The sequence below is a fragment of the Kogia breviceps genome, chromosome 4 (genome assembly GCF_026419965.1).
Source record: "Kogia breviceps isolate mKogBre1 chromosome 4, mKogBre1 haplotype 1, whole genome shotgun sequence".
NCBI classification, from domain to species: Eukaryota; Metazoa; Chordata; class Mammalia; order Artiodactyla; family Physeteridae; genus Kogia; species Kogia breviceps.
Genome location: NC_081313.1, coordinates 170,672,566 through 170,794,461, shown reverse-complemented (window position 1 = coordinate 170,794,461; position 121,896 = coordinate 170,672,566). Strand labels below are relative to the sequence as shown.

Below are 121,896 nucleotides of genomic sequence, written 5' to 3'. Positions count from 1 at the left end.
AGTGAAGATGACATCGCTTAATGCTTCTTAAATAGCCAGTGCTTGGCTGCTGCTATTTATAATTACTTAAAATGTTTAAAAAATCTGATGGCTTATATAATGTTTCTTTATATTCCTCCACCTATCTTAATTTGGGGCCCCCTGGAAGTAGACCGGAGATCGGAATTCAAGACAGTTAATTATTTGGGAGGAAGCCCTGGTCCTCAAGAAGCCCGCCAAGAGCAATTGCCTCAGAGACATCCTACCCGAGGGAGGAGGGAGGAGGAAGCCGAGGCGTTTCTAATCAACTCTCCTTCCGTCTGTGGTCAGGGCTGATCCCAGGAGAGCCGTGTGGGCCAACAATGTGGCCTCCTGTGACCAGAGCAGCCTCAGCAAAGAAATGCCGGTCTGGCAGGTGGAGGGTGCTTGCTGACTGCAGCTGCCCTGGTGCCACATTTTGTTTGCCCACCCCTCTCCTACGTTCACATCCGTCTCCCAGCCCTTCACAGCCACCTTGCACGGTGGTTTTTACTGTCCTCATTTTACAAAGGAGGAAGCAGAGGGATGTCCCTGGTGGTCCAGTGGTTAAGACTTCGCCTTGGCAATGCAGGGGGTGAGGGTTCGATCCCTGGTGGGAGAGCTAAGATCCCATATGCCTCCCAGCCAAAAAACCGAAACATAAAACAGAAGCAATATTGTAACAAATTCAATAAAGACTTTAAAAATTGTCCACATCAAAAAAAACAAAAAACTTTTAAAAAAATTGGGGCTTCCCTGGTGGCGCAGTGGTTAAGAATCCACCTGCCAATGCAGGGGACACAGGTTTGAGCCCTGGTCAAGGAAGATCCCACATGCCGCAGAGCAACTAAGCCCGTGCGCCACAACTACTGAGCCTGTGCTCTAGAGTCCGCGAGCCACAACTACGGAGCCTGCGGGCCACAATTACTGAAGCCCATGCGCCTAGAGCCCATGCTCGGCAACAAGAGAAGCCACCGCAATGAGAAGCCCGCGCACCGCAAGGAAGAGCAGCCTCCACTCGCCACAACCTTGAGAAAACCCGTGTGCAGCAACGATGACCAATCACAGCCAAAAATAAATACATAAATAACTAAATTTATTTTAAAAATTACAAAGGAAGGAGTGGAGAAACAGAGAGTTTAAAGTACCGGCCCCAGGTCACACAGCAATGAAGTGGCTCACTGCAGTGTTTGCTGAATTAACGCATGGAGGTCTGCAGTTGCTGGAGTCTGCTCACATTCCAGGTGTGCCCTTAAGTTGGCTTGGCCACCTTAGCCCAGCCCTTGGGCATCATGACTGCCTGTGGTCCTGACCAGCCAGCTCCAGAGCTCCTCAGAGGCCTCAAGATCCCCAGGCCCTGTAAAGAGCTTCTACTGTGGCCTGGGCTGCCTAGCAAACTGCCCTCCACCCTCCCTGGGGTGAGACTGGACTCTAAGAGTAGCTAGACCAGGGCCAGGGGATGGGGGTGTCAGTAGTTCAAAGGCTGTCACAGGGAGAATGGAGATGGCAGGAAGGGGCTGAGGCCAGAGATTCAGAGGCCTCGCCCTGGGGAAGCTCGGAGGTGGAGAGGGGTTGATTCCAGATAAGTGTGAGAGCCTCGGGACAGGACTGGAGGTGGATGTGGGGAGGGGAAACCCTTGGCCCCTCTCCAGCTCCCCAGACTAGGGGCTCCTGGGGACACACTGAGGCCTCACCCAGCACAGGGTGTGTACAGGGGATCAGAGGGTGTTGGGCAAATGTGGCAAAATTGTGCGACCACAAGTTGACGGCCCTGAGGCTGGGTTACCCGAGAGTGCTGCCCGCATCTCTGTCTTCGTCTTTGGGATTGGTCTCTGAATTTCTTCTAGGTATCTCTGGGGTCTTGGGGATGTCTGAGTTTTTCTGGGTTTCTCTGGGGTTTCTGAAGGTCTCTAGGTGTCTCTGAGGCTCTGCAGAGGTCTCTGTGCTGACAGGTTGGCCCTGCCTGGGACTCATATGGGCAGGAGGGGGAATATGAAGATGAACTCTCTGGAAGTTTCTGGTTCCTCTCAGCCAGGTTGAGGGCCAGTGTAGCCCCTCTTCCCACAGCCTGGCCATGGCCTGCTGGGGCTGCAGCAGGAAGGCCCAGGCCCCAGGCTCCCCCAGACCCACCTCCAGAACCCACTGCCTCAGGCCCCAAGCCGGCCTGTCCCACACCCAGTTCCTCATTCCCTTCACTTCATTTCCTCATTTCCTCCGATTCTAAGAGGCCTCCGTGTTGGAATCCACCCACACTCAGGCCCGCCAGCTGGCACCCCTCTGTCCCTCTCATCCTAAAAGCCTGAGTTCTTGTGTGTGCTTGTTGGCTGATTTCAATGTTTGGATGGAACGTGTTGACTGTGATTTGTATTCACATGATATGATAGGATTCTAAAGGAAAAAAGATAAAAACATACACGGGGAGCTTCTCCCTCCCATCCATCTGCCACTAAGAGGTAACCCCAGGGTATTTGTTTTTCCTGTTTCATCAAAAGTTTCTATAGGGGGACTTCCCTGGTGGCTCAGTGGTTAAGAATCCACTTGCCAATGCAGGGGACACAGGTTCGAGCCCTGGTCCGGGAAGATCCTACATACCACGGAGCAAGTAAGTCCGTGTGCCACAACTACTGAAGCCCGTGCACCTACAGCCAGTGCTCCGCAACAAGAGAAGTCCGCACACCGCAATGAGAAGTAGCCCCTGCTCACTGCAACTTGAGAAAGCCACTACACGGCAATGACGACCCAATGCAGTCAAAAATAAATAGATTAAAAAAAAAAGTTTCTGTAGGAAGCTGCTTTTTTTTCCTCCCAGCTAACATGTTCATTTGAAGACATCTGCTCTCACCCAGGCCTACTCTCGCCCCAGGGCCTTTACACAGGCTGTTCTACTCCCTGCACGCCCTTCCCCCACCTCCTTACTCAATAAGCCCCCTTATCCTTTGCAATAAACCCTCCCTTGATCATCCCATTAAAAAGTTGCCACCCTCCCTGCTTGCTTCCCAACGTTACTTTCTCTGCTACCTGTTACATATTTTTAAATTAATTTCTGGCTGCGTTGGGTCTTCGTTGCTGCGTGCGGGCTTTCTCTAGTTGTGGCAAGAGGGGGCTACTCTTCATTGTGGTGCACGGGCTTCTCATTGCGGTGGCTTCTCTTGTTGCAGAGCAGGGGCTCTAGGTGCACAGGCTTCACTAGCTGTGGCATGTGGGCTCAGTAGTTGCGGCTCGTGGGCTCTCAAGCACAGGCTTAGTAGTTGTGGCACATGGGCTTAGTTGCTCCGCGGCATGTGGGATCTTCCCGGACCAGGGATCGAACCCGTGTCCCCTACATTAGCAGGAGGGTTCTTAACCACTGCATCACCAGGGAAGTCCCATATTTTCTTGATAGATTCCGCATGTTTCCAGCCTCCCCAACTACTACAAGAACTCCACGGGGATTGGGAGTTTGTCTGTTTTGTTCATGGCTGTATCTGCAGCTCCTAGACCAGTGCCTGGCACACAGTAGGAGCTTAACAATGGCTTGTGGAGGAAATGAATGAGTCTTTCCTTACTGTTCCATAGAGATCTATAATTTCATTTTCATGACTCTGTAGCACCTCCCAGGATAGATGAACTGTTGTTGATCTAACCAATCCCTTAGGTGGTTTCCAATTTTTGTTTTCATAAAACAAACAATGCTGCAATGAACCATCCTGTAGCTCTGTCGTCTTTTTGCCTTAAAAAAAATTTTTTTTAATTGAAGTATAGTTGATTTACAATATCTTGTAAGTTTCAGGTGACTTTTTAAAAAAAATTGTGCAAAGTACACTTAACAAAAAAATTTACCACTTTAGCCACTTTAAAGTGAAGAATTCAGTGATTTTTAGTACATTCACAGTGTGTGCAACCATCATCCCTATCTAGTTCCAGAACATTTTTATTACCCCAAAAGGAAACCCCGTCCCCATTAGCAGTCACTCTCCATATCCCCCTCCCCAGCCCCTGACAATCACTAATCTACTATGTGTCTCTGTGGATTTGCCTGTTCTGGACACTTTATATTAATGAAATCATACACTATGTAGTCTTTTGTGTCTGGTTTTGTTCACTCAGCATAATGGGGCTTGTTTTGTTTTGTTTTTGCGGTACGCGGGCCTCTCACTGCTGTGGCCTCTCCCGTTGCGGAGCACAGGCTCCGGACGCGCAGGCTCAGCGGCCATGGCTCACGGGCCCAGCCGCTCCGCGGCATGTGGGATCTTCCCGGACCAGGGCACGAACCCGCGTGCCCTGCATCGGCAGGCGGACTCTCAACCACTGCGCCACCAGGGAAGCCCCAGCATAATGTTTTTGAGGTTCATACACATGTAGTGTGCATCAGAGCTTCATTCCTTTTTATGGCTAAATAATATTCACTGTATGGATGGACCACATTTAGTTTATCCACTCATCAGTTCCTGCCCCTGTCATTTTGTAAACATGAATATATTCGGGAGTCCCAGGAGTGGGCTGCTGGATCAGTGGGCATTTGCATTCATAATTCCCGTGACAGGATGCCTTACATTGGGCTGCACTACAGATGCTCCCCCAGCAATGTGTGGGGTTGCCTGTTTCACCACAGCCTGGCCAGCACAGGGTGTCATCACACTTTTGAATTTTTGCCCATCTGATAGATGGAATCAAACAGTATCTCCGAGTTGCTGTGATCTGCTCTTTTTTTACTAGGAGTGAGTATCTTTGGGTTGTTGAAGAACAAATTGCAGCCCTTCCCCAAAGTCTCAGTTCAAGACCTTTGACCATTCGTCTGAGTTTGGAGATGGAAAAGGGGCGGAGTCTGAGGAGAGGGGAAAGCGTCGGGGGAGTACACTCCAGCCTCCCAGAGTCCAGGAAAGACTCTTGACGTTTATCCCATTTTACAGATGTGGAAACTGAGGTACAGAACAGTTAAGGTCAATCCGTGAGCCAGGGGCTGGAAGGGATTTGAACCTGGTCTGCCTGAAGCCCAGACCCCAGTGAGGCTGAGACTCTCTGCCAGCCTACCTGTACCCACTCCCTCCTCAATCTCTCTTGTGTCACTATCCCTCAAGTCTGACTCAGCTCCCCTTCGCCCTCTGAGACTCCGGGCTCCTCAAAAGGTTTCCCACCTCCAGACCCCAGACTCACTCCAGAAGAATCTTTTGATGCAGTGCCCCTCCCCTGCTCACACACCTGCTTGACCCTGGGAACAAAGCCCCAGTCCTCTGCCTGGCTTTGGAGGCCTGTGCTGCCTCCCCAACCTGCACATGTTACCAGTTCCTCCATTTAGTCTGTCCCCTCCAGCCACTCCACTCCTAACCACGCTGTCCCAGTCGGCCATGCTTTCTCAAGCCGCAGGACCTTTACTCCTGCGGTGCCTTCTGCAATGCATCCGTTTCTGCCTTCCACTGCAACTCAGCCTCCAAGCCCCAGACTCAACATCCCCTTCCCCAGGGAGCCCTCCTCACATCCCCCATGCAGCATGGAGGCATGATTTGTACGTGAGGAGAGCTCTGAGCTTGTGGGAGAGGCTAGGAGCTTGGGAAGTAAAAGGCCGTTTGCCAAGGAATCCTTGGCAAACTCCTACTCATGTGTTGATACCCCAATTCTAATGTCTCCTCTCCAGGAAAGCTTCCAGTACCCTGTCCCTCACTCTGGCCTTGACCTGACTCCATCAGACTTGGGGTGCCTGTGTCCGGTTCTGTCTTTTTCAGAGACTGGTTGCTCCTGAAGAAACTGGACAGGGCTGAAGTCTCTTGGGGGCTCAGAATGGATGATGTTTGTTGAACGAATAAATGAATGCATGGGTTGGGAGTCAACTGAGCTGAGACCAGGAAGTGAGTTGATGAGGTAGCAGTTAGTTGGGGTGTTATTGGGGGACATGTAGTCATTGGGTTCCAGCAAGAAGGAAGCAGGCTGCCCCTGCCCTTCCCCTAAGAATCCTGGTCCTTGAGGCCTTTCAGCGGGGTGGGCGGGACGGGGGGGCGGGTCTCTGTGTCTTCACTCTTCCCCTCTGCACTTCAGCCGACACCAGTTCCTCTTCCCCTGAGTCGCTGGGTACAAAGCCTGAGAAGCGCCAGGCACCACAGTGGATCCGGATCCGCGGAGGGACAGACCCTGTGACGCCCCGCGTCCAGGTGAGTCACCACGCAGCCCCTCCGCGCCGGAGACTTCTAGCACGATCGAGGCCAAGGCGTGGCCAGGAGGACCAGAAAGGTAGGACAGAGGCACTAGAACTTTGGTCTGTGCAAACCAGAGCTTGTGGGACCCCGTCAGCAGCCCCCGCCAGCCCAAGACTCCCAACAGCCTGCAGTTCGGAAAAGAAAGGCAGAGGGACGGGGTCGTTTCCGGGGCAACGGCTCATTTGCATATATTCCCGACTTGGCCAAAGAGGGCTCCCGAAATGTTGGGGGGGGGGAATAGGGCAACTTAGCCCGAAGGGGCTGATCTGAGAGAAGGGGAAGGGGCTGTCTGGGTCAGGTCTCCTCCTCGCCTTCCAAGCCCCTGAGGCATCCAGGTTAGGTACCCATTCCCCGGAAGGGGAGACTGAGGCAGGGGGCCAGAGTCAATCAAAGAGGAGCCACCAGTGGAAGGGCTAAGTTTTAACACTTCAGAAGTGGCCTGAGCTGCTCTCGGCTATTAAAAAAATATATAACAAACATAGGTGGCGAGGGGGAGGGTGACCCCAGACTGAGGTTGGGGCTTGGACTCTGGTGTCTCCTCCTAGGTTGCTTGCATGGGGGGCGCCCTGGTATGGGTGCTGCTGTTCCCGGTGCTGTTGCTGCTCCATCCAGGCAGCCAGGAATTGTCGTGCCATGTGTCCTCGGGGGACGTGGACTGGACCAGGGAGTTCACGGACACATGCCTGAACTTCAGTGGCCAAAGCCTGAGCCAGCTGCCTCAGAACCAGTCTCTGCAGGCCAGCAGTGTGCTTCTTCTCGACCTGTCTGGGAATGGCCTGCGAGAGCTCCCAGCGCTTTTTTTTGCTCACCTGGTAAAGCTGCAGGTCCTGGATGTGACCAACAATCCCCTGGACCCCGTGGACAGGGCACTGGCTGAACACTGTGACCTTGACCTGAGGGCTGACTGCAGCTGTGTCCTATTACCCTGGCACGAGGTCCGACGGGACAACTGCTCTGGCCCACTGCCTCTGCGGTGCCTGGATGTGTCCACCGGCGCCTGGCACAACGTCTCTGCCTTCTTGGAAGTAAGCTGTGCCCCTCCCCTGACCGTGACAGCCATAGGAGTGCTGGTGGCCAGTGGAAGCCTGCTCCTTGTGCTTGCCATTGCTGGCCCAGTGCTGGCCTGGAGACTCTGTAGACATCGGGTAGGCAGTAGCTGGGGCGTGAGCAAAACATGCGCTGCTCAGAACAGTCCCAGGTCTGGCTTGGGCCAGCAGCCACGGTACTATAGCCGGGGCCTCAGCCCTCAGCTCCCAGCAGCCACCCTGCCCGGATCTTCCACTTCTGACTATGAGAACATGTTTGTGGGCCAACCAGCTGCCAGGCACCAATGGGCTGAACACAGGTGAGTGACCCACACACATCTGCCTGCAAGACTCTGGAGCCAGATGGCCAGGGTTCAATTCCCAGCTCTGCTTCTTACAGGCTGTGTGATTTGGGGCAAGTAGTTTCCACCTCGCTGGGTCACTGTTTCTTCACTGATAAAATGGGGACAATAACAGCCCTCCGCCTCATGGAGTTGGGAGAAGAATTGAGTTCTTGGGTATGAGACAAGCGTCCCTCTCATGACCTGCAAACCCAGCTTCTGGCTGCCAAGGATTGGGAGGGAGGAGGCAGGTGTTCAAGGCAGGGTGGGGGGCTCTGCGGTAGAGGTCAGTGGCCTGGGCTCAGATGTCGTGTGAGCCAGGGCTGTCTCTGAACTTCTGTTTCGGTCTCTGTAAAATGGGACAGCACTTCGGTCTCCTTCTGACACATAGGAGATGCTAAGAAAGCCATCTGTGTCTCTCTCTACCCCACAAAGCCCTGCCTCCAAAGTTGCCTGGGCTTAGATAGATGGGTTCAACTTTTCCAGGTTGGATGAGGGAGTGGAGGGGATTTCAAGGGGGGACAGGCACAAGGAAGGGCAAAAGCCTGGAGGTGGGAGAGAACAGAGAATCTGCTGTGGATGAGTTTTGAGAAGGCAAGACATCAGGGCTGAAGTTGGAGGGGGCTGGGAGGATCCAAGCAGGAAGGGAAGAGGGTCATGGCTGGGTTTTGGGGCAGCAGAATCCAAAAGGTCAGGAGGCCTGTGGGAGGCTGTTGGTGAGAAATAAGATAATATGCAAAGCAGATGCAAATATGGCTCAAAAGCAGAAGTGGGCTGAGGTAAGGAGTTGAAGGCACCATAGGCCCTAAGGCAGCTTTTGTTCTGATGCTTGCCTCTGCCTGGCTGTCACCAAGACCTCAGGACCAGTCTCCTCTAAAAACACTGTTTAGAATTGGATGTGTCAATCCCAGCCTACATTTTACAGTTGCAGAAATGGAGATTCTGGAAATTCTCTGGTGGTCCAGTGGTTAGGATGCTGTACTTTCACTGGTGAGGGTGCGGGTTCAATCCCTGGTCGGGGAACTAAGGTCCCACGAGTTATGCGGTGTGGCTGAAAAAAGAAAAAGAAAGAAAGAAAGAAAGAAAGAAATGGAGGTTCTGGAAGGCAGGGGAATGACATGCCCAAGGTCAGAAGCAGAAGCAAGAAACAAACCCTGACTTCCATCCCCATAGAACCATTTATGTATTTGGAGTAATTTATACTAAAGTACAAATGACTGATAGACACCACTTACCCAAAGTGGGCTTTTTTACAAGAGGGGGGTGGGTGGGGGTGTTAGGATGTTCTGGAGGCAGGAAAGTTCTTCTCTGGGTGTCTTTTTTTTTTTTTTTTTTGCAGTATGTGGGCCTCTCACTGTTGTGGCCTCTCCCGTTGCGGAGCACAGGCTCCGGACGCGCAGGCTCAGCGGCCATGGCTCACGGGCCCAGCCGCTCCGCGGCAAGTGGGATCCTCCCGGACCGGGGCATGAACCCACGTCCCCCTGCATCAGCAGGCGGACTCTCAACCACTGCGCCACCAGGGAAGCCCTTCTCTGGGTGTCTTGCCCACCATAGCAAGACATTCCTAAGAAGCTACCTCCTCCCTGATCCATTTTGTGGATGGGGAAACTGAGGCTCAGAGATTTATTTTTGTATCAAGACCACAAATTCAGTTGCTTCTGGGGAACTGGTGAAAACACTTCCCATCTGAAGGGGCAACTGTTCAGCTCCAGCCACTTGTGTTCATGTGGCTGGTGTGACTAGAGCTTCCAGTTTTTCAATAGGAAAACAAAATCTAGAATTTAATGTAAAAAATGGGCAACCATCTCAACTTTAAGGAAGAAAAAAACCCTACAATGACTCAAGGTCCTTGGACCACAGTGTTACAATGCTGAATCCACAGAATCTTCCCTGAATCACTGCCCCTTACTTGCTTTCCTCACAGAAAGTTGGGCCAGGCTGGGAGAACTCTGCCCCATGACTCACTTTTCTCATATGTAAATATTAGGAGTGGACTCAATTGCCCTGAACTACTTTGCCTCTCAAAGCTGATGTGCCTGCTCCCTGAATCCTACCTGTCCTCTCATCTGTCTGTCCCCACAGGCCTCACCTATCAGAGGACAGCGACTTCTACATGAACTATGAGAGCCTCCACCATGATTCCCAGCCTGTCTACTGCAACTTGCAGTCGCTGGGCCAGGCCCCATTGGATGAAGAGGAGTATGTGATCGCTGGGCGCTGAGGCTTCAACATCTCAAACTCCAGCCTACCCCCTTCCAGGTGACTCAGGGCACCCTGGATCTTCCCTGGCCTCAGTCTTCCCATCTGAGGAATGGGGCCAGGGAAGGATCATCCTTGAGGCCCCAGGGAGGCTCTGCAGCCCCCTCCCTAGACCACTCTGCTCCTCGGGCCACTCAGCTGCTATAAGTGGAGAAGGAGAGACCCCAACACAGGGATGGGAGGGTCAACGTGCGAACTCTGTCATCACCCTCCTGTTGTTGTGCAAGTATTGCCCAATAAATTCTGCAGGACAGATGAGGCTGCTGAGCTCCCAAGACAAGAGCTCTGGGACTCCCAAATTGCTCCCAACCCCCAATCTCTCCCCTCTGTCACTCTCAGGCCCCCTTCTCAGGTGCCTGGTATCCAGACTTGGCCCCCCAGGGCAGCCCACACTAGCCTCAAAGGGATCGTTATAACTCATGAATGGGACTGCGCCCCTCCCCTGCTCACGCACACTCTATGGCTCCCCACTGCCCCCAGATTCTTAGCCTGGTGGTTGAGACCTGCGTGACCCAGCCCTGCCCAACCCACTGCCCTCTTCCATTCCTCTGCCCTTCTGGTCTGGGCCTCCTCCCCATCAAGCTCACCTCCCTCCTGAAGCTTTCATTTTCCCATGCCATTTACCCATGCTTTTCCTTTGCCCAGATTGCCATCCCCTTCCATGTTTTCTCACTCTTAAGCATCTAAATACAGAAGGAGAACTCTGGTCTGGGAATCAGGAGGCATGGGTCCACTTCCTGACTCTGCCATTAACCCTCTGGGCTTCAGTTCCCCCATCTATAAAACAAGGTGATTAAAATTGGCCTCTTGGGGCCTTCCCTGGTGGCGCAGTGGTTGAGAATCCGCCTGCCAATGCAGGGGACAGGGGTTCGTGCCCCGGTCCGGGAGGATCCCACATGCCGCGGAGCGGCTGGGCCCGTGAGCCATGGCCGCTGAGCCTGCGCGTCCGGAGCCTGTGCTCCACAATGGGAGAGGCCACAACAGTGAGAGGCCCGCGTACCACAAAAAAAAAAATAATAAAAAAATAAAATAAAATTGGCCTCTAAGGCTGTTTTAGCTCTAATATGCTGAGATACCTTAACTCATCCTTCAAGGCCCAGGTGCAATGCCAATGCCACTCTGAGAACCCTTCCCTGGTTCCTCCTCAGGCAGAGTTCATCACTTCCAGAGCTCAGCGTATTTCAAGAGTTTGTTCAAGCTCATGCCTCAGCTGGGTTTCCTGTCAGCTGCTCCCAGCCCGACTCCTGCCAAGCCCCCAAACTAGAGGAGACAGAGCAGGACACAGACACCCCCAGTCCTGGGAGGTCAGGCCTGGGCCAGAAGGAGAGATGGAACGACAGTCCCCAGAGGGAGATGAATGAAGGAGTTTTAAAAGGGCTGTATGTAAGAGGGGAATCTGAAGTGGGTTTTGAAGGATGCGTAGGTGTTTGAGAAGTAGAAAGGACAAGGCACAATGGGCAGGGGTCCAGCCTGGAGATGTGAAAAGGCACATGGGCAGCAGTGTCCGGCAAAGCCAACAGTTGATGTTTGGGGGAAGACTCAGTACGGCAGCTGCTACCTTTGGGTGATCCTGACATTTAGTTTAATTTTGAGGCTCACTTGGCTTCCCCAACACCTGGGAGTGACCCAGGGTGGGAGAGGCAACCTATGAGGGTCTTCAGCCTCCTTGCATCCCTGCCCTAGACACTACTCGAGCCCCCATTCCTGCTGCCAAAAATCTATCTTCCTCTGCTCACTAATGCATTGCCTGGGTTGACCTCTTTGCATGATTCTTACTACAATCAGCCACTTATGATTTATCTTATACTAATTTGTCCCTGCACTCAACTGAGCTTGAATGGAGTGGTTTCTGCCTACGCTGTTCCTTCGTGTTCTCAGTGCCCAGCCATGGCCTGGCACAAAGTGGGTACTCACCGAATACATTCAGGGGCACCTGCAGTCATTCAGATCTGCCTCTGGATGGTGGAGTTCACAGGGGGCACATCTCACTCACTGCTGAAGCTGGGTGCTCTGTCCTCCAGACTCCCATGACAGCTGCTTAGAGTGAACAGGCAAGTGGGTGTGGGGAAGGGGCTGGGTTTGGTACATCTCAGCAATTCCAAGATCCTAAGTAGGAAAAGATATAACCTGGGGGATGTGGTGTGCATGAGAATGTTCTTCACAACTTCTCCCTGCTCTTTTTTTAAAAAAAATTAATTAGTTAATTAATTTATTTTTGGCCGTGTTGGGTCTTTGTCGCTGTGCACGGGCTTTTCTCTAGTTGTGGCGCGTGCGGGCGACTCTTCGTCGCGGTGCTCAGGCTTCTCATTGCGGTGGATTCCCTTGTTGCAGAGCATGGGCTCTAGGCATAGTGGGCTTCAGTAGTTGTGGCCCGTGGGCTCAGTAGTTGTGGCGCACAGGCTCAGTTGCTCCATAGCACGTGGGATCTTCCTGGACCAGGGCTCGAACCCATGTCCCCTGCTTTGGCAGCTGGATTCTTAACCACTGTGCCACTAGGTAAGTCCCTCTCCCTGCTCTTTTTATATGAAAGGAGAGAGGCATCATTAACTTGAGGGGAGGTGCCACAAACAGGAGAGGTAATGGGACTCTTCCAGGTCAGGGGCAGATTCACACACAATGCACTTGATTCTGGACTGCCTGTGTTTGGAAAGGTGACCCCCATGGAGGGAGAGAGAGCAGGATGGTGACAGAGACATGGCCAGATAATTACAGAAACAGGAGTACTGAGAGATCAGAAGAGATGGAGGGACACTGAGACCCAAAAGGGTCTCAGAAACAAAAGCAGAGGAATAGTGAGGTAGAGAAGCACAGAAACAGAGAGAGGGATGTCTCCGGCTGCGCTTGAGGACCATTGGCATCATGACCACCGTCCAATTTCTTGGCATCCCCAAGAATGTCCTGCCACCCATTCCCCAGACTGTTCCAATCATCTCATATCAGCTCCCCTGAGGGAACTGAGGCCAGTGGGGGTGGGCTCTTCCCAGGGTCACCAGCTCCGTACTGGACACCACAGGGGTCAGGTCAGACAGCTTCATTTTTATTACCAGAGTTTTCCATAAACGCACACCCTGTCAGACCACCCCTCCCCAGCCCTCCAGTCCCCAGGCAGATCACCCCAATAAATTAATAATAAATACAAACATAAATACATAGGTTTGGGCCAGGAGGGAGCAGACAGCAATGGTTAGGAATCGGGTATTTCACGTTCCACGAGCCCATTAGACAGACAAGGACAACTGAAGTCATTTCCATTGCATTTGTGCCGTGCCATAAGTGAAGGACCAGGGCCGCTCACACGCAGTGGCAGTCCTTGGCCACGAGGTCGTCGAAGGGCGTGAGTGACACGCGGCCGTCGCTGTCTTGGTGCATGAGCACTACCGGATCGTAGCTGGCTGGCACGCAGCACGGGGCAGGCGCAGCATCAGGGTTCAGACCATGCAAGAGCGCTTGCATCTGCGCGTGCGTGTTAGCCGATCGGAAGTGGCTCGGGCACGCGCCGATGCACATGCGCACGTCCAGCTCGCGCGGCGCCAACACCCAGTCAGCCCAGCCCAGGTCCTGGAGCGACGCGCGCAGGCTCTGCAGGCGACAGCAGCGCCCTTCCCCGAGTGGGCAACCGTCCCGAGTGCGAGCATGCGCGTGGCGTCGCCCCCTGGTGGCGCTTGTCCGCCAGTGCAGCTCAAGCTGGGGCTGTGCAGAAGACAACGCCTCCAGCAGCTGGTCTGGTCGCCGCAATGGTCGCAGGCGTATTGCGGGAGCCCGGGAGCTTCCGAGGCTGAGCTGACGCTGTAGTGGCCGCGTCACGTCCCACGAGCTCCGCGCCTTCGGGGACAGCCGGAGAAGGGCCCTATGCAGGCGGGAGGCTGCAGGGAGCCCCTCAGTTAAGTCGACCCGGGGGATGCGCAGGTGCAGGTGGCCGCCTGGTCCACGTCGCACTATGGGAGAGAGGAAAACCAGTCACTCGGGCTTCCCTGGTGGCACAGTGGTTGAGAGTCCGCCTGCCGATGCAGGGGACACGGGTTCGTGCCCCGGTCCGGGAAGATCCCACATGCCGCGGAGCGGCTGGGCCCGTGAGCCATGGCCGCTGAGCCTGCGCGTCCGGAGCCTGTGCTCCGCAACGGGAGAAGCCATAACAGTGAGAGGCCCGCGTACCGCAAAACAAACAAACAAACCAGTTACTCACGGGCCTACTGTGTGCCGGGCGCGGGGTGGTGGTGGTGTGTGTGTGCCCATTTCCTCCAACACCCCAAGCTGGATCCTACCTCAGGGCCTTTGCACAAGCTACTTCTTCTACCGGCCACACTCCTCCCCTGAATCTCAGCATGGCTGGTTACATACCACTCCAGCCTGCCTAAAATTGGCACCCACATATTTTATTTGGTTGTCTATTATTTGCCTGCCCCACCAGAATCTCGGCGGGGATTTCTGTCTCCTTGGTCACCACTGTGCCTGGCACATACTAGGTGCTTAGTTAATACTTGCAGGAATGAATGTATATCTGATCTTTTAGAGAGACAGATTCCAACGCTGGCTCTGCCTCCTTCTGGCTGCCAAAATCATTTTTACTGAAGTTATACTAAGTGCCCGGGGCTGGAGATACAGCAATGAGCTACTGTGTTTTCAACTCTCTGGTCTCTTCCATATCTGAGAAATGAAGGGTATCTGGCTCCCCAGGATTCTCAGACCTCCAGGCTGGTACAGATGTTGGGGATACTGGGGAGACTGAGGTTTGAGGGCTCTCAACCCAGTCGCTAGGCTCAGAGAGAGGGAAGTTTTCCTGGAGTCCCACAGCACAAGTGGGATTAGGGCGGGATAAGAGCTCTCCCTTCTGGTCTGACACCCTTCCCTCAACTCCTCCCAGTTCCTAGCGCAGCCCACATCTCCTTGCACCCGCTCTGTCCGCAGGAGGCTCGGTGGAGGGCGTGAAAATACTCCAGTCCCTCGCTAAGGCACCAGTCACGTGCAACTTCAGCGGTGCCTTGGCGCGCGATTGCATCAGATTCGGAACCAGCCCAAGCAGGTTCTGCGTATCTCTGCGCCCCACTCTGTCCCCTCCCCCGCCCCGCCCTTCCGCCGGACCCCTGGATCCTTCCCACTGGAAATCCCCCTCCAACCCTTTCCTCACATCCAAGGGCAGGGACCACGTCCCCTCGCCCGACCTTGTCTCTGGGTTCTCCGGACTCTTTGAGTCTTCAGTAGAGTCTCTGGATTCTCTGGCCTTAGTTTCCCCATCTGCCATCCGGGGAGGTGTTGTAACGTCTCAGGTTGGCTAAGCCTCGCCTGGTCCTGATGCAAACCCAGCCTTTAGTTCCTCCATCAGCCTCGGGGGGTGACGTTCTTGCCGGGTTCACGGATGGGGAAACTGAGGCTCGGCGGTAGGTCTAGGCCTCTATGTCTAAGAACCACTGATGGGAGCTGCCCAGGGTGGGGTCTCCGAGATTTTACTCACGCTTTGGAGTGATTATCCGGACTTGAGGAAGGGGAATGAGGTCCGGGTTCGAGTCTTCCCGGGTCTGGTTCGCTCGAAGCCGGGTCAGCAAATCTTCGTAGCGTTTCCGCAACTCCCGGAATCTGGAGATATCAGGACTGAAGTGCACGTTTGAGGGTCCCGGGAAAGCGGGGAGGTGCTCCTGGGCCAGAGATAGGGCGCCTCCCGACGGCAGCCAGGAGAACATCAGCAGCATCAGCAGCATCGCAGAGCAGTGTGGTGTTGTCGGTCGCTGCCCTGGCATGGCTGTGTTAGTTAAGCTCTAAGCTGGGACGGACCGGACGCTGCTGGACTAGCCTTTATAGTCCCCGGACTTTGTCCGCCCCCGCCTGCCTGGTCCCGCCCGCCGTGGGTGCAGAGTAAACACTCCAGGGACCACAACTGGGCGGGGTCTTTGGCTGCTTTTCAGGGGGCAGTGCTTTTTGATGGGGGGGGGGCTCCTAGGTATGCTGGGGAAGCCCCCTCAGGAGCTTCTCTGAGCCTCAGTATCCTCTTCTGTGAAAGGGGGACATCATCTCAGCTTGGTGGACTGGAGGGAAGAATAATTTTCTCAAAAAAGATTTATTACTATGTGCTGAAATCCACAGCAGGAGCTCAAGAGGTGAGGTGGCTTTCTTCCCTGATGAGATTCCTGCTCTCCCCTCTTTGCTTAGGGTCAAAGGCTGAAGATAGCGAAAAACAAAGGAAGCAGAGGGGAAAGGGGGCCAGAAAGAGCCAGAAAGTGCAACCTGGGGCAAATCATTCCTCTCCATCACACCTCTATTTCTTCATCTGGAAAATAAGGAAGGATTGAGACTTTCAGTGGAGAGAAGGTCAAATGAGGTGTAAAGGACAGGACCAGGCACACAGCAGGTGCTTGATAAACTGGGTGTTTTTGCAGTTACTCATTTTCAGCTGGGGAACTCCTATCCATTCCTCAAAACCCTACTCAGAAAGTCCCTCCTCCAGGAAGCCTTCTCTGACATTTCCTTTCCAGGCTCATCAGGGTGCTTCCAACCCCATCCCTTCCTCCAGCCCAGCCCTGACCCCACAGCGCTGGGAGTGTGTGTGCTTGGCTCTGTCTGCCCCAGACTGGGGGCTTCTTGAAGGCTTGGGCAGGGATGATGCTACTCTGGGCCCCCATCCTTTGGCTGGGCCTGAAGAAGAGGTGGCAGAGAATTGGGGTGCTGGGGCCTGGGGCAGTGAAGGCTGGTATCAGGTCCAGCCATCAGAGGATAGAGGGGAAGAGGGTGCCCCAGGAACATCCTTTCTCCTGGGGTACCAAGTCCTTGCTCTACTGCTCAGGACTCCTGGCCCCAGGCATCCATCCCTGTGCCTACTCCCAGCTTCCTGGCCTCAGAGAGGATGGGCCGCTGTGCAAAGCAGATCGTGGGGGTGTGTAAAGTGTGACGGGGTGTGTGCAGCAACAGATACAAGGAGGGGTGTCACACAACAAGGCTCCTACTGGACAAATGGAGTCCAGGCCCTCCCCACCTCCAGCTGTGTAGCCCCACCCAAGCCTCTGGCTCCACTGGGTCTCAGCCTCAGCTTCTGTGCAGTGGGATTATCGCCCAGCTATGGGGGTGGAGGGCTGAGGCTCTCAATGTGATGCCCTGGGCATTCAGCAGGTGCTTAGTAGAGACGTCTCTCTGCTCATGTCACCATCATGTCCATCTGACTGCAGCTGGTTGGGAGGCTGGACCAGTCCTCCTCTTTCCGTGGGACTCATTTCCTTTCTAGGGATAAGGAAACCAAGACCTGAGGGGCAAGTAAGGTGGGTAGAGTTGTAGGGAACGATCCCACCATGGGATCCTGCACGTGTCCATACAGGCCACGCAGACCTCATCTGAGTCTTGTCAGAATGCCTGGGTCCCCTGGTAACCCAGAGTTTGGAGGCCTGGGAGGAGTTTCTCGGAAGCCATCACCACTCACCTCCTTACCTCTCTTGGAAAGCTGTCATGGGAGAGCTTCTCATGCCTCCCAGGTATGAGCGTCCCCAGGAAATTAACAGAAAATTCAACTTCTAAAGTGAACAGGACTTCCCTGGTGGTGCAGTGGTTAAGAATCTGCCTGCCAATGCAGGGGCCACGTGTTCGAGCCCTGGTCTGGGAAGATCTCACATGCCGTGGAGCAACTAAGCCCTGAGCCGCAACTACTGAGCCTGCACTCTAGAGCGCGTGAGCTACAACTACTGAGCCCGCGTGCCACAACTACTGAAGCCCACGCGCCTAGAGTCCATGCACTGCAACAAGAGAAGCCACCGCAGTGCAAAGTCCGTGAACCGCAACGAAGAGCAGCCCCCGCTCGCCGCAACTAGAGAAAGCCCGTGTGCAGCAACGAAGACCCAATGCAGCCAAAAATAAATAAATACATTTATATTAAAAAAAAATAAAGGAAACGGATCAACAGGCAGATGGAAGAGATGGATAGGGCAAGGTATGTGAAAAGGGCATGGATTTTCCATGTCCTCTTCCAGCGCACCACCCTCCCAGCACCTCTGCATGTTCATCAACCCAGAAGCTCTCCAGAGCCCATCCTTTGGGGTTTTATGGAAGCTTCCTTACATAGACACAGTTGATTAAGTCATTGGCCATTGGTAATTGAACTCTAGCTCCAACCCCTCTTCCATCCCCGGAATTGGGGGGTATGGGGAGGTTGGGGCTGAATGTTCCAACCCTCTAATTGCCCGGTTTGTGCTCCTAGCAACCAGCCTCTATCCTTGAGTTGTTTTTCAAAAGTCACCTCTATAACATAACGAAAGACACCTTTATCTCTCTCTTCACAGGAAATCCCAAGGGTTTTAGGAGCTCTAGGCCAGAAATGGGGTGAAAGACCAAATGTATATTTCTTATTTTAGGTCACAGTATCACATATATAAAGGGAATCATGTAGCATGTGGCCTTTTGGATCTGGCTTCTTTCACTCAGCATGTTTTCAGTGTTCATCTATGTTGGAGTGTGTATCAGTGCTTTTCTCTTTTTTATGACCGAATAGTATTCCAGCATATGAAGACACCACACTTCATTCATCCATTCATCCATTGATGGTCATTGGGTTGTTTCCACCTTTTGAACTATTGTGAGTAGTGCTTTCTTGAACACATACATGAAGATTTGAGGACCTGTTTTCAATTCTTGTGAGGTTGTACCCAGAAGGGGAATTGCTGGGTCACTCTATGTGTAACTTTTTGAGGCATCACAAAAATGTTTTCTACAGCCTTCTGCCTTTTTATTTTTAAATTTTTATCAAGATATGACTTACAGAAAGCAAAAAGGCCTAATCTTAGGTGTTGAGTTCGATGACATTTCACATAACCACCTCCCGAAATGAGGTTCCAGAACATTCCCGGCTCCATCACTCTCCCTTCCTTCAGATAACAGCTGTGCCCACCTCCGTTGCCATGGATGACTTTGCCTGTTTCCTAACTTGATGTAAACAGAACCAGCCAGTGCATCCTCTTTTCTGTATGGTGACTTTCACTCAACACCATGGCTGTTCTTCACCTATTGTGCGCCTTGTTCTTTTTCTTTGCTGTATAGTATTCCACCATGCATGTCCAGGAGTGGAGCTGCTGACTCATGAGTGGGTGTCTGTCACTTTACGAGCAGGACCAGTAATTAGTTCCCTTGATTCCTGGAACTTCTCAAGGGGACACAGCCCGTGGGTTGTCCCTAGGGACAGGAAAGGGTGACATTAGCTCCATGGTGGTTTCCACTTCACCAAATTCTGGAATGCTGGCAGCCAGGCCGATCTGGCTCCCCTTCACAGCATTGCTAGCCGATGACCTCATGGCCAGTCCCATGGCCAAGCTGGGAGGAACAGTGGGGCAGGCTGCAGGCAGCCAGCCAGCGATGAGCTCAGTCGGCCGGGACCCTGCATTCCTCACTGGCAGCTTCCACGAGTCCCAGAGGCCACGTCACGGCAGAGGTAAACAGAGCACAGAGGCTGGGGGTCAGGCTGTTCCCTCCACTTGGCTTAGCTCCCAACCTCCTAGAATTTCTCCTCACCACCTTCTGTTGGCCGTAGGCACCCTCATCAGACACACACGACACACAAGAAACAACCCAAACCCAGTTGTTGGTTTCTCATTATGTGAGGCAAACACAGTCATGACACGAGATCCAGAAGAGGTGAAAAAGCAGGTTATTTAAAAATCTCTTGAGTTCAACGGACAAGGAGAACTGCTGTCCTGTAGCTGTGAACGTCCCTCCAGGCCAACATGTGCCTGTGTCATCGATGGGGGTCCACAGGCAGCCTGGGTTCAAATCATGGCTTAGCCCTTGAGATGCCAAGCAGATTTGGGAAGCATTACTAATCTCTCCAAACCTCAGTTTCTCAGTGCAGCCTGTTTCTCAGTATTAGCCTCTTATAGGGCAGCACTGAGTAGATGAAGTGTGATTGGAGCTACACTCCCCAAAACTAATAACTATTGGTATTATGGGTAATTGGCCAATAATGTCTCAGCTTCAGCTAGAGTTGAGCTCAGATAGGTCTGGCAAGCTTACTTAGAGAGGATGGCCCTCACTGGCAAACTCCTATTTACCTCTTAAACCCCAGTTTGATGCCCCATCTTCCAATAAGACTTCCTTGTTCTCTGCCCAGGTTCCCTCAGGCTGAGGGGGCCTCCCTCTGGCCTCATCCTGACCACACAAGGCTGGAGGATCTGAGTCTGGCTCTGTGCCCTGCCAGACCAGAGCTTTCTGGGACCAAGTCCCAGTATCACTGTGTTAGTTTCCTGTGGCTGCCGTAATAAATTGCCACAAACTGGGTAGTTTAAAGCAACAGAAATTTATTCTGTCACAGTTCTGGAAGCCAGAACTTTGAAATCATAGGTCGGCAGGGCCGTGCTCCCTGCAAAGGCTCTCGGGGAGGAGGCTTCCTTGTCTCTTCCAGCTTCTGGGGGCCCCAGGTGTTCCTTGGCTTGTGGCTGCATCACTTCAGCCTCTGCCTCTGATTTCCCATGGCCTTCTCCTCTTCTCTGTCTATCCCTCCTCTTCTCTAAGGACACCTGTCAGTATGCAGTAAGTCCCCTACATGCAAACGAGTTCCATTCTGAGAGCGCGTTCATAAGTCCAGTTTGTAAGTCCAACAAAATTAGCCTACGTACCCAACTAACACCATCGGCTATGTAGTACTGTACTGTAATAGGTTTATAACACTTTTCACACAAATAATACATACAAAACAAACAAACATAAAAAATAATGAAAACATTTTAAATCTTACAGTACAGTCCCTTGAAAAGGACAGTAGTACAGCACAACAGCTGGCATCCAGGGCTGGCATTGAGTGAACAGGCAAGAAGGGTGACTGACTGCAGGAGGGAGAGGGGGTGGGAGATGGCAGAGCTGAAGGATCGTCAGCAACAGGAGACGGAGGGCAAGCTGCAATGTCACTCACGCCCCACGTTGATGGAATGTATGTTCGCATCTTTGAAAGTTCGCAACTTGAAGGTTCAGATGTAGAGGACTTACTGTATTTAGGGCCCAGTGTAAATCCAGAACAGTCTCATTTCAAGATCTTTAACTTAATTACTTCTGCAAAGACCCTTTGTCCAAATGAGGTCACGTTCACAGGGACTGAGGGATCCGTATCAGCTCATCAAGGGAGGTGTGGTCCAGAGAAGGGCCATGAAATTCCCTGAGAAACATGACAGCAGTGAATGATGGTGATAGTGTGGAGAGACACCTACATCTGCGGCAAAGTGTGGAGCAAAGAATAAATATCAGGGGAAAAATTTTGAGCACCTACTGTTACCAAACTGAACTCAGGTCAGCTCACCCTACACGCAACAAAGCCAATCTACTGACACCAGGTTGTGTTGAAGGAAAGTACGTTTATTGCAAGGCACCAAGCAAGGGAGTGGGAGACCAGCCTCCAATCCACTCCACCTTGGCCCCTGAGTTAGGGGTTTTTTTTAAAGGGGAAGAACAAAGAGGCTGAAATTAATCATCTTGTGACATTGCTGTGACATTTCTGTTTTTTAAAAATCAGAATTGTACCCATTCTTTTCTTTTTTAAAAATATTTATTTATTTGGTTGCACTGGGTGTTAGTTGCAGTGCTTGGGCTCCTTAGTTGTGGCATGTGAACTCTTAGTTGCAGCATGCATGTGGGATCTAGTTCCCTGACTAGGGATTGAACCCATGTCCCCTGCATTGGCAGGCGGATTCTTAACCACTGCACCACCAGGGAAGTCCTGGAGTACAGAGTCTTAACTACTGTGCCACCAGGGAAGCCCCTGCTGTGACATTTCTTAATCGTAGTTTCAGGCATCAGGTTATGTATGGTTTACGATTCTCTGGCCAGGTGGTCCAGGGCTCTGGGGTCTGTGAGCTCATCTCACCCCGGAGAAACAAGCTGAGTTTGTGTGTTAGCGATGTTATCTACAATATCAATATCAATATCAATAACAATATCAATATCAATCTACAATATCAATATCAATAACAATACAATAGCAATAACAATATCAATGTTGGTAAACATCAGCAATTTTAATCATCTGACTCTGGTTGATTAGTGTTCAGTTAGCACAGGATTGAGGTCAGACGGGACAAGAAAGGGAGCGAAGTTTGAGATAGAGGGATTAATCCTAAACTTGGTAAGGGAACTCGGTTTTAGGGGGGCTCAGTTTCACTACTATGTGTCTGGCACATAAGACATAATCCTTATAAGACCTGATGGGGGCGGATCATGATCTTCACTTCACAGGTGACAACCTGAGGCTGGAGAGGCATTGTACCAAGGCCAGAAACCAGTGAAGCTGGGCTTGAAGCCCAGGCAGCCAGCCCCCTAGCCTGCTTCGTCTCCCCCAGAGCCTCTAAAAAGAAGGGATCTGGCCACTCTCAGGGGCCAGCATGAGATGTGGGGCAGGGAGGAGGAAGACGAATTCTCCCTCTACCCTTCTGAGTTCTTGGCTGAGACCCCCTGGAAAAAAAGACAGACTAGCAAGAGAAAAACACACAGAAGTTTAACATGTATACCTCGTGTATATATGGGAGATACAGAGGGAAACTGAGTAAAACTCCCCGAGAGGGCCCCAGCCACTCCCTTAAATACCATCTTCCGCTAAAGACAAAAGAAAGGTGCTGGGCCTGGGGTGGGTGTAGAGGCGAATTCTGGGAGGTGACCAAGAAAAGCACAGTAAACAAGGGTAAGATTCGTTCTGCAGGTTTTAATTTGTGCTCTCTCCACTGATAAGATTCTCCAGGGATTTAGAGCCATGCTCTCCCTCCTCATACAGAGAGGGAGACACACTTAACAAATGGAGACTGCTTTTATAAATGTAAATGCCCCTTACAAAAGCATAACTTCTACTCTGTTTTCAGAGTTTCTCCTGTACCTGCAGTTTCTCAAAAGAATCTTTATGCCAAAGAGGTAGGCACCTTCTGCTACCCTTCAGGTGGGACTGATAAAATTGCAATGTTGGGCATATGATGGGTTTGCAATACCTGGGCATTGGGGGAAGAACCCTGGCTCAGGGAAGGGAGATCCAGGTTCGAATCCTGATCATGCCAGTTCCTGGCTGTGTGACCTTGGGCAGGTGGCTTGGCCTCTCTGTTCCACTCGTCCTTCAATGTCCTGAGCCCTGGACAGGCCACAGCTGTGAGGATCCACAGGTCTTTCTCCTTGTGCTCACATGAGAGGTGCTTTACACTTGATCTTAGCCAAAAGGCCGAGAAGCGATGAGAGGTGCTTTAAAGGAACTCATTTATCCATTCACTCCTTCATCCATTCGCTCCACAGATATTTCTTTAACATCGATTATGTGCCAGACCTCCTTTCAAGTAGCAAAAGAAAAGTCTCTAGGCATGCGAGGAGTAGAGGAAAGGGTGATTCTGGCAGGGGAACACAGCATGTTCAAAGACCCTGTGGTCAGACAGGCAACTCTAGGCACCAGGCTGGCAAAGGAACTTGAAAGCTGATGCAGGCCCATGAGGCCATTCACAGCAGACAAGCCTGGTTCAAATCCGAGTTTGGCTTCTCCTTGGCTCTGTGACAGGGGCAAGCAAGCACTTCACATCCTAGAATCTTTTCCTGTCAAAAGCAGTTTTCCTCACCTGGAGAGGTTTTTTTTGCAGCTCTTCACAGTCAAGGTAAGTTTAAAAAAAAAATCTGTGAGCATGTGAATGCACCCCCAAAGTTGCCCAATTGATGGCCAGGGTTACTTGAGCAAAGTCACTTTTATTTTATTTTATTTTATTTTATTATTAAAACAATTAAAAAATTATTTTCCATTATGGTTTACTACAGGATACCGAATGTTTTTTTTTTTTTTTTTTTTTTTTTTTTTTTTTTTTTTGGTGGTACGGGGGCCTCTCACTGTTGTGGCGTCTCCCGTTGCGGAGCACAGGCTCCGGACGCGCAGGCTCAGTGGCCATGGCTCACGGGCCCAGCCGCTCCGCGGCACGTGGGATCTTCCCGGACCGGGGCAAGAACCCGCGTCCCCTGCATCAGCAGGCAGACTCTCAACCACTGCGCCACCAGGGAAGCCCCTAGGACCTTGTTTTTAAATAAATTTTTAAATTGTGGTAAAATACATATTACATGAAATGCATCATTTTAACCATTTAAACATGTGCAACTTAGTGGCATTTAGCACATTCTCAGCGTGGTGTAACCATCACCATTATCTATTTCCAGAACTTTCCCATCACCGCAAAAGGAAACCATGTCCCCATCAGCAGTCACTCCCCATGCCCCTCCTCCAGCCCTTGGCAACCACGGAAACTGGCCCCAGGGAGTTAACAGAAGGAGATGACTAACAGGAATTCTTGAGTTTGCCTTACAGAGCAACAGATAGGGGAACAGCTTGTTGAAACCCCTCTGCTTGTAAACTGCCGTCACTGATTAAGCTTGCTTTCGTTATTTTTTCTTTCATTCTTTTCTTCCTCTCTTTAATTGCACACCTTCCCAGAGTCACGTAGCCCAGTTGTTTTACAAGAACTTGGAGTCAGCTCTTATTCAACTAAGGCTGATGGGGACCACTGACCCCAAAATTGGGGCCGTGAAAGCGTTGGATCAATGGCCTTTTGACGTCAGAAAACTCCACCCTCAGATCATGCTAAGTGCCTCCACTTTTGAAGATGCAGAAACATGTAACCCAGATACACCTGTGCAGAACACCGATTACCTCACCTTTTCCCCTACCTCCAATCACCTTTTCCTATGCCCAAGACCACCCTGCTTCTCCCATAAATATCCCAACCCCTTCGCCTTCGGGGAGGCAGATCTGAGACTTGTTCTCCCGCCTCGCTTGGCTGCCTTATGAATAAATTCTTCCTCTGCTGCAAACCTCAGAGTCTCAGTGTTTGGCTTGCTGTGTGTCAGGCAAATGGACCCAGTTCCGTAACACTGGTATCAACATGTGTGTACAAGTTTTTGTTTGAACAGCTGTTTTCAGTTTTCTTGGGTATATATCAAGGAGTGGAATTGCTGGGTCATGTGGTAATTTTATGTTTAACTTGTTGAGAAATCACCAAGCCTTCTCCTGTCAGTTTTATTTTTCATTATGAAATATTCCAGGCATATACACAAAAGTATCAATAATAAAGTAACAAACACCCCAGTACCTAGCACCCTGCTGAAGAAACGTTCCCAAGAGAGCTGAAGCCCGTGTACACCTCCACCACCCACCACTCATCAAGCCTTTGTCTAAAATTGGGATTTGATTTGATCATCCCCATACATGCCATATATATATATATATATATAGTAAGTATGTATATATATATATATATATATATATATATATATATATATAGTAAGTATATTTAAAATTTTATCAACAAAATGGTGCAATATGCAGCTCCAACCTCTCCTTCCCCTACAGGACCATCAAATAAAAACTATCAGAATTGACTTTGTTAGAACTCTGGAAAACAGAAATTTGTAACAACTAAGTGCATGTTGAAGCAAGAAAAGGGCAACTTGAAAATGGTAGGAAAACTTTGTGGCATTTCCACTTGCCTTTGCCCCACCCACTCTGCAGCTCGGCTGTGGTCTTTTTTTTTTAAATTTTGATTTATTTTTTATTTTTGGCTGCGTTGGGTCTTCATTGCTGCACACATACTTTCTCTAGTTGCAGCGAGCGGGGGCTACTCTTCACAATGGTGTGAAGGCTTCTCATTGTGGTGGCTTCTCTTGTGGAGCATGGGCTCTAGGTGCGTGGGCTTCAGTAGTTGTGGCACGCGGTCTCAGTAGCTGTGGCTCACAGGCCCTAGAGCACAGGCTTCAGTAGTTGTGGTGCACAGACTTACTTGCTCCGCGGCATGTGGGATCTTCCCAGACCAGGGCTCGAACACGTGGCCCCTGCATTGGCAGGCAGAATCTTAACCACTGTGCCACTAGGGAAGTCCTGCAGCTGTGGTCTTGTAGCGGAAGTAACCCATGTTTCCAGTGCAGGACCCTGGTCCTTAGATCTGGTGGGAGCAGTGCAGATCTTATTCACAAATTATTGTGTAGGTCTATTATAACCTGTCTGGGGCTTCCTGAAGGACTGACATGTGTGCTGACCTCTGAACTGCCTAACTTGGAGCTTGGGCTGGAAAAGTGGTGGGTGTTGCTCAAAAGCACTGCAAGCTGAACCAAACACATACAGACACTTAGGGGAAAAGGTTATGGTCAAAACATATTATCAACCACTTAAACCCTGAGAGGAAAAGCTGGGGGATATTATTTGGGAAATTAGGACATTCAAAAGCACCTGTGTATATGGAGGGAATTTAGAAATCCATGTACATATCCAGGGGCAAGACTTATGCTCAGAAAAGAACTGAGAAGACTCTGAGCTTCACCTCAGGCTGATCCTTAGTCTCAGTACAAACCTGGCTAAAAGTTAAAGGAGTATTCCAGCACAGAACCCATCTACAAACACTGGGAGATGCAGATTTTGTTTGTTTGTTTGGGTTTTTCATTTTTATCTCCTGGCATTCAAGGAAACCTCTGTCAAGACATTAGCTGAACATGAGCTAAATGCACAGAGAAATCAGTGACCACACATGAAAAGGAATACAGTCTTTGCAAAAATAGTTTGGCAAAGTACCTAAACAAAAGGAATACTATAGCCTTCAACAATTCAAAACAATATCAAAACAGCAAAACCCTCAGGAAGGCGTAGAACCTGATTTCCAGAGTTTGTCACATTATAATATTCAAATGCCTAGTTTTCAACAAAAAAATCACAAGGCATAAAAACATGAAAGTATGGCCCATTCAAAGGAACAAAGTAATTGACAGAAATCATCCCTAAGGAAGCCCAGACATCAGAACTACTAAACAAAAACTTTAAAACAACTATTTTAAACATGCTCAAAAGCTAAAGGAAAAAAGAAAGAAAAAAATGCTAAAGGAAAACATGAAAAAAGAACTAAAGGAAATCAGGAAAATGGTTTATGAACAAAATGAGATTATCAATAAAGAGACACAAATTATAAAAAGAAACCAAACAAATTCTGAATCTGAAAAGTACAATAACTGAAATGAAAAATTCACTAGAGGTGTTCGACAGAAGATATGAGCAGGTAGAAGAAATAATCAGCAAACCTGAAGACAGGACAATTGAAATTATCAAGTCTGAAGAGCAGAAATAAGAATGAAGAAAGTTGAACTGAGTCTAGAGGACCTGTAGGACACCATCAAGAGGACCAACATATATATTATGAGAGTCCCAGAAGGAGGAGAGAGAGAGAGAGGAAAGGCAGAAAGAATATTTGAAGAAATAATGGCCAAAAACTTCCCAAATTTGATGAAAGATACAAATCTACACATCTCACAGGCTCAATGAACTCCAAGTAGAATATACTCAGACCCACACTGAGACACACTGTAATCAAACTGTTGAAAGCCAGAGACGAAAAGCGAATCTTGAAAGTAGCAGGAGAAAGCTACTTATCAAGTACAAGGGATCCTCTATAAGATCAACAACCAGTTTCTCATCAGAAACCCTAGACTCCAGAAAGCAATGAAATGACATATTTAAACTGCTGAAAGAAAAACTGTTGACCAAGAATTCTATATCCAGCAAAACTGTTCTTCAAAAATAAGGGAGAGGGAACTTCCTGGCTGGTGGTCCGGTGGTTAGGACTTGGTGCTTTCACTGCCAGGGCCTGGGTTCAGTTCCTGGCTGGGGAACTGAGATTCCACAAGCCGTGCTGAATGGCCAAAAAAAAAAAAAAGAAAGAAAGAAGGAAAGAAAAAGGGAGAAATCAAGACATTCTTAGCTAAGCAAAAGTTGAGGGAGTTTGTTACCATTATACTTGCCATGCAAGAAATGCTAAAGGGAGTCCTGCCGGTTAAAATGAAAGGACCCTAAACAGTAACTCAAAGCTGTATCTAAGACTTGAAGGGAGAAGTAAATAGTTCTACAATAACAGTTGGAGACTTCAATACCCCACTTTTAATAATGGATAGAACATCTAGACAGAAGATTAAAGATATGGAGGATTGAGCAACTCTCTAAACCAACTAGACCAAACAGACATCTATAGAACACTCCAACAGCACAATACACATCTCTATCAAATGCACATGGAACATGCTCCAGTATAGATCAGCTATTAGGCAAAAAAGCAACTCTCAATACATTTTTTGGCATCATTTATTTTATTTTATATTATTTTATTTTATTTATTTTTTGCAGTACATGGGCCTCTCACTGCTGTGGCCTCTCCCACCATGGAGCACAGGCTCCGGACGTGCAGGCTCAGCGGCCATGGCTCACGGGCCCAGCCGCTCCGCGGCATGCAGGATCCTCCCAGACCGGGGCACGAACCCGCGTCCCCTGCATCGGCAGGCGGACTCTCAACCACTGTGCCATCAGGGAAGCCTAATTTTATTTTTTATTGACGTATAGTTGATGTACAATATTATATAAGTTACAGGTGTACCCTCAATAAATTTTAAAAGGCTGAAATCATCTCCAGCTACAATGGAATAAAGCTAGAAATCAATAACAGAAGGAAAGCTGGAATGTTCACAAATATGTGGATATTAAACAACACACTCTTTTTTTTCCACTGCAGAAAGTTTTATTGTTTCCATTTGGTCCAAGGCTTGGGAGAGGGCCCCAGGGTGGTTAAAAAGCTGCCTCGTGGCTGCAGAGACGGGCTTCAAGCAGAAGCCCTGACACCAGAGGGGCTCCTCAGAGGCTGCTGGGCTCCAGAGGCTCCTAGTCATGCTTGAGGGTATTTCCTAGAGATACTCGCCCAGCCCAGCCTGGGGACCAGCCAGCCTGTGGAGGTTGGTCAGGTGACACCCATCTTCTTGATGAGTTTCACCTCCTCATCTAGGAAGCGGCTCTCCAGGAAGTCACAGAGGTGGGGGTCTGCATGGGCAGAACCCAGGGTGTGCAGATCCAAAAGGGCCTGGTTCAGGTTCTTCTCAATGAGAATGGCGTCTTCCACAGCGTCCTGGGTTTTACCCCGCTCATGTTGAGAAGGCTTCTGCGCATCCTGGAAGAGGGCACGGCCGCCGCGCTGGTTTTGCATTTTCAAGAGACACTCAGCGCCCTCACACTTCTCTTTGGCCAATTCGAGGAAAAAGTGGCCCACACCCTCCAGAGCCACATCATCGGGATCAAACTAGAAGCACAGAGAGAGGTAGGTGTAGGAGACCCACCGATGCATGTTGACCAGGTGGTTGAGGTGGCCTCCACCTCGGTGGAATAATTCTGATGAATCCGGGAGCTCATGGTTGATCGGTGATAAGGAGTTAATCTCGAAAAATGGTGTTGGCTGGTCCCGGTGACCGAGGATAGCTGAGTGGCTGATTCTGAAGGTTGCGACTGGAAAAAATGTTGGAGGGTGGCCAGAGGCTGGAGCAAAGGGTGTCCCTGGGTCTGTTCCATCCAAACACTGTTGAAGCAAGAGACAGATGCACGGGACTGCTGAGCACACTGCTAACACACTTAAAGAAACGATGCATCAAAGAAGGAATCACGAAAGAAATTGGAAAATACCTGGGGATGAATGAAAACAAAAATACAACACATTAACGAACCAAACTTGGGTCCGCTCGCCCATGTGCAGTAAAGCCAATCTATTGACACCAGGTCGTAGTGAAGGAAAGTGCAGCATTTATTGCAGGTACCAAGCAAGGTGTCCAGGTAGCTAGTGTTCAAAACACCCGAACTCCGTGGTGGCTTTCAGGGAAAGGTTTTTAAGGACAAGGTGAGGGAGGGGTGTTGTGGGTGTGTGATCAGCTCATGGACATTCTTCTGATTGGCTGGTGGTGAGGTAATCGGGAGTCAACATCATCAACCTTCTGGTTCCAACTGGCCTGAGGTCTACGTGATTGCGGGCAGCATATGGTTACCCTCTTCCACCTGGTGGAGTTTTCAAGTATCTGAAAAACAGCTCAAAGGATGTGGCTCAGAATATTATCTATAGCCCTTGAGATGGAACTAAAGGTTCTTGACTTTGTTTAATGGCTAAACTAGTATTATTTTGTCTTGCTTGACTGTTTCCCCTCCTTTCTGCATTTTCTCACTTCTCTGATTAAATTTATGCTTTGGAACTTGAGGAAGGCCCAGGAGCCTAATGTTCTTCTAAAGACAAGAGGCAGGCGGAGGACATGGTGGGGTCATGGGAGAGGGTGGTCTGTCCCAGGAAGACCTCATAGGGTCCTGGTCAATTATAAACATACTAAAAGTTATCAAGAACCTAACTTTATACTTTGAGGAAGTAGGAAAAGAGGAGTAAACTAAAATCAAAGGTAGTAGAAGTTAGGAAATCATAAAGATTAGAGCAGACATAAATTAAATAGAGAATAAAGAAATAATAGAGAGACTTCCCTGGTGGCGCAGTGCTTAAGAATCCACCTGCCAATGCAGTGGACACAGGTTTGAGCCCTGGTCCGGGAAGATCCCACAGGCCATGGAGCAACTAAGTTCGTGCGCCACAACTACTGAGCCTGCACTCTAAAGCCCACAAGCCACAACTACTGAGCCTGTGTGCCACAACTACTGAAGCCCATGCGCCTAGAGCCCGTGCTCTGCAGCAAGAGAAGCCACCGCCATGAGAGGCCCACGCGCTGCTGCGAAGAGTAGCCCTCCGGCTCGCCGCAACTAGCGACAAGCCGGCGAGCAGCCATGAAGACCCAACTCAGCCAAAAATAAAAATTAATTAATTAATTTAAAAACAAAAAGAACCAAAAAACTTCGGGATTTCCCTGGTGGTCCAGTGGTTAAGACTCTGCGCTTCCAATGCAGGGGACGCAAGTTTGATCCTTGGTCAGGGAGCTAGGAACCCATATGCCACGCTGTGTGACCAATAATAATAATGATAATAAACCTTCCAACAGAGAAGTCCAAGACCAGATGGCTTCACTGGTGAATTCGGAATCATTTATGGAATAATACCAATTCTTATCTAATTCTTCGAAAAAATAGAAGGGGAAGTGACAGTTCTAACGAGGCCAGAATTACTCTGATAATAATGACAGGTAAACATATTGGAAGAAAAGAAAATTACACACTGTGAGATAATAGGAAAAAAATATATATAGGTCCCTGTCCCCGGTTCCTGGCACAGAGCTCCTGAAAACCTTGTAACTTCCTACGTGATAAGAACGCTAGGAGCATCTTTTGTTCTAATATTTGATCTTTGACCCTAGTTCCTGACACAGAGTTCCTAGATACTCTGGAATTTCCTGGGTGATAGGAGTGTCTTTCGTTGTAATGATGGGACTGGGTGGGCTCGTGGATGGCTCCTGGATGGGGGCTGGTCACCAGAAGGGCCAAGCCATGATTAGGAGTTTGGAATTTTTCAGCCACACTCCCTCTCCCACCATTCTCCAGAGAGGGGGGATGGCCTGAAAATGGAGTTAATGATTGATCATGCCTACGTGATGACGCCTCCATAAAAATCTCAAAAGTACCGGGTTCAGAGAGCTTCCGGGCTGGTGAACACGTGGAGGTGCCGCAAGAGGGCATGGAAGCCTTGCGCCCCTTCCGGATGCCTTGCCTTCCACATATCTGTATCCTTCTCATGTTCTTCTTCTTCTTCTTCTTTGCCGGGGGGGCGGGGGGCGCGCTTAAAACAGTAGCAATTTATTTTCTCATAGTTCTGGAGGATACAAGTCTGAAATCAAGGTATTGATAGGGCCACGCTCTTTCTGAGATCTATAGGGAAGAATCCTTCCTTGCCTCTTCTAACCTCAGGTGTTTGCCAGCAATCCTTGGTGTTCCTCGGCTGGTAGATGCATCACTCCCAATTTATTTTTAAATTAAATTAAATTAAATTAATTTATTTATTTTTGGCTGCGTCGGGTCTTCGTTGCTGCGCGTGGGCTTTCTCTAGTTGCGGTGAGCGGGGGCGACTCTTCGTAGCGGAGCGCAAGCTTCTCATTGCCGTGGTCCTCGTTGCGGAGCACGGGCTCTAGGCGCCCGGGCTTCAGTAGTTGTGGTGCACGTGCTTAGTTGCTCCGCAGCATGTGGGATCTTCCTGGACCAGGGCTCGAACCCCTGTCCCTCCATTGGCAGGGGGATTCTTCACCATTGCGCCATCAGGGAAGTCCCGAGATACCATTTTATACCCATTAGCATGGCTATTAGCAAAATAACAAGTGTTGGTGTGGAGAAATTGGAACCCTCTTGGACCTCCGGGGGAAATGTGAAATGGTGCAGCTGCCGTGGAAAACAGTTTGGCAGTTCCTCAAAAAGCTAAACACAGAATGACCATGTGATCCAGCAATTCCACTTCTGGATATATATTCAAAAGAATTGAAAGCAGGGACTCAAACTGAGCTTGTACACCAATGTACACAGCAGCACTATTCACAATAGCCAAAAGGTGGAAACAATGTAAATGTCCACCAATAACTGAATGGCTAAACAAAATTTGGTATATCCACACAATGGACTATTACTCAGCCATAAAAATAGAATGATGTTCTGATCCATGCTACAACGTGGATGAACCTTGAAACATTATGCTGAGTGAAATAAGCCAGTCACAAAAGGACAAACATTACATTATTCCACTGGTCGGAAATGTCTAGAATATGCAAATTCATAGAAACAGGAAGTCGATTTTAGGTTACCAGGGGCTGGAGGAAGAGGGGGTAGAAATGAGGATTATTGCTTAACAGTTACAGAATTTCCGTTTGGCGGTGATGGAAAAGTTTTTGAAGTAGATAGTGGTGAGGTACTATGTGTATGCTCAACATTTCAGATGTACTTAATGTCACTAACAGTCCACTTAAAAATGGTTAAAATGGCAAATTCTATGTATGTTATATATATTTTACCACAATACAAAAATGCAAATTAAAAAACTTTATAAAAATGGTATCACACTGTTACAATTATTTTCACTCAAGGGTCTGGATTGGAGATTTTTGCCTGCAAGTCTGGCTCATCCTTTTTCACTGCTGTATGGTACTCCATCATAAGAACACACCCTAACATTTCCCTAGTTTCCAGCTCCTTCTTATTATGAACCATGCTGCTGGGAAGGCATACACATGTAGGTTTCTATGGGGTTCACACTAGGACCAGGTGGGAGAGTCCAGCCATCCTCAGCTATGTTAGAATGGCCAAATTGTTCTTCTGAGTGGTCAAGCCAATTCCCACGCCCATCACCAGTGACTCTGTCCCCTGCTTAAGAGTGAAATGGGATCTCAGTGAATTTTTTTCCCTGATGACTAGATTGAGCTTCTATTTATTGGTTGTCCTGGGTTCATCTTCCAAGAATTGCCTTTTCATGCCTATACTGCATTGAATAGTGTGTCCCCAAATTCATGTCCACCAGAACCTCAGATTGTGACCTTGAAGGTCTTTGTAGATGTAATTATTTGCATTAAGATGAGGTCACACTGGAGTCGGGTGGGCCCTAAATCCAATGACTGATTACTTTGTAAGAAGCCACATGAAGACGGAAGCGGAGACTGGAGTCATGCAGCCACAAGCCAAGGGACGCCGACCAGTGCCAGAAGCCACCAGAAGCCAGGAGAGCAGCCTGGGACCAATTCTCCCTCACAGCCTCCAGCCCTGCTGACACTTTGATTTGGGACTTCTGGCCACCAGAACTGTGAGAGAATAAATTTCTGCTGTTGTAGCCAGAAATGTAAGACCCAGTTCGTGGTCATTGTTATGGCAAAAACAATGCCATCTGCCCATTTTTCTGTGTGGTATTTTTTCTTTCCGTCTAGTGTGTCTGGTGGAGTGCGGGCACTTCGTATGTCCTGGAAGCTATTCCTTGGTCAGTTAAATGCATCGCAGGTATCTCCTCTCTGTCCCTGGCTTATCTTTTCCATTTCTTTACGGATTTTTTTGGTGGCCGAAAGTTTGAAATTGTGACTGATTCCAAAGGACTGTACCAAAAGTATTCATTTTTTTTCCTTGTCAAGAGCAGGTTTTCATTTTTCAGGCAGTTAAGCCTGGGGTATAATTCTCTCTCTTCCGTGATGCTCCCAGCCGGCCGTGACTTCCCTGCCTTCAGGGCTTGGGCCTCTGCCAGCGCCCCTACCTCTCAGAATCAGAGCTCAGTGAGGGAAGAATGGGGACAGCTAAGTGTGAGTCAGCAGGGCCTGGGCTGCAGCGGGAGCGGGGGACGGAAGTGGTTGGCTCGGGCCCTGGGACCGGCTGTGTGGATTCCTGGCTTCGGGTGGTCACCAGCACAGCCCAGGCCGGGCAGGAAGTGGGCCAGCTGAGGCATCAGGCTTGGGGCCCCACATGCTCACTGCTCAGAACCCCTAACCTCCCCCACCTCCCATCCCCGCACACCCCCCTCCAGCGCCCTGGTTTGCATGCCTGCTCCTGTAATGGTTTCACTGACCACGGTGTGCATTTATGGAACACCTGCTGGGCGCTAGGCCCTGGCTGAGTGTGGACCCCCAGCCCTGTCAGGTGGCTGGAGGAATCAGTGCCCTGACACTGGAGGAAACTGAGGCCCAGAACAGGGCAGCCCTGTGCATGACTCACACAGCGTGGTGGTCCAGTCACCCAGCATCCCAAATCCTCCTCCTTGGCTGGCTGGGGCCCTCTCCACCTCTAGGTGTCCTCACCCTAAACATGGCAACTTAGAAGAAAAAACAGCTAGGAAGTTTCCACATTTTCTCTCTTTGCCTCCCTCAGTCCCTCTCTCTCTCTCTCCCTTGTTCTCTCTGCATTTCTGTTTTTCTGTTTCTCACCACCAACCCCCATCAGTGTGTGTGTGTGTGTGTGTGTGTGTGTGTGTGTGTGTGTGTGTGTGTGTCTGTGTGTGTGTTGGGGGTGGGGGCAGCCTGAACACACCCCCTCCTCTCTTCCAGGGGACCAGGACATGTACGGGCAGGTCTGGACACTCCTTATAGAAACTGCTGAATGCCTAGTGGCAAGATGCCAGGGCAGGAAGGAGCCAGTAGGAATGTTGAAGAGCGTGTGCAGGAAGGCCTAGTTTGGGATTTCTGGTGTGGTACTTAGCCCTTCTTATCCCCACCCAGGCCTGTCACACTCAAAGTGTACCAAGATGACCTCACCATCTTCCCCCAAAACTTTGGGTTTTGAGGGATGCATAGGAGTTCTCTAGGTGTAAATGGAGGAGGGGGGACTTCCAGGGAGAAAAGACAACCTGGTGTCAGCAGAGACAAGGGAAAAGGGGTTCAGATGTCCAGCAGAGGAGTCTGGCTTTCTCCTGTGGGCCAAGGGGAGCCACCGAGGGTGTGAGAGGTGGAGAGGGGTCCAGGCAGATCCCTGGAACGGGATGGACTCTTGTCTGAGACCCTCACCTTTAAGACCGAGAACATCCAAGCGAGAGCTGAGGGAAACTCTGTTGAATGGGGCCAAGCCTTACCCTTAAATGAGCCTCCCTGAATATACCTTAGACCCTTCAGCTGCCTGTCTGTCCCCCATCACAGCTGGGATCCCTGCACTGTACTCCCAGCCTGGGAGCTGCTGGTTTCCTGGTGTGTCCCCAGTCCAATGCCCAGCACACAGTAGGTAATTTATAGGTTCCTGGAGCAGCCAAGAGGAGATGGGGCTCTAGAGGCAGGGAACAGGCAGGGTGGGGGCCTCAGCTGGAGGAGGCGCCTGGCCTTCAGGGGCGTGTCATCCCCCTTCCCCTCCCCGGAGGCTCCTGTGCCTCCCTGCGCCCCCTGTTGGCCTCAGAATGGAACACCCAGCACCAACCCCTCTCCTCTCTCCCATAGCTTATTGCACACCTATTACGTGCCCAGTGCTGTTCTGGGTGCAACAGACACAGGGGACTACAGACAGACCTGCCTGTCCTCTGGGACTCCCATAGAACTAGTCAGTTACTACCCAGAGTATGTTGGCATGGGGGTGGGGGGGAACTAGGCGGCTATGGGAGGCAGAGGAGGTACCTGTATAGCCAAGAGGGCTTCCTGCAGGAGGAAGTAATAGTAGTTGTACTTACTAAGTAAGTACTATGTGCCAGAGCTGTAAAAGCAGAATCTCACTGAATTCTCACACAAGGCCCATAAGTGTGGGGAACTGAGGCTCAGGGAAGTGGGCCTCAGATCGTCCCCCACCCCTCAGCTTCTCATAGCCTTTGGAATAACACCCAGACCACTCGCCAGGCCTTGAGACCCTGCACCATCAGCCCTGCTACCTCTCCCACATCCCCTCCACCTGAATCACCCAATCCCCTCCACACACAGCCTCCCCTCTTGGCCTGCAACTTGTAGGGTACAGTTGAGGTCAGGGGGTTTCTCTCTGGGCAGCGTGGCCAAGGGGAGGCGGGGGTTCCCTTTGAACCGGGAGGTGAGGGGAGGTTTCCAGGATTGGGGAAAAGGATCCCCCATGTAAAAAGGACACAGCCCCTTCCAGTGACCACAGGAGCATCTATATGGTACACCTGGGACCCTGCTCACACCCCGGGGCTGTGGAAAGAGTCAGCCTTAGAAGCAAAACCACCGTGGCATAGACACCTCATCTTGGGGTGCAAAGACCTTGGGGGCTCAGGGACTTGGAGGGGGTACCCCCTCCCCTGGGACCCATGTTTCCAAAGACAAGCCATTTCCTTACTGCTGAAGCCCCTTCTTCTTCGAAGGCCACTGACTCTGGAGTGTCCCCATTCCTGCTGAGGACAGACATGGGGGGATGACTGAATCCTGTTTCTGGTGTTCAAGCTGCTCAGTCCAGAGTAGCCAGCTTGCGTTCACATTCCCGCCCCTCCTCTCCTTGGGACAAGGGGCTTCAACTGATAGAGCCTCAGTTTCCCCAGCTGTAAAAGGTGGTAATAGCACCTCCCCCACAGGGGAATTCTGCACACACTGGGGGTCAATATGATCACAATTCAAATCCCACCCCCCACCCCCCATGCTGTGTGACCATAGGCAAGTTACTCAACCTCTCTGTGCATCAGAACCAAGGCAGTGGGTTGTAGGCGGTAGAACACTCAGTACAGAAATCCTCTCATCATTATCCATTCAGCACACTCATTGCAGTGGCCACACACCAAGCACCAAGGACAGAAATACTGGTGATTTGAGGCCCCCTCTGCCAGCTGATGACCCCAGATTGAGGAGATGCCCCTGGCGGATGCCAGCTTCTCACAAAGACACACAAGAAATTGCATATTTCAACTGTTTTATTTGCTTTCTGGGGTGTCAAGTTTGGGGTCTCCCAGGGCCCAGCCCCCAGCAAAGTCTGGCAGACCCTTGCCCCGCCTGGGGTCCCAGACACGGTGCTTTCAGACAAGGCACTCCTAGGAGTCTCCCTGGGTTCAGGGAGAAGCCACCCCGAAGCTGCAGGGGCTGGACCCTCCTTTGGGGACAGAACACAGGGTCACCTTCAGCAGGAAGGGTTTTTCCTAGAGAGAGATTTATGACAAGATAGAAACCTGAGATGTTACGCGAGTCCCGGAAACATGCCTGGGCAAGAGGAAGGCCAACTCTGTTTCCCACGATCCAGACGGGTCTCCCGTGGCATCCAGCCAGGCCTTGGGAGCAGAGAGCCCAATTCCAAACCAGCTTTCTCTGGGATTTCCTCAAAGTGTGCAGGACACAAAAGCCACTGGCCCCAGGTCCCACCCCTGCAAACGGCTTGGGTGAGGCCGGTCTGGGCAGCGAGGAACCAGGGCCTGGGGGTGCTTCTCTCTTTCCCATCCTGTCCCCTTGCTCTGTGCCCCATGTGCCTGCAGAGGCAGGCACTTCTGTGGGTCTCCGGGCAACTGAAGGGAAGCCTTGGGTGAGGAGAGGGAGGAGGAGAGACAGATTTTAAGTGGGGGGCGCAGCTCGGGCTGGACTGGAGCCCTTGGAGGTCTAGGAACCCCTGAAACTCAAGCTGTGACAACTGCCCCTAAACTGGAGGACAGGATCTCGTAGCAGGTATGCCCAGTGTCCATCCAAGAACTAACTTTCGAGATGTGGATTTTTGGCAAATGTCCTTTCCCCTCAACAGCCATTCTGCCCTGGGTCTGAGGGGGATCCTGGCCTTTAACACTGCAAAAATGGAGATGTTTTTCCTCCCAGTGGCAGCCCTGGTCCCTTTACGAGGCACTTGTTCCATGAGAAGGGAAATTCAATTGGGGATATAAAAACAAAGCCCTTTTAAGCTCCCCACAAGTCTGTGGAGGCCATGAGACCTTGGCCACGAGGGATGACCTGACAATAAGGCAGCTGCCTCTGCCTGCATGACCACCATCAGCGCCCCACGCTGGCTGCAGGCTTGAGAAGGCTTCCAGTGGTCTCAGGGCGGAGGCTGGGCCCTCACAGAAGAATGGGGCTTTGTCCCACCATCCCCGAAGGAGACTTCTGGGTTCAGACCCTCCAAGAGGTGAAGAGGTCAAAGGTCAACAGTCTAGACAGTGGCAGCAAAAAACAGGCCAGTGTGGTGGGTGGATTTCCACGAGCAGCTCCTTTCCCCCTCCCGGTCACCCCTCAGGGGAACAGGCCTGTGGGTGTACTGGCCTGGCTTCCCGGCAGAAACTTCTAAGATAACAAAAAGGCATCAAGAGTATACTTTTCCAGTCGTCCCCTTGAGCAGGCCCTTTCTGTTCTAGAAGTTTCCACGCCAGCAAAGAGCAGGGTAGCTGAAAACTATTTTTCTTGCTGAAACTATCACAATCTGACCTTTCCCCAAAGACCTGGCACCGACGGGGAAGCCATGACCTCTGCCCGCCACACCCTGCTGCCCCGCGGCCCTGTCTCTCTCAGTGGCCAGGAGACCTTGGCTGTTCCTTAATTGGACCAGGTGAGCCAGGCGGCACCAAGCCCAGTCCACCAACTGGAATTGCTGCTTCTTCCCACCTTTCTTTCTATCCACTCTGTCTGATTCCTTTTTCGAGCTACGTATCATATGCAGACCACCGACCTTCTTTTTGGTGGGAAGGGGGGAGCCAAAGGGGCTTAGAGAAGAATAAAGTTATTAGGTGCAGAGGCTCTGGCACCTTAAAGGAGATGCCATCACCCGACGCCCAGATCACTGTCTCTGCCCCCATCCCCCACCTCAGTACCCTCCACAGGGCTCACCAGAGAGAGGCCCCCTCCACTTTCCTATGAGTCCACCCCCAGCATCACTTCTCACCTTTCCCCCACCAGCCTTCCCACCACATCCCTCAGCCCATCCTTCCACCATTAACACTCACTGCACCCACCCCTTTCGGCACTGCTCACCTCCATACATGCCAAGCTGCACCCACTTCACAGGCTCATCCCTTCCCCTATTCTGTGCCCCCAACAACCCAGACTCTGCAATGACAAGGCAGACGGAATGAGACTTGGCCCCTCTCTTCTCACACAAGGACATTTTTGTCCGGGACCCAACAAATGCAGAGAGATATACCACGGATTGAATGGCTGAGTGTGCCCCAGAGAAAAAGATAAAAGTAATTAAAACGGGAAAATTTAAAAGCTGGCAGGGAGCGAGTGAAATGTTTAATGGCTATCTGATTAAATAAAAATGAGATATGTGCTCTGCATCATGAACAAGGACAGGGTTCTGGTTTGACTTGATGAGGAAATCTAAAACCATTGCAGGAACACAAAAATGACACACACACACTCGACAATGATCAGACAATAAATTATATCTCTAAGTTGCTAAACCACATGGTGCTTTAAACAGAGAAGAGAAGGGAGGACAAAAGAAAGATGAAAATGCAGAGTTTGGGGATGGTGTGTCTGGGTTCCATGGGCACCCAGCTAAGCTCAAACCTGGCTCACTTCCAGTCTTCCATCCCTACTGCAGCTTGCCTAGGTCCATTTCCTCCTCAGAGCCCCACAGATCAGACCTTTAGAGGCCAGAGCTAGTTAGAGCTAGGTGCCATTCTTAATAAGACCTCTGGGGGATCCCCTGGCCTTGAGCCCCCCCCAACCTGCATTCAAAAGAGCCACAACCTCTGCTCACAGAAGCCAGCTGAGTAGATGCCGTGACATCCTATGCTCCAGATTTCTCAGGAAACTGCAAACTCGGACCAGGGATGTGGAGGGGGCATTTCTGGCAGAGGGAGGGCTGGCATGGAGAGGGGAGCTAGGTCCTGATCATTTTACCCTGCGGGCCATGGTACACACCCACCATATGCTGACCTCACGTCACCATATGCCATATGCTGACCCCACGTCACCCACCTGTGCCCACTTTTCCCCTCCAGAGAAAGCCCAGGACTCAGATAACGCATTTCACTCAGAAACCTGTCAACCTGGTCTCGAAGCGACACAGCAGCTCAGCGGAGGCAGCAGCCACCCTGGGCATCGGAACAGGAGGGAAAGAGGGTGAATGTTTAAGAAAACAAAACAAAAATCTCAGCTGTTTTCAAAAGAACTGCATGCTGGGAAACACCAACATCATCCAACACAGCATCAGACTCCAGCACGCTTCACACTTAGTGAAGCGATAAAACTGCGTGTTCTCCAAAAAAATAGAAGAATAATTCCAAAACGTGTGTTTTCCTCATGGTTGCTTCTGCTACCCCCTCTCTCTGATGGGTGTCAGGGTCCAGCTGAATTTAGTTGCCTCCTGGGAGATGTCACTCTCACCCCTGCTGGTAAGTTCAAAGTCACCAGGGAGTGAGATAAAAATTTACCAGGGAGTGAGATAAAAATTTACCGAGTCCTAGGCGCTTCCAGAAACCAACTACACGAAGCCTGCTGGCTGTCCCACCGCTCTCCTGCTCAAATACACCAGCACACATGGAGCTCAGCCCCCAGACTCCATTTTGGCCCTCTCCCCTTAGGGAAAACAAGCACCAAGACTGAAAATCCAGGTCAGATGTGGGGTAGGTTTGCAGCTGCTACGCATTTTTACATATTAAAGAAAAAAAAAAAGTCATGTGCGTGTTGAAATGAAAGTCTGCTTTCCCACCGGCATCCCGGACCCAGTGGCCCCGTGGGTACAGCTCACAGCTCAGTCGTTGAAAGCATCAGCCAACCCTTTCAGTCTCCTGGGGCACCAGCCACCCCGCACTCCTCGTGGTCTGGCCATGGGCCCGGTGCCACGCCCCCCGAGCAAGGGGACCTCAATGTCACTCCCAAAACAAAGATGTAGGTCCAGTGTTCAGGGCAGGAGGCAGAAAGGGCTGCACCCCGGGAAAAAGAAAAGACACTTTTGTGTTTGGCTAAAGCCCGCGTTTTAACCAAAGGGAATATAAATTACTCTGTGCCCAAACTAGCACTATTGTTTTTAAAAAGAGAATAAGAAAGAAGAAAAAAAGCCATGCCAGATCCCAAGGCGGCCCTTGCCGGGGCTGTCCAGGCTGCTGGGACATGGATCAGGGTGAAAAGTCACCATGAGGCTTTTACATTTGGGAAGAAACAGTCACGGACGGAGGGAACTCTGGAATCCCTCCACCACAGACTTAGAATGGCAGGTAGCCCCAGCCATGGGATGACGGAATAGAGACACCTGATCGGGGTTCTCTGCAGAAATCAGGACCTCCCGGCTTCCTGGCTGCCACAGCTGTAGCCCCAGATGCAAAGAGAAATAGAGAGAAAAATCTTCACTGCCGCCTTCAAATCAACCAACCAGTGCTTTTGCAGAGAAAAAGGGAGAGGAGGTGTGTAAGTTGCCATATTTGATCCAAAACAGATCCCCAGCTGATGGGCTCGTCCTTTCCGGTCAGGCCCCGGAGGGCAGACGTCTCTCTCAGGGTCCCTGGCAGAATGAGGTCTTGGGAGGCCTGAGCAGCAATCAGTGTTTGTGGCAACAGTTGAGTTTGCCTTCTGACTGCTCTAGGACGTCCAGCATCTCCTCGATGATGGCCCGAAGTGCCCGGCCCAGCTGGTCTGCATTGTAGGGCTTGCCCAGAGGGGGCACGTGAACAAAGGCTGAGCGGCCGTGACTCTGGTACAGAGAGGTATAGTAGGCGAAGTCGCAGAGGTACCTAAGCCACAGGGCATGGGGGATGGGAAGGAGACCAAATGGGGTCAGAGAGTGAATGTTGCATTGAAATCCATCATAAGACACCCGCCCCCCCCGCCCCAACCTCACCAGTCATCCACAAGATGGAATACTGCTTCTCCCTCCCCAGGCCAGCAAATAAGTAAATAAAGAAAGAACTCCAAGTGCTGGGGTATATGTGGGGAAGGAAGCAGTGTGAGATGCTGCTGGTTGGGATGCAAATTGCCCCAGGGGAGGGCAATCTGGCAGGCTAGAAAAATTATAGATGTGCAATATTCAATATTTTGTGATAAACCTTAATGGAGAAGAATATGAAACAGAATATATATATATATATATCTCACTCACTTTGCTGTACAGCAGAAACTAACACAACATTGTGAATGAACTATACTTCAATAAAATTTTTAAAACATAATTTTTTAAAAATTACAAATGCATAGACTTTACGATCTGATGTTTTGAGTTTTTAGACTCTATCTCAGGAGCCCTCTGCACAAGAGCACGAGAAAGACGAACAAGGTATCTGCTGCAGCGTGATGTGTAAAAGCAGAAAAACAGGAAGCAACCTGCTAGGATATGAATGCCCCCCCCAGATCCCCTCCCACCCTGCGAGGACATGGCCTGAAGTCGGCAGTCTGCAACCTATAGGAAGGCCTTTATCAGAACACCACCATGCTGGTGCCTGGATCTTGAACTTCCTAGCCTCCACAACTGGGAGCAGTAACTTTCTGTTGTTTATAAGCTGCCCAGTCTGGGGTTTTTTTTGGTTATAGCAGACTAAAACACCACCTAAATGTCCACTGACAGAGGAGTGGCTTAATAAACTCTGCTTCATCTGCACAGTGGCATACTATGCAGCCATTTACAAGGCAGGCAGTGGAGCCACAGGAAGGCAGAACTCACTAAGACCCATGTCACACGCCCACACGTGAAACCAAGGAAGGGAACTCTCATGAAAATGCACACCACATGACCCCATCCACGTGAAAGCAAAGTTAAACAGGACAAAATTCGAAAGCAGTACGTCAGATGTCCTACATATGTATGGAAACATATGTGTGGGTGAGTACGAAGGGTCATAATTTAAGTCTCTGATTTAACCGAGGGATCCCTGGGGCGGGGAGGGGCGGGGGGAGGAGAGAGGGCAAGAGAATCTTTCACAACAGGAAAGTATGAGAATATATTCTATAATTATCTGAGTAACTTAAAATTAATTCTAGGGGAGTTCCCTAGTTGCCTAACGGTTAGGGTTCCGGGCTTTCACAGACAGGGCCCGGGTTCAATCCCTGGTCAGGGAACTGAGGTCCCGCAAGCTGTGTGGGGCAGCCAAAAACAAACAAAAAAATTAGTTAAAAAAAAAGACTTGAGCCCGCGTGCCACAACTACTGAAGCCCATGCTCCTGGAGCCCGTGCTCCGCAACAAGAGAAGCCACTGCAATGAGAAGCCTGTGAACCGCAGCGAAGAGTAGCCCCCAATCGCTGCAACTGGAGAAAGCCCGCGTGCAGAAACGAAGGTCCAATGCAGCCAATAATAAATTAATTTTTTTTAAAAAAAAGGGGGCTTCCCTGGTGGCGCAGTGGTTGAGAATCCGCCTGCCGATGTAGGGGACACGGGTTCGTGCCCCGGTCCGGGAAGATCCCACATGCCGCGGAGCGGCTGGGCCCGTGAGCCATGGCCGCTGAGCCTGCGCGTCCGGAGCCTGTGCTCCGCAACGGGAGAGGCCACAACAGTGAGAGACCCGCGTACCGCAAAAAAAAAAAGACTGCTGGGAGGGGGAAGGGGCAATATAGGAGAAGAGGATTAAGAGGCACAAACTACTATGTATAAAATAAGCTACAAGGATATATTGTACAACACAGGGAATATAGCCAATATTTTATAATAACTATAAATGGAGTATAACTTTTTTAAAATAAATTTATTTATTTATTTTTGGCTGCTTGGGCCTTCGTTGCTGTGTGCAGGCTTTCTCTAGCTGCGGCAAGCGGGGGCTACTCTTCCTTGAGCGGGCTTCTCATTGTGGTGGCTTCTCTTGTTGCGGAGCATGGGCTCTAGGCATGCGGGCTCCAGTAGTTGTGGCACATGGCCTCAGTAGTTGTGGCTCGCAGTCTCTAGAGAGCAGGCTCAGGAGTTGTGGCGCACAGGTTTAGTTGCTCCACGGCATGTGGGATCTTCCCGGACCAGGGCTCTAACCCATGTCCCCTGCATTGGCAGGCGGATTCTTAACAACTGCGCCACCAGGGAAGCCCAGGAGTGTAACTTTTAAAAACTGTGAATCTCTGTATTATACATCTGTAACGTATACTATTGTACATCAACTATACTTTAATAAAAAAGTAATTAAGGGACTTCCCTGGTGGTCCAGTGGTAATGAGTCTGCCTTACAATGAGGGGGACGCGAGTTCAATCCCTGGTCAGGGAACTGGGATCCCACATGCTGCGGGGCAACTGGGCCTGCACGCCACAACTACTGAGCTCAGGAGCCTCAACTAAAGAGCCCAAGTGCCACAAACTACAAAGCCCACATGCCCTGGAGCCCGCGCGCCACAACTAGAGAAGAGAAAAAACCTGCACGCCACAGCTAGAGAGAAGCCCAAGCATTACAATGAGAAGAGCCCGCATGCGGCAACGAAAGATCCCACATGCCACAGGGAAGATCTCGCATGCTACAATTAAGACCTGACGCAGCCAAAAATAAATTAAATAAAGAAAAAAATAAATAAATCTTTAAAAAATAATAATACTTTTTAAAAAAAGACTGATGGTAAATTCAGCCACTTCTTCATTCTGTCAACTGAATTTGCCACCTTCCGCCTTTGGACTGGAGAGGTGTACATAGGGTGTTGAGGGGGCGTAGAACAGAGAGGTCTGGGAGGCTGGGGAGTCCTTTCCAAGGGGGCAACATTTTGGAGTTAAGACCTGAAAGAGGTATTATCAGAGGGAGGTGAGCTCTGGGCAGAGGTGTTAGCATGTGCAAAGCCCCTGATGATAGAGTGAGCTTGGTGTGTTTGAGGAACAGGAGGAGGCTGGTTTGTGGGTCTAGAAGGCAGTGGTGAGGCGAGAGTGAGGGCAGAGGAGGGTGGAGAGGTGGGCAGGGGCCAGACCACACTGAACCTGTGCATGGTAGAGAGTTGGGATTTTATTCGAGGTGCACTGGAAGCTGTAGGAAGAATTAAGCAAGTTAGGGACATCATCGGACTTAAATTAATAGACCCTCTAATAGGCTGAATAGTTAGTTTCTGTCCCAAGTCTGTGTTCATCTAGAACCTCAAAGTGTGACCTGATTTGGAGATAGGGTTTTTGCAGGTGTAATTAGTTAAGATGAGGTCATAGTGGTTTAGGGTAGGTCCTAAATCCAATGATTGTTGTCTTGGTAAGAAGGCCACATGGGGACTTCCCTGGCTGTACAGTGGTTAAGACTTCGCCTTCCAATGCCGGGGGTGGGGGTTCGATCCCAGGTCGAGGAGCTAAGATCCCATGTGCCTCGCAGCCAAAAAACTGAAACATAAAACAGAAGCAGGGACTTCCCTGGTGGCGCAGTGGTTAAGAATCCGCCTGCCAATGCGGGGAAAAACGGGTTTGATCCCTGGCCCAGGAAGATCCCACATGCCTCAGAGCAACTAAGCCCATGCGCCACAACTACTGAGCCTGTGCTCTGTAGCCTGCGAGCCACAGCTACTGAGCCCACATGCCACAACTACTGAAGCCCGCACTCCTAGAGCCCAAGCTCCGCAGCAAGAGAAGCCACTACAGTGAGAAGCCCGCGCACCACAACGAAGAGTAGCCCCCACTCGCTGCAACTAGAGAAAGCCCGTGCACAGCAACGAAGACCCAACGCAGCCAAAAATAAATAAATAAAATTATATATTTTTAAAAATCCAGAAGCATTATTGTAACAAATTCAATAAAGACTTTAAAAATGGTCCACATCAAAAAAATCTTTAAAAAAAATAAAATAAAAGAAGGCCATGTGAAGACACACACAGGGAAGAAGGCCATGTGGAGATGGAGGCAGAGATTGGGGTAAAGCATCTCAAGCCATGGAACACTCAGCATTGTTAGCAGCCCCCATAAACCAGAGAGGCATGGAACAGATTCTCCCTCAGAACCTCCAGAAGGAACCAACCCTGCTGACACCTTGATTTTGGACTTTTAGTCTCCAGAACTGGGAGAGAATAAATGTTTGTTGTCCTAAGCCACCAACATGGTAATTTGTTATATATAGCAGCCACAGGAAACTAAAATAGAAACTGACTTCTTTAGGAGAGAAGGACTGTCAGGTTTGGGGTAGAGGTGGCAGGAGGAACAGCAGGGAGGCAGCCAAAGCAACGTGCAGGTGAGAGATGCCAGGATCCACAATCCACACACAACGAGTTCCAGAAGCAGAATCCGTGGAACCTGTTTCACATATATACACACACCTACACGTATATACTTAACTCTGTGCCTCATGCATGGTGAGGTTTATATACCGTGAAATTCTATGTAAAAATATTATGTATAATACTGTTAAAATATCACATGCTTAAAAAAAAATTATCCCATGCTTTAATCGGGTGGTAAATCAATTATGTTTTCAAAAGTGAAAAAGAAAAAGTGAGCACTTGGCCCAAAGAGGCTAAAGTCAAACACACTTGGCTTGTTCAACACCCAGCCTGGGCTGATGTAGGAGGGAAACCCCTACTCACACCTACACCACAGGGCCCCATGGTGCCTTACCTGCCAGCATCCTGTGAGATGGTCACTGACACATCCAGGCCCAGTGTAGTAACCCTCTCACATACAGCATCCATGTCAATGATGGAGTCAATGCTTTCAGGCCCATCCTCCACACAGCACTGGGAGCCAGGGCAGAATCGGCAGTTGTCCAGCCCCTTGTAGCCCTTGTTGTGCCCGCACTTCTCCAGCGTGACTGTGGTCGCCATGCCTGACACCCCCACATGCACCACCAGCTGCAGACAGATGGGCAAGGCTTAATAGGGTCTGGCCATGGGGCTGGGAGTCCCCCCAGGCCAAGGAGAGGGCAGCATCCTCACAGAGCTCTGCTGGGGGTTACGTGCTTTCTGACATCTTGCTGCTGGAATAGACCCTACAGTCACTCTTGCAGAAAGGTGTGCCAAGTGAAACGTGCAAGAATGTGAAATATGTAAAGATGTTCATTGCAGCTTTGTCATTACAATCAAATATTGGAAACAACCGAATTAGCCATCCATGTCGAGGTGTGGGGGGGTGGATAAGTAAAGTATGAGCTACTTTGTAGCTGTTAACATGCCCAAGGCAATTCTGTATGAAATACTCTTCAAGACATATTGCCAAACACAAAAGGCAAGGTATAACTTCCAGGAATCTAACCTAAAAACAATCAAAGAGATAATAATTTGTAGATGGTCACTTCAGTGTTGTTTATAAAAGTGAGGGAAAAGAACCCAAAACATAGAAATGACCAGCATGCCCAATAATAGGAGAATGGTTGTATTAATTACTAAATATTACCCAGCCGTTAAAATAATGTTAAGGGAGAATTTTTAATGACCTGCGTGATTAAATGCTCATGATAACATATTTATAAGAGGCAGGATACCAAACTGAATACAGTTTAACTTCAAATATTAATTATTTGTGTCTATGTTTATATACAGAAAGGGCACTGTAGGAAAATATGTGAACATTTAAACTACAGACTGATGAGCACACTGTGCCATATGGCAGTCACAGGACACATGTGGCTATTGAGCGTTTGAAATGTGGCTGATACAAACTTTTTTTCTACGCATTTTCTTTATTTGATTTTTGGTTATTTCCCTATGGTGATATATCTCACAGTGACTTTTTTTTTTAACATCTTTATTGGAGTATAATTGCTTTACAGTGTTGTGTTAGTTTCTGCTGTATAACAAAGTGAATCAGCTCTACATATACATATATCCCCATATCCCCTCCCTCTTGCACCTCCTTCCCACCCTCCCTAGCCCACCCCTCTAGGACATCACAAAGCATCGAGCTGATCTCCCTGTGCTATACAGCTGTTTCCCACTAGTATATATATGTCAACGCTACTCTCTCACTTCGTGCCGGCTTATCCTTCCCCCTTCCCATGTCCTCAAGTCCATTCTCTATGTCTGCGTCTTTACTCCTGTCCTGCCCCTAGGTTCATCAGAACCATTTTTTGTTTTTTAGATTCCATATATATGTGTTAGCATATGGTACTTGTTTTTCTCTTTCTGACATACTTCACTCTGTATGACAGACTCCGGGTTCATCCACCTCACTACAGATAACTCAATTTCATTTCTTTTTATGGCTGAGTAATATTCCATTGTATATAATGTGCCACATCTTCTTTATCCATTCATCTGTCAGTGGACACTTAGGTTGCTTCCATGTCCAAAAATAAACACAAAATGGGCTTCCCTGGTGGTGCAGTGGTTGAGACTCTGCCTGCTAATGCAGGGGACACGGGTTCGAGCCCTGGTCTGGGAGGATCCCACATGCCGCGGAGCAACTAGGCCCGTGAGCCACAACTACTGAGCCTGCGCGTCTGGAGCCTGTGCTCCGCAACAAGAGAGGCCGCGACAGTGAGAGGCCCGCGCACCGCGATGAAGAGTGGCCCCGGATTGCCGCAACTAGAGAAAGCCCTCGCACAGAAAGGAAGACCCAACACAGCCAAAAATAAATATTAATTAATTAATTAATTTTAAAAAGGAAAACCACAAAATGGATTAAAGACCTAAACGTAAGGCCAGACACTATCAAACTCTTAGAGGAAAACATAGGCAGAACACTCTATGACATATATCACAGCAAGATCCTTCTTGACCCACCTCCTAGAGAAATGGAAATAAAAATAAACAAATGGGACCTAATGAAAATTAAAAGCTTTTGCACAGCAAAGGATACCATAAACAAGACGAAGAGATAACCCTCAGAATAGGAGAAAATATTTGCAAATGAAGCAACTGACAAAGGATTAATCTCCAAAATATACAAGCAGCTCAATATCAAAAAAACAAACAACCCAATCCAAAAATGGGTGGAAGACCTAAGTAGACATTTCTCCAAAGGAGATATACAGATTGCCAACACATGGCTGTTACAAACTGAGATGCCAGTGCAGCACACACACCGGTTTCAGAGACTGGGCATGAAAAAAGAATGGAGGGACTTCCCTGGTGGTCCAGCGGTTAAGACTCCGCATGTTAAGACTCGAGTGCAGAGCACTGAGATCTCACATGCCGCGCGGTGCGGCTAAAAAGTGGAAAAAAAAAAAAAAAAAAAGGAAAGTAAAATGTCTCATTAATAACTTTTTAAATGTTGATTACACATTGACATAATATTTTAGAAATAAGGGGTGACATTTAAGATATTATTAAAATTAATTTCAGGGCTTCCCTGGTGGCGCAGTGGTTGAGAATCCGCCTGCCGATGCAGGGAACACGGGTTCGTGCCCCGGTCCGGGAAGATCCCACATGCCGCAGAGCGGCTGGGCCCGTGAGCCATGGCCGCTGAGCCTGCGCGTCCGGAGCCTGCGCTCCGCAATGGGAGAGGCCACAACGGTGAGAGGCCCGCGTACCACAAAAAAAAAAAAAAAAAAAAAATTAATTTTCACTATTTCTTTTTATGCTTTTTTTTTTTTTTTTCTGGCCATGCAGCTTGTGGGATCTTAGTTCCCAGACCAGGGATTGAACCCGAGCTACGGCAGTGAAAGTGCCGAGTCCTAACCACTGGACCAGGGAATTCCTTCTTTGTATGCTTTTCAATTGTGGCTTCTAGAAAGTTTAAACTGTCCTGTGTAGCTGGCATGGTAACATCTAGCGGCCCGTGATTCTCAAGAACATAACTAGCCAGGAGTGGGGGCTATGCTACTGGATGCCTAGCACCCACCCTGTGTTGTCTGGTGCTCCATAAACCAGTGGGGCAACAGGTAACACTGTAATTCCTGTGAATGCAAAAACAAAATAGCAGCTAGCTATAGTATAGAGGGTTGAATGGTGACTCCAACAACAACAAAAAAAAAAAAAAAAAAAAAAGAAAGAAAAGGAAAGGTATGTCCCTGTCCTAATACCTGGAAACTGACTGGGACCTTCTTTGGGAAAGGGTCTTTGCAGATGTAATTAAGTAAAGGATCTTGAGATGAGGTCCTCCTGGATTATCTGGATGGGCCCAAAATCCATTGACAAATGCCCTTAAAACAGACACACAGAGCAGGGACAGAGAGAGAGGAAAGGAGAAGGTCATGTGGAGACAGTGGCAGAGGATAGAGTGATGAGGCCACAAGCCAAGGAATGCCTGGGGCCACCAGAAGCTGCAAGAGACAAGGAAGGATCCTCCCCCAGAGCCTTTGGAGGGAGCCACAGCCCTGCTCATGCCTTGATTTTGGACTTCTGGCCTCCAGACCTGTGCGCTTATAAATTTCTGTAGTTTTAAGACACCTAGTTGGCAGTCAGTTGTTACGTCAGCCACAGGATGCTAATCCATGCAGTACGATGCTTAAACAGTACTTGCGGGTGAGCACAAATGTATATGAAGACGCGTGTGTGTGAAGAAGATGTGAGCGATGACAATAGCCGTGGTACCAGTTAACCAGTATTAAGAGCTTACTATAGGGACTTTCCTGGTGGTCCAGTGGATAAGACTCCACACTCCCAGTGCAAGGGGCTTGGGATTCTATCCCTGGCTGGGGATCTATATCCTGCATGCACGCCACAACTGAGAAGTCTGTGTGCCACAATTAAGAAGTCTGCATGCCACAACTAAGAAGTCCGCATGCCACAACTAAGGGTCCACATGCTGCAACGAAGATCCCGTGTGCCAAACTAAGACCTGGCGCAGCCTAAATAAATAAATAAAGTTTTTTTTTTTTTTTAAAAAAGAGCTTACTATAGACCAGGAGCTCTCAACCAGGGGTGAGCCTGCCCCCCCCAGAGCATGTCTGGCAACATCTGGAGACATCATGGGGTGTCAAACTGGAGACACAGTGCTCCTGGCATCTCATGGGTGGTGGTCAGGGATGCTGCTCGGCACCCTACAGTGCACAGCACAGCCCGTCTCAGAGAACGCTCTGGCCCCGGTGCAGCTGAGAAACCCTGGGGTGGGCTCAGAACTGTTTATTGTCCTGCTGGCCTCATCTCTCTCATCCCCACCACAAACTCATGATGTTAGTACTTGTGATAGCGAGATCTATAGTAGGAGATATACGTTTGTTGGAACTTCCCTGGTGGTGCAGGGGGTGAGACCCCATGCTCCCCATGCAGGGCCCTGGGGCTCGATCCTCGGTTGGGGAACTAGATCCCACATGCATGCTGCAACTTAAAGTTCTCATGCCATAGCTAAAAGCCCACATGCCACAACTAAGACGGGGTGTGGCCAAAATAAATAAATATTTTTTTTTTTTTTTTTTTTTTTTTTTTGCGGTATGCGGGCCTCTCACTGCTGTGGCCTCTCCCGTTGCGGAGCACAGGCTCCAGACGCGCAGGCCTAGCGGCCATGGCTCACGGGCTTAGTTGCTCCGCGGCATGTGGGATCTTCCCGGACCAGGGCACGAACCCGTGACCCCTGCATTGGCAGGCGGATTCTCAACCACTGTGCCACCAGGGAAGCCCAATAAATAAATATTTTAAAATTAGAAAAGAAATATATATTTGTCCTTAGTTCACCCTTCCTGGCACAGAGCTCCTAAAACCCTTAGAGTTCCCTAAGTGATGAGAGCAATACAGGTGTCCTGTTTTGTTAATTTTTTTTTTTTTTTCTGCTGCATGGCATGTGGGATCTTAGTTCCCTGACCAGGAATCAAACCCGTGCCCCCTGCAATGGAAGCGTGGAGTCCTAACCACTGGACTTCCAGGAAATTCCCCTGTTTTGTTAATGGGTAACTTTTGGAAAGCACCTTAGAATGGGGGTTGGTTGCCAGGGGAACCAACCACATGATTAGAGGGTTGGAACTTTCAGCCCCACCCCCCTACCTCAGAGGAAGGGAGAGGGCCTGGAGATGGAGTTCAGCTGGGGAGAGTAGGGCGCTCGGGAGGGCAAAGCAGCATATGCTCGGGAGCGCATAGGACAAGGCATACGCTGTCCTATGCATCTCTTTCATCTGGCTGGCTGTTCCTGAGTTATATGCTTTTATAATAAACCAGTAATCCAGTGAGTAAATGGGGTTCCTGAGTTCTGTGAGCTGCTCTAGCAAATAAATGGAACCCAAGGAAGGGGTCGTGGGAAGCCGTGATTTATAGCCAGTTGGACAGAAGCACAGGTAACAACCTAGACTTAAGATTGGCATCTGCAAACTATTTTATATAGAATGGATAAACAATAAGGTCCTACTGTAGAGCACAGGGAACTATATTCAATATCCTGTGATAACCATAATGGAAAAGAGTATTTTTTAAAAAGAATGTATATATATGTATAACTGAATCACTTTGCTGTACAGCAGAAATTAACACAACATTGTAAATCAACTATACTTCAAAAAAAAAAAAAAAAAAGATTGGCGTCTGAACTGGAGGACAGTCCTGTGGGATGGAGCCCTTACCCTGTGGAATGCGATTCTATCTCTGGGTAGGTAGTGTCAGAATTGAGTTGAATTGTAGGACCCACAGTCGCTCTCCAAGAATTGCTTGGTGTGGGGATAACTCCACCCTCGCACTGGAATCGGGTGGTAGAATTTTAGTACCTCAGTCACCCCTCTCTTCGGTATCCACAGGAGACTGGTTCCAGGTTCCCCCCCTCCTCCTTCGGATACCAACATCTGGGGATGCTCAAGTCTCTTACCTAAAATGGCGTAGTATTTGCATATCACCTACTGCACATCTTCCTGTATACCTCAAATCATCTCTAGATTACTTATGATACCTAATAGAATGCAAATGTTATATAGATAAATAGCTGCCAGCTCAAGGCAAATTCAAGTTTTGCTTTTTGAAACTTTCTGAATTTATTTATTTATTTTTTTTCTGCACTGCACGGCTTACTGGATGTTAGTTCCCCAACCAGGGATTAAACCCGGGCCCCCAGCAGCGGAAGCATGGGGTTCTAAGCACTGGACCACCAGGGAATTCTCTGGAATTTTTTTTCAAATATTTTTGATCTGTGCTTGGTTGATTCCTATTGTTATTTCCACCTGACACAGGAGGAAACTGAGGCACTCCCTGAGACCTCACAGCTCATCAGTAGCAGCCTGGACCCCAAATCCTTCTTCTTTATTCCTTTCTATATAGTGAGACATTTTAAAGACATGTTCATGCCTTAGGTTTTCTTTTTAACTAGAATAAAGCAGGACTATATAGACGGTAGAGGAAAAAGCTCATTCACAGGACCTTCAGTCACATCTCACTGAGCCTCCAGGTCCCCCTCTGTAAAAAGGGACAAATTCTAATTTTTTAAAAAAAATTTTGAGGGAGCTTCGAGGATGGCGGCATCCACGGCACTGATTGTGCAGGAGAGCCCCAGCATGAAAAAAGCAGTGTCGCTGATAAATGAAATAGATATCGGAAGATTTCCACGATTGCTCACCCCAATTCTTCAAAAACTTCACCTGAAGGCTGAGAATAGTTTCAGTGAAGAAGAGGAAGAAAGACTTCAAGCTGCATTTTCTCTAGAGAGACAAGATCTTCACCTAGTTCTTGCAACAATATCATTCATTTTAGAACAGGAAGTATATCACAACGTGAAGCCAGCTGCTTTGCAGCAGCAGTTAGAGAACATTGATCTTAGACAAGACAAAGCAGAAGCATTTGTCAATGCTTGGTCGTCTATGGGTCAAGAAACAATTGAAAAATTCAGGCAGAGGATTCTCGCACCCCACAAGCTGGAGACGGTCGGATGGCAGCTTAAACTTCAGTTGGCTCACTCTGACCAAGCAAAACTAAAATCTCCTCAAGCTGTGTTACAGCTAGGAGTGAGCAATAAAGAGTCGAAGAGCCTGAAGAAAGTTCTTGTGGAATTCTGTCACAAGGAATTGTTTGATTTCTATAACAAGCTTGTGACCATACAAGCACAGCTGGATTCCCTGACATGATGTTCTCCAAGACTTGTTTCTCTATACACTCCAGCCACCTTATTATTTTGCACTGAAGATAAACTGCCAGGTTGTGTTTTCTGAAGGATTCATTAGCTTTCTTCTTGTAAATTATATGGCTTATTGCTTCTTATCAAAATAACAGCCAAGGAAGATCATTGTTCTGAGTACTGATGTTCTAATATACATTCTCTAGTTCTGTGAGCCAACAGCAAGCAATTGTTAAGAACACTTCTGTTTTAAAAGAAACGAAAGTGAATATCATATTGTTTTTACTGTCCTATTTTTGCTTTATTGCCTGACCTTTTTGTTTTTTACATACTTGATGATACTTTTATGCATCAAGAAGGGTCCATGGATACAAAGTGTAATGTGTACCTTAGAACACAGAACTTCATTAATTACAATAATAAAAATAAGAAAGTAGCCACATTCAAAACAAATTTTTTTTTTATTGGAGTATAGTTGATTTACAATATTGTGTTTCAGGTGTACAGCAAAGTGAATCAGTTATACATATATCCACTCATTTTTAGATTACTTTCCCATATAGGCCATTACAGAGTATTGAGTAGAGTTCCCTATGCTATACAGTAGGTCTTCATTAGTTATCTGTTTTATATATAGTAGTGTGTGTATGTTAATCCCAACCTCCCAATTTATCCCCCCCCCACCCCCTTACGGGACAAATTCTACTTGAGGTGCAATGAGAGGGCTTCTTAGAAAGGAAGATGTCTCCAGCCAGCCCTGGAGAATCTGAAACAGCAGGCTAGGGTAGGAAGCTGAGTGAGGCCCCCCCAAAGGGGACTGGGACTGCACTTGTTAGAGATACCAGCCCAGGTAACTTCCCATACAGCTCCTGCCCAAGGTCTTGGCTGGACCAAAACTACCTCTGCGGGAGGGTGTGGTTCCTGCCTGTCTGGCCTCCATTCCATCACATCAGGTTAAAACCACAGCTCCCTCCCACAGCTATTTTCCCTTTGTGGACCACCCTCCACTTCTTCTCATTCTAGGAGGTTTGGAGAGAGGTGACACCACCCTCTGGCCACCGGAGTGGGCATGTGGGACTCAGGCTTCACAAATCAGAGCATTCCTTCTTCCCCAACCACAGTGATTGGCTCAGGGACTGGCCTGTGACCCAAGCCGGCCAATGAGAATCAGTCATAGACTTCGGGGAATTATTTGGAGGAGAGGTGTTCTCTTTCTGCTGAGTGGCTGAGTTGGGAGGATATCAGCCAGCAACCACCTATCTTTGCCAAAGCAAAAGCAAAGTGGAAAGCAAAGCAAAGCTACGTGGTCAAGATAGGAGGCTGGGGCTTCCCTGGTGGCGCAGTGGTTGAGAGTCCGCCTGCCGATGCAGGGGACACGGGTTCGTGCCCCGGTCCGGGAGGATCCCACGTGCCGCGGAGCGGCTGGGCCCGTGAGCCATGGCCGCTGAGCCTGCGCGTCCGGAGCCTGTGCTCCGCAACGGGAGAGGCCACGACAGTGAGAGGCCCGCGTACCACCAAAAAAAAAAAAAAAAGGAGAGGAGGCTGATGACATTGGGTGAGCACCTGAATCAAGCTATACCTGAAGCATACCAACATTTGTGCTCACTCTGGGTTGAGGTGTGACTTGACTGTCACTTATAACCAAACAGGTCATGACTGATACAGAACTCAAGTGGGACAGAACCAGGCTCTGTGAAGTTCCAGATGTTTGCTTTCCTCCCTCACCTCTAAGGGTAACCCAGGAAAGTGGGGCACTTTAGGAAATAAGGCTGTGGCATCAGCCATGTGATCAGAGCAGGAACAAAGTCACACAAACCATCCATGTGTGAGGCACCCACCTGAAGGTCCTGATGGGGAAGCACCTACCTTCACCCCACTCATCTTTGCCCCATTTACCTGTGGACTGTGCTTCTCCCACAGGGCGGGGATGAGCCTCTGGACTGTCTTGTACTCCACTGGAATCTCATACACATGCAGGTCCACGCTGTCACCGAGCCCCAGCTTCTCCAGCTCCTGGGAGCAAGAGCAGAGGAAATGTGGCATTAGGTCAGGGCTGCAGGGATAACTACATCCCTGGGGACAGAGTGACGTATCCTCAGAAGACAGGTGGGGTTCCTGACTCACTGTGCAGAGCGGGAAGCCACATGTGATGGTCTATACAGACCCAGGTGAGCCTGGGCAAGTACCCGACCCTCCTGAGGGTGCCTTGTTTTTCTTAACTGTAAGTGGGGGTTTGGACTCACTGCTGGCTGTGACCCCTTTCCTTTTCATCCTTTCCTACATTTAAAAGTAGCTCCTCACTATTTGCAACAGCTGAAGTATCCATCACTTGATGAAAGGATATAAACAAAATGTGGTCCATCCATACAGTGGAATATTACTCAGCCATGAAAAGGACTGAAGCACTGACACATGCTACAATGTGGATGAACCTTGAAAACATCATGCTGCATGAAAAAAGCCAGACACAAAAGGTCACATATTATATGACTCTGCTTATGTGAAATATCCAGAACAGGCAAATCCACAGAGACAGAAAGCAGATCAATGGTTGCCAGGGGCTTGGGGACTGGGGATGGGGAGTGGCAGGATTTCCTTTTTGGATGATAAAAATGTTCTGGAATTAAATAGAGGTGGTGGTTGGACACACTGTGAATGTAATAAATGCCACTGATTTGTACACTTTAAAATAGTTAGTTTTATACTATGCAAGTTCATCTCAATTTTTTTTAAAGGGAAAAAAGCAGCTCTTAATTGCATGGATGGTGGAGGGCAGGAATCAGGGATGGAGCCTCTAAAGCCAGGTGACCAGGTTTATTCTCCCTCCCCTACCCTCACTCCCTGGCTGGGTGACCCTGGGTAAGTCACTCAACCTCTCTGTGCTTTAGTTCCTTCATCTGTAAATGGGTGAACAGTAGTACCCATATCATAGGGAGAAAAAATAAAACAACAGAAGGAACTAGAAAAAATAAAACAATGTTAAGTTATATTTTAAAACATTAATGTGTTTCCTTTTAAAAAAATCCAAGTGACTTTTTCTGCCTAATATGGCATAAGTGAAAAAATAATAGACAATATGTGTAAAATAACAGTTTTCAGACGTGGAGTTGAGGAGTCAAAGCTGAGGTTCTAGAAAGTGTAAGAAGGCTACAGTTTGCAGAATGGAGTCCTGGACAGGAGGTACCTGGGGGGAAGAGGAGGTAGGGGGAGAGAGAGGAGGGGGGAGGGGAAGGGGAAGAGGGAAGTAGGTAGAAAGGAGAGTGTATAGAGAGGAAGAGAGGAAGAGAGAGAGAGATCAATCTAGAAGTTGATCCAGAGATCTTTTGAGAGTCCGAGGACTGATGGGTTTACACACATGCAGAGGCCAGGGATAGAGCCACTTGAAAGGAACAGAGGGAACAAGCCTCTGAGCTCACACCAGGTTGGAAATACTTGCTCGTACCAGCCAGAGTGGAAAAACTTCACAAGGAAGTGGAGAAAAATTAGCCCCAGAGTGAAGACTGCTCTGGTCCTGCCTTACGAATCTGAACAGCAAGCCTGGAAAGGAACTGTTTCCAGTAGCTTAATTGTATCCCAGAACAAAGCTCAAGAATATTTTGAGGAAATACAAAAGTATACAGCATGCCATAAGGTAAAATTCACAAGGCCTGGCATCAGCTGAAACTTACCAGGCATACAAAGAAGCCAAAAACTACCACCCATAATGAAGAGAAAAATCAATCAATAGAAGCAGGACCGGGGGCTTCCCTGGTGGCGCAGTGGTTAAGAATCCGCCTGCCAATGCAAGGGGCACGGGTTCAAGCCCTGGTCCAGGAAGATCCCACACGCAGCAGAGCAACTAGGCCTGTGAGCCACAACGACTGAAGCCCGCATGCCACAACTACTAAAGCCCGAGCGCCTAGGGCCCAAGCTCCGCAACAAGAGAAGCCACTGCAATGAGAAGCCCGCCCACTGAATCGAAGAGTAGTCCCTGCTCGCCACAACTAAAGAAAGATCGCATGCAGCAACAAAGACCCAACATAGCCAAAAATTAAATAAATAAATAAATATTTTTTTAAAAAGAAAGAAAAAATCCTGCTATGTAACCACTGTAAATATAAACTTAAAAAAGAAAAGAAAAGAAACAGGACCAGGGAATTCCTTGGTGGTCCAGTGCTTAGGATTTCATGCTTTCACTGCCGATAGCCTGGGTTCAATCCCTGGTCAGGAAACTAAGAGCCCTCAAGCCACGTGGCATGGCCAAAAAAGAAAGAAAGAAAAAAGATAAAAAGGACCAAAAACAACACAGATGGTAGAATTAGTAGATAAGGACATGAAAACAGTTGGTATATTTTTTAAAAGCCAGACAGATCAAGTTTGAAGTCCCCTCACCCCGCGTCTGGGTCCCATTCCCATACTTCAGAAGAAAGTACTGTTAACAGCACACACATCCATGCAGACCTATTTCTATCCCTTCTACACACCTATCTGAGAAAACACATAGTATTTATTTTTACATCAATTGCATCCTTCAGCAACTATGCTTTCTCAACTCAGCAGTTGGTTTTGGAGATCTAGCTACATTATTACATGTAAATCTTGTTCCTTCCCTTTTCCCTGCTGCATAATATTCCATCTCAGAAATTAGCTGGATTTAAACATTCCCCTACACTGGAATATTTAAGTGGCTTCCAATTTTCCTCAGTTTTAAGCCATATTGCAGCAAGCATGCTTGTGCACATTTCTTGCACCCATGTGTGAAGCATAAATGCTAAAAAGTGACCTAGTTGCACTGCAAGATCAGAACATGTATGCTAGTGAGTGATGCTATCAAATTGAAGCCTGCTTTTCTTTTCTTTCTTTCTTTCTTTTTTTTTTCTTTTGGCCACACCACAAGGCTTGCAGGATCTTAGTTCCCCGACCAGGGATTGAACCCGGGCCACAGCAGTGAAAGCCCAGAATCCTAACTACCAGGCCACCAGGGAACTCCTGAAGCCTGCCCTTCTGACCTCAGACTCAGTATATACTAGAGGCAGGGGAAAAACTTAAGGGTTTATAAATGAAACTTCCCTTAATCCCCAAAAGGAGACCCAGTGAGCTCTTTTCCATCTTAAAAACAAATTCAATGGCACCAAAAGTACAGACAATAAAAGAAAAAATAGAGAAATTAAGATTTCATAAAAATGAAAAAAAAAACATGTGAATCAAAGGATGCAATAAATAGAATGAAAAGACAGCACCTGGGGTGAAAGAAAATATTTGCAAACCGTGTATCTGACAAGGGATCTATATCTAGAATACAGTTGACCCTTGAACAACACGGATTTGAACGGCATGGGTCCACTTATATGCAGATTTATTTTCAACAGTAAATACTACAGCACCACACAATTCGAGCTTGGTTGAATCTGCAGCTGCAGAACTGTGGATACGGAAGACTGACTGTAAGTTACAGATGGGTTTTGCACTGTGCAGAAGGTAGATGCCCCTAACGCCCAAGTTGTTCAAGGGTCAACTGTATATAAAGAATGCTTACAACTCAATAATAATAAAAACCTAACAACTTAATTTTAAAATGGGCAAAGGACATGAATAGACATTTGTTCAAAGAAGCTATACAAGTGGCCAATAAGCACAAGAAAAGATGCTCAACATTATTAGTCATTAGGGAAATGCACATCAAAACCACACTGAGATATTATTTCACACCCACCAGGATATCTTAAAAAAATGGAAAGTAACAAGTGTTGGCAAAGATGCGGAGAAATCGGAACGCTTGTGCGCTGCTGGTGGGAATGTAAAATGGTGCAGCTCCTGTGGAAAACAGCTTGGTGGTTCCACAAAAAATTAAACATAGAATTACCATATGATCCAGCAACTCCATGTCCAGGTGTATATCCAAAAGAACTGAAAGCAGGATCTTGAACACATATTTGTATATCCTTGTTCATAGCAGCATTATTTACAACAGCCAAAAGATGGAAACAACCCATATGTCCATCAGCTAATGAATGGATAAATAAAATTTGGTATATCCATACAATAGAATACTATTCAGCCTTAAAGAAGAAGGAAATTCCGACAGATGCTACAACATGGGTGAACCTTGAAAACATCATGCTGAATGAAAGAAGCCAGACACAAAAGAACAAAAGCTGTATGATTTCACTTATATGAGGTCACTAGAGCGGTCAGATTCATAAAGACAGAAAGTAGAATGACGGGTGCCAGGGACTGGGGAGAGGGGAGAATGGGCAGTTAGTGTTTAATGGGGACAGGATTTCATTGTGGGAAGATGAATAAGTTCTGGAGACAGATGATGACGGCGATGGGTGTAAAACAGTGTGAATGTACTTAATGCCACTCTGCTGCACACTTACAGATTGTTCAAATGGTAAATTTTATGTTATGTATATTTTATCACAATTTGAAAAAGAAAAAGCAGGAAGCTGCAGTCTGTATCAGTCTCCTTACCTTTGAATGGCTCCCTGAACACAGACCCTAAAGGCATCTGCTGTGTGCTGACACCAGGGGCTCTCAGGAGACTGTTAAGATTTTTTTTTTTAATGTGAACCATTTTTTTAAAAAAAGTCTTTATTGAATTTGTTACAATATTGCTTCTGTTTTTTTGTGTTTGGGGTTGTGAAGCATGTGGGATCTTAGCTCCCTAACCAGGGATTGAACCCGCACTCCCTGCATTGGAAAGCAAAGCCTCAACCACTGGACCACCAGGGAAGTCCATCAAGAGCCTGTTAACAGGAAGATAAACAGCTTCCCTCGGGCCTCTGCCCCTGAGCCCAGGATCGGAGCACATTACTCCCTGCAGCCCAAGCCGTTCCCTGTGCACCAGACTCTCTCCCCATTGGAGATTTTGAATTTGGCTCTTTACCAACTGTGCTTCATTTGTTGAAAGCTGGGAACTGTCAGATTCCAATTTTAAATCCTCCACAACTTTCTGGAATTCCTTTCTGCCTTTTCTCTCAATCTCAATGGGAAACCTAAAATCTACGGAGTATGGGACTTCCCTGGAGGTCCAGTGGTTAAGACTCTGAGCTTCCACTGCAGGGGGCTCAGGTTCAATCCCTGGCTGGGGAGCCAAGATCCCACATGCCGTGCAGCATGGCCAAAAAAAATAATAAAATGAAATGAAATGAAGTGAAATAAAATAAAATCTACAGAGTAAATATTCACTTCCAAGCCCTCCACACACATAATTTGCAGGAATTTCAAATTCCCAACTGCCTGGCCAGGAGGAAGGACACAGATATGTGAAGGCACCCAATCTGGGGTCCTCCTCGTTTCCCTTAAATGATGAACTGTGTCCCTTTATCAGGATCTTGAACATATAGAGGAAATGGGGATACACAAACTTTTCATTTTTAAGGAAAGTGGGGACTTCCCTGGTGGCACAGTGGTTAAGAATCCGCCTGCCAATGCAGGGGACATGGGTTCGAACCCTGGTCCAGGAAGATCCCACATGCCGCGGAGCAGCTAAGCCCGTGCACCACAACTACTGAGCCCGCGTGCCACAACTACTGAAGCCCACGCACCTAGAGCCCATGCTCCGCAACAAGACAAGCCACCGCAATGAGAAGCCCGCGCACCGCAACAAAGAGTAGCCCCCACTCACTGCAACTAGAGAAAGCCCCCGCGCAGCAACGAAGACCCAACGCAGCCAAAAATAAAATAAATAATTTTTTTTAAGAAAGAGAGTTTTCCAGAAAGTCATGAGCTTAGAGGCACAGAACACCTTTCCCCAAGCCCCAGGCTATAGGCCCACCATGCTCAGCTCCGTTTCCCCAGTGGAGCTAATATTACTTAATATTTTTCTCAAACTCAATCATTTAATTTTTTCCCTTAAATAAATGTAGCCTCATCCCTAGGTGACAATATTCATGAAGTTACAGGACGTGATGTGCTAGTTATATATGCTTTTTCTAAAACACATTATATTAAATACATAGCCACCATAATTTCATGTTTGCCCTATATAGAGTGTGTGTGTATACTTTTCATGTATGAAATATTTCAAAAATAATTTAAAGCACTTCTCTCTTCCTCCAAAAATATTTTTAACTTATTCCTTTTAAAATTAACTCCAAAAAAACCCCACAAAACTAACCCAAGTAGGTTAACAACAAGGTCCTACTGTATAGCACAGGGAACTATATTTAATATCTTGTAATAAAATATGATGGAAAAGACTCTGAAAAAGAATATATACATATATACACGCGCGCACACACATGAATCACTTTGCTGTATGCCAGAAACAAACACAACATTGTAAATCAAACTACACTTCAATTTAAAATAAATAAATAAATATTGAATAAATAAAAAGTAACTCAAGTAATTTTTTTGAATACATTGTTTGGGCTCTGCCCTCAGGCCAAAGACAAAAAGAACCGTAAGCAAATACTAAATTCTAATAAGTAGGCTTTCTGTGGGGGAAGCATGAGTAGGTAATTCTGAAATTCCTTTCTGTTTATTCTAGGACTGATCAAAGAAGTGAACACACCGGGGACCATGAGGGGTGGGGATTCACGATGTCGGAGGAAGGAATCACAAGTCTGTGGTGTTGGATCAGAATTGAAGGCATCTACGCAAATTCTGGGGTTTTGATATAGAAATGGGTGCCGGTGTGTGTGTGAGTGTGTGTGAATGTACACACCTCTACTTTCCAGTTCTGTCAACTGACGGAGCTCAGAAGTGATGATATCCTAGTAGCAATGAGCACACCCAGCTCCCAGCTTCCAGCTTTAAATATTATTCTCTGCTAAAAGAATGAAGGTTTTCTTGAAGAAGTTGCTCATTTCAGGGATGGGACAGGGAAAGTACAAAGGTGGACCCAGAATTCCTATAAGACCCTATAATTCCCCTCTTGATACACTCATATACCCCTAAGAAAAATGAAGACCTACATGCACACAAAAACTTGCATGTGAATGTCCATGTAGCATTACTCATATAACCAAAAGGTGGAAATAACCCAAATGCCCATCACTGGGTGAACAAATAAACCAAACATGGTCCATCCATACAATGAAATATTACTCGGCCATGAAAAGGAGTGAAGCATTGATTCATGCTACAACAGGGATGGACCTCGAAAATGTTATGCTGAGTGAAAGGAGACATAAAAGGCCACGTCTTGTGATTCCATTTACATGAAATGTCCAGAAAAGGCAAATCCATAGAGATAGAAGGTAAATTAGTGGTTACCTGAGGAAAAGGAGGAATGGGAGTGATAGTTAATGGGTAAGGGCTTCTTTTGGGGTGATGAAAATGTTCTGGAATTAGACGGAAGTGATGGTTGTACAACTCTGTGACTAGACTATAAACTGCTAAATTATACACTTTAAAAGGGTGAATTTTATGGTACATGATTATATCCCATAAAATTGTATCTTTTTTTTAAAAAAAGCATACAAAGCATCTGACATCCAATACTCAGGTAGAAATCAGAAAAATGCGGGGGGAAGGATGCCCTACTAAATGCAGTGTCGTGTCCTGGATGGGATCCTGGAGCAGAAAAAGGACATTAGTGGGAAACCTCGTGAAACTCGAATAAAGACTGGAGTTTAGTTAACAGTAATGGACCAATGTTGATTTCCTCATTTTGAGATATGTAGTCATTATGTATGTTAACACTAGGGGAAATCAAGTAAGGGGTATGTGGGAACTCTTTGTATTATCTTTGCTATTTCTCTTTAAATCTAAAATTATTGTGAAAATACATGTGAAATTGACATGTATACACTGATGTGTATAAAATTGATGACTAATAAGAACCTGCTGTATAAAAAAATAAAATTAAATTAAAAAAAATTTTTAAAGTAATACTAAACTTTCTTTGGGTTATTTGTATGGAAATATGTTAATATAAATGCTTCAGACATTACATGAAATTCCTAAAAATCTTATATGTTTGGGTATAATGTTATAAGTCATAATTCTAGTTATTACTTTAAAATGTATATCAGAAATAACTTTCCTTGTCAATTGCATTATTATGAACTTTCATCAAATCTTTAACCGTGGTCATTTTTAAGTCTTTTGTCTTTTAAAGACAGTCCTGGGTGTACTCTGATGCTTTTGCAAAAAATGTTCCTATAAAAGGGTTTCATCTTCAAGGAATTCATGGAAAAGACTCTGACAAGTACAGGTTTCTGGTAACTGACTATACTGCTGAACTGAATGAATAAGCATTTTCAGAACTCTAATGGAAAACTGATGAATTCATAAAAGTGCTAACAAAAGATCAAGATGAAAAAAATTAATTACATGGGACTGAGTGAACTGATTCAGGATGATTATAATTTTTGTGACTTTCTGTTTGAATTTTTTTTTAAAGTTTTAAAAAATGCATTTCCAAAAAGTAAGCCTGAAACCAAAAAGGAAGGAAGTGCTCAAGAATGATAAAAGAGCCAGCCTGAAGGGGCTGCCGTGGGCCAAATCTGGGACAATTTGAACATCAAAATTAAGAGAGTAAGATATAATAACCTATACAGGAAAAGAAACTGAAAAAGAATAGATATATGTATATGTATAACTGAATCACTTTGCTGTATACCTGAAACTAACACAACACTGTAAACCAACTATACTCCAATATAAATTAAAATTGTTTTTAAAAATTATGAGTAAGAGATTATCATCTGTTGAAGACAGTACCCATGAGTCCACACAGATACAAATAAACTCACAGAAAGTCACAAAAAGTGTCGAAGGAAAGATGGAATTAGAAAACCTCATTTGGCAAGCATCATACTAAAATAATAACTGATTCAGGTGAGACACCAGGGGATGCTAATATTGTCTCAAAGTATCTCTACAGGGTCTCAAAGTATCTCTCTATGGGATACTTTTTCATCACAAAGGGCAAGAATAGTAACTTTGCAAAGAAGAAATCCATCAGACCTCACCTTTAGCAAGTGATCAAGGTCAAGGATACCAAGAATGAGACACATCAATATATCCAGTGCCTCCTGATATGATGCACGGAGAAGGACACAACATTACTTCTGTGGGATTCCTGCCCCAAATACACACACAGTCCCCATCTAGTCATGAGGAAACACTGGAGGAGCCACCCTGACGGCCACTCTCCAAAGGATTGAGCAGTTCTTAGCAAACATGTCACGCCGTGAGACACAAAGGAAGACTGAGGAACTTTCCAGACCACAGGGGATTAAAGAAATGGGACAACTGAACCTTACATATAATCTGGAACTTTCTTCTGCTGTGAAGGACATTAACAGGGTGGTTGGCAAAATCTGAATAAGGGCTGTAGATTATACAATTGTATCAATGTCCAATAAGCCTGATTTTGATCACTGTGCTGAGGCTGTGTTTCAGGAAATACACGGTGACTTATTTAGGGATAGAGGAGTATCATGTCTGCAACTGACCCCTAAATGACACAGAGCATGACAGTTCTTTAAAATATTAAACACAGAATTACCATAGGATGCAGTCATTCCACTTCAGGGTGTATACCCACAAGGACTGAAAGCAGGATCTTAAAGAGATATGTGTAGGCCCATGTTCATGGCTGCATTATTCATAAGAGCTAAAATGTAGAAGCAACCCGAGTGTCTACTGACCAATTAATGGATAAGCAAAATGTGGTATATACAGCTTGAGACCAGGCAATGGGATATAAATCAACCTTCAAGAGGAAGGAAATTCTGACACGTGCTGCAACACGAATGAACCTTGAAAACATTATGCTAAATGAAATAAGCCAGGCACAAAAGCACAAAACTGTATGCTTCCATTTATATGAGGTCCCTAGCGGAGTCAGATCCACAGAGACAGAAAGGAGAATGTGGTAGTTGCCAGGGGCTGGGAGAGTGAGGAATGAGCAGTTAGTGTTTAATGGGGACAGGGTTTCAGTTTAGGAAGATGAAAAAGTTCTGGAAACCAATGGTGGTGACGGCTGCAAAACAACGTGAATATACTTAATGCCACTCAACCGTACACTTAATAACGGTTAAGGTGGTAAAGTTTATGTTATATATATTTTACCACAGTTTAAAAAATGACTTGGAAGTCAAAAAAATTTTTTAACTATATTTATCTACCTACCTATTTATCTACAGAGAAAGAGCAAATGTAACAGAATGTTAACACTTGGGGAATCTGGGTGTGAAAGGACTTCTTTGTCACCCTCTCCTGCCATGGCTGGGAGGAGAAATCTCCAGCAAAGACCTCTCAGCATAAGGTAAATGATCTCATCTATCTTTACATCCTGTCAACCGACCCCACTTTTTCTTACCCTCCTGTCCCCCACAGCTTGAAACTTCCCTACCCCCTCCCCTGTTTCTTTTCCCCATGGCCCTGGCAGCGCTTTCTGGCAACATGTTGAAAGTCCAGTAATGAAAAGAATCCATCTCCCAGGTTAAGTGAGGACTTAAAAGGATCATCTTTATTTGTTCAGCGTTTCACTCAGGGAGTTATCCCCAAAGCTGTCCACGGGACAGGCCACCCACATGCCCAGTCAATTTGGTGGAAGAATCTCTATGGGCAGGGGGGTGGGGTACTGAGGATACTACTAAGTCAGCTAGTGACCGAGCCAAGGAACCCTCCATACGGCGCAGTAACCCTCCCGGTGGCCGCCATGACATGTGATACACCAAGGTCGGACCCCCAGCTCAGGGTAGCAGCCCCGCCTTATGGATCCTGTCTCTGCCCCTCTCCCTTCACCCAGCAGAACAGGCGCTACATGCTGAGCGCCACGGCCCGCCCAGAGTCACTCAAGGGTCTCTCCCACTGGGTGTTTACCAAGCATTAGTGGGAAGAATCGCCCACATCGACTTCTGATGGTAGGAAATGACCTGGTGCCACCAGGGAGCCATGGAGTGAGTCACCTTCTTGTCCTAACCTTTCCTCCTCATGTCCTCTGGGTCCCCACCTACCCTCTCCCCATCTGGGGGAAAAAATAAACTAAGAAACCCACCAGCAAAGAAATACACACAGCCCATGGCCAGCATCCCCATAGAGAGGCGTCCACATGCTCGCGAGAGACCCTGAGAGGGGCATCCTTGTTGCTTTATTCTTGGGGAGCAAAACCTGAAGCCCCCAGTGTCAGTGCCAGTGGAAGGAGGGGTGGGTCTGGAAAGGAGACAGTTGTCCCCCCCACACACACACACACACCAGTACAGGCTGAGCAAAAGCAGCCGGTGCCAGAGGAACACAGAGGCTGTGCCAGCCCATTCGTTTGTTTGCAGCTTGACACCAGGCAAAACTCATCTGCGGTGACGGAGCTCAGGAAGCAGCTGAGGAGTGATGAGGAGCGGGGGGTGGGGGTGGGGGGGATGTAGCAGGAAAGAATATTCTGGGTTGATGGGAATCAACCACGTTGATCGAAGTATTGGTGACATGGGCATAAATACTTTTCACCAAAGTGATGGGGGCACTGAGGATCTGTACATGTTTTTATACAAATGATTCCCCAATTTTAATAAGGGCAACGGTGGGGGAAGAGCAGCTACACCATTCATCTGAAGTTAAGAGAAGTGGGTGGCCCATAATCAAGCTAAATTCTTGACCTCTGACCACTTTCTGCTCCAAAAGGGCTGGACAGTTCTCCTGGGGGGAGGGTAGCAGTGCAACCCAAGTCTCACAACAATCTGCAGCGAGCACAGCCGCCAAGCACAGACTGTGAAAGTAACGGGGCTTGTGCGCCCCAGACAACACATTGTCTACACCCCATCTACCTGACAAGACCCCGCCGCGCGGCTGCGTCTGACCGATTCCCTCGACCCCATAACAAAGACCCGCTTTGTTCCTGGTTAATATCCTTAGCAGGTCTGTCTAGACTCACTGTGGCAGTAATTGTCCTGTGATGTCACCAGGACCTGTGACCCGACTCCTCCTTGCCCCACTTGGGCAGCGAAGGCTACAGATGGCCCCGAGCCCAAGGGGGTCCAAGCCCTCAACACCCACCTGAGCCTCCTAGGGCGAGAAAGACCCGCAGCCAGCATTCCACTCCCACCACCCAAGACCTGCGGGGAGACAGGACACTCGAAAACTGCAGTCCCTCCTGTGTGGGGTGCTAGGGGCAGCAGCATTTTTTTCCTGGGAAAGAGGAAAGGAGGGGTGCCCCTCTGTCCCCAGAACTCCCACCTGCCACAAACAGTTCACTCTCTGCTGGGGCGCCAGTTCACCCAGGGTGTGAAGAAGGAACAGGTGGGGGAGGGAGAGAGAGAGGAGGGAGCGAAAGACAGACATGGAGAGAGACACAGACTGGGAGAGTGAGAGACAGAGACAGGAAGAGACAGAGACCCAGAGGCCAAGAGAAACTCAAAGAGAGAGACAGAGGGGGAGAAAGATATATGGAAAGAGACATGAAGAGAGAAGGGGAGAGACAGAGACCCAGAGAGAGAGAGACAGAGAGAGACACCCAGAGAGAGACTGAGAGAGACAGAGAAACGGAGAGAGACGGAGAGAAGGGGAGAGACAGACAGAGAGAAGTGAGTTGGTCCCTGGCAGAGGAGGAGGAGTTCCTTCCACAGGCGGCAACTTCAGCTTCAGAAAAATCAGTCGGGACAGGAAGTAACGGCTGCTCACTCCGCCTCACCAAACAGCCATCTTCAGCTTGAGGTGACAGACATCAATGGTTGCCCGCAACTCATGTCTGGATCACACCAAGAACACTCTGAGGCATATTTTCTTGAGGGACGGATTTGACCCATCCAATGACTACACCCTTTCCATGGGCAAATCTGTTTTATCCAGAGTAACTGAAAAGCACCACCAGTGGCTCCTAGCCACCCCATGGGTGGATCCGGCAGATGCTCTGCTGTGCAGAAGGCCTGGGACCCAAGTACAATTCCACTGACACTAAGTTCTAGAACAGGTAAAATGCACCTATGGAGGCCATAAAGTCAGCAGAGAGGTTTACACCCGGGAGCGGGGTTGGCGGGTGCAGTGGGAGTAGCTGGGAAAGGACACAAGGGGCTTCTGCAATGGGGACGAACAGAGAAGGGGCTGAGAATGTTCTAGGTCTTGATCTGGACTCAGGTGCTACGGAGGTACACGGGTAAAATTTCACAGACTAACACCGCTGCGCGCGCTCAGGGTATGTATGCACAATTCCAGTTTTTGTTGTTGTTGTTGTTTTAAGGGAAACAATTGGATCTGGGAAGGTTGGCATTTTTTAGCTGGGGAATGGTGGAGAATTCTCTCTTCTTGTCTCATAAAGGTGAGAAAGAAAACGGAAAGTCTTCTAGAGGTGAGGTCTGGAGAGATGGGTGACTGAGATATAAGGGGTATATTTCCCCACTGGCAGCAGGATGAAAAGCTGCCATCTTCCACCATCCGAGTCCCAAAGCTCGGAGGGATTTCCAAAGATTGTTTAATTGATTTTTCTCCTATTTAGATGCAGATCATAGTGTCTGGGGCCCAGGAATTCAGACACATGGCTTTGTGTCCACTCAGCCCCGTGAAGACTCCTGTCTGAAACTCGCACAAAGCCAGACACACACGTCTTCAGAAACACGCTGTTTCCTTTTTGTCTGGGGCTCCAGGGAGCGGGTGCGACGAGCAGGGTCTCAGACATGCTCCCATCTGCGGAATCCCGGGGATCCTGTCCCTCTGTTCTGCTAGCAAAGTGGGGTGAAAATTTTTTAAAAGGGAGAGGAATGTGGCCAAGATTTTGCGGTCTGGAAGAAGGGTAACAAAAAAGGTGGGGCACCCCAACTGGGAATAGACACACTGAGGTTTCAGCTTGGATTTTTCTCTGAATTCAGGGCTCTGGAGTGGAAAGCAGGGGATGCTTTAAATCAAGAAGCTAATGGGCTAGGATTAACACGAGTTTGGCTCCGGTCCGTGCAGATCTGATTTATATGAGGAGAAAACTTTTCTCTTTCTCTCTGCCCATTGTTCCCCAGTCTGTCCCTCCAAATGCCCCAGCTGACAGAGAAACTGGAAGGCTCAGGACAGCGGGAAAGACCTCCTCCCCCCAAATATGCAGCCTTTGCTTCCTCCAGCTGCCAGGAAGCAACACTGAGGGTCACCGCACCTCCTCTACAAGGTTAATACATCCCCCAATATCCCTGCTCGGTCCCCCAAAACCTGGCTGTGGCATGGGATACTTCCGAAGAAATGCCACTCTGGTTTCTGAGCTGGATGACCTCAGATAACTCTCTCTGTGCCTCAGTTTCCTCATCCATAAAGTGGGCACAAGAATAACTGCACCTAAGGGTTGTTGGGAGAATTCAGCATGCTGGGCAGCAAACAACGCTTGGCGCAGAGCAAGCACTCAACAAACGCAAGCTACAGTGGTAACTATCTGAGAGGAAGTGTATATCAGACTGAAATATCTCTCAGGAAGCTTCACGGGAGACGTTCTCTTCATAGGTTCCTTCCTTTCTTTGGTGTCAAGTATTTCCAGGGGAAGCCCAGCCCCAAGCCTGATTCCTCCCCTCTGGATCCAGTTACCTGGACTGCAATCCAGCTGGCATTCACAGTGTGTTCCCCAAAAGGGCCGAACCCTGAAAAAAATAAGAAAAGCAGCATGTCACCACCCAGCGGCCCCTCCTGGCTTGCCCAGGGCCAGGCTGCTGCTTTCATCCAGGAGAACAGAGCAGAGCTTCGGGAGCAGCTGCCACCTGGGACAATGTCGGGGGCCTGGTCCCAAGTTTGGGGTGCACCCAGTGGCCCTTCAGAGCCCTCCACCACACAAACTTGTCGGCTCTTAACAGAAACTGTGAGTCCTTTCTCGTCCTCACTTTCACCTGACCTTCATGCCCAGTAAGAGGCCAGGGCCCTCCTTTTGCCCCAGAAAAGGCTGGCCTTGCTCCCTTCCCGATTTCTTCCCCTATCCTTGACCCCCAGATAGAATTTTATCATTGTCTTTGTGCCTCGTCTCTGGACTCTGGAACTGCAGGGCCGTAGGCGGTCCGTGAATCCTCACCTGATAAGGAACGGCCCTTAAGGGATGCACGTGGGTATCTCCCAGGTCAGGCTGTCCAGACACTATCTCACCACCCTCCTCCCTACTCACTCAAACTCCAGGCCCCACGTACAAACCAGATTCTCACCTGAGGATGTGCTAAGTGCTCTGCATGCCCTGTGGCATTCAGCCTCCCTGTGCCTCCCTTTCAGGCAAAGGTGTTTCCTGGGCCCATTTTAGAGGAGCTGGGACTGAGGTACAGAGAGGTGAAGCCAGCTGCCCAAGGTCTCACAGCAAGAAGACGGAAGAGCAGGGATTCAAACACAGACCCAGGAGAGTCTGTGGCCTCCCTCTTCTAATTGCCCCAACACACCACCTAAAAAATAAACCTCTCTAAGAAAGGCTGTCATTGAACCATGGGTCTCTCCAGCTGAGCCAAGTGTCCCAAGTGGTATCATGGCCCTGGGAGGGATACTGTTCCCTGGAAGAGCAGGGGGCCCCCAAGTAGGTTCAGAACCTCTCCACCCCTTTCCTCCTCCTGCATGAACCAAGTATGAGTCCCAGCTCAGCCACTTACAAACAAGGTGACCTCTGTGAGCCTCAGTTTCCCCCTCTGCAAAATGGAGACAGTAAAGATTTAATGAGCTCATGCAAGAAAAATGCCCAGTCCCGTGACTGCCTACTGAGTCAGGACTAAAGTAATAAATAAGCAGATAGAGGAGGGCTGCAGGGGAAAGTGATCCACTGGCAACTTGACACACCTGTTTGTCAGATAAGTGGCTTCTTCCATATTCCTGGGAATTCCAGGACCAGCCCAAACCTCCCTGGACCACAATATACCTGTTCGAACCTTAGCTGGATTTCTCACTCTGACCCCTCCTGACAGGGTCAAAATACCGCACCCCCCCGACCAGAGAGGCCTGGCAGAAATTGACCGAACACGAGGCTCCGAGGTGGAGTCTCCTAGAGGAGAAGCAGTTAGTTTTAGGGAGTCGGTGACAGCGGGGCGGGGGTCCAGGCTCACCCACAAACAGCCCGAGCAGGAAAGATTTTGACCAAGACAGTCCTTGGGACAAGCGGAAGAACGGCCGGGCACCCGAGGTTCCCCGAACTTCACCTGCCTCTGCCTCGGGGGAGCAGCCCCCCATTAGCGCAGGGCTCGGGGAGCAGTGGCTGGCAAGAGATTAACTTGTCACGGGGCACTTCCTGCCCGTAAATCGGCCTTTGTCCCCTGGGACCGGGGATGGTGACAAACCCGACCTCGGGAGGGGCAGGGAGGAGTCCAGTCCAGCCTGCCTGCCGGGCAGACACAACAAACAGGTACCCGAAGGGTCCCCATCCCCAACCGGGGAAGGAAGGAGGCCAGAGGGGCCTGCTCCGTGTGGGGCACTTGCCAGGACCCCCACGTCCTTGCCTGCCCCGACTCCTGACATTGGGACCACAGGGGCGCCCCCTTCTCCACTTTCTCTGTCGCGCGGACTGAGCTGGGCTCCCGTGGGCGATGACATCTTCCAAACCTGGGACGACTTCTAGCACCTGCCCCACCCGGGCCACCACTCTTCTTCCGGCCCCGCTGCCTCCGGAGCCGCCCGACCCGCCCCCGCCACGGGCCGCGGCTGCCGCGGCCGCCATCAGAGCACTACCCGCGTACCCGTCACCACCACCGCCTTCCTGGGCTGCTCCATGGCGGGGTCAGGCTGCGCCTTTGACCCACTCCTGTCCGGTCTGGCGAGCCCGCTGCCACCGCAGCCGCCGCTCGGCCACCGCGCCGCCCCGCCTCCAAGCCCGGCCCCGCCCCGCCCTGGGCCCCGCCCCCGGCCCGGCCGCTGGGCGTGCGCGTCCCCGCGACCTAGACGCAGAGGGCACGCCCCATCCCTAACTCTCCCCACAGTAGTGCGTGGTTGCCCCCACTCCCCAGCCTGTTTCCCCACCCGTAGGATGGGGACAGTTCGTCCTGCAGGCTGTGGCCGCTTGAACTCGAGTCACGCGCTGGGGACGAGCCGGTTATTCATTCCACAATGTTCACCGATCGCTTGCTCTGAGTTATATCGGTGCCCCCCCCCACCTCCTGTGAGCAAGGCTCCATTATTCGGCGCCTTTTACAGATGAGGAAACTGAGGCTTAGTTCGGAAGGCCATTCACCTAAAGCCTCCTGGGGTCACAGATGTGGCATTCAAAACAGGAGTTTGAGGGGGGGAGATGAAGTAAAGTGAAAACCTAGCACCCACAGCTGGGTGGTGCCCAAAGCAGGCTCCTGTGTTGCTAAGGAGGCTGATGTGGCCCCAGGTACTTGGGTCTCCCCTCCCTCCTTCTCCCCAATACACAGCTGCTCTAGACCCAGCAGTCCTCCAAGGGCCCACCGAACACAGTCCCACCTTAGGGCCTTTGCACGTGCTGTTTCTTCTGCCTGGAACATGCCCTACAGGGTCCTGCAAAACTAGTTGCTTCTTCAGGGCTCAGCTGGAACATCACCTCCTTCTAGGGGTCCTCCTCACCCTGGCTGAAATCCCCCACCCCAACTCACCACCACCCCAGTAGGTCCATCTCATTTCCTTGTTTCATCCTCTTCAGAGCAGCAATCACATTCAGAAATCATTCCTTTATAGGCACTGCTTTTCTTTCTTTTTAAAAAATTTATTTATTTATTTATTTTTGGCTGCGCATGGGCTAGTTGCGGTGAGTGGGGTCTACTCTTCATTGTGGTGCATGGGCTTCTCATTGCGGGGGCTTCTCTTGTTGCGGAGCACGGGCTCTAGGCACACGGGCTCGGTAGTTGTGGCTCGCGGGCTTAGTTGCTCCCCGGCATGTGGGATCTTCCCGGACCGAGGCTCGAACCCGTGTGCCCTGCGTTGGCAGGCAGATTCTTAACCACTGGGCCACCAGGGAAGCCCGACACTGCTTTTCTGGTTTATTTCCCATTTCCTGCCCTGACTTCCAGAGCAGGGTTATGTCTCCATTAGAGCCTTGTGCCTGGCACACAGTAGGTCCCCAACCCACATTCAGCAGAGGCCAGCATTCTTCCAAAAATAGCCAAAAAATACGGCTGAGTTTCTGGCCACATCCTTAGAAACAGGACTGGACCTTGGACGTGGGTCACTGACATCTCATTCCCAGCAGCCTTGGCCCAGATTAGTCGGGGTGCTGACCAAGGACTGTTTGCCTCTGGCCCAGGCCTCAGAATATCCAAGGCAATGTTCTCTGAACCGCCCGGGAGCGTTGTTTGCAAGCTCAGACCAGAGGTCACACACTCAGTGGCTATTTTGGTCTCTGGCAGTTTCAGGTAGAATTCAGAAAATCTGAAATCCAGCCTGGGCCAGCTGTGGGAGCGAGACCTCAGCCAAGAACAAGAAAAGAACAGAAGAAAAAACTCACCAAGAATCTGGTTTTATAACTCAAACATGTAATAAGTGTCTGGTACAAAGTGCATGTACTGCTAGAAGCTGGGGATGTGAAGAGAGGAAAACCACAGAGGGTTTCATTCCCCCCCCCCCGCATCGCATTGGGAAACAAAAAAAAAGGGGGGGGGGAATTGATGACACCGAGTTATCGGTGATCAGAAAAACTGAGTCACATGCTACTGCCGAGAGTGACGTGGGTAAAAGCTAGTATTCACTGGATGCAGGCCCTGTTTAAGCACATCACTGATGTTCTCTTTTTTAATATCACAAATCTTTGGAGGGAGGAACTATTCTTATCCCATTTTGCAAGTAAGGAAAAGGGACCCAGAGCAGCTAAGCCACTCGTCCCAAGTCACACATGGAAGGGGCTGGGATTTGGAACAGAAATAAGTGGGTGAGTCCTTAGGGAAGGAAAAGCAGGACCAAAGTCCTTAAGGAAGAACAAGAAGGGCCAAAGAAAGCTGGCTAGAGGGGCTAAGTTGTGTGTTCACAGTCTGGCTTTGCAACAGTATAAGAAGCAGCTCAGTGCCTCTGAGTGGTGAGGTGAAGGGAGGGGGAGGGATGGAGAGCTCTTTATTTAAAAAACCACGATGGTTACATTGGAAAGCCAAGTGCAGTAAAGTGGTGCAGCTACTGTGGAAAAGTCTGGCAGTTCCTCAAGAAGTTAAACATGGTTACCATATGCCCCAGCAATTCCACTCCTAGGGGTAAAGCCAAAATAATTAAATAGGTGTCCAAATATTATAGGTGAAACTTCATGACAGCACTATTCACAATCGCCAAAAGAAAAGAAAACAAATGTTCATCAACAGTTAAAGAAACAAACCGTGGTCCATTCATACAATGGAATATTACTCAACAGTGAAGAGGAATGAGGCACTGACACATGCTACTGCATGGATGAACCTTAAAACACCAGGCTGAGTGAAAGAAGCCAGACTCATAAGGCCACATGCTGTATGATTCCATTGATATGAAATGTCCAGAACGGGCAAATTCATAGAGACAGAAAGCAGATTAGTGGTTGCCAGGGGCTGCAGGAGGGGAGATGGTAAGTGACTGCTAATGAGGACAGGGTTTCTTTTGGGGGTGATGGAAGTGTTCTGGAACTAGGTAAGAGGCAATAGTTGCACAGCATGCTGAATGTATTTAATGCCACTGGATCATATACTTTATTTTTTAAATTTTATTTTTACTTATTTATTGGCTGCGTTGGGTCTTCATTGCTGCATGCGGACTTTCTCTAGTTGTGGCGAATGGGGGGCTACTCTTCATTTTGGTGCGCGGGCTTCTCATTGTGATGGTTTCTCTTGTTGCAGAGCACGGGCTCTAGGAGTACGGGCTTCAGTAGTTGTGGCTTGCGGGCTGTAAAGCGCAGGCTCAGTAGTTGTGGCGCACGGACTTAGTTGCTCCGCAGCATGTGGGATCTTCCCAGACCAGGGCTCGAACCCGTGTCCCCTGCATTGGCAGGCAGACTCTTAACCACTGTGCCACCGGGAAGTCCCTGGATCATACACTTTAAAATGGTTGAAGTGGTAAGTGTTATGTGTATTTATCACAATGATTTAAAAAAAAGAGCGTGGAAGCATTGATGGAATGAAAAACAAATGTCAGAGTAAGAAAAATGTGTTTGCAAATGCAGAAAATATCTGAGGAAGGAAGAGTAAGAACTTGATAACAGTGGGGGCTTTGGGGAGGGAACCAGGATACGGGGGAGGTGAAAGTGGGGGTGGAGGGGAGACACCCTCAGCATTTCTTCCACTGTGTACATACATGGACTACTCAGAAATAAAAGATGAGAGCTTCCCTGGTGGCGCAGTGGTTAAGAATCCACCTGCCAAGGCAGGGTACACGGGTTCCAGGAAGATCCCACATGCCACGGAGCAACTAAGCCTGTGCGCCACAACTACTGAGCCCGCGTACCACAACTACTGAAGCCCACGCACCTAGAGTCCATGCTCCGCAACAAGAGAAGCCAGTGCACTGCAACGAAGAGTAGCCCCTGATCGCTGCAACTAGAGAAAGCCCGGGCGCAGCAACGAAGACCCCACACAGCCAAAAAATTAATTAATTAATTTTAAAAAAAAAACAGGAAATTGACGGTACGATGTAATGGACTCAGGTACCACACCTTATTTCCCGGAGTTGTAAAAACAAACAAAGAAACAAAACAAACAAACAAAAACATTTCATTTGTGAAGAATTTTTCCTCTTAAAATTTCTATGCAATTTTCTTAGGGAGAGAATGGAGGGTAGCAGCAAGTATGGAGGTTATTCAAAGTCTGCCTGGCTCCTCACGTGGTGCCTGCTCTCAGATGAGTTCTTTTCCCATTCCAGACCTCAGTTTCCTCATCTGTAAAATGGGGATCAAAGAGTACTGGGGCCCCAGTGATTCCTGGGAAGGAAGGTAAAGTATATGATAGGAGTATTAGCATAGATAAAAATGTGGTCACACAGAATGTCTTCATGGAGCATCTTTTTTTTTTAATTGATGTATAGTTGATTGACAATGATGTGTTAATTTCTACTGTACAGCAAAGTGATTCAGTTATATGTACATATACATTCTTTTTCATATTCTTTTCCATTATGGTTTTTCACAGGATATTGAATATATTACCTGCACTATACAGTATTTTTTAAATAGAATGCACTGTCTGCATATGGAAAGATGAGTGTGATGTATTGCTTAGTCAATCAACAAATGCACAGTCTATCCAGTTTCTTCCACATGCTCTCTCTCCATGCCATCTCCAGTCTCTCCTAACACATGTCACTGCTGTAATTTCACTTTTATTCATACAGTTGTGCAGCTGCCGACTGTCTCCCTCTGGACTGTGAGCCTGGGACTGCAGGGACGTGATCTGACTTGGTCACCGCTGCGCACAGGGCCCAGCACGCATTGGTGCTCAATAAATATGCTAAGTAGAGCAGAACCCAGCATGCTGGAGGTTGGCTTGGGAAAGAAGCTGCATTTCTCTGTGGGCTCCCACCCTGACAGCACTGGGAGATTAGGGGCTCAGAGCCACAGAGAGCCAGGTGGGGGAGGCTAGGACTGGAGCTGGATTCAGATCCCACCCCTGAGATCTCCAAGACTCTGCATTGCCAGCTCCTGCTGGGTGTGGCCTTGGGGGAGGTGGGAGAGAGTAGAAGCCCGTGGGACCCCACGGCGCCTTCATGGGGCTCCTTCCTTTTGGCTCTGCCAGTTCAGGGTCTGGATGGGCCTTTTGGCTGAGTTAGGCACAGTGACATCTGGGTAGACATGTGCGTTTAAAAGGGTGAATGCCCCTTTTTCTCCAGGTGGTCTTGAAATGTGTGAGTCCTTTCGGGGCCTCAGACTAGAAGATGGAGGGGGTGCTTTTGTTACTGAACCAAACTTAGGTGTGCTCACCCACGTGCAATAAAGCCAATCTACTGACACCAGGTTGTGGTGAAGGAAAGTGCAGGGTTTATTGTAAGGTGCCAGACAAGAAGAAGGGTGGCTCTGGTGGCTTGTGCTCAAAAACCCCCAACACCCAGAAAGGTTTCAGCAAAGCATTTTTCAAGGCCAAGTGAGGGAGGTGGGTCTCAGGGAATGTGATCAGCTTGTGCTGATTCCTGGTGGTCCAGTAGTTAGGATTCTGTGCTTTTCACTGCTGAGGGCGCAGGTCTGATCAGGGAACTAAGATCCTTCAAGCCACGTGGCCAAAATTTTTTTAAAAAAGAAAGAAAGAAAGAATAAGGAAAAAAGAGAAGATGCATATAGTTTTCTTAGCAATTTTCTTTTTTTCCTGTACTCCTTTTGCGAAGTGGGTTCTGGTAATCCTCAGAAGCTTTGAACGTCGTGGCAGGAGGGGGAAGTGGGGGAAGCAGTTTCCACCTGCAACTTAAAACAGAAGAAAACAAAATTAAGGAAAATAAATTTTTTTTTAAAGAACTTACGCTTTTAAAATATATTTGTTTATTTACTTATTTGGCTGCATTGGATCTTCGTTGCGGCACGCAGGCTCTCTAGTTGTGGTGCGGGCTCTAGAGCGTGCGGGCTTAGTTGCCCCGCAGCATGTGGGATTTAGTTCCCCAACCAAGGATGCAACCCGAATCCTCTGCATTGGAAGGCAGATTCTTAACCACCGGACCACAATGGAAGTCCCAAGGAAGATGAATCTTAATGCTCTAATAACCCAACACAGCCCTCGATGTTTCCCCTGTGGTACTTGTGCCCCAGGAGCACTTGATACTCAGAGATTCGTACTGATGCGGAAGGCACATGTGGTGCCTCAGTTTCCCCACCTGTCACATGGAGGAAAACCCGGGAAACGCCTCACGGGTTGGATGTTGGGATTCAAGGGGGAACTGAGTCCTTAGCCTTCACAAGCAGCCCCAACTTCCACCTCATCTTCCTTGTCCTCGTCGTCCTCCTATTCTTTTTTTTTTCTTTTCTTTTTTTTTTTGCGGTACGCGGGCCTCTCACTGTTGTGGCCTCTCCCGTTGCGGAGCAAGGCTCGGACGCGCAGGCTCAGCAGCCATGATGGCTCACAGGCCCAGCCGCTCCGCGGCATGTGGGATCTTCCCGGACCGGGACACGAACCCACGTCCCCTGCATCGGCAGGCGGACTCGCAACCACTGCGCCACCAGGGAAGCCCCGTCCTTCTATTCTTGATCACAATTACTTTGTACAATGCATCTCAACATAACATCATAACCTGTCCTACACGTAGCATGTGTGTCACGTGTGAGTTTTTAAAATTGAAGTATAGTAATTTACAATGTTGTGTTAGTTTCAGGTATACAGTGAAGTGATTCAGTTATATATATAATACATACATATTCTTTTTCAGATTCTTTTCCATTATAGGTTATTACAACATATTGAATATAGTTCCCTGTGCTATACAGTACGTCCTTGTTGTTTTCCTGTTTTATATATATAGTAGGGTGTATATGTTAATCCCAAACTCCTAATTTATCTCTTCTCCCCACCCCCACTATCCCCTTTGGTAAACATAAGTTGTTTTCTATGTCTGTGAGTCTATTTCTGTTTTGTAAATAAGTTCATTTGTATAATTTCTTTTAGATCCCACATATAAGTGGTATCATACAATATTTGTCTTTCTCTGTCTGGCTTACTTCACTTAATATGATAATCTCTAGGTCCATCCATGTTGCTGCAAATGGCATTATTTCATTCTTTTTCATGGCTGAGTAATAATTCCATTTTATTTATTTATATATATTTGTCATATATATATATCACATCTTCTTTATCCATTCATCTGTCGATGGACATTTAGGTTGCTTTCATGTCTTGGTCATGTGAGTTTTTTAAATAACATTTTTATATTGGAGTAAGTCCAGATCTACAGAAAATTTGCAAAGACAACACAGAGAGTCCCCTATCCCTTCACCCATATTCACCAAGTGTGAACAGCTTACATTATCAGTTGTATTACAGTAAGTCCCCTACATACAAATGAGTTCCATTCCAAGAGTGTGTTGGTAAGTCCAATTTCTTTGTAAGTCCAACGAAGTTAGCCTAGGTACCCAGCTAACACCATCGGCTATATAGTAGTGTACTGTAATAGGTTTATGATACTTCTCACACAAATAATACATTAAAAAAAACACAAAAAATAAAGAAAACACTTTTAATCTTACAGTACAGTCCCTTGAAAAGGACAGTAGTACAGTACAACAGGTGGCATCCAGGGGCTGGCATCGAGTGAACAGGCAAGAAGAGTGACTGACTGCAGGAGGGAGAGGGGGTGGGAGATGGCAGAGCTGAAGGATCGTCAGCAACAGGAGACGGAGGGCAAGCTGCAGTTTCACTCACGCCTGACGCTGATGGAACGCACGTTTGCATCTTTGAAAGTTTGCAACTTCAAGGTTCGTATGTATGGGACTTACTGTATTTGTACATCTAAGAAATCAACACCAGTGCACTGCTATCAACCAACCATCTGACCTTATTCAGATGACACCAGCTCTTCCATTCATGTCCTCTCTCTGATACAGGACCCCAGCCAGGGAACCCTGTTAACGTCAAGTCATCACATCTCCCCAGTTTCCTCTGGGTGGGATGGCTCCTTGCACTTTCCTTGTCGCTCATGACCTTTGCAGCCTTGGGAGGACTGGCCGGGCATCCTGCAGGATGCCGCTGATCTGGGTCTCTCTGATGTCCTTATCATGATTCGAATGGGGCTATAGGTATTTGGGGAAAACCACAGAGGTGAGACACTCTTCTCATCTCACCATATCAGGGATCCCTGATAACCACATGACTTATCACAGTGATGTAATCTGGATCACTTGGTTAAGGTGGTATATGAGGTTCTCGTGGCTGCTGTACCAACTGACCACAAACTCGGTGGCTTAAACAACACAAATTTATTCTCTCACACTTCAGGAAGCCAGAAGTCTGAAATCAAGGTGTCAGCAGAGCCACGTTCCCTCTAGAGGCCCTAGGGAAGAATCCTTCTTTGTCTTGCCCAGCTTCTGGGGGCTCCAGGTGTTCCTTGGCTTTTGTCTGCATCACTCCAGGACCCGCCTCTGCCTTCTCTTAGAAGGACATCAGTCATTGGGTTCTGGCTCCATCCTAAATCCCAGGTGATTCCAGGGTCCTTAACTTAGTTACATCTGAAAAGACTCTTTTCAAATAAGGTCTCATTCACAGGTACTGGGGTCAGGCCTTGGACATGTGTTTGAGGGGCCACCATTCAACCCACTACGGGTGGTATGTGCCATGTCCCCACTGTCAAGTTACTATTTTCCCTTTTCTCTCTTTTTTAGAATCTAACCACTAAGCTCAGCCCACTGCCTGCTCCCGGGGGTGTGGGTGGGGGAGGATTTACACATAATTTTTTAATGAATGTTAAATATTCTGTCTAGTGGAGGAAACATAGCTTACTCAAACAGTCCACTGCTGTTTGACGTTTATATTCTTTCTGCTGTTTTAGAATTGGCAACATTGTTGCAAGGTCTTGGTATGGAGCAGTTCCCTTCATTTGCAAGACCTCCTTAGTATAAAATTTCAGAAATGAATTACTGAGTTGCAGGGTGTGACACTTTTATGGATTTTGAAACATAATGCCATTTCTCCCCCACTTAAAAGAAAATATATGTCTACCAGTTTCACAACAACCTTGCCAGCATTGAGTTTTATGATTCCCCTCCCCCTTTTTTTTAAGTGGAGGATAGTGTATCTTTTTAAATTTGATAGGTACATTGGTTCACACTCTTTAGGTTTCACCTGTCAGAAATACAATTTAAACTGGACTGGAAAAAAATAGAGGAGTATTTTCAGGGGATAAGAAAGGATGACGATTTTCTGAAGCATCAGGTACAGCTGGATCCAGGATTAAACAGGGCCAAGACTCTAAAGTGAAAAGATGGCCATATCTGTACCGTACTCACATTACTCCAGCTCTGCAATTCCAGAAGACTTCCAGGGAAGACCTCTGATTGGTTGAGCCTGGGTCGCGTGTCCATGATGGGGGGAAGGAAAAACTGTCCTGACAGCCTAAAATAGCGGCCCATGCAAACTCTCACATTACTCCTACAAGTCAGGGTCAAGAAGGCTTAAGCGTGCAAACAAGCAATTACAGCGTGGTACAATTACAAACCAGGTAATGATGAAAATCAATGCAAGGTACTGAAGTTCAAAGTATAAGAGAAGGAATGATTAGATTTGGGGGGGCTGTCATTGAAGAATTCACAGAGCAGCTATGCATTAGTGGAGGGCCTGCCAATTGCTGGGGACAGAGTCCAAACTCCAAGTGGATTAAGCAATAAAAGACAACTTGTTGGGCTGATATAAGTGGAAAGTCGCACCTTATGACTTCAGATATAGCTAGATCCGGGGGCTCAAACTGTGCCTCTTTTCCACAGAGGAATTCTATGTTAGATTCAACCTGCAGAGAGCTTCTTCCAGAAGATCAATGGGGATGGCACTGGGCTTTCACTATTGCACTTTTTAAAACCTCTATGGAAAGCACTTTTCTCCCTTCTGGCCCTCAGTATCCGTCCCAAGGGTGAGTCTAATTGGCCTTGGTTGGTCACTTGCTCCTCTTTAGCCAACGACTATGCCCAGGTGGACGGAGAAGTCCGATTGGCCACCCCTGTGTTGAAAGAGCTGACCAAATCTGCAGTAACCATAGTCCGCCACACGGGGTCACCCAAGCAGAATTTTCAGGGATGAATAGGAGTTTGTCAGTTATGCAAAAGAAGGACTGCACATAGAAAAGTCTAGAAGAGTCAGAACGAGGTGAACTAGCATGCAATTTTCTTCCTACTTCCACCACCATTTTGACGCGGGAGCACTTCATGTAGCCAAGTTTCTGTTGTTTACATCAAAGCGGCGTTTACCTTTGGCAAATAAGGCTCGGCTGGTCACAGTGATCCCTCTAGCGCAATCGGCATATCACTGTTGGCCACTTACTAGCATCCTGCACACTTCCCTGACCTCACCAGCACCCCTGGGAGCATCCCCAAGCCAGTGATAGAGGGGAAAATAAACTCTGCCCTGACCCTGGGTGGGACGACTTTGAGACACAAGCTCTTATGCTGTCTCCCTAAGGTCCACAGCTGGACTAACCCTCAGGTGCCCACTTTGTCACCTGCTTATTGGCATCCACTGCAGGGATCCTTCCCTCCCTGACTCAGGTCTCCATCCCCAGTGAGGACTTCCTGGGTCACCCCCTGAATACTCCATGTGTCCTTGAGTCCTCATCTCAGGGTCAGCTTCTGGGGGAGGGCAGACCCCAAACTAAGACATGAAGGACAACTGTGGTTCCAGGGCTACCAGGTGCTTGGCGCTCTATATGGTTTTCTCATGTGATCACGCCACACAGTAACCCTGATTTGCAGAGATGATCACAGACTGTCCCCGACTTATGATGGTTTGACTTCAGATTTTTCACCTTCATGATGTGTGAAAGCAATAATTCAGTAGAAACTGAACTTTGAATTTTGATCTTTTCCGGGGCTAGACATACACTCTCGTGGTGCTGGGCAGCTGGCAGTGAGCCTCAGCTCCCAGTCAGTCATATGGTTACAATGCTAAACAACTGATACACTTTAAACTATTCTGTCTTTTACTTTCAGTACAGTGTTCAACACATTACATAAGATATTCAACATTTTATCAAATAGGTTTTGTTTGATGATTTTGCTCCACCATAGGCTAATGTGAGTGTTCTGAGCACGTTTAAGGTAGGCTGAGCTAAGCTAAGCTACGATGTTTAGTAGGCTAAATGTATTAAATGTCTTTTCAATTTATGATATTTTCAATGTATGATGGGTTTATTGTGACGTAACCCCATCGTAAGTCCAGGAAGATCTGTATTCCTGTTTTTAACAAGAAGGGAGAGGGAGAAACATGCCTGAGTCACTCAGTTCCTTCATAGCAAAGCCGGTCCCCAGACCCTTTTCCCCTCACCAGGTCCTGGAGGGTAGATTTTGGTGCCCTAAACCTGCCCAGTGGGAGGTGGCTGGGCCTGTGAGGTCCCATCCTCTTCTGCCCAGGTCTCTGAGACCTGATGCAGGGGAATCTTTTATTGAGAAGCTGAGCATCAGGAGCTCCCTGAGCTGGCTCTGAGAGGAACAGGGACTTTACAGCTGGAAGAGCGTGGCTCTGGGCTTGGTAAGAAAAAGCTCTTGGGAATTCCCTGGCCGTCCACTGGTTAGGACTTGTCAGTTTCACTGCCGGGGTGGGTTCAATCCCTGGTCAGGGAACTAAGATTCCACAAGCCACGTGGTGCAGTCAAAAAATTTTTTTTAAAAAAGGAAAAGCTCTTGGGCCAGCGCTGACACTACGGAGGCCTGGAGAAGGCTAGTCACTGGAGGAGAACACCTATGTCTCATTTACAGACCTGAAGGTCAAGACATCTGTGAAAGTCAAGGCAGAGGAAGGAACCCTCGATGGTCATCCAGCTGGACCTTTCCTGGAAATTTAGGCTGCAGATAAATGCTCACGAGTGTGTGAAAGTACATGCATGGTCACCTAGGAGACATGAACTATTCAAATAAATGTCTATGTTCAAAGGAACCATAGCTAATACTTGATGTAGTGGGTTGAGTATTGTCCCTAAAAAGAAATGTTCTAGCATATCTTGGATAACATAGATAAGTTCTAACCCCCATATCTGTGAATATGACCTTATTTGAAATAAAGTCTTTGCAGATATAATTATGGATCTCAAGATGAAATTTATCCTAGATTTAGGGGATACCTTTATTAGGGTGGGCCTAATAAGAGAAAGGAGTGTCCTCATAGAAAAGAAGAGGAAGATCTGAGACAGAGAAAAGCCATGTGATGTCAGAGGCAGAGACTGGAGTAATGTGTTTATAAACCAAGGACTACAGGACTTCCCTGGTGGCGCAGTGGTTAAGAATCCGCCTGCCAATGCAGGGAGCACGAGTTCGAGCCCTGGTCTGGGAAGATCCCACAGAGCAACTAACCCCGTGTGCCACAACTACTGAGCCTACATGCCTAGAGCCTGTGCTCCGGAACAAGAGAAGCCACCGCAGTTGGAGGCCCACACACCACAGTCAAGAGTGGCCCCTGCTCGCCACAACTAGAGAAAGCCCGATGTAGCAACGAAGACCCAATGCAGCCAAAAATAAATATAATACACTTATAAAAGATAAAAAGAAATAAATAAACCAAAGACTACAGGGATTGCTGGATTGCTGGGAGAGAGGCATGGGATGAATTGTGCCTCAGATCCTTCAGAAGGAACCAACCCTGCCAACACCTTGATTTCAGACTTCTGGGTCAAGTTTTATGGTTTAAAGCCACCCAGTTTGATCACTCTGTTACGGTAGCCCAAGGAAACATACATTTTCCTAATTATTTTGTTTACCGTCTGTCTCCTCAGTGGGCTCCTAAGCCTCAGGAGGGCCTGTAGTTTTGTCTGGTTTATACACTTCTGTGTTTCTAGGAGCGGGTCCATTGTAGGTGCTCAATGTTGCACACCCGTGTATCACGTGCTCAATATGTGCCAGATTCTGTTCTACGTGCTTTTCCGTGGCTTAACTCGTTCCGTCCTCACTGCAACCTTCTAGAGCAGACACTAATATTACGGCCATTTCAAAGGGAAGCAAACTGAGGCTCAAAGGGCACAGCCGGGATTCCAACCTACCAAAAGACGTGCCTTGGATAATGGTCAAGTACAACAATGAGACTCAGGAGAGGAGGGGCCCGAAGGGAGACATTAAACACATCTCAATAACAACCAAAGAGCTTCCATTTCTGTCTCAGAACTGGCGGTAATAACCCCCTTCGCCCACAGCGTGGAGCCGAGATCCGCGAGAGTTTCTCCTGCGCATGCGCCCTTACCCACAAGGCCTCCTGCGCCTGCGCACATTGCTCCGCCCCCTTTTGCAGCACTCACGGAGGCACTTTACGAGTCTGTCCCTTATTTCTCCTATGAGAACACGGCCCGCCCCGCCCTCGTGCTTAGTAGGCCTCTCCTTACTCTGCGTGGATTGGTTGTCCTTCCCACGAGCCCCTCTCTGACTGGCTCGCGTCGCTGCCACTCCATTTCAGCCTAGTGGCGCGCAGCGGGGCTGCTACCGGCGGGAACGTGAGCGGCGGCGGCGGTGGCGGAAGTGGCCGGGGAGCCCGGTCCCCGCCGACACCATGGTGAGGGCAAGACGACGGGGGAGCCGGCCGCCAAGGGCCCTCGGGGCGGGTGCTTGGGCAGGGGTGATGCGGAGCGAGCGTGCCATCCGGGCCTCGAGTCCTCCCCGCCCGGCCCGAGGAAGGGTGGTAACTGAGACCGGGGACGGCAGGGGCTTCTCTCAGGACACCCAGCAAGTCTCTCTCAGGGGAACTTGGGACTAACCAAACGTGTAATCATAGTATAGCGGTCTAGCCGCAGTCTTCCCATTTTTCAGGTGGGGAAACAGGCCGAAGAGGAAGGGGACCCACCGAAGGGCCTGGTGAATGCAGCAGAGTGACTTTTCGGGCAGGGAAGTGACTCCGAGTGCATCCGACCCAGTCTGACCTCATAGATTGTAAAGCTAGAGCGCCAGGAAGTAGGGGGGGCGGTGTGCGTTCTCAAATGAAACCAATTTAGGGAATTTCAGGGCTTGTAAGGCCCTTAGAATGCTAGCCGCACAACCTCCTGTGCCTCTCTTTTTCAGGCTGACAAACAGACCCAGAGAAGGGTTTGCTCCTTCCTGTGTCACACAGTATGTTGTTCCGAGGGAGAGGGGGTATTTTGAGCTAAGGATGGACTAACTGCATCCTCCCAGTTCACGAAAAGAAAAATTGAGGCCCTGACAGGAAGCCTCCCCAGGGCCATGGCGCTCACAAGTTGTGGAAGTTGTAGATCTAACCCGGAGAATGCCTGTGCCCCCAGCGTATGACAGGGAAACGGAGGTCCACACAGAGGAATTGAGAGCTGGGTGCTTCTTGGGAGAGTACCTGGTCCATCAGCACCTGAGTTGCTCTGAGATGGTTGCTGCATATTTTTCAGAGTCAACCATGAGGGCTCACTAGATTCTCCTGGTCAGTGTAGGGATGGAGAGAAGGAAGAAGGTTTCTCTCTGCTGGAGGGTAGAGTTGGTCTGAGGGACTGGGCAAAACTGGAAGAATGCATCTTTTAAGTTCCATGGAGACAGGATCTTTGTCTTTTATCCTCATATAGTCCCAGAGTCTAGAACAGTGTCTGTGCGAAGTACAGATTCATTCATTGAGCCTGTTCCTGCCTTCTGAGGAGTGTTCAGGAGTGGACAAAGCATGACACGCTGCCTGTTCCCTGTGGTCAGGGCAGGGCCGGAAGCAGAGGTCTAGGCGAGGGAGTGGGTGGTCTGTAACAGCTTCCTGAGTTGGGAGCCTCAGGATACCATTAGGTCTAGTCCTGGATTGGTCCAGGCCTGAGGGTCAGACCCCAGGCATTCTGAGAGAGGCCAGAAAAAGGAATTCTCATGCCTGAAGCTTTTTTATGACTTTGCCGACTCCAGATGACCCTTTCTCCCACTGAACTGGGTGTTTGGCCCTTTCCTGTCTCCCTGGCACCTTCAAGTGTCTTCCATCCCCCCACCCCTGCCACCGCCCCTTCCTCTTGGCTTTCAAGTTTGCCGGGATCCTCCCCTTCCCTTCGCCTCTGTCTCCAGCACAGTTTGGGGACAAGGACGTAGAAGATGGCAAGATATGACCACTGCTTGGCATTGCTATGCCAATGCCACCTCTCCTTTGAGCCTCAATCCCCCCTGCCCCAAGTTCTTCCCTTGGTGGTGTGTACCGTATTTGTTCAGAAAATATTTACTGAGTCCTTCACATGTGCCTGGCCTGGTGTTCAGTGCTGGACAAAGTCCACACCCTCTGAATTTTCCAGTCTAGCCAGGGAGACATAATAAATAAACAAGTTAATTAGAGACTGGCTTCGTCCTATAATAGAAACAGCAGAGGGTGGCCCAGGTGGAAACCTGGTTCCCTCGATGGGGTTATAATGAGGGCCTGGCCGAGGGAGCAGCCACCAGCCTGGGGAAGGGCACCCCAGGCAGAGGGAACTGAGGAACAAAGCTTGGCCAGCAGCACCAGGCATGGTGTGTGAGGAGCAGAGTGGGCCAGTTTGCTGGAGCCGTGTCAGTCCTGGCTCTGTGGCCCGCCTAGGGAGCGGCTGCGCAGGCGAGGGGTGTGAGCAGGTGCTGGGCACACTGCCAGCAACAGCTAAGGAGGCTGTGGGTCCTTCAGGGCTGTGCTGCCAGTAGCTGGGACACGGTGGCAACCTGGGAGGGACTGGCATAGAGGCTCTGTATGCCATTGAGGGAGGTCTGTGGGTCCCCTGCTGACAGGCATCAGCCTACTTTCCCCAGCTTTGGCGGGATCTTGCTCCGTGTCCCTGGGCAGGGCCCATCTGCTCTACCGCTGGTGCCTCATCTAGAGGGGCCTTGACTGTACTGCTGTGACCCTCCCTCCATCTCTCAGCACTGAGTCCATCTTCATTCTCGCCTTCTGGGCTAAGCTGGCCCTGTCCCCTCTCTGGTGATCTGGGAGGAGGACCTATGTGTGTCGTTGCCCTGGTCCAGATTCCCATTGTAGAGACAGAGAACAGGCTTGCCCAGCAAAGCGTGAGGCTTCTCCGTTGTAAAATACCCCCGTATGTGTGGCTCCCGCATGCACGGCTGAGCCTCCAGCTCTCTGCACCCGGCAGCATCACACAGATGCATTCCAGAGGAGAGGGTAGGAGCTGCAGGTTGGTCACATTGGGACCCCAGCCTGCCTGCCCACCCTCCTCAGAGCAGCCACTTCCTCTCCACATGACTCCTTCTTCCTCGTTATCGTGCCTTTCCAGGAAGCCAATACAGGAAGTGGGCTTGAGCCTGGCTTCCTGCCGCCCCTGGATCTTCCCCGGGTGGCTCTTAGGGAAGGCCCATGGGATGTGAGATATCCCCCCCACCAAGCCCTTCCATAGGGAGTCATCCTTTGGGGGTTGAGGGCCCCTTGTGGCCTGCTGAGAGAGGCCTCACAGTCCCCACCACCTGGAGAAGCAGCTGCCCCCTATTGGAGGGTGAGGGTGGGCTGGGACTCCCCTGCCAAGAAGTCCTGGGGCTCAGGCCAACTTAGAATTCCAAAGTTGCTTGGGCAAGGTGGGGTCCTCGCTGAGGCAGTTTCCCATCTTGTGGGGCCCTTGGTCTAGAACCTTCACCTGGCTGTACTGGATAGGCTGTCAGTGGACCCTGGACCCAAGCACTGCCACCTGAGTCACCGTTCTGGAGACCCAGAGACAGGCCCCAGTGTGTGGGTCGTGATTTGTGTACCCAAAATGAAAAGAACTGATTTTTTTCCCCCAGTTACACTATATGTTTTTTATAAAAAAGATTCAGTAATGATGGGAAAAGAACTATCTTGAAAGTTCACCTTATCACGGGGAGTTTTTAAATCCCATCCTTTATCTGCTCTCACTTGCAGTGACCACAGGCTTCTGAAATGTTTCTTCCTCTCACCTGCTGAATTCCTCTATGAACACCCAGCTCAGATGTGGCCTCCTCTGTTTGGGAGGCCAGTTGCGCCTGGCCAAATCACTCTTGGTTCAATCAGGGCTGCCCCCTGAAGTGTGGGCTCAGCGTGAGCTGGCTTCTGACAGATCGGGTCAAGTCAAGCTCCGTCTCTCACTAGCTCTCTGGTGCCGGGCAAGCTCCTCGGTCTCTAAGCCGCAGTATCTCCGTCCATAAAGTGGGTGTGATGATAACCACCTCCCATGCCGAAAATGAAAGGTCTAGCTACAGCTGCACATATTAACCTGGATGTATCTCAGAAACATCAGTGGAGGAAGAAATTCGAGCAGCAGCAGAACCCATGTGCTGTGATGCTCTTGACAAGCATGGAGGGCTACACCTGGTCCCGTCAGGGGTGGGACTGTATGTAGCCTGAGCTGCAAAGAAATGCCCGGAATGGTCAGCGCCAAGACCAGAGGGCAGCTGCCTCTGCGATTGCAGGGGTGGGGGTGTTCCTGAGACTTTTCTGTCCTAAACTAGGAGGCAGGTATGTGGCCTGGGCTTGGGCAGAGTTCAGAAGCTGCATTTCTGTTGGGGAATGTGTGCTCCTGGAGTCCCAGTCCTGCCCAGAGGCCAGGGCTCCACAGTGCTGATGAAACAAGTCATGTGCTTTTGTTTGCCTTTCAGCTTCCTTTGTCACTGCTGAAAACGGCTCAGAATCACCCAATGGTGAGTATGTGCTGGCCTGGGATGGCACATTTCAGCGGGGACCAGCCTCAACACAGGGACAGGGACACTGGGAAAGGGGTGAGGTGCCTCCAGCCAAAACCACTTCCTGCCTGTCCTTTTTTCCCTCCCACATGGGTCAGGACCTGTGTCATTTCTGCTCCTGATCAAAGTAATACGTGCTTATTAAAAGTGCCAAATACTAGAGATTCAGAGAAAGTGAAAGCCCCTCTTCGTTCATCTTCCTCACAATATAACTATTCTTTGATATATACACATCTGGACTTTTAACGTGTGTGTAAGTGTGAATGATTTTTTAAAATATGGATAGGTTCATGTGACGCTCATTCCCTCGGCTACTTTTGTCCTTTTGTGATACAGTGTAGTATCTGTCAATATGTTTTGTTGTCTTTTATTTTTTCTAATTCAGACGTTATTCACATACCATACAATTCAGTCTTTTGAAGTACAGTTTAGGGACGTTCAGTACATTCACAGTGTTGTGCAACCACCACCTCTGTGTAGTTCCAGAGCAATCCTGTCACCCCAAAAGGTGACCCAATCTCCATTAGCAGCTGCTCCCCTCCCCGGCCCCCACCCCAGCCCCTGGTAACCACTAATCTGCTTTCTGTCTCTGTGGATTTGCCTGTTCTGGACATTCCCTGTAAGTGGGATCACACAACATGTGGCTTTTCGTGTCTGGCTTCCTTCACTCCGCATGATGTCCTCGGGGTTTGTCCACATTGTAGCGTGTGTCAAAGCTTCATTCCTTACGGCCAGGTGATATTCCATTGTGTGGATACATCACATTTTATTTATCTGTTTGCCCACTGATGATGGACATTTGGGTTGTTTCCACTTTTTGGCCATTCGTGAAGATTTTAGCTGCTGGGAACATCCGTGAACACATTTTTCTATGGATGTATGTCTTCGTTTCTCTTGGGCAGATAGCTGAGTTGATTCCTTTTTTTTCCCCAAACTTGAAAGTGATGACTTTACAAATCATATTTTAAATCTTAAAGTGGTTGCCAAGGGAAACGGGCAGAGTAGCTGGAAAATGTCTGCAGCACTGCAGAAGGCAGCAGGAGAGCGCATGATGTCTGCCAGGTGGCCATACGGGGACTCGGCTGTATCGTCCTGCAGGCTCGCCAAGATCTCACCGTCGCCACGTCACCGTCACCCACCAGCAGGAACTTCAGCAGGAAGTCATAGGCATGGACCAGGCTGCCGCTGGCGCTCATTATGCCGGCGCCTGCGCCCATGCCCGGCCCATGGAACGATGCAGAAGTGGCGGCTATGAGCCCAGTGCCTCTCCAGCCCCGAGAGTTGATTTTTTTTTTTAACTTTTTATTTTATGTTGGAGTATAGTTGATTAACAATGTTGTTAGTTTCAGGTGTACAGCAAAGTGATTCGGTTATACATATACACGTGTCTATTCTTTTTCAAATTCTTTTCCCGTTTAGGTTGTTACATAATATTGAGCAGAGTTCCCTGTACTATACAGTACTTCCTTGTTGGTTATCCATTTTAAATATAGTCCTGTGTACATGTCAATCCCAAATTCCCTAGCTAAGTCTCAGCCTTTTCCTAGCAAGAGCCTGTCTTCCGCATGATGCGCTTTTCCCGAAACACATCAAAATAAACAAGTAGTTATTGCAATGAAAAACAGTTTATCCAGACCACCAAGGATCACGGATCACACGTGTGCCATCACCGGGCATGTGCCCGGCCCTGGCCACCCTTACTCATTCCTTTAAAGATGTGGGGGGGGGGGGTGTGTTTCTCTGTTTGTTTCTTCCACACACAAAAATCGTTTCATCGTAGAAAGTCTACAATGCCCAGCAAAGCGTACCGAGGAAGCAGAGCGTGTCTCCTGTAAGGTGGGCCCCTGGGGGCCTGGGCACCGTGTGCTGTGGCCAGTGGGTCCCAAGAAGAGCCGAGGATGTGTCTGAATGAGGCCCGATGGTGGTGGCCTGCTCTTCAGGGCAAGTCTGCACCTCCCTTGGGGCCTGAGACTGACGTGGGATCCGTTTTCTCCAGTTGGTGGAGCTCAAAAATGGGGAGACATACAATGGGCACCTGGTGAGCTGCGACAACTGGATGAACATCAACTTGCGTGAGGTGATCTGCACGTCCAGGGTGAGTGCCCTACGCCCCGAGTCTGCAGCTGCTGCCTGGGGGCCTTGGGGCAGTGCCGGTCTGGTGGGCACAGTGAGTAAGGGTCTTGTGGCCAGGAATGTGCACTGGAACCTGGGGCTTTACAGAGCCTCAGCGTCCTCGCTTCCACGTGGGGTAAAAGCCCTTCCCTGGACGTGTGGGAGGAGTGGGAGGGTGCCTACCTCAGCCTGTACCACTGGTCATCCTTCCAGGGGCGGGGCCTCTTGCAGGGGCGGGGCCCGAGGGACTGAGCAGAATATTGGGGGGGACAGCCGGACAAGGCTCCAAGTCTCTCTAGTGCCCTGGACTTTGCACCTGCGGGGATGTGGGGATGCTGCCCACCAGGTACTGAGCTGCTCCCGCACCCCTGGGTGCCACCCCTGACCAAGAAGGACTTGGGCCTGGGGGCTGCTTCTGGCCATAAATCCCTGCTCTACAGGGAGGGGGTGGCCTCCAGGGCAGGCCCCACCCTCCTTGTCAGCCTCTGCTGCCTTTGGTCCCGGCTGTGGGCATTGCCCACAATGTGGGCCGTGGTGGCGTGACCGTGGGATGTGCAGGCCACCACAGGGCTTGTTTCCCCTGAGGCCTGAAACCAGGAAGTGCAGGGCCAGGGTGGGGGAGAATGTTCCCCAGGGTCACTGGCCTTCCCTGCCGTGGGATGGTCCGCAGAGTGATGAGGACGGTGATGAAGGCAGGACTCCCTCCCCCTAATGTGCACCGGGTTCTGCTAGAGCTTTCCTTTCACCTTGATTCCAGTCTCTGTCCCCCTGCCCAAGATAGCCCCTTGTGTTACAGGGAGGAAGCTCCTGGGGGGCCCAGGCAGGGCCTGGCTGTCTTGAGCCACAGCACTGTGCCCCCAGGGCTCGCCACGCCAGCATACAGCAGAGCACAAGGCAGCCACTTTCGCCCCGGTCTGTGCTCCTGGACAGTTCACTCCCCAAAAGGCAGACAGAGGGCTGTGACCCCCTACCCTCACCTGCTCGGCTCTGTGACCTGCTTCTTGGGACCTAACTCCTGGTGGCAGGCGTTTCCAGTGTGCCTGTGGCAGACGGTGCCGCAGTGCACAGCTGAGCACTTGTCCTTCTGCACACCGCCCTTAGGTCTGTGTCCATTTCTGGGACCTAGAACCAATCGCTGGGTCTCGGGGCAAGGTCTGTCCGGCCTCCATGGCCAGCCGAGACTGGCCACGTGGCTCCCCCTGGGGAGTCCCCCTCTGTGACCCAGCGGTTGGGAGGAGAGGCTGGTGGGAGGTACCGTCTCACGCAGGCCACCCGGAGTCCTCATCTGTAAACAGGTGATGGCAGCCCCTCCTTCCCTTGGGTAGCAGGTGGCTGAACACAGAGACCCCAGGGGCTGAGAAAGCACGGGAGAGCAAGGGTCGGAAGGCATTTAGCGGCCCCCATGGAAAGCACAGTAAACCCTGTTCCTACAGGGAGCGCGCTGGGCTCGGCCTGCCCTTGGCTGAGGGAAAGCCTCGCGCTGAGCCGCCGGCCCCAGCCCCAGCCCTGAGCTTCCACACAATCATTGTTTCTGTCTGGCTGTACTTTGCATCCCCACGGACTTGGCCCCTCGCCTACCATTTCTGGGAAAGGAATGCTCTGAGGCCTCTCGGGGTTCCTGTATGGGTCGGGGGCTCTCGTGTGTGTTCCTGGGAAGAGTTGGCCCGCAAACATTCCATTTGTCCCTGCTGAGTACCTCCACTGGGCTGGGCCAGATTGGCCCAGGCACCGCTGATGAGTGTCATGCAGGAGGACTGGTGGTTGCAGGGAGGCTGGAAGCAAGGCCTGTTGAGGGCTGGAGTTAGCCAGACATGAAAAGGTGGAACAGCGTGTGCAAAGTGCTGGGGGCCAGAAGCCCACTGTGTGTGTTCCAGAAAGTTCCATCTGGAAGGCACATCGAGTGCCGAGAGGGCAGCGAGGGTGGGGCTGGATCTCAGGCCCTCTGGAACCACACTGAGGAGTTTGGACCTCGTCCTTGGGCCAACGGGGCACTGATTGGGATCTAAGCAGGGAGATGTCTTGGTCTGATTTCTAGGGGTGTGGGGGTAGGGGTTACCCAGGCTTCTGGCCTGGGCAACAGGGGTGGGGCCGGAGAATTCATCTGATGGATGAGGCCCCGGGCTCCTACCCAAGGGCAGCAGGAGGTAGCGTGGCGGGAAGGCCTTGTGCTGGTCGCAGGGTATATGGTGGTGGTGGGGAAGCAGTCAGCATCCTAAGAACTGCAGGGTCAGTGTTGCTTAGAAGTCTGCAACTTTACAAGCCCCTTGTCTCTCTAGCTTCCATCAGCTCCCCTGAAAACTGGCATCACTGGGAGCTGACCCTGGCTGGCCCCAGACCTGGCTCCCACCCCCCTCCTGGCCCTCTTCACCTATCACACAGGGTCTCTGTCCTGCTCACCTGTGTCCCATGCTCAACTCAGACCCTGCCATGAGATACTTGTGTGAATGAATGAGTCAGGGTGCATAGAGAGGGTTCCAGAAGGTGAGTTCTGGAAGGCTGGGGGCAGGACGGGGAGGAGCTGGACTGTGGCAGCACCTGGCGCGTGGGACAGCCTCACCCCTCTCCAGGCTTCGGGCTGCATCCCCCACTGGAGGACAGGCTGAGGACGCGGAGGCTTCTCATGAGGCCCTGCCCCACCCTCTCTCATGTGTGAAGGGCTGCCAAGGATCTGGAGAGATCCTGCTGGAGGGCGGCGCCTCCAGTGTCGCGTCCAGGATGAAGAACTTTGCAGCCTGTGGGGGCGATGCCAGGTGCAGGCGGCCTGAGGGGACAGATGCTGCCCCAGCCATCTGCACCTGCTCTGCAGGGACCCTACCCCCCCACAGATCTGACACACACACCCTCTCTCACAGGACGGGGACAAATTCTGGCGGATGCCCGAGTGCTACATCCGCGGCAGCACCATCAAGTACCTGCGCATCCCCGATGAGATCATCGACATGGTCAAGGAGGAGGTTGTGGCCAAGGGCCGCGGCCGCGGTGGCCTGCAGCAGCAGAAGCAGCAGAAGGGCCGTGGAATGGGGGGCGCCGGGCGAGGTATGCCCTTCTCTCCCTGCTTCCTCCCTAGCAGGCTGCTGGGGCCTCCCCATTGGCGGGGGTTACTCTAGCACGTGGCATCCGTCCCGGCCCAGTGTTGACATTCTTGGCTGGTGCCGTCATGGTGCCGAGGGCCTGGCTCTGAGCCCCTCCTACATGGAGCTGGGGGGCTGTGACTCATGGGGCTCCTCTGCGGAACAGCTGATGCTGCTGGTTGCCGCCTGCCCTACCGCAGGAGCCCAACCCGGGGAGCCCAGCTGAGTCCTGGTGGTCAGTGCTGACCCTCACCCACCTGGGCCCTCCTGCCCCGCAGTGGCTCACAATGCTCCGTTAGGTCTGGGTCCAGGCCCTCATAGACCTGGGACTTGAGCCCTGCCTGCTTTTCCTGGAAGGTGCTCTGGGCACCTCGCCAAGGCTGTTTCCCCTCTGCAGAGAGGGTCCTGCGGTGCCCGCCTCACTAGACTGCGGGTGAGGACCCCAGCGTGGGGCCACGGCATGGGACCCTTTTCTGCTATGACTCCTTTATATAAAGCCGAGGTCACACCTTCTGGATAGATCCCACCACACCACCCTGAGATTATAAATCGGGCATAAAATTAAACTTGTGCAGTCAGCTGGGGCCTGAGCCCAGAGGCCATCTGCAGACCCTGCCCTTCCCCGCCTCCCCTGCCCGGCTCCTGTTCTTGGAGGGACCTGGCTTTGTCTCTTGCATCTGGAGGGGCCTCCTGTGTGCCAGGCCCGGGGCCCACCTTGGGGGCTCGTGGGCAGGGCTGGGAAGGACACAGGAGCCAGCCATGAGCTGAGGCTCACGTGACAGTCAGAAAGGAGCCAGGCGGAAGAGGGCAGGAGGGCACCCCAGGTGGGGGGTAGCCTAGGATGGGGGTGAGCAGGGTCCCAGGGGTCCCAGGACCTGTCTCCAGGGCTAGACTCTTCACTGGGGGCCACCACTGTCAAGTAAACTGCCTGAAGGAGCAGGGAGGATGGGGAGAGCGGCATGCTCTGCTGGCTCCGAATGGAGGCCACGGGGCCTTCCACAGCCAGTGGAAATCTCACAGGGGTCCCCGCATAGTCAGGCTCCCCTTGGCAAAGCTGGTCTTGCCCCATGAGACCTGAGGTTAGGCAGACCCTGCCAGAATTGGCTTCAGTCCCCAGAGGGCCCCCTGCATGTCTGTGGAGGAAGGGGGCCTGTGTGTACATTTCCTTATCCCCATGCTGCCCTGATCCTTCTGGGACCTCCCTGAGCCGGGGGCACGCCCTCCCTCCAACTACTCACCTCCCCCAACAGCAGTGCCATTGTTCCACGTAAAATGTATTTTGGAAACAGCCCGACCACCGACTGCAGAGGTCAGGGCTCAGGAGGCTCCCCTGCCCCTTCTCCGGGCTGGACACACACAAACCACCCAGTCGTTTCTCTCCTGGGCCAGATGCGGGTGGTGCCAGAGCGAGGAAGGCCCAGGTCCCCTGGTGCAGCTCCCAGCCTCACAGCTGGGGGTCATTGCCCCATCCCTGGACTGAGTCCAGGCCTTGTCCTAGCTTGTGCCCCCCCCCCCGCTTCCTGGAAGCCCTTCTGGCTTTGTCCTTCTGGTGACTGCCCTCCACCTTGGCCCCCAGCCCTCTCTTCCAGGAAGCTCACCCCAAGCCCCAGTGTGACTTGGTGCCAACCTCTGTCCTCCCTGGCATCCTTCGCACCCCTGGGGGGCCTGGTCTGGTCCCTTGTCACACTGAGAATGTTCTGGAGCACTACCCATGCCCAGCCCTGGTTCATGCTCCACCTCAGATTCTCAGCCTGCCCTTCCCGCCAGAGGTAGGATCACTGCCCCCGCTTTGCAGAAGTGGAAGCTGAGACTCAGAGGGATTAAACAACTTGGCCATAGTCTTAAGGATTCCAGTTCCTGGTCCCAGTCCACAGTGGGCCTCCCAGCCCGGCTCCGCTGAAGCCCCTTTCCCTTGTCTCACAGGTGTGTTTGGTGGCCGGGGTCGAGGTGGAATCCCAGGCACCGGCAGAGGTCAACCAGAAAAGAAGCCAGGCAGACAGGCAGGCAAACAGTGAGCTGCCCCTCTGTTCCCCAGAGGCTGAGCCACCGCCACCGAGCATCTGCTTCCACCCGCAAGGCCGCGTTTCTACTCTCCAGTTTGAGTCTGTTCAGAACACAAAGAAGAGGCAGGTGTTGGGGGAGGACCCCCTCCCTGTCATCTTGTGATCCTCCTCTTTTTTTGTCAGCCAGCAGTTCTACAGTTGGAAACGTTATTCTGTGCTTCTGGTTTTGTGAAGTCTCAGCCAACTTGATTCCTGGAAGATTCTGTGTTTAATGCATCTTTAAAGCCCTCACTCTCGCTTTAAGGTCAGGCATTTTCCAAACAGGTTTGTTTTGCATTTTGTGTTAGATCCCTGTGTGGCGAACAGACGGGAGGTTTTTATTTTAAGCTGTTTGTGCTGAGATTGACAGCCTGGAGAGTTTCCTGAAACACGAACCCCAAAATTTCCTTTTCAAAACGAATCCAGGCAAACGTATGCCTCAGAAGCTGTTCTGGGGGACGACGCTGGGCCCTGTCCCTTCACTTCCTCTCTCCCCATTTGTGTTACAAAAATAAAAACAAATACAACTACAAACTGTAAATCCATAATTCCTTTTGAACCACTGGGTGCATCTAGTAGATAGTGTCCTCAGGAAATCACAGCCCCATGCAAGAAGTTTCCTTTTGTACCCTGTGGCCTCTCACTGAGGGGAAGCATTTCGTTGGGACACTGGTTCCCATGTTCCTCAGCAGCCTCTTACAAAAGGTGGAAGGCAAGACTGGGCTTTGGGCAGTAGGCGACCCCCTCCTCTCTCTGTGGAGAGGTTGGGGGAGGAAAGTCCCAGGTGGGAGCCAGCGGGACACCCACACCGCCCGGCCTTGCCACCAGTGTTCTGCCCTCTGTCCCTGTTTTGCAAGCACCATTCACACCAGAGTTCACCGAGAGAGAGAAGCTACGACAGGCGGCTGCTTCGAGGAACACATGAGGAAGGTTTTCCTGAACCTTTCACCTCTTCTTCAAGTCAGGGCACTGCCTCTCCACAACCCAGTGATTTGCCTGAGACGCTGAGCCAGCACTTGTGAAAATGTTTCCGGTGACATAGTCTGCTGACCGATATTCCTGGGAACCACAGAGACAGGCTGGTGTTAGGAGGCCGGTTCATGTGGGTGCAGGTTCTACCTGTCACGGGGTTGAGACCGGTTCTGCAGGGTGATTGGAAGAAAAGGTGGTGGTGCCTGTAGAAGTGCCACTTATCAGGTCTGCAAAGTGCTGGCCTAGCTAGCTCGAAGACCTCTAAGATTTCTCAGCCCATTCCCTGCCACCACTCTCACCCCCATCATTGCTTCTTCCCCGGGCCCCCCCTCCAGAGACCTGCTGCTGCCTGAATCCTTGCCTAGTGACAAAGCAACACTTTGGCATAGGTTGAGGACGGGGGTGTGGGGTCTGAGTGTGACCTGGGCCCTGAGAACCCACCTCCCTCATCACAGACGTGGGCTGTGCGGGGGCCCGTCTGACGTGAAGGCGCAAGAAGAGAAGGACGGTTGGGGAGGGAGGGGGCCGTGGGGGCCGTATTCACAACTCCCCTCCCCCATGGCCCTGGACGCAGAGTCCCATTATGGCCTCCGGGGCCTTGGTCTGGGGGGCTAGGTCTCCCCCACTGCCAGGCGCGGGTCGTCTCCAGTCAGGCTTTGATGAAATCCGTGGGGCTCTGGTGTCCTGCGCGGCTGTGAATGGGAAGCCCTTTAGGAGCCCCGCCCCTTCCTGCTCTTCGCAGTTTGGTTTTTCTTCCCTTACCCACCTCTGGACCAGGAACGTGTTCAGACATTCCCAAGGGCCCATTCGCAGCTCAGGGTCGGGGTCCCAGACGCGCCCCGTCTCCGCGCGGGGGCGCATCCCCGGCGTGCGTAATCGCGGCTTCCCGCCCGCGCCCCCAGCCGCGCCAGGCAACCCTGACCTTTCCAGCGGGGCAGTCCCGGCTCCTAGTTCTCTCCTTGCCCGCTGGTGCTATGAGCCGCTAACCCCGGCCCTGGCCCCTTAGGTGCCTTGGGCTTCCGGAAGGCGTCCTCCTCCTGAGCTGGGTGTCGGGACAGGCCCGTTTTCCAGTCTTCTTCCTGGTTGATTTCAAGAAACCAGCCTCAACCCCTTCAACAAGAAGAGAAACCAAAAGTGCTGGCCTAGTTCCCACAACTCGGCCTCCTTCTTTCTGCCCTTCTGATGGTCTGTCCCCAGGGATTTTCACCCCCATCAGCTGATCGCTGCATGACCTGCAGCCTGCGGGCTACCTAAAGTGTAGGTGGTTCCTGTAGGCCCCGACCTCCTCCCCTTGGAGTTTGCTGCAGCTGCTTCAGGTCAGGGAGACCCACACACCCAGGGTGTGACTCAGCCTGGGGCCAGCGCCAGCCTGGATGGCCCGGCTGCCTCACCCTGGGGCCGTGAGTCCATTTCAGAGACCTGGATTCAGTGGGCAGCCTCAAGCAGCAGCCCTGCAAGCTGGTGGTGGGTGGGAGGGTGTCTCTTGCTTTCCCGCCTGCACACACTTCTGCGCTGATTCTTCCTCTCCTGGGCCTCACCTCCTGCTCCAAGAGCACCTCCCCCGGGAAGCCCTGCCCCCAGACTGCTGCCTCCCATGTCCTCCAGGCAGGCTTGACGGCCAGTATCCTCCCCACCCATTCAACTGGACTCTGGGGTCCGCATGTCCTGGCATCAGCAGCCTGCGTGCGCCTACTGGCTCATTACGTGCTTTGGTGTCCTCTGACATCTCTCTATGGACAAAGGGCTGTTTGGCCTGTGGGAAATGATCTGATGTCCACTCAAACGATCTCAGTGGGAGAAGCTGCCCTCCACAACGGGAGCAGAGGGCTGGGTAGGGGGGCGGAGGAACTGGGGTCACAGCTCCATCCCAGGCACTGGAGACTCAGCTGTGAATCAGGCAGAGAGTCCCCACCATGGGGGCCTTACCTTCCATGGGGGTGAGCTGGCAACAAACAAGCCGAATGCGTAAATTCAGAGTAGAAAGCAAGGGTGGGGGAGAGAGGCGGTCCGGGAAGGCCAGGGGGTGACATTCGAGAAAAGGGTTTGAGGGAGGCAAAGGAGCCAGCCATCTGGGGGAAGAGCGTTCCTGACAGGGAAACGGCCTGTGCAAAGGTCCTGTGCCAAGTGGTGACAGGAGCAAAGTGAGAGGACAGGAAATGGGGCGGGTGCAGGCCCTGAGCGAAATGTGAAGCTGCAGAACGTTCTGGAACAGACTGAGGCAAGGGTGAAAGCCAAGAGTCCAAAAGGAGGCAGTGCTGGGTGCTCAGCCCAAGGTAGAGGCCGCAGAGGTGACAGGAGAAGGGACGGGGTGCCGTGAGGGCCAAAGCAGACAGGCTTGTTGTTCTGCAGGAAGCTCAGGATGCTGGGGTGGGTCCCTTCCAAAGAGTAGAAGGGGGATGTGGTCAAACCAATTCCCGAACAACGAGAAGCCTCTGGCCTCAGAAAGAGAGCAGGGAACAACAGGTAGAGGGAACAGCAAGTACAAATCCCCTGAGCTTCCATGGCCTGCTTGGGAAGGGCAGAGAGGATGGAAAGACCCAGGGCCGTGAACTAACAACAGTCTAGCATGTGCTAGGCAGTGGCCAGGCGCAGACACAGAGAGGGTGAGCGACCCTCCCCAGGACACACAGCCCCCAGGACACCCCGCTCCAGAGCCTCCTCTGAGCTCCTCCCTCTGTCCCCTCCTCGAACTTGGAGGATCCATTTACCTTCTCTCAGGTCAGTTGTGTCAGGTGTAGAATTAGGAACGGAGGGGCAGGTGAAGTCAGCACCTGTTTGTTTTTTAATATTTATTTATTATTTATTTTTGGCTGCACTGGGTCTTAGTTGCAGCACACGGGATCTTCATTGCGGTATGCGGGATCTTTAGTTGTGGCATGTGGATTTCTTAGTTGCAGCATGCATGTGGGATCTAGTTCCCCAACCAGGGGTAGAACCGAGGCCCCCTGCACTGGGAGCGCGGAGTCTTACCCACTGGACCACCAGGGAAGTCCCTCGGCACCTGCTTTAAAATTCACTCCCCTGATTATAGCCTCAGCTGAGGGACAGGGTTTGAAACACACAGAGGGCCAGCAAGTGTAACGCCGCTGTGCTTCAGTTTCCTCACTGGTCAGCAGGGATAGTAGGGGGACTCCACCTCACAGGGGTTGTTGCTAGGATTACATGAAGGGAGGGTGGTTGGTAGACATACAGCCAGTGCTCCATATGTGCTTTTTTTCCCCCCCACCAGGGATCAAAACCATGCCCCCTGCAGTGGAAGCGCAGAGTCTTAACCACTGGCCTGCCAGGGAAGTCCCTCATACGGGCCTGAAAACATAGGAGAGGCGCTTCACCGAGCACCTGCGGAGTGTCTGAAACCTCATCCAGGACCCTCTTTATCTCCATAAGCTGTGGGGTCAGTGTGATTGGCTTGCTGTCCAGGGGGGACCTGGGCAGTGGTGCCACACTGCAGGGAGTGGCCAGGCCACTGTCCTCTGTACCCTGGAGCCCAGCACCAGATGCCTGGCCCCGGGCCAGGGAGCCGTCACCTTACAGGCCCAAGGTCCTGCCCTGAAAGCCCCGTCCTGGTCTTTGCCCGGCCACCCAGCAGTGACTCACCCGACTCTGCCCCCACTGGAACCAGGCACCGAAATAGTCACCCAGCTCATTCTCCGGGAGTGGCCATGGAAATATTTCAGGGCTGCATTCAGTGCCTAAAAATACTTGGCGAGTCCTCATGCATTGTCCCCTCCCTCATTCCCTTCTCTGTTCCTTTGAAGACGGTCCCTGTAAGCACCCCCAGGACCTGTCCCTCTATGCTGCACCCCTCCAGCATGTTAAGCGTCCAAGGCCAGCAGGGCTGTGGGATGTCCCCAAGTGCCCAAGTCCGTGTGAAGGCTGGCGAGGTGGCCTCCCTCCCTCCCTGTTGCCATGGAGAGACTCGACAAGGTTCCCCAGAACTCTCTGGAAGGGCGAAGCCTTTTCCACAACCCCCAGAAGTCTCGGTTCCTGGATGGGGAGGCCCGGGCTCAGCAACACTGTCCAGGGAGATCTTCATTACTCAGCAGTTTTCCTTAAAAATTAGAAAATGGAGCTTGTTGTTTGTGTTCATGAGGCTGCTAGAAGCAGGCCCCTAGGACAGGGCCCCCAGCTGGACTGAATTCCATTGCCTTCCCTGCCCATTTGTTTTGGGACCCCACATAGGTTACAGATCCTTCTCCCTCCCACAGGGGAACAGACCGTCCCCTCCAAGGGACCCAAATATCTTCGATGTCATCCCAACCACTCAGCCCCCCGGGCACACTCCATCCTAACCACCAAGCCCCTTGACCTTTCTTGTGGCCACAGGAAGGTGAGGGAAGCAATTGGAGTCAGACTGTGCCTTGGCCCCCTGGGGTCTGATCTAGCTTCTCCGTCACTTGAAACCTCCAGCTAGAGGGAACCAGCAGGCACAAAGGCCCTGGGGAAGGTACATGCTGGGTGTCTTGGAGACACAGCAGGTTGACCATTGTTGCCTAAAGTCCACACTCTATTCAGATTTCCTTAGTTCTTACCTAATGTCCTTTAAAAAAAAATGGAGGTAACATTCACTAATATAAAATCAACCATTTTAAAGTGAGCAATTCAGTGGCATTTAGTACATTCACAATATTGTGCAACCACCACCTGTATCTAGTTCCAGAACATTTTCATCACCCCAAAAAGAAACCCCACACCCACTCCCTCCTCCTCAGCCCCTGGCAACCACTAATCTGCTTTCTGTCTCTATGGATTTGCCTGTTCTGAACACTTCACATAAATGGAATCACATACTATGCAGCCTTTTGTGTCTGGTTTCTTTCACTCAGCATAATATTTTTAGGGTTCATACATGTTGTAGTGTGTATCAGTGCTTCATTCCTTTCTTTGGCTGAATAATATTCTGTTGTATGAATGGATCACATTTTGTTTATTCTTCATCAGCTCCTGGACATTTGAACCGTTTGTTGAGTTTTTACTCTGTGTTGGGCACAATTCTAAGCACATAATCCCCACCCCCCACTATAAAGTCATACTGTGCTCACCATGCCAATTTCACAGTTGGAGAAGTGAAGGCATACCCTGGGGGGTAGAGAGATAATTGGGAAACCAAGAATTAAACAAGATAAATACACAGGTGAAGATCCTAAGGGTCTTCCAGGCGGGGAGAGCAGCATGTGCAAAGGCCCTGAGGTGGGAATGAGCTGGTGTACTGGAGGAAAAGTGCAGAGGCTGGTGTGGCTGGAGTGGTATAAGTAAAGAGGGTGGAGGGAGGTGGGCAGCAGCTGTGGGGCCTGAGGAGTGTGGGGAAGGGTCCAGGCTGTACCTTGAGATGGAGAGACAGAGAGACTGAAAGATGCAGGAAGAGGGGGAGAGACTGAGAACAGGAGGGAGAGAAGGGGGCCTCAGCATCTTGAGGCCTGGACCCAAATGGCCGGGGCGTCTTCATCCACATCCTCCCAGCCCAGACCCCTCTCTGATACCTTGACTGCATGGGCATGAGGTAACTGCCCTGTGCTGAGAATGATGTGGGCACACAGGAGGTGGTCCATAAATGTTAGGCGGATGTATGAGCGAGGGATGAACAGAGAGACAGACAGATGGGCAGGACGACAGGTGGATGGAGGGAGGAAGACCTGGTACCCGGGTCAGTGCAGTGAGAACATTGTCCCCCACCTTCCAGCAGGTGATTGGATGGGGGTTGTGGAGGAACTTACGCAGCTGCCACAGGGCCTCACCCACCCCTCTCTAGTCTCAGAAAATGAGTGGAGTGGAGTGGAGGCTACAGGGTGGGGGTTGGGGAGGGTGCTGTGAGTGCAGAGGCGGGCCGGCTGGGTACCAGATGCCGCTACCTGCCTCTGCCTCTGAGTCAGCATCTCCATGGCAACACGGGCCCTGCCGGATGCTCCTCTGGGCACATCCCCCATCACTGCAGCCACCATCACTACCACCTCCTCACAGGGGGCAGGGGCAGAGGGGGCAGCTAGTTTTACCCAGGCTCAAGGACCCCGATGCCCATCTTCTCCCATTTCTGTCAGTCTCTCTGTCTCCTAAGCCACCCCCTCCCTGCAGAGCTTACAGCCAAACTGGGGGTGAGGAGGCTGAGTGAGGGGCCCAGTGGCATTGGGGAGCCAGCCAAGGGAGAGTCTCTGGGCTCTGCTCAGTAGGGGAGCTGCAGGGTGTCTCCTGAGGTGGGCACTGGTGAGGCGACATCATGGGCAAGGGTTGGGTGGCTCGATGGCAGCAGTGGGCAGAGAGCTAAGGGGTGGCAGGGAGATGGGCAGGGAGCCACAGAGAGTGTGAGGAGGCCAGAGTGGCACTCACAGAGGGCAGAAGATGGATCCCTGTGACCCTTGGTAGCCCCTAGGCCCCCTGTGCCTCCCCTGCATCTTCTGGAACATGGACACTGGTGGGGAAACAGAGGCAGGGAGGGCTGCCTGGGCTGGCAAGGACTCCAACTATCCCCCACTCCAGCTGTTGACAACATGGATGCCCCTGTGATTCCCCCCCACCCGTACCTTCTCCCATCTCCCCTTTCCTCACCCCACTCCAGGCCTCTTCCTTGATTCTCTTCCAACACATCTTGCAGCCCTACCTCAGGGCCTTTGCACTTGCCGATCCAGCTTCAGGCACATCCTTCCCAGGTGCCTCCTCATGGCACCCCCTTTGTCTGCAGGTGTCAAGGACCCTCTGTATTCACCACTGCCCTCCTCCCAGTGAGATTTCTTCATAGCTCTTGTCACTGCCAGATATTATATTATCTATGTTTTCATTTATTTCCACCCCAAGAATGTGGGCCCCTCTCAGAACCTCAGTTTACCCAGCTTGACAATGGCAGTAGCCAGCGTGCGGAGGGAAGGGGAAGCCAGGCAGTGAAATACCAGTGTCTAGGTCCTCTCCACCTGACCCAGAGCTGCACGGGCATGGTGGGGACTTGGAGTGAGTGACCTACAGCTCCCTGGGCATTTCAGGCCACAGAGCCCTGTCAGAGGTCAGTGAGCAGTGGGTGAGCCAGGCTGGGACCGAAGCCAGCATCAGGGATCCTGCCCTGTGAGCCTCCAGGACGGTTGGGGCCTCCAGCTCCCCAGGTGGCCTGTGAGTCCCTTATCACCACACATACTGATCATCCCTAGGAGACAGTCACTGTATTTTCCTTGTACAGATTTAAAATGTCACCTTCTCTTCATGCCAACAAGACAGAAGACTGGGTCCAGTCCCCAGCCAAGGGCCCTGCATCCCAGTGAAAAATGTGGCTTGATTTAAAAACAATCATTTGTCTCTTCCTGTGTCTCCTGCTTCTCAAGCTGGTCTCTCTTCCCACCTTCTTTCTCTCTGGTTCTCTGTCTCTGTGTTTCTCCACCAGACTTTGCTTCCCTCCCTCTCCTGCTCTCTCTCCCTCCATCTCTGCCTTTCTCCCTTTGTTTATTTCTCACTCACTATAATTCCCTTTTCCCTTCCACTATGTGCCCGCTCCAACCCCCACTATTAGGAGGCCCTGATAAATCCGGCCTTGCCCAGAACCTGGGGGCTGGCCCCTTAGCCTCTATCTACCCATTCATCGAATGGGCTTGTCCTAGGACCTGAAGTCCCGGGCGGAGGGGAGTTTGGCAGCGGACATGTCCCTCCCTCCCCGGCTGCAACGGCACTTCACGGCCCGGCAGGGAGGGGTTAACCGCGTGCCGTCCCCCTTCCCCCAGCCCTGCATTTAATTAGCGGCCCCGCGGGGCTGCCGAACTGGGCGTGGGGCGAGGGGGGCCGGGCCGGGAAGGGAGGGAGGGAGGAGAGGAGGCGGGGGAGAAGTGGAGGGGAGAAGAAACGGAGGGAGAGGGACGAAAGGGGGCTGGAGGTAAGGAGGGTGGGCCGGGAGCCAGCCGGGGATTCGAATCCTGCCTGGCTAGTGTCCCCAGCTCGTACCTCAGGGCTGTCGGTTCCCTTCCCCGCCCCTCGGGGTGGGAATCCCCTCCCACACCCCTCCCGAAGGCCGAGCCCGGCGCCCGCAGTAAATGTCAGCTCTCTTCCCATTGTCCGGTGTTGGAAACTGAGGCCCAAGTAGATGTGGCGACTAAGTAGGACACAGCTCGGGGCCGCCCAGCGTTTATCTGCGTTTGTCTGCGTTTATCTGAGTGCTGGAGAACAGAACCAAAACACCAGTTCGTCCCAGCCAGGCGACCCCGGGGGCGGTCTCGGCTTGGGAGACGGTGACCCGGTGGGATAGGGGCGGGCTGGGGCAGAGGGGCGGGAACCTGGAGCCCAGAGGCCCAGGGTTTTCCCAGCTAGGCCACGCCCCTCGTGCCTCAGTTTCCCAGTCTATTTGCGCAACGTCGGGGAAACTGGAGGGCCGGGCCCTACCCACCACCACACCCACGGTCTCCCGCGCTACAGGGGCGCGGGCCGGGCTGCCAGACCATCCGAGTCCACGCCGCTCCGCCTCGCCTTGACGTCGGTGCTGACGCCACCCGCACCCCTCGCCGCCACAGAGTCCGGTCGCCGCGCGGGGTTAACTCTTGCGCTGCCACCCGCCGCGCCGAGACCCACCCCCCCCGCCAACCCAGTGACCTTTCTCTCCCCCACCCCCGCCAAAAGGAGGGGCCAGGCTGCCAGGACCGACGTGGGACAGGTCCTGGGCAGCCCAGCCGCCGGGCGAGGCGAGAGGCCCCGATCGGCATCCAGGTCTTTGCCTGCGCCTGGAATGCGCCTCCCTCTCCAATCCAAGTCCCTGTTTACTGCGACACCCCTCCCTCCGGCCCGGCCCTGACCCCTCCAGGGCTGGGCGTGTCCTTGTCCGGCTGCGTCTCCCCGCCCCGGGTGGGGGGCTCCACAGGCCCGGGGCGGGGACCTGTCACCCAGCAATTCGCTGTTTCAAGGTCGAGTTTCTTATCCCCATTTTTAACATGAGAACCGTCGAAGCCTAGAGAACTTGTATGTCACCCAGAAGTGGGCCGTGTAACCCTGGCCGAGCCCCAGCTCGTGCGGCTCCCCTGCCCCACCCCTCAGGGGGCGGGGGCTCGTTTCCCTCGACGGGGGAGGGAACCCTGCAGGCCCCGCCCTGCCCCAGGGGAAGTGAGAATGGGGGGCCCTCCCCCGCATCCTCACCACTTCCTCCGGGGGAGAGGCGGTGGCGGAGGGGGCATGGGGGAAGGGTGGGAGGCGACGGGCGAGGGAGTTCAGAGGAACGGCCTCAGGTTCAGAGTGGGGGGTCTCCCTGGCCCCACGCCCAGGAAGGACACGACTGGCGTTAATATATACCTCGCAGGCAGCCCTCCCCCGCAATCTGCTCCTTCCTGGGGGGCCCCTTCCCAAGCGACCCGGACTCTGCCTGCTCCTCCTCACCCTGGGGGCCCCCGCCGCCTCCTCCCTGCTCCCTCGGCCGCTTGCTTCACCCCCATTCGATCTACTCCCCTAAAGGAACCTGATCCTGTAGGGCTGCCGACCAGCTGCCGACCCACAAGGTCCTCCGCCCCCCGCAGGCCCGAGGTCCAGCCCCATCTTCTCTCTGCGTCAGCCCAACTCCCTGAGCCTTGTCTGCCTGTAGAGATTCACCTGGATTCCAGTCTTCCCTCCAAAGATTGGACCCATGCTTTGCTCAGAGCCTCAGTTTGTTCATGTGAAAAATGGGGACAGGTGTCACTCTTCGCGGTGCTGCTGTGGGGTTTTAAAGGAACAATGTCGACAGTGGGTTCCCCATCTTGGCAGCATGGAAGCATCTGCTCATTACTTCACTAGCTCATCCACTTATTCATTTAATTATTTATTAATGTATCCACTGATTCACACACACACCCTCCCCAATCCCAGGCAGCTTGGGAGCGACCTCAGGGGCCCACAGGACTGTGGGTGGGAACAGCCCCAGGGTCTTGAGGCAGAAATGGGAGCTTCCACTTAACCAAACTGAAGCCTCCTCAGAGAGGCCCCTGGGGTCCCACCACCAAGAGGCCTCTGCCTGCCACTGCAGCGTCCACCTGTCCCCTCAAACAGGTCGGTACCTCTCAGGGCCTTGGGAGGATTCCGGCTGTTGCAGGCAAACCCCACGTCATAGGTGCTCACCACCAAGGCTGGGCACATTTTTGAGCTCCTACTGCATGCTGGGGTCCTCCCCTTGGGGACAGGAATGCTGGGTGGGTCCCTGTGGCCCCTCCTGCCCTGTGGACGCACATGCCCCACTCTTGTTGGTTTGGGGCTTCCCTGCTTTTAATGCTTTCTGGATACTGGAACATTCGGGGTCCAGGACTGGCCCAGAGTGTCCCTGAGGAGTGAATGCCTGAGTTTTGCTCTCATTTCATCGTTTTTCGGTTTCTTTCTATTTATGGCAAGAGAAACTCGTTTTCCATTCCTGGTGGTGACTCGAAGCTACCCTCTTGAAATGTATTTACTGAAGTAGAAACAGAAAAGGGGTCGACTTAAAGGAAAAAATTGTGACACTGACCTAAAGCGGGCTTCTAATGTTATGGTGGTGGTTTCCCATCCTGGGTGAGAGTCTGGTCAGCTCAGAGGTGATGGGGGATGGCCCCAAACCCTCCCCCAGCACACAGGCCTGGGCATACAGCAGGTGTTCAATAGAGGGTGGTAGAATGGATGAATGATGGTGCTTGTACTTGACCAAAAGCAAAAAACAAAAACAAATCAACCTCTGAAGCTGGTCTCGTGAAATCGAGCTCACCACCCTCTGACCCCCAAATCTGGTTCCCCAACGTCGGCCTGTGAAAAGGCCTAACCTGGGTCTGGGTATACAGCAAGTGTACATAAAATGTGCACTGGATGAGTGCAGGAGTTCCGCCTGTCCTGGGGGGTGGAGGTCAGGGTAGCATAATAAGTTATTTTGTCCCATAGCCCTTCTGGACTCATTCAATCAATCAACAAGTATTGGACCTAGTGACTCTTCTGAGCCTGCGGGAGCCTCGGGACACCACAACCTAGGGAAAGAGTCAACAGGGGCACCGGTCATAAAGCAGGCTCTGCCCTGTGTCCATCTGGTGCTGAAGGGGACTGCCGGCGCATCAGCTTCCCCGTCTGTAAAATGGTCTCGTGAGACTGGAAAGAGCCAGAGGGCAGGGGCTGAGTCCTCTCCCAGCGGCCTGACGAACACCTGCACTGGAAGAGGGAGGAGGGCGGTTCCTGCTCCAGGCGAGGGCGGAGGCGGGACAGGAGGGGAGGGGCCGCTGCCTGTGCCAGTAACCCGATCCTCAGGAATGCGCCGGGGCCAGAAGCGCCCCCAGCCCGAGCCCGGCGCCCTTCCCCCGGCCCACCCGCGGGGTTCTGCCACCCGGGGACGGTCTCCGCAAGTTCCACCCCCACCAGCCCTTGGGTCCTAAGCGCCGGGGGACTGTCCGCAGAAGCCCCATCCAGCCCCGCGGTGTTCTGAGCACTCCGGAACCATCCTTGGCAAGAGCCTCTGCCCCAGGACCCCTCCGCTTCACTCTTTTTCTTTGGTTTCTTTGGGGCTTTCCGTTTTATTAAATAGATTTTAGGTCTCTGGAGCTTCAAATAAAGACTAAAGATTAAATCGAATTGCAGGTTGCTTTAAACAAGAAAGCAAATCTTTTCGCGCTGGGGAGAGGGCAGAGCTGCGGAGATTTGAACGCCGGCGAGGGGGCGTTACGTTCAGCCTCCATTTGGAAGGCTGGGGTGGGAATAGGGCTGAGGCCTTGGCTGTGTGACCCAGGGCAGGTCGCGCGCCCTCTCTGGACGCTGCTCTGCTCTGGGAAGTGGGATAATGTCCCAAGACTTAAGAAGCTGCAGGGAGAGTAAAGGCGAAAATGAAGAGTCCCGACCTATCCCCGTTACCCTCTGGTCCCTCAATCCTATCCGCCACTTCTGCTGCCCTTGAGACAAATACCACCTACGTTTCAGGGGAGGTACCTCCACTGCCCCCCTTGCCTTCCTTCTCTGGCTCTGGCTCCCCTTGGCTCAGTGAATCCAGCCCCTTGACTCTCTACCCTCCATCGGTGTGGCCAGCAGGTTCTACCCCTGGGCCTTTGCACTTTTTGTTCTCACTGGAACACTGTCCTCAAATGAATTATCTCATGATTTGCTCCAGCTCCTCCTGTATTCAACATCACCTCCTGGGGTGACCCTCCCAGAGTACCCAACTCTAAAACACTACTCCCTTCTTCCTCCATGAAGGAGGTACCATTTATTTTCCTTGAAGCTGTGCTTGTCAGGTTCCTCCCTCACGCTGTGTGTCTGAGAGGTTGCCGGTGTTTGTGTCACCCATGTGAGTCCCCATCGCTAGGCTCACAGTAGGTGCTCAATCATTGTATGTGGAATGAATGAATGAATGGGAGTTTTCCCTAGTTCATTGCATGGGACTGTTAATGGATTTCAGGCCCCCCTTGACCTGCCTGAGAGGCCCCCAGTCTGGGAGGACTAAAGCTGGACACAGCTGCCTCCCAGCTCTATGGGGTCAGTGCTGGTCCAAATGGAGGAGCAGGACTGGAGTGTCCCAGAGGGAGGAATGAGAGGATGGGGAAGGGCACTGGGTCACAGGGAACAGCAACGGCACAGCAGAGGAACCTGAGGGGGGTAGATATTGGAGAGTAGGGATGGCAGAGGCTGCCAAGGGCAGCTCCCCACACTTAGAGGCCAAGACAGGTCTTCCCCACCTAGCTCCAAGGACACTCCTGGGGCAGAGAGAATCAGAAACACAGAGTGGACAGGGCTTAGTCAGATGGAAGGGTTTAGGGGAGTCTCTGGAGGCATGGTTAAGGAAGACTTCTTGGAGGAGGGAATACGGGAGGTGGGTTTTGAAGGATGAGTAGGAGTTTGCCAGGAGGCTAAGGAAGGGCACTCCAGGCTGAGGGTACTCCAAAGAACTAAAGTTAAGTTTGGCCAAATGATAATAAAGTAAAACAATTATAGAGAACATTTACTGAGCCCTTACTATTTGTCCAAATACTTCCAATAAAAGTCTAAAACAATACTCCTTGAAGTAGGTGGATTATTTGCTCCATTTTCATAAGCAGTAAACACACTCAGAGAGGTCACATACCTTGGCCTTCCTGTGCCTCCATTTCCCAAAGCCAGTCTGTTGGGTGACTGCTCAGCTCAAGCTGGCCCTGCCCACAGCTTACCAGACCATCCCTACCTATCAAAGTCAAGGCCCAAGGTCATGGTGGAGCCTCCCTAGGCCACCCACTCACCCTCCTGCCTTGGGGAGAACCATGATCCCATCTCCTTCAGTCTAGCCCCACTGCACAGGCCCAGAGAAGGGTCCTAGGGCAGGGCTGGTTACAGGGTGGGGGCTGCATCCACTCCATTTAGGAGTCCCTTTGCCCAGGCTGGTACCCAAGAGGACAGGTCTGGAGGGCACAGAGACCCACATTCATGGAAACACAGACACATACACACACACACACACACACACACACACACACACACACACACGGGTACATAGATCCATATGCACAGGATCCACACGGGCACAGACACCCACTCCCATGTGTGAATACATCTGGGTACACTGACCCACGCATGAACGCACACAGGCACATGTGGGCACAAACAGACATTTGTGTGTATGTAGACACAAACCCATACCCCCAAAGCTCTGCAAGCCAGGCCAGGCTTCTTGCTCGTGATGACAACCTCCCTCATGGCCTTCTTGCTCCACAGCCCAGTTAGGGGCAAGGCCAGGTGAGGAAGGGAAATAGAAGAACGGGTGCTCACGTCCATAGGCCAGTCAGACAAACTGAGGCCAGAAACTGCCACAGCAACCCCACCAGCCAGTGTTCTCCTTTAACACTGGCTATTGGATGCTAGGCCCCATGCAGGAAGCTGGGGAACCAGCAGGCTCAAGATAGACAAAGTCCCTGCCCTCCTGGGACTTATGGTCCATCCCATCATTCTGGATGGTTCTGAGAATATAACGGAAACCAGGTGAGTGGGAAGGGCCTCTTTGAGGACAAGTGTAAGCATGGTGGGGGGAGGAAGGGAGCACCAGGCTGAGAGCATGGCACCTATCAATGAGGCAGCAATGAGTTGGGAAGACAAAGCTCAGAGAGGTTGAGGGTGAAAGGTTAGAGGGGGTCACCCGAAGGAGCAAAGGAGCGTATGGGGCCGCCACCAACTGCTTATGGATTGGGCACCATCCTGAGTGTGGTGAGAGCCATGGAGGGGTTCTGTGCAGGGGCTGTAGGTCAGATCCAAATGTCCCGAGGATCTCTTGGGAGTGTGGGGAAGGGCCCCTCTCACCTCCCTCATTTCCCATCGCCAGCCAGCCTTTATGGAGGCCCATTAAGCCTGACCTGACAGTCATGATAATAGTAATAAACAGGTAATAATTACCAGCTTGGATTCCTGCCTTAACAACCCAGTCCAGGAGTCACCGGGGTACCCACAGGAGGCCCTGGCAGACGCAGAGATAAAACGTAGGCAGCTGCCCAGGGGCACGGACGCCCGGGTTCTACCAGATGGATAAGAGCTCAAGCCTGGTCACAGGTCTGGCCCCGAGGGCAGGTCACTCCACATCGCAGAGCCTTAATTTCCCGTCTGTAAAGTCAGGAAGTCGGACTCCCGCGCTTTAGACCCCACCCAGAAGAGTAGCAGGATCAAAGCATTTCCAGCAACTTCTGGCTGAAACCTCCTCTCCCCTCCTCCGTCTTCCTGGGGCAAACACACCACGGGGGGACTGGGGTGGCGGTGGCGGTGACGTGGAGACAGACCTGGCCCACGCCCCCGGCGAGCCACCCGGCACAGCTCCCTCAGGCCCGCACAAAGCCTAGATAAAGGTGCGCTAAGGAAGGCACAGTCGGCACAGTGGAGCCGGAGGCGACAGGGAGTTATTTATCCATCCGGAGCCCCATCCCCCTCCTGTCTCCGGAGGTCGGCACCGCCCCCGCCCGGCCTGGGCCCCACGCGCGGACGCGGGGCGGGGCCGGGCCTCGGGGCGGGCGGGCGCCGGGTGGCCGGGCCCATCACGCCACCCGGAACGTGCCTTGGCGGGAGGCGGCACTGGGGGCATTGGTCGTACACAGCACTCCTGGGGCGGAGTGACCGGGCCGGGCGCGCTGCTCGCCCCCATGACGTCAACCCATAAGGCAACGCGCTGTTGTGCCGTTTACCGCGCGTCACCCGGACAACGGCGGTCGGTGGGGGTTGAGGGGGGAGTCAGTGACTTGGCCCCGCCCCTCCATGCAAATGAGCGACGTCACTCGTGCCCAATGGCGAGCAGGGACAGTGAGCTCATCGCGCCCGGCCGAGGCTATAAGGGGGCGCGCGGGACGCGCGGCTCAGGAGCCGCCGCCAGCGGAGGGCCGGGCGCAGCGGCCGCGGCGGGACCAGGGCCGAGCGGACGGGGGGGCGCGGGCCCCCCGGGCGGCCGCGGCCACTCCTCCCCCCCGGGCCGGCGCGGCGGGGGAGGCGGAGGATGGAAACACCCTTCTACGGCGATGAGGCGCTGAGCGGCCTGGGCGGCGGCGGCAGTGGTAGTGACGGCAGTTTCGCGTCCCCGGGTCGTCTGTTTACCGGGGCGCCCCCGACGGCGGCGGCCGGCAGCATGATGAAGAAGGACGCGCTGACGCTGAGCTTGAGCGAGCAGGTGGCGGCAGCGCTCAAGCCCGCGGCCGCGCCGCCCCCGGCCCCCCTGCGCACCGACGGCGCCCCTGGCGCGGCGCCCCAAGACGGTCTGCTTGCCTCGCCCGACCTGGGGCTGCTCAAGCTCGCTTCGCCTGAGCTCGAGCGCCTTATCATCCAGTCCAACGGGCTGGTTACCACCACGCCGACAAGCACGCAGTTCCTCTACCCCAAGGTGGCGGCCAGCGAGGAGCAGGAGTTCGCCGAGGGCTTCGTCAAGGCCCTAGAGGACTTACACAAGCAAAACCAGCTGGGCGCGGGCGCGGCCTCCTCTGCCGCCGCCGCCGGGGGACCCTCTGGCATGGCTGCGGGCGCCGCGCCTCCCAGCGAGCTGGCCCCGGCAGCGGCCACGCCCGAGGCGCCCGTCTACGCGAACCTGAGCAGCTACGCGGGCGGTACTGGGGGTGCGGGGGGTGCTGCGACGGTCGCCTTCGCCGCGGAGCCCGTGCCCTTCCCGCCGCCGCCACCCCCAGGCGCGCTGGGGCCTCCGCGCCTGGCCGCGCTCAAGGATGAGCCGCAGACGGTGCCCGACGTGCCGAGCTTCGGCGAGAGCCCGCCGCTGTCGCCCATCGACATGGACACGCAGGAGCGCATTAAGGCGGAGCGCAAGCGGCTGCGCAACCGCATCGCTGCCTCTAAGTGCCGCAAGCGCAAGCTGGAGCGCATCTCGCGCCTCGAGGAGAAAGTGAAGACGCTCAAGAGTCAGAACACGGAGCTGGCGTCCACGGCGAGCCTGCTGCGCGAGCAGGTGGCGCAGCTCAAGCAGAAGGTCCTCAGCCACGTCAACAGCGGCTGCCAGCTGCTGCCCCAGCACCAGGTGCCCGCGTACTGAGCTCTCGCGCGGGGCGCATGCGCGGCCTCCTCCCAGAGAGGCGGGCTCGCGTGGTTGGGGGGGCGTGGGCGCCCCGGACTCGCAGAGGGCGAGGCCCCGGGATACCCCCCCCTTGAGGGTGCCAGGAGTCGGAGAGGGCGCCTCAGACTCGACAAGCTGGACCCCCTGCTGCCGGGGGGCGAGCGCATGACCCCCACCTCCCCCGCCCTCGCGCTGCCTCTGTCCCGGGCGCGCGGCCACCCAGTGTTGCACAAACCCGCGCGTCCTGGCCGCCCCTTTGTACACACCGCCGCCGAAGGAGGTTCCGAGGGGGCGCAGCCTCAAGCCCTGCGTTTTCTCTTTTACTTTTTTTTTTTTTTTGACTTTGGAAGAGAGAAGAACAGAGTGTTCGATTCTGCCCTATTTATGTTTCTACTCGGGAACAAACGTTGGTTGTGTGTGTGTGTGTTTTCTTGTGTGGGTTTTTTAAAGAAATGGGAAGAAGAAAAAAAAAAACTCCCTCCTTCCCTTTCCTCGCTCTCGCTTCCCTTCCCCTTCCATCCCTCCGACGCCCCATCCTCCCGCCCTTTTTCTTCTGTTTGTTTTTTTGTTTCGTTTTGCTACGAGTCCACATTCCTGTTTGTAATCCTTGGTTCGCCCGGTGTTCTGTTTTCAGTAAAGTCTCGTTACGCCAGCTCGGCTCTTCGCCTCCTTCTTCTCCTGACGGGGTGGGCGGGGCCTGGCTCGGTCCCCGACCCCTCCTGCCTCCTTCGCCTCCTCCCTCCGCCCCTGCTCAGAGGAGGAGGGAGTCGGCGTCCGGGAAGAACCTGCACATCTGGCGCTCAGCGAGCGCCATCTAGGAGCGCCTGGGCGCGGGGCCGACTCCTGTCCGGGTTGGGCGGGGGACATTGGGGTTTCCAACCTGAGTTTGGAACTAGCCAGCCCGCGGGTGTCCCCTTTGTCTCCCCTTTGCGGAGAAGGGACTTCGGGAGGGAAGGGGGACAACTTAAGCCCGAGGCAGGGAGGAAAAGGCAGAAACTTTAACTTTCCGGGCTTCTGTTTGCCTGTCTGTAAAATAGGCAGAGCAATGGTAAACTTGTCCCATAAAGTTGTGAGGATTAAGACAGTTCGTTTACAGAGTAGTTCTTGGCTTACAGGTGGTGCTCAATGTAAGCTTGTATTGTCGTTTGTCGGATGGGGAACTGAGTCTCGGGAACAGAAGGAAGGTTGGCACAGGTGGGATCTGACGCAGGCAGTCTGCCTCCGGGACTGGAGGTGTGGTTAGCTTCTGTGGGACCACTGACTTGGAATCCTGGATTTTTCAAGTACTCTCTGAAACACCCCTCCCCCAACATCCTGTTCTCCCATTTTGAAGAAACTAAGGTTCAGAGAGGTTGAGTGACAGGCTTCAGGTCACACAGCCTTTTGTAGGAGACCGTGCAGGGACACTTGCACCTTGGGTTTCTCACTTCCAGAGCCTTGACTGCCAGGTTACCCTCTCCCCCTGCCTGCTTTGGCTTTTGCTACTGTGGGGACAAAAGACCCTGGACCTTGGGCTTCTGCTTCACTTGGGGCCCGAAGGCCATGAGCATTGGTGGCCAAGGACACAGGGCAAGAGGGCAGGTGAGCTTTGAACTCCAATTGTGTACCCAACCCTGATAGGGAAGGTGGGCAAATCATGCCTGTTTTACAGATGAGGAAACTGAGGTGCAGAGAAGAAACGCCTTGTGCCCACAGTCCCTCAGCCATCAAAAGAGTGGGGCTTCACCACATACAAGTTCCCTCTTCCTCCGGATCACCCTGGCTGCCCACCTTTCAAGGCTTCAAGAGCTGCTTTGGGGTTTGCTTTTTTAAACTATGTGACCTCTCTTTGGTACCACCTTCAGGCAGACGTTTCAGGAGAGGGGTTTGAAGTGAAAAGAGGGCTGATGCTGAGGTTGGGGTGTCCACACAGAGGAGACCAAGAACCATGCTTGGGGGTCAGAACTTCACTCTTCAGGAGACTTGAGTCCCAACTTGGGTGCCACTTTGCCCAATTTGCCGCTGTAACCTCAGCCAAGTTCCCTCCCCGTTCTGGCCTTTACCTACTGTGCTGTGAAAAGGATGTGTTTCCCGTGTCCAGGTAACATGTCTCAGGTCAGAAGTTGGAAGTGCTTGGGAGATGAACAGCAGCGAAGTAGTATTCAAGGGAGGCATACACTGTGCAGCCCCCAACCTATAGAGAAGGGAGGCCCAGGGAGGTTACGAGATCTACCGGATACCCCCTGAAATGTTTTTACTCACAGCACTTCCGACACCAAATGAGTGGGCTTTTTTTTCCCCCACACTAACCAGTTCTCCAACTGCAGACTCCGACTGGGTATCCTACAATTCAATTCTGACACTCTCTACCTGGAGTTAGCACGGACCACACAGGTGAAGAGTTCAAGACTGCCCCACTTCAGACGCCGATCACAGGTCCCAGGTTGCTACCTGTGCTGCTTTTCATTCAAAAAATTATTTAATTTATTTTTGGCCCTGGGCGGCATGGGCATGCAAGGATTATTTCCCCCACCAAGGATCGAACCTGTGACCCCTGCAGTGAAAGCGCTGAGTCTTAACCACTCCGCGGGAATTCCCCCGCCCCCTGTACTTATTAAAGACGGCTATAAAGCCAACGGTTCCTAACAACCCCTCCTTAGGTTCAATAATTTGCTATAACAGCTCACAGAGCCTAGGAAAGCACTTGACTCACTCTTTCCAGTTTATTTTAAAGAATACAACTTAGGGACGATGGAAGAGATGCATGGGGCAAGGTATGGGAGAAGGGCGAGGAACTTCCATGCCCTCTCTGGGCACCTCATCTTCCCAGCACCCCATGAGTTCACCAATGCTTGGGCAGGATTAATGAAATCACTGGCGTTTGGTGATTAACTCAATATTCAGCCTGTCTCCCCTCCCAAGGTGTGGCAGACAGTTACGACCTTCTAATCATGCCTTGGTCTTTTTGGAGACCAGCCCCCATCCTGAAGCTACTATCTAAGCCATCTGGCCACCGCTTATTTCGTTAGCATACAAAAGACACCACTCTGGAGTTTACAGAAGTTTTAGGAGCTGTGTGCTAGGAACCAGGGACAAAGATCCTGCTAAATGGCGGCACAGGGGCTTAAACCCAAGCCTTTACCTGCCTAAAAGGAGCCTTGGGGCTAGGTGGAGGCCCTGTCTTTTCACTAGCATGTGACCTGAAGGGCTTTGTGGAAACCATAGATCTGGCCCCTACTTGTCACTTTTCTGGAAAAAAGGCCTTGACTGCACCTGGCCCTGGGCAGGTCAGTGTCTCTTTCCAGGCAGCTCCCCACCCGACGTATTTCCCTTCCTTCTGGCCTCGGCGGGACCTTTGCACAGCTGCAAGCCTGATACCCCTCTAACCTCAGCCACCCAGCTGAGCTTCACCTCTCAAGCTGTGCTGCAGATGCCCTTATTGGGCTCCATCAGTGCTCTGTGCTTCCACTATTATTGCCCTGATCACCCTGGATTTGTGTTTGGCTCACTCAGGTTATGGATGGGAACTGTCCTGGTCACTGCTGAAACAAACGACCTAAGTCTTGTCCAACTCCCATATCCCTAGTTTTGCCCAAAGCCACACCCACAGTGTGGAGAAGACAGGGGATCTTTGCAGAGGGAGACTGGGTGTCCCTGTTGGCCTCTTGCTCTGATGCCCCCCAGTGGCTCCCCAGGGAGGCCAGGCAGAGGCCTCTGAGCCAGGCTGTGTGGCTTTGGAAGGACACTGCTGAGCTGAGGCCAAAGTGTGTGTCAACTGTGGCCCAGCCAGCAGTGATTCACACCAGGCCTTGGCCCATCCCCAGGAGGTAACCGGGGATGGTGGCCTCACTTCCCCTTCCAGGACTGTGGCTCAGGGTCAGTGCCCACTTTTGCCAGGCAGTGGGAAGATCCCAAGGGGCCCTGGGCCTCGCACTATCCTAAGGAGCCCCCATCCTCAAAGCCAGACACTCTAGGCCCTTTAGGATGTAAGTCAGAGCACAAGAGCCATGGCTTACCCCTCACCTTCTCAACAAAAACCCAAATTCCTATAGTCCTCTCTGAAGCCCTTACCTATACAGTCACCCTCCCTGCCCTATTCTCCCTCCCTCCAATGACTTTAGCCTCCTCCATGTTCCCTAAACATGCCCAGCTTGTTCCCACCACAGGGCCTTTGCACATGCTCTGCTGTCCACCTGGGATGCCCTTCCCACAGCACACCCCAGCCAACTCTTTTTCTCTCTCTGTGGGGCTCAGCCCATCCCACCCCTGCTTTGGTTCCCTCGTAACAGTTTCACACCCCTAGATTATTTGAGTTATTTGTGTCCCCAGGTCCAGATCAGGTCCCAGCACAAAGTGCTCAGCAAAGACCCAAGGGATGAGACTGAGGCCACCTCCAGACACATGGAGGGGGAGATTTTGGAGTCCCCTCTGTGCTCAGAGCCCTAACTTTCTACTCAGGATGGGCAGGCAAGATGTAGAAATCACCATGCCCTCAACCCTGACCCTGACCTGGGTTCTGCCCCCTCCCCCACCCCACTGAGTCAGCCTTATAATACCCCCTTCCCCCAGGAGATGGGATTGGCCAGAACCTGGCTGTGAGTCACAAAGCCACTGTGGCACCAGCGCCCCAAGGCTGGCTATGGGTCTGGTGGGTTCAGCTTCAAGGGCAGGTGAGTGAGGCTGGTGGCAGGTTTGGTGGGGGGCAGTACATGGAGACCTGTTCATTCTCCCCTGGCCCCCAGTGCCTTCAGAGTCCTCCTGGGCCCTCCAGACTGCTTTGAGAGGTGGAACAGCTCCACAGCCTCTCACAGCAGGGTGCTAGGGGCCCCCAGAGGCCTGATGGTGGGTTTGTCTGCCTTGGGGGCCCAGCCTGGAGAGCCTATCATGTCTTCTTGGGAAGCTGGGAAAGTGGTCTTAGCTCATGTGACACATGTGGAAGGCTAGGAGGGGTTTACTCAAAATTGCCTAGCTGGCCACTGAGCTTATGTGTCCGCGGCTCCTATTCCTTCTTTTCATTTCCTGCCATCCTGTTTCTCTCTCTCTGTCCTTCCTTTGTCTCCTTATTCTGATTGAGTTTATCGAAAGGGCTGAGCCACGTGATTGAGAAAACCTCAGAACCTGGGATGGACCAATTTGGATCCTGAAGCGGCCGTCACCAAGTTCTGAATCCTGGGCCACATTCATCCATCCATCCATCGATCCATTTATTTATTTATCCTTCCTTGCATCCTTCCATTTATCCATAAATATCTCTTGAGCACGTACTATGTGTACTGTTCTAGACACTGGGACAAGGGCAAACAAAGGGTCCTCCTTGGTGGGCAGCTCACAGTCTAACGGGGGAGGCAAATAGGGAACGATATAAAGAAGTAAGACACGGTATGTTGGTACTTCCCTGGTGGTCCAGTGGTTAAGACTCCACGCTCCCAATGCAGGGAGCCTGGGTTCGATCCCTGGTCAGGGAGCTAGATCCTGCGTGCCGCAAGTAAGAGCCCTCATGCCGCAACTAAGACCCGGCACAGCCAAATAAATAAATAGATTCTTTTAAAAAGAAAAGGGGAACATTGATGCCCATTGTGCCTGGGGCCTGGCCCATCTTGGGGCCAGATATTCTTGAAAACAAATCGACTGTGATCATTTCTGTCTTAAGATGTTTAGTCCATTGTCATATCAATGATTAATATGATTGAATTTAAATCTACCATTTTACTACTTTTCTTTCTGTCGTCTCCGAATTTTATTCCTCTGTTCTCCCTCTTCTGCCTTCTTTTGGATTATTTGAATCTTTTTCAGAATTCTATTTTAAATTAACTACTGCCTTTTTTTTTTTTTTCGTTTTTAGGGGCTGCTCAAGGAACTGTAATCCTTAACATATATCCTTAAGTCACAATTGACTTAGACTTACTATTGTTCTACTTCACCTAAAATGTAAAAATCTTCCAACTGTATAGGTCCTTTTACCCTCACCATTGTCCTTTATTCTCTTTGTCATATGAATGACATCTACCTAGATTATAAATGCCACAAGACAATGTTTTAATTTTTGCTTATACAGTTATATGTGTTCTTTAAAAGAGGAAAATAATAGTCTTTCCTATTTAGGCAGGTATTTATCATCTCTTATGTGTTCTTCATTTCTCCCCAAAGATCTGTTTCCCTCAAGTGTAAATCTCCTTCAGCTTGAAGAACTTTCTTAGTAGCATTTATTGAAATGCAGGTGCGCAGGTGACAAATTCTTTTACCTGAAAAAGTCATTATTTTTTTTCCAAAAAAAATTTTTTATTGAAGTATAGTTGATGTACAGTATTAAATAAGTTATAGGTATACAGTATAGTGATTCACAATTTTTAAAAGTTATGCTGCATGTATAGTTATTATAAAATATTGGCTATGTTCCCTGTGCTATATAATACATTCTTGTAGATTATTTTATACATAATAGTTTGTACCTCTTAATCCTCTACCCCTAGATTCTTAGGAAGCTAAAGGGACACACCTGAGAAGGTATGGTGCTATCAGACCCTCTAACTGATTAATAACAAGGCACATCAACAAGCACTTACTCAACAAGCAATCTGTGTTGGTTGATTATGGGCCAGGCTGGCAATAGAGCTGGGGACACAGCAGTACAGCCCTTGCTCTCCAGTTAGCATGGTAATCATGGAGGTAATCACCCATGACGGCCGTCTGGGCACAAAGCATCTCTCAGGGCATAGGAGCTACACAAGCCACATAAACCAGGTTCTTTGCACATTTTGTACCAAGCAGAGATGACCAGTCACGTGTCATCTTGCTTCCTTTTCTTTCTTTCTTTCTTTCTCTCTCTCTTTTTTTTTTTTTTTTTTTTTGCGGTACGCGGGCCTCACTGTTGTGGCCTCTCCCGTTGCGGAGCACAGGCTCCGGACGCGCAGGCTCAGCGGCCATGGCTCACGGGCCCAGCCGCTCCGCGGCATGTGGGATCTTCCCAGCCCGGGGCACGAACCCGTGTCCCCTGCATCGGCAGGCGGACTCTCAACCACTGCGCCACCAGGGAAGCCCTCTCTCTCTCTTTTTCTTTCTTTCTTTCTTATCAAAGTATAGTTGATTTATAATGTGTTAATTTCAGCAAAGTGATTCATAATATATATATATATATATATACACACACTTTTTCAGTTTCTTTCCGATTAGAAATTATTACAAGATATTGATCATCTTGCTTCTTTTACTTCCTCTCTGAGGCAGAATTGATTCTCATTCTTTGCATGCTACTTACAGAACCACTTTTATTTCTGAGGAGTTTAAAACCTTTTTATGCAGCTTGAAATCTCTGAGTATCTCCGTTGGCGGCTATTACTTCATAGAGTCTACAGAGAAAGGTGTGCATGAGATTTCTTTGAGTGCCTAGCCCACCAACCCCACATTGAGGGGGGGAATTCCAGAAAGCCTATCCATTTTGAAAAATTTCAGTGATGCTTTGTGTCATACAGTCATCTCTATCCTGGCTTGCAGGACTTCCCAGGGGGTAAATTGACCAAAAAAGGGGGGCAATTCAAGATGCAACTCAAGGATTTCCCTGGTGGTGCAGTTGTTAAGAATCCGCCTGCCTATGCAGGGGATGTGGGTTCAAACCCTGGTCTGGGAAGATCCCACATGCCACGGAGCAACTAAGCCTGTGTGCCACAACTACTGAGCCTGAGCTCTAGAGCCTGAGAGCCACAACTGCTGAGCCCGCATGCCACAGCTACTGAAGCCTGTGCACCTAGAGCCTGTGCTCAGCAATGAGAGAAGCCACCGCGATGAGAAG

General features: G+C 50.8%; 5 protein-coding genes and 2 pseudogenes across 10 annotated transcripts; 4 read left to right on the top strand and 3 right to left on the bottom strand.

Moving 5' to 3' along the window:
* Nucleotides 1-6,014: 6,014 nt before the first annotated feature.
* LRRC25 (leucine rich repeat containing 25) lies at nt 6,015-10,042 on the top strand. Of its 2 annotated transcripts, none has more exons than XM_067032488.1 (3): nt 6,015-6,119; nt 6,710-7,509; nt 9,613-10,042. In XM_067032488.1, exons 2-3 carry the CDS (start codon nt 6,719-6,721, stop codon nt 9,749-9,751), a joined length of 930 nt encoding a protein of 309 aa, XP_066888589.1. In that variant the 5' UTR covers nt 6,015-6,119; nt 6,710-6,718; the 3' UTR covers nt 9,752-10,042. The 2 variants fall into 2 exon arrangements, with proteins under 2 accessions (XP_066888589.1, XP_058918502.1); XM_059062519.2 differs by having other exon boundaries at nt 6,015-6,198.
* A 2,765-nt stretch (nt 10,043-12,807) lies between these two features.
* Nucleotides 12,808-16,048, bottom strand: GDF15 (growth differentiation factor 15). The gene is made up of 2 exons (XM_059062520.2): nt 15,239-16,048; nt 12,808-13,724 (listed from the first exon to the last, which is right to left on the bottom strand). Exons 1-2 carry the CDS (start codon nt 15,519-15,521, stop codon nt 13,081-13,083), a joined length of 927 nt encoding a protein of 308 aa, XP_058918503.1. The 5' UTR covers nt 15,522-16,048; the 3' UTR covers nt 12,808-13,080.
* A 12,321-nt stretch (nt 16,049-28,369) lies between these two features.
* LOC131755918 (ferritin light chain pseudogene) lies at nt 28,370-28,948 on the bottom strand (annotated as a pseudogene).
* Nucleotides 28,949-36,770: 7,822 nt separating this feature from the next.
* PGPEP1 (pyroglutamyl-peptidase I) lies at nt 36,771-72,202 on the bottom strand. 5 transcript variants are annotated; one of them, XM_067032486.1, is made up of 6 exons: nt 72,077-72,202; nt 70,574-70,801; nt 69,972-70,024; nt 55,440-55,556; nt 46,260-46,492; nt 39,210-41,519 (listed from the first exon to the last, which is right to left on the bottom strand). In XM_067032486.1, the coding sequence occupies exons 5-6, from the start codon at nt 46,463-46,465 to the stop codon at nt 41,327-41,329; spliced, it is 399 nt and encodes a 132-aa protein (XP_066888587.1). In that variant the 5' UTR covers nt 46,466-46,492; nt 55,440-55,556; nt 69,972-70,024; nt 70,574-70,801; nt 72,077-72,202; the 3' UTR covers nt 39,210-41,326. The 5 variants fall into 5 exon arrangements, with proteins under 5 accessions (XP_058918507.1, XP_066888585.1, XP_058918508.1 ...); XM_059062524.2 differs by lacking the exon at nt 70,574-70,801 and having other exon boundaries at nt 36,771-41,519; XM_067032487.1 differs by lacking the exon at nt 70,574-70,801 and having other exon boundaries at nt 41,277-41,479; nt 72,077-72,195.
* On the top strand, nt 52,945-53,553 carry LOC131755913 (COMM domain-containing protein 10 pseudogene; annotated as a pseudogene).
* A 12,988-nt stretch (nt 72,203-85,190) lies between the features above and the next one.
* LSM4 (LSM4 homolog, U6 small nuclear RNA and mRNA degradation associated) lies at nt 85,191-97,276 on the top strand. The gene is made up of 5 exons (XM_059062535.2): nt 85,191-85,444; nt 89,434-89,475; nt 91,514-91,612; nt 94,482-94,665; nt 96,624-97,276. Exons 1-5 carry the CDS (start codon nt 85,442-85,444, stop codon nt 96,713-96,715), a joined length of 420 nt encoding a protein of 139 aa, XP_058918518.1. The 5' UTR covers nt 85,191-85,441; the 3' UTR covers nt 96,716-97,276.
* A 15,699-nt stretch (nt 97,277-112,975) lies between these two features.
* JUND (JunD proto-oncogene, AP-1 transcription factor subunit) lies at nt 112,976-114,783 on the top strand. The gene has a single exon (XM_059062516.2). The coding sequence runs from the start codon at nt 113,073-113,075 to the stop codon at nt 114,108-114,110; it is 1,038 nt and encodes a 345-aa protein (XP_058918499.1). The 5' UTR covers nt 112,976-113,072; the 3' UTR covers nt 114,111-114,783.
* Nucleotides 114,784-121,896: the final 7,113 nt, after the last annotated feature.

Bases quoted from the DNA above. Each gene is read 5' to 3' on its own strand.
- GDF15 (XM_059062520.2), bottom strand. From the start codon at position 15,521: ATGCCAGGGCAGCGACCGACAACACCACACTGCTCTGCGATGCTGCTG. The intron at 13,725-15,238 runs GTGAGTAAAATC...TCTCTCCCATAG, and splicing joins CCGGATAATCACTCCAAAGC to TGCGACGTGGACCAGGCGGC.
- JUND (XM_059062516.2), top strand. From the start codon at position 113,073: ATGGAAACACCCTTCTACGGCGATGAGGCGCTGAGCGGCCTGGGCGGC.
- LSM4 (XM_059062535.2), top strand. The intron at 89,476-91,513 runs GTGAGTATGTGC...CGTTTTCTCCAG, and splicing joins CGGCTCAGAATCACCCAATG to TTGGTGGAGCTCAAAAATGG. The intron at 94,666-96,623 runs GTATGCCCTTCT...CTTGTCTCACAG, and splicing joins AATGGGGGGCGCCGGGCGAG to GTGTGTTTGGTGGCCGGGGT.
- PGPEP1 (XM_059062524.2), bottom strand. From the start codon at position 72,110: ATGGAGCAGCCCAGGAAGGCGGTGGTGGTGACGG. The intron at 70,025-72,076 runs GTACGCGGGTAG...TATTTTTTTCAG, and splicing joins GAAGGCGGTGGTGGTGACGG to GGTTCGGCCCTTTTGGGGAA. The intron at 55,557-69,971 runs GTAACTGGATCC...TCTTGCTCCCAG, and splicing joins CCAGCTGGATTGCAGTCCAG to GAGCTGGAGAAGCTGGGGCT.
- LRRC25 (XM_067032488.1), top strand. From the start codon at position 6,719: ATGGGGGGCGCCCTGGTATGGGTGCTGCTGTTCCCGGTGCTGTTGCTG. The intron at 7,510-9,612 runs GTGAGTGACCCA...CTGTCCCCACAG, and splicing joins CACCAATGGGCTGAACACAG to GCCTCACCTATCAGAGGACA.